Below are 144,179 nucleotides of genomic sequence, written 5' to 3'. Positions count from 1 at the left end.
GACTGAGAAATGTCATCATGCCTGACAGACTCTCCTGAGTCCAGTTCATCGGAACACCATTATAAATGGAGAGTGGTAGGAATTATAACTGCTGTCTCTCCTCTTGTGGTCTTTCCCCTTAAAACAGCTGCCTACATGTGGACTTCAGCAATGGCTTGGTGGTTCACATCAATACTGCCCTTACAGAGGACCTGAGTTCGGTTGCTAGCACCCACATTAGTGGGCTCATAATCGATTGGAATCCCAGCTCCGGGGGATCTGACGCCCTCTTCCGGACTCCCCCAGCTCCAGCATCTACAAATGCACGAATATACATGCAAACATAAACGCATGCTTTAAAAATAAAAAATAAAACTCATTTTTAAAAGCCTGCCTACATTCTGCCAACGTGCCATATAAAGAGGAGCACACGGGTGTGCACCAACTCATGGGGATACAGAGTGTAATTTTTTTTCTTATTAATTTTGTTGTCAGTTCATTACAGTGACTTTTCAGAAGGGAAAAAGGAAGTTGTCCCTTCACCATTACAGCAGAATAAGTCGATCTCATATCAGGTGATCATTAGAACACATACAAAAATAATGATTATAAATGTTTATGTAAAAAGGTGAAGTGCAAATGTGAATTTAACAAGAAGTTGTAGAATTTCAACACTGCACACAAACTCCTTTGTTACAAATAAATATTTATGCTTCTTAAAAAAAAAACACATACAAAAATTAAGGTAAATTGCCATTTAAAGACTGGAGAAAGCCCAAGAGGATTTTGGTTCTCAACCTACAACATTCTGTTTCTCCAGAATCATGATGCTCTGTGCAACCAAGGATAATAATCTGGCTTCTTAACACAAATGTAGCTTCCCCCAGAGAACTTTAGATCATAGCAGAACCCCAAGATACTTACTTTATATTTTAGATTTAATTTCATTATTTTTAATTATGTGTATGTATGTGAGTATGTGCACTGAATTCACAGTGAATTCAGATCCCCTGAAGCTGGAGTTACAGACAGTTGTGAGCCATCTGATGTGGGTATTAGGAGTCAAATTAGTTTCCTCTAGAAGAGCAGCATGTGCTCGTAACTGCTGAACTATCTCTCCAACCCCAAAGTACCTATCTTCAGTGACAAATATAACTTCCAAATGGAGAAGGCATTAATACTGGGCATTGAAAAAAAATACATTTGTAGGAGTATAAAATCAGAAATTAACCACAGAGTGAATGTGGAATTAGAACAAGAGACCTAGATCGTTTTAAAAGATACACCCATCTATAAAAAAAGACACGTATCTATCTATCAAAGGCACAGGCATCTATCTGAATTGTACAGGCCCCCGAAAAGGGACGTGTCCTTTATGCTGCTCAGATATGATAGCATAGCACCCATGTTAGTCCCGAGGAAGACAAAAATGTCTGCATCCTACCCCAGAGCCTGGTGGGTTCTATGTCTGAACAGTGTTTTTTCCACTAAGGCAATTAGCAGTTACTTGTCAAACACTTCAACCCGCTCTAACATTAGCTACCTGGCTTTTTACTCGGGTTCTGGTGATCTGGACTCAGGTCCTCTGTGTGCCAGGCACTTTGCCCAGGGAGCCGTCTCCCTCACCTTCATTTCTTTATTTTTTTACATTTATATATTTTATGTGCATGAGTGTTTTGTCTTCGTGTGTGTGTGTGTGTGTGTGTGTGTGTGTGTGTGTGTGTGTGTGTGTGTGTGTACCACATGCATGCCTGGTGCTTGCAGAGATCAGGAGACATCAGATCCCCCGGAACTAGAGTTACACATGGCTTTGAGCCATCCCGTGGGTGTTGGGGATCAAACCTGGGTTCTCTGCAAGGGAAACAAGTGCTCTTGACCACGAAGCCACCTCTTCAGCCCCCTCTTTTCGTTATAATAATTCCACTATACAGAAAGGAGAGGAATGTACAATGAGAAACCGGGTACAATCACCCAGCTTCTGCAGTTATCAACATATTGCTCATCTTTGCCTTATTTACTTACTATTTACAAATCTGATTTTTAAAATTTAGTGTGTGTGTGTGTGTGTGTGTGTGTGTGTGTCTGTCTGTCTGTCTATGTGTGCATATACATTCACACCATACATACACTGGTATGGAGGTCAGAGGACGACTTCATAGAGTCAGTTCTCTCCTTCCACCTTTGCTGTGGGATGTTCTGTGTGGCAAATGTGTTGCTGATTAGTCAATAAATAAAACACTGATTGGCCATTGGCTAGGCAGGAAGTGTAGGCGGGACAAGGAGGAGAATAAAGCTGGGAAGTGGAAGGCTGAGTGAGAGAGACACTGCCAGCCGCCATGATGACAAACAGCATGTGAAGATGCCGGTAAGCCACGAGCCATGTGGCAAGGTATAGATTAATGGAAATGGATTAATTTAAGCTGTAAGAACAGTCAGCAAGAAGCCTGCCACAGCCATACAGTTTGTAACCAATATAAGTCTCTGTGTTTACTTGGTTGGGTCTGAGCGGCTGTGGGACTGGCAGGTGATAGAGATTTGTCCTGACTGTGGGCCAGGCAGGAAAACTCAAGCTACACACCTTTCCATGGGCTCAGGCTTACACAGCAGCCGCCTTCACCCTCCAGCCATCTTGCCAGCCCTGCACATAGTGTTTTAAATATTTAAATTACTTACCAATAGTTAAATGTCAGGAAATTTTAAAGGAATTTCATATTTAAGAAAACATACATAATTGGCCAAAGGGATGAGATTGAGCAACTGTTGAACACTCGGCCAGAGATGGGACATCGGTATCATCCCCTCCAAGGTTCAGGGAGCATCATAACCGGGGGGCAGAAGAATGTAAGAGGAAGAGTGTTGTGAAACACTGTCCCCTGGGAATAACACAGAGCCATGGCACTCACATGGCTGTGATCACCCACAGAAGGCCTGTACAAGATGGCAGCCCATTGACATTCCGTCCCAGAGTGAAGGGATTCTACAGACCCGGTCCATACCTGCTGTAGTCAGTTAAGGGTTGAATGTGGAGGGAGGGACATTTTCTCCAGTGGTGTAGCAACTGAAAGGTGCCCATACTGCTGTAGATAACCTATCACCCATGCTCAGGCAAACAACCCTAAGGAAGCCAACTGGGTGATTAAAAAAAAAAAAAAAAGCAGAAAACTTACACGTGAAAGTTAAAATAGCCCCCACCTCAAAGCATCAACCTATGTATACCTCTCCTTTCATATTCTGTTAACCAACATGAAATCCACAGATTTAGTTATGCTTCTGACTTTTTTTTTTTTTTAAGACCTGAATCTCTTAGAAGCATCATGGAATTCTTTTCTACCAACTAATGTGCTCTGGATGGAAAATGGGAATGAGTTGCCTTTTCAGCGACAAATGGCTTCTTAAAGTTGAGGGCTAATAGTCTAGAGACAGACACATCTGGATTCAAACCCTGCTCAGTTATTGACAGCTCCTGTGACCTTGGGCGTATTACTGAACTAGTTTGAAGCTTGGGACCTCCTCGGTAAGCCCGGGGTTGGAAATGATTCCTGCCTCATAGATTCATGAGTGGAATTTTAATTATAGATGACTTACAGGGCAGATTTCCTGCATACCTAGTGACTCAAAGCAACTTATTTACAACTCCGTGTCCTGGGCTGGTCTAGGGTGGGTGGTTCCACTCAACTTGGGGTTCCTAGGCAGCGGCAGTCATGAGCAGAGTCGGCTGCTGTGGCTGGATGGTTCTGGCTTACTCACCGCTGGACTGGCCAGACGGAGCACGTGGGCACTGGCTGGTGCAGCCTCTCTTTCCAACTGGTTTTTCCAGTGGCCTAGCCAGACTGCTTACAAGGCAGGTTAGGGTTCCCTTGAGTGGAAGCTGCCGGGTGGTTGAGGCCTGAGCTCTGGAATTTACACATTACTATGGTATAATTTATTGGTCGAAGGGTCATTGCTTTCTCCGACTTCCTGTTTGTCAAAATGACTGACTGCATCGGCCGGCCACAGTGCTCCCCTTTGCGATGCAGCCTTTGCGATGCAGCCTTGCAATATCGGCCATGGTGGCACAGCCAAGGGGCGGGCGGTTCTGCCTCGCACTGCGACATGATCTCTGGGCTTTCAGACTTCAAATTTTTGAGTTTACACACACACACACACACACACACACACACACACACACACACACACACAGCCGGGCGGCAGTGGCGCACGCCTTTAATCCCAGCACTGGGGAGGCAGAGGCAGGCGGATCTCCATGAGTTCGAGGCCAGCCTGGTCTACATTACGAGATCCCGGACAGGCAGTAAAACTACACAGAGAAACCCTGTCTTGAAAAAAACAAAAGAACAAAACAAAACAAACAAGTCAGAGCTGTGCACTGGTTTTCACTGACTCGGGTCAGAACATCTCCTGGAACCCACACTCCAGTCCTTCTGCTTCTTGTATCCTTGTCAAGTTCAAGCACACCACTTTTCTAATCATTGAAAATCTGGTGTCAAATGACACGACATTCATTTAAATTTTCGTCTGCTTACTAGTGAGGCAAAGTACCCTTAATTATTCCTGTCAATCATTTTGGACTTCAATTGTTTTATATTTCCAATTCTTGCCTTTTAATCCCAGCACTCTGTAGGCAGAAGCAGGCAGATCTCTGAGTTCAAGGCCAGCCTGGTCTACAGAGGGAGTTCCAGGACAGCCAGGGCTACACAGAGAAACCCTGTCTCAAAAACCAACCAAACAAACAAAAAAAAACCAAACAAATAAAATGAATAAAAATGAAATTTTTCAATTTTTATCTTTTTACTAGCTTTTTCTAATTGATTTTTAATTCTATTCTTGTTGATTTTCAAGAGCTCTTTGTATATTCTACATCTATAGTCTTATGAGTTTTAGTCATTACTAATATTCTCCAAGTCAGTTATCAGTTTCTTACGTTTTAATCTTTTTTTTATTTTATTTTTTTTTTGAGACAGGGTTCTCTCTGAAACAATTCTAGCTGTCCTGGAACTAACTCTGTAAACCAGGCTGGCCTTGAATTCACAGAGATCCACCTGCCTCTGCCTCCCAAGTGCTGGAATTAAAAGTGTGCATCACCACTGCCCAGCTTAAGTTTTAATCTTACTGAATGGAAAATATTCATCATTTTTCATCTCATGTTTTGTATTTTTTAGTCTTTTTTAGGAAGTTTGGCCCCTGATTCAGAAAAATTGCACTCTATACTGTCCTAGACAGTATAGTCCACATTGAGACTCTTCTGTAGATGATAAAAATGCCAGGCTACTGCTTGTTTTTTCTCAATAAAACTATAAGGAGTAGCACTGTAGCTGTGTGGTCACAACACGTGTGTGTGTGTGTGGGGGGGTGTTCACGCGGGTCCGTGGAATGAAGACACAGAGGCATCTTAAGAATGAATCTAGCCTTTCATGGCTGCAGGGGGGGTCTAGCCTCACAGGACTAAAGCACCATCCCTTCGCCTAGGGCAGTTTTATTTCTCTCCAATACAGTTTAGCCAGTTAATGTCCATATGCTCAAAACAGCCTGAAAGGGGCTCCCAACAACACAATGCCAAGTGCAAATTCCTCGATTTCTCAGGTACCACGGTTTTCCTGAATCAAGTTTTGCATAGGCCTTTGTAGCCTTGGGAGACTCTGGAGACAGGATTCACACAGAGGGCAACAATGGAAACAAAAGGTGTCTGCTAAACAAAAGATGGATTAAGGCTAGGTGCTGCTCTCTGGAGCCAGGCCAGGTGCAGGAATGCCTCCACACAGCACACCTCAAATCGAAGCACTTGGGAGGCCGAGGCAGGCGGATCTGTAAATTCAAGGTCAGCCTTATCTACAGCGTGAGTTCCAGGACAGTCAGGGCTACATAGTAAGACCCTGTCTAAAACCAAAAACCTGTCTGCCAAATTTCTCATGCTAAGAAACAACGTATCCTCCCCCACATGGCTCTGTGGCGCCACCTTTAATGAAATGCCAAGTTTGTTAATATTATGACCCGCCCATTGAAATCCCGCCCCTTGATGCACCCTGACAGAAAAGCCTCATTTTAAGGAAAAACCCCTCCCCTTCCTCTCTCTCTTCTACCCTTCCCTTCTTCCCAGCTGTGAGGTGCGCACACCTCTGCCTTTTCTCTTCATTTCCTCTCTCTCCTTTGTGTCTTTCTGTGTCTTTATCTCTATATTATAATAAACTCTTTCCACTTGGATGCAGCCCCCGGATTGTGAGTAAATGTCCACTGCCACCGCCACGCCTGCATTGTGCGTCTCGCCCGCTGCTGGCTGCTGCGTCTGCCCAGCATGCCAGCATGTTTCCCTGCACACTCGGGATACTGTGGCCAGCCAGGGTCCCCCACGTGCATACATCATAACCAAGCTCCCGTGCGCTTCTGAATTCTCCTTTCTGTTGCCCTGGCCTAGGTGCCTTCCACCATAAACTCTTTATCATCATTTATTGATTTTTTTTTTTCAAGGTAGACTTTCTCTGTGTAGCTAGTTGTCCTGGTAGTTTCTCTGTAGACCAGGTTGGCCCCAAACTCTGAGATCCACCTGCTTCTGCCTACCGAGGACTGGGGCTCATGGTGTGCACCACCATGCCCAGCCTCTTTTTTTGTTTGTTTGTTTGTTTTTGTATTTTGAGACAGGGTTTCTCTGTGTAGTTTTGGTGCCTGTCCTGGATCTAGCTCTGTAGACCAGGCTGGCCTGGAATCGAGTGCTGGGCTTAAAGGCATGTGCCACCCAGCCTCTTTATTATTATTGTTATTGTGCCTTTGGATCAATGTGATTAGTTTTACATTTGTATTGCCTTTGGTTGATTCTTCTTGCATATTTTTCTGTAAAATTTCTTACAATTTATTTTCCATCTTTGCAATGAGAACAGTTTACCTTATGCACTGGGCACATAATTATTAGCAAGACTTCCTCAAGAACGGTAGTGGCAGAGATAACTATTTCTAGATATGAAGCAGGCTTCCTCTTAGAAGTCTGTGTGGGGGCTGGAGAGATGGCTCAGAGCTTAAGAGCACCAGCAGGCAGCTCTTCCAGAGGTCCTGAGTTCAATTCCCAGCAACCACGTGGTGGCTCACAACCATCTGTAATGAGATCTGGTGCCCTCTTCTGGCATGCAGGAATATATGCAGACAGAACAATGTATACAAAATAAATAAATAATCTTAACGATGTATACAAAGTAAATAAATAAATCTTTAAAAAAAAAAAAAGAATTCTGTGTGGAAGCCAAAACCACACTTCCCTCAAGTCCCACAAAGCCCCCCTGAACCTCTGAGGTGAGAGCTGTACCCCAGTTTGAGGCCATAGTGGCCCCTGTGTGGTTGGATCACCCATTAGCTGTGGACTTCCAGCACCAGGCCTGATAACCCAGCTGTAAGTGCTGCGGCCAGTGTGGCTGTGGGCTTGTACTGGACACACCCCGGGCCATGCCATGACTGGAAGTTTCTACGGAGGTAGCAATGCTGAACCTAGAAAGCCTGCGATCATTTACCAGGAGCCAGGCCAGTGCAACAGTAACAGCAAGGTGGCCCTTGCTTTTATGAGATAAAACAGTGTTTGAGTGTGCCCGAACCCAAGGTGACACTAAGCTTTATCGGGGTTTTGGTAAGGTGCTCAGACATGCAGACTTGAAGAGGGATTCACCTAAACAAGAAATCCAAATTGAAGGAATGGACAATTGTGGCTGGCAGGATGGCTCAGTGGGTAAAGCCCCGATGGCCCGAGTTTGATCCCTAGGGCCCATGTGAGTGGAAGGAGATGTGCTGGTTTGAATGAGGAGGGCCTCCACAGGCTCATATGTTTGAATGCTTGGTCCCCAGTTGGTAGAACTGTTGGGGAAGGATTAGGAGGTGTGGCCTTGTTGGAAGAGGTGTGCCACTGGGGGTGGGTTTTGAGGTTTCCAAAGCCAACAGCATTCTCGGTTAGCTCTACCTACCTGTGGACCAGGATTTGAGATCTCAGCTGTTGCAGCCACCATGCACTTTCTCTGCCATCATGTACTCTCACCCTCTGAAACTGTAAACCAAGTAAATACTTTCTTTTATAAGTTGCCTTGGCCATGGTGTTTTATCACAGCAATGGAAAAGTGACTAAGACAGAGAGAACCAACTCCAGGAAGCTGTCCTTTGACTTCCACACACACATGTGGCCCATGCATGCCCTCACTTACACGTACATCATGAACACACACAATAGAAATACATTTTAAAAAATGACTTTTTAAAATGTATTTATCATACATTGGGGTTTTGTCTGCATATATTGTCTATGTGAGGGTGTCAGAGTCCCTGGGACTGGAGTTACAGACAGTTGTGAACCCCCATGTGGATGCTAGGAATTGAACACTGGGTCCTTTGGAAGAGCAGCCAGGGCTCTTAACCACTGAGCCATCTCTCCAGCCCCTTAAAAAATGATTTTTAAAGCACTTTCTTTAAAGGTTTTTGTTTAGATTCTATTTCTAGTTATGTGCACGTGTGTGGGGGTGAAGTATGTGCATGTGTGAGTTCTCTGCCAGTGAAATCCAGAAGCAGACATCAGATCCCATGTTGCTGGACTTACAGGCTGTTGTGAGTCACCTGACGTGGGTGCTAGGAACCAAACTCAGTCCTCTGCATGAGCATTGTGCACTCTTAACCACTGACTCCTCATTTAGAAGTGCTTTTTACCCATTGAGCTAACTCACCGGCCCCAAACTCCCTTTTTAGTATTATTACTTTTTTTTTTTTTTTTGGTTTTTCGAGACAGGGTTTCTCTGTGTAGCTTTGCGCCTCTCCTGGAACTCACTCGGTAGCCCAGGCTGGCCTCGAACTCACAGAGATCCGCCTGGCTCTGCCTCCCGAGTGCTGGGATTAAAGGCGTGCGCCACCACCGCCCGGCTATTACTTTTTTAATTGTGGTTCTGGGAATCAAATCTAAGGCCTTGTGTATGCTGGATCATTGTTCTACCACTGAGTCAAGTCCTTCAAATACAAACTCTTACTCCTTATATAAAACATAGTAGTTCTTATTGGAGCCCATTTCCAACCCAAAGTCTGGACCCGTGTTTGCATATTCAAATCCATCCAAATGTTCAACAAGACAAAAAAAGGCTTTTATTTCTCAGTCTCTGTACACGCTCCTTCAAAAGACATTGTGATTGTTAGCTTCAGGCTAATGGGCTGGGGGTAGTGCTCAATAGTAAAGCATTTGTGAAGGCCTAGGTTGGATTTCCAACACACACACACACACACACACCCCTCTTCAATGTACAGGACAGGTAAAGCAAGTAAGATTTATAGGGAGTTACCATGAAGAACACAAACTGGAGGGTAGGGCATTCCGGGGCAGGGGTTTACATTTGTAGATCAAGTGTCTAGAGTAATGTGGTTGTTTCAGGGTGGGGCTTCAAACTTAGACGAATCCAGTTCGTAAGGAATGAGCCATATCCCATACTAGGCTGGAGAGTATGTTGATGTTTCTGTCTCTATGACACAGTATAAAGAGAGAGAGAGAGAGCGATTATTTCGAACTACTGTTTCAGAGGCTTTGGTCCATGGTGCTTGGCCCCATCTCTCTGGGCCTGTGGTGACATGCCATTGTCTCCTCTCTCAAGAATTAATCCAGGTCCGGGCGGTGGTGGCGCACGCCTTTAATCCCAGCACTCAGGAGGCAGAGCCAGGCGGATCTCTGTGAGTTTGAGGCCAGCCTGGTCTACAGAGCGAGATCCAGGACAGGCACAGGGAAACCCTGTCTCGAAAAACCAAAAAAGGAATTAATCAAGTTTGGTGAGTCAGTTACCTCTCCCATAGGACCACCTCTCAGGAAGTCAGGTCCACCTTAAGTTAAGCTACAGAGATGGGAGCAATAGTTATAGCCTTTGAATGACATAATGTACTTTTCTTTCCCAGAATTCCCACCCCCTAGTGCAATCTCTCCAAAACCACCATGAGCTTCTGCTCTGTCTGTCTGTCTGTCTGTCTTTCTAGGTCCTGGCTTGGAAAATAGCACCTCTCCCTGTTTCTTCTCTTCTGTCCTCTTCTTCCAGATGCTGGCCAGAGCTTAAGCGTACTTTCCCTAACACTGTGGGCATCCTTTTTCCTTCTCTAAGGCTTTCCTCCCCACCATGAGGCTGCTTGTGCTCCAGGCAGCCGACCTCCATTTTTGCTTAACTCAGACGACACGCCAATTTCTCTTTCTTATTTCCATCTCCCTCCTTTGAGCAGCTGCTAAGATTTACAGCTTATTGCCCTGAGGGGTTTCTTTTAATTTAAATTTAATTTCATTTTATGTGTATGGGTATTTGGCCTGCCTGTACATCTGTGCAGCACTTGCATGCCTAGTACCCATGGAAGCCAAAGGAAGGCATTGGATCCCCTGAAAATGGAGTTACAGGCATTAGTTTCTTTATTTTTCCTTTTTCATTTTTTTTAAACTTTTTATTTTATTTGTATGAGTGTTTTGCCTGCACATATGTCTGTGTACCAGTTGCTTGCCTGGTGCCCGCACAGGCCAGAACAGAGCATCAGATCCCCAGGTAGTAGAGTTATGGACAGTGTGAGCCTCCATTTGGGAGCCGAGGTTTGAACCCTGGTCCTCCGAAAGAGCAGCTTCTTAACTGTTGAATCACCTTTCCTGTGAGTTGTCCTCTGATTTCACACAGACACAGACACACACACACACACACACACACACACACACACACGTCCCCTCACCTTGGTACTCACCGGTGGTTTAAGAAATTAAGCTTCGCCGGGCGGTGGTGGCGCACGCCTTTAATCCCAGCACTCGGGAGGCAGAGCCAGGCGGATCACTGTGAGTTCGAGGCCAGCCTGGTCTCCAAAGCGAGTTCCAGGAAAGGCGCAAAGCTACACAGAGAAACCCTGTCTCGAAAAAGCAAAAAAAAAAAAAAAAAAAAAAAAAAAAAAAAAAGAAATTAAGCTTCCCCTTAATCTCACATGAGCCTGCCTGGGTTGCTCACTGGCTCGCTGCCTAGCTTCCTCTGCTAACTTCCTTTCCTCCTCTAGCCAAGTGACTTCTTCAGTCCCCAAACTGGCCTCTATTGGACTGTCCCCGATGGGCAAGGAGTCCTCCCATAATCATGCGTGACACATCTGTGGCTTTTCTCAACAGTGCAGGCAGCTCTTGGTTGCCCTCTTCTGGGGTTAGGTCCCAAGCCAGCCAATCTCGTTGACCAGCCACCCCTGAGTTCCAAGGTCCCAGGTGAGGAGGCTGCTGTCCTATGGCTTGTCCTTTACTTCTGTGGGATCCAGGTGGGCCTATTTTCACGCATGTCTCTATTGTTTTGTATCTCTTTGGGGTTTTGTTTGTCTGTGTTTGGAGACAGGGTCTTGGTTTGTAACCAAGACCCAGACTCAAACTCCGGATCCTCCTGTCTCAGACTCCAAGGGGCTGGGATTACAGGATCACCATCATGCCAGGTTGATATTTTTTAATCTCATAAATGTCATAGCTATTTTTACCTACAAGGAAGGTTTGAGATGGGAAGCAATGCTAAGTCCTTTCAGATAATAAAACTTGAAGTGGATTCAATAAAAACAGATAACAGCCAGGTGTATGCATCAGTGACCCCGGGTATCTAAGGCTAAGGATTTGAGGCCAGGCTTGGCTACAAAGTCAATTCAAGAACAGCCTGGTAAGAGACCTTATCTTAAAAACAGAAACAAAACACAGAACACCAGCGGCAGCAAAGGGACAGATAACACTTGGCACAGTCGGTGAAATTGCCGTTTCTAAAAATGTGAAGAAATTCAATGAGCTGGGTACAGTTGGGAGGCGGAGGCAGGAAGACCAGGATTTCAAGGCCTTCCTGGGCTCCTTGAGACCTTGTCCCAATCTTCCTCACCACTACCCTCAAAAACCAAAAATAAATGTGAATGCCACACGTGGCGGAGATGGGCATAAAGTGTATTATTATTATTAGTTGTTGCTGTTATTTCTTGAGACAGGGTCTCTCTACATAGCCCTAGATGTCCTGGACCTTGCTATGTAAATCAGGCTGGCCTCAAACTCATGGAGCTCGACCTTCTAATGCTGAGATTTAGGGCATGCGCCTACATACCTGGCCTTGGCAGCTTTAATAAAAGAATAAAAGACTCGAAGGAAGCTCAAGGACAATCTTCTTAGAGCTTTAATAGAGTAGGCAAGCTTTGCATCCTAGCAGCCGCTCCCTTAAGCTGGCACGGAGGTCAGCCGCCAGACAGACAAGTAGTCCCACGGGGGAGAGCATTAGAGAAGTAGTTGTTTGTTTGTTTGTTTGTTTTGGTTTTTCGAGACAGGGCTTCTCTGTGTAGTTTTGGTGCCTTTCCTGGATCTCACTCTGTAGCCCAGGCTGGCCTCAAACTCACAGAGATCCGCCTGGCTCTGCCTCCCGAGTGCTGGGATTAAAGGCATGGGCCACTGCCACGTGGCATTGAAGTAGTTTAAAAAAAAAAAAAAAAACGCCCAGAGAAAGCATACTGAGGTGTGGCCAGCATCTGAAAGAAAAAGATGAGAGAGGAGGGAACGGAAAAGTTACCCCTTCCTGAGTCAGGACCTAGAAAGGTGGACAGAACCAGCAGAACCTCCTGGCATTTGAGTAGGAGTTGCACTATTGGGCAGGAATCATGAGATGGAAAAGCACATTATCTCATTACAAGGCTAATTATTGCTCCTGTGTCTTTAGCACTGCTGAAGATGAACAGGCATTCTACTGGGTGGTCCCTCAGTCAGGGCATTGATTGACCTATCCACCTAGACTATCTGGTCCCCAGCTTTAAGCCAGGGCTCAGTGAAACCACCAAACTGGACCTCTCCATGGGTGAAAAGAAAGGTTTATTTTATTGGCGGTCAAACTGCCAAGACAATGGGAGGGAAGCAGAGAAAAGATCAAAATGGCGGACCATCAAATGGATTTTCTATGACAGTCAACAGGATGGAGGTCTTTGAGCTGATTCAGGTTTTTGGGATTGACCTGGAGCTACATTCTCTTGCCCAAGGTAGTTGAACTTTGAGTTTGGATTAAGGAAGGCTCCCTGTAAACAGAAACCCACCTTAGACCTCTATTTATTGAATAACAATCCTTCTGTTTACCCAGCCAAAGTCCTTCTGTTTAGGACTTTGTCACCAGCTCTGCCATTTGGGGGGGCCTCTTTGGACCTAGCACCAGTCTGCCAGAGATTGCATATTCTCTCTCCTTTTTTTTTTTTTTTTTCCGAGACAGGGTTTCTCTGTGTAGTTTCGGCGCCTGTCCTGGAACTCACTCTGTAGACCAGGCTGGCCTCGAACTCACAGAGATCTGCCCTGCCTCTGCCTCCCAAGCGCTGGGATTAAAGGCGTGCGCCACCATCGCCCTGCTGCGATTGTATATTCTTGACCAGAAGAGTTCTTCCTTAGGAGGCCTTGATGGCTACTATAACACTATCTCAAAAAAGAAAGAAAGACTACAATAAAAACAGGTTGCATATAGGTTACAAACCTTAACCATTAATAAATACCTCAAACAATTTGTCTAGGGCTTGGAGAGATGGCTCAGCAGTTAAGAGCACTTGCTGGTCTTGTAGAAGATTGGAGTTCAATTCCTAGCACCCATATCAGGCGGCTCTGACACTCTCTTCTAACCTCCATAGATACCCACATGCATCTGCACACACACACACACACACACACACACACACACACACACAGAGTTAAAAATAAAAAATTATTAAAACCACAAGTTACGTATTTTCCAAAAAAGAAATTAGAATCTTTACATAGGAAGAAATCACCACATGCTCACAAGGTAGGTGTTTGTCTTAGAAGCCTACAAGTAGTGGAATGTGTTTCTTTGTATTAATTCCCACCATAACATCTTCACCCCAAAGCAATGATTCTTTTATTACTGATTAACAAGGTTTTAAGCAAGCCCAATCTATTTCAGCCAGTTCCTTTGTACGGGCAGGCAGCTCTTGGTGGTTTCAGCATAGCAGTTCCTACAAAACTTTACTCAAGTGGTCCACTAACCCTCTATGTTTCTTTACACACAATAGGGTCATTTAATTTCCTTTCACAACTTTGTTTTTTTTCAGGGTGCATACTGAAATCTGTGATTAATTCTGTAAGCTACATGACCAAGGAACTCAGAGCTAACCTTGGGTGTAGGGACATAATTGCTTTCTTTGATCATCGGCCTGTTTTTCCACAGGCAGAATCCATGGGTCTATAATGCATGAGACTTCCTTGTTATTTTCCATCCTCCGCAAATCTCACATCTAACAGAGGAAAGGTGACTTCCCGCCTATTTTTGCTTTTTTGTGTCTCTTATTGGAGCAAACTGCAGAATACCCTAAAGGATTCCCGAATCATCTGTACTTGGCCAACTGTATCTTTTTGTGGGACGCAAAGTTCAATTAAATCATAGATCTAACTAATCATCATTGCTTTTATAAAAATCATCTTCATTCTGTTCTGCAAGTACCTTGCCCAGTGAGGAGTGGGGTTTTCCCATGAAGCAGTCTCACTATACTAGATGCACTGGGATCCTTTCAGGTAGTAATCACACCATGCCAGAGACGTCAGGACCACAACTGCAGCCAGCCAGCTGGAGGAAGCTCAGCCGGAGCAAGGGGTATTATGGAGATAATCCCCCTGGGGGTGGGGCTTTGCCTCTCCCGGGTTTAGCTTTACTGTTTGGTGAACTGAACTCCATAAGCTCCATTGCTGACTGCAGCTCCTCTGACATGGCCACCGACCCTGACTTGAAATGGGAAGGATTGCCCAAGGCAGAAGGGAATGAGGAGATGAGGGAAAAAAAATCAACAAAAACAAATGTCGTGCTGGGCGGTGGTGGCGCACGCCTTTAATCCCAGCACTCGGGAGGCAGAGGCAGGTGGATCTCTGTGAGTTCAAGGCCAGCCTGGGCTACAGAGTGAGTTCCAGGAAAGGAGCAAAGCGATAGAGAAAACCTGTCTTGAAAAACCAAAAACAAAAACAAAAAAACAAAAACAAAAACAAACAAACAAACAAAAAACCCGACGTGTGGAAAACAGCCACAAAAAAAAACTATTATTTTGCAGTAATTAAAAAGTAAAGGGCGCCGGGCGGTGGTGGCGCACGCCTTTAATCCCAGCACTCGGGAGGCAGAGGCAGGCGGATCTCTGTGAGTTCGAGGCCAGCCTGGTCTACAGCGCGAGATCCAGGAAAGGCGCAAAGCTACACAGAGAAACCCTGTCTCGAAAAACCAAAAAAAAAAAAAAAAAAAAAAAAAAAAAAGCAAAGGGCACCGGGTGTGGTGGTGCACACCTTCGATCCCAGCACTCAGGAGGCAGCGGCAGGTGGATCTCTGAGTTCGAGGCTAGCCTGGTCTATGAATTGAGTTCCAGGACAACCAGGGCTACACAGAGAAACCCTGTCTGGAAAAACAAAACAGCAAAAATATAAAGGGCTAGACAGGCATGGGGGCTGCAGAGATGGCCGTCAGTAAACCGCTGCACATGCACACATTGTGAGTGTGTGTGTGGAAACATTAAGCAAATAAATAAATAAATAAATAAATACCATAAAAACCAAGCCTAGAGATGTAGCTCTAGTGCTTGCTGAGCATGCACAAAGTCCTGGTTTTGATCCCCCAGCACTGCATAAAGCCAAATGTGGTGGTGGTCATTCTGTAGCCCAGGCTGGCCTCGAACCCACAGAGATCTGCCTGGCTCTGTTTCCCAAGTGCTGGGACTAAAGGTGTGCGCCACCACCGCCCGGCTATTTGTTTTGTTTTTTGAGACAAGGTTTCTCTGTGTAGACCTGGCTGTCCTGGAACTCACTCTCTAGACCAGGCTGGCCTTGAACTCAGAGACCAGCCTGCCTCTGCCTCCTGTGTGCTGGGATTAAAGGTGTGCGCCACCACCTATTTCAGGCCTTTAAGCCTTGATAAAAACCTCTTTAAGGGCCGGGCGGTGGTGGCGCACGCCTTTAGTCCCAGCACTCGGGAGGCAGAGCCAGGCTGATCTCTGTGAGTTTGAGGCCAGCCTGGGCTACCAAGTGAGTTCCAGGCAAGGCGCAAAGCTACACAGAGAAACCCTGTCTCGGGGAAAAAAAAATCTCTTTAAGGGAAAGATATTTTTACCTATTTTTCTGCCCACCCATACTCCCAATTTCAAGGTCATATTGCCTCCTAACGTTTCACTGGGGAGGAGGGTTTAGGTTTCTCTTCTTAAGCCTCCCATTTCAACTTCTCCTTCTCTCCATCTTTAACCCACCAAGTTCTTTTGCCATCAAAGTGATTACCATTTTCACCAATTCATTTTCCATGTACAGAGGTTCAGCTGAATTTGTCCATGCAGCAGAGAAGGATGTGAGGTACAGGGAGCTTTCCAGGGGTCTTGCTCAGATTCCCTGTACTCTGCTAAAGTGAAAGAGCTTGTGCCCGGGAAGACAGGGGAAAATTGGGGAGGAGAAATTGTTTCCTTTTCAATTTACTTTCCACAAAAGCCATGCTGCTTTGAGGGGAAACATCTTTACAAAGAGAATGAGTGAGTTGGCTTCTTCTTTTCAGGTAGCCGTGCAGCTGACACAAAAAGAGAGAAATACCAGAAGTGTTACACACACCTTCCGTTGTCTCAGGTGACCAGATCCTTTACCAAAAACTCAAGGTCTTCCTGGATTCACTTTGGATGTCACAGGAAAAGGAAAACATTGCATGGTTTCAGTCACCTTCACACAGAGGCTCTGTGCTCACAGGTGGTTACGAGGGTAACCACCGAAACTCAACACAAACAGCAAAGCCCTGAGCAGATTTTATTTGCCTGGAGCACTGTCAAGTCCAGAGGTCACTGCTTCAGGAGGGACTCCATCCAGTTGCTCAAAAGATGTTAAGGTTCTGATTGGGTCTGAGAATTGCACAATGGCAGAAAGAAAATTCCAGGTTTTTTTTTTAACTGGAATTTCCCGATTTTTTTTTTTCTATTTTAGTGACCTCAGTAGCAAAAGAATGGCTCCTCAATGGTCTATACGGCAAAGCAATAAAGTTTTGATTGGTGTAGCCCAAGTCATGTGCCGCCAAATCAACAGTGGTGCTGTGGAGATGTCCTGTTTTGGTTAGGTGTTCTAATGCCCCCTTTCTACACCTGGATCAGGGTGGGCATGGGGAAAATGGTCAGTCAGATGTGGTAAGTCCCACTTACAACTCTCAAAATGAGTTCCTCCAGAAACTAGCATGCTACGGTCTCGAGAGATTGCCTCAGTGGTTAAGAGAACCTTCTTTCCGCCCTTCCAGAGAACCTGGGTTCTGTTATTAGCACCCAGTCAGACAGCTCACAACTGCTCGCAACTCCAACATAGCCATCCATATGTACACACACACACACACACACACACACACACACACACACACACACAGAGAGAGAGAGAGAGAGAGAGAGAGAGAGAGAGAGAGAGAGAGAGAAGAAAAATAAAAAACAATTCTTTAAAAAAAGCATTCTAAAGCCAGGCAGGTGATACACTCATAATCACAGAACTCAAGAGGCAGAGGCTCTCCTCAGATTACCTCTAGTGACTGAGGGTACAGCTTAGTGGTAGAGAGCTTGCTTAGCACATGTGAAACCCTGAGGTTGATACCATTGGGGGGCAGGAAAAGAGGAGGAAAGGAGAGAAGAGGAGAGGAGGAAGGTAGAGAGAGAGAGAGGAGAAGAAGGAGAGAGAGAGAGAGAGAGAGAGAGAGAGAGAGAGAGAGAGAGAGTAGAGAAGAGGAGGAAGGAAGGAACAGAGAGAGTTCATATTTTTATTTCTAATCACAATCTCTTATATATTTCCTTTAGTTGGAATCTTGATAGGGTTGTAGAGGCACCAGACTGTCTCTCTGCTCTGTGATACAGATATCAGACTTTGCTTTAATAATGTTATGACTTGGAAAAAGGAAACTGGAGAGAGACGGGAATAAAAACAAGGAAAAAAACAACACAAATAATTAGATATAAAATAGCTGTACAAATGAAGAGTGATTCTGAGGCAATCTCAGTTACCACTGGGGTGAACACTGACTTCTACAGTAACTCCGAGTCCTGGTGGAGGCAGCCCTAATTACTCCCCGAAACAAGAAACCAGGTATTGGAAATCCACAGTTGATGTGAGCATTTCAATCTCATCATGCCTCCCACTCCTTTCTCAAGCCTTTAATCAACATCGTTGATAAGTAATAACATTATTCTGTTTGAATTCAATTCTTCTTCTCTCGCCTGTCAATTCTGAAATGAAATTGCTAATAAATCTTGAAGTGTCTGGAAGTCTGGCAAACAAAGCAAGCAAAAGCCAAGACGTTTAAGTCTTCATCAAATGGCTCATTGTTGAAAGAAAAAAAAAAATCGATAGAGTATTTCTACAAGAGGAAGGTCAGGTGACTATGAAAAGCTTTGACCAAAGTGGGATCTAATTTGTAGGTTGTCTAACATATAATTAGGTAGTAGTGTTGTACCTAAGGCATGTATAAGGATGTACATCACAGTATCAGTTTTCGGCTTTTTACATTCTACTTTGTGTGTTTGGGAGATGGGGTAGGAGTGTCTGAGGAGGTATACACCCGGTGTGTGGATCAGAGGACACCCTGTGAGGCTTGGCTCTCGCCTTCCACAGTTTGAGTCCTGCGACTGAACTCAGGTCTTCAGGCTTGGTGGCAGGCATGTTTACCCACTGAGCCATTTCTCTGGCCCCTAATTAGCTTTAGTAGGAGAACACGGAAGACAGTCTTAAAATTATTGATACCATAAATTGTTTAAGTAAAATCAGAACACAACGGGACTACCGAACAAGTGGCTATTGTATCTAATGCAGATTTGCCACTGCCAACCAGAAAAGGCAATTGTTGGTCAAGCGGCGGAGGACGGAAGAATCACGAGCTATGGTTACCTGTCTAGAGCTTTATTGGGAGAGAAAGGGAGAGGAAGAGAGGGAGAGGGAGAGAGAGAGAGGGAGAGGGAGAGAGAGAGAGAGAGAGAGAGAGAGAGAGAGAGAGAGAGAGAGAGAGAGAGGAGGGGGAGAATACAGAAGGAGAGGCAATACAGAAAGGAGAGAGGGCACAGAGGGCACGCCCGCTTTTTAGGCGGGGATGCTGTCACAGGCTGGTGATGTAATTAAGGACATGATCTTTACAGCAATCATAATTGCTAAGTTAAAATTTAAAAAAAAAAAAAAAGGCCGTGGGATGTGGGCAGATGGCCTAAAATAAGTGTAAAGACCCAAGTTTGAATCCCCATAACCCGAATGAAAGCAGAATGGGAAGTGGGAGTATAAGCAGGGGCAATCCCAGATGGAACTCAGGGACAGGGGCAACTCAGGTGCTCAGACCAGCCAGCCTGGAGTACATAGAGAAAAAGTTAACAAGGAGACCCTGTCTCAAGCAAAGTGAAAAGTGCCCATCTGTTCTCCTTCCCTGTCCTGATCACCATCCATGGAGAAGCTTTCTCGGGGACTGTTTCTCTTTAGGCCTTTGTTCTTTCTTTTGAAATAGGGTCTAGGTAGTCCTGGCTGTCCTGGAATTCGAGGTGGGCTTCAAATCCACAGGGACACACCCCCACCCCCACCCCCACCTCTGCCTCCTGAGTGCTGGGATTAAAGGCGCGTGCCGCCATGCCTGGCTCCTCTTTTTTTTCTTGCTTCATCCACCTCTCACTGAGACATCTCTTCTGAAATGGTCGTTTCTGGGACGTGAATCACTTAGGATGACTCACCAGCATAACTTGCACGGGCCGGGGACTGGCATCAAAACAGAGGAGGACTCTAGCAGGTTCCAAAGTCCATAGGTGACTTGAAACCAGTCCTTTGCTAAACTATGAGAGCTGGACAGTAGTACAAAGCTTTAGGACAGCTCCTAAACTGATGGAGATTTCCTGGCACTCGGGGCTTACTGTGGGACTTCAGTTGAATCTTGTTTCTTGTCCCTTTGAATGTGTGACAGGTAATTCAAACTCACTGCATGTTCAAAACTGCACTCTTGATTCCTAACTCAGGGAAGCCCCCCGCCCGCCCGTTTTTCTTTCTGAGAGGGATGGGTTCTTTCACTATGTAGCCCTGGCTGGCCCTGAACTCACAGAGTTCTGCCTGACTCTGCCTTCCATGTGCTGGGATTACAGATGTGAGCCAATCTGCCGGGACTTTTTGTTTTAAATTTTATTTACTATTATCGTGTTTGCGTGTGCATAGTGTGCGCATGTGTGTGTGTTTGTGTGTGTGTGTGTGTGTAGGTGACACGCATAGGTGAGGACAGAGGACAACTTTGAGGAGTTGGTGATCTCCTTTCACCTTTAAGTGTGTTCCAGGCGCAAGCTCAGTGGCCAGGCTTGCACGGCAAGCGTCTTGGCCCGATGAGCCATCTCTACAGTCCTTGTTTTTCTTTTATTTGCTTGTTGGTTTTCATACGGGGTCTCACTATGTAGTCCTGACAGCCTGGAACTCACTGGATAGACCAGGCTAGCCTTCATCTCAGAGATCTATCTGCCTCTGACTCCAAAATGCTGGGATTAATGGCTGGACCACCACACCCAGTACCACTGCCCCATTTTTTTTAAAATACAGATTCACACTCTCCAGTCTTGCCCTGAATTTGATTTGTGGCTGAGAATGACCTTGAGCTCCTGATCCCTTATGCATACACCTCCCAAGTGTGCCACCACACCCAGCCCTTACATGCTACTTTTAATTATGCCCATATTGTTCCATTTTCCCTTGCTTTCTATGCATTCACTAATTCAATTACTCGTGAAACCCAGAGTCCAGTCAATGAGGCAATCAAGCAAGTACACTGATACATAACTTTTATTTTTAAGCTATGATCAATGTTCTAAGAGGAAAGAGGAATCGGGAGGCTTCAGAACCATCACCCATGGAACTGACATTAGAACTAAGACTTGAAAGTTTATAAGCTGAGTGGTAGAAAATGGGAGAGCACTATGTTCCAAGGAGAAGAAACAGTTTGGGACCAGTGAGATGGCTGGGTGGGTGATGGTGCTTCGGACGCCTGGGCACCTGAGTTCCGCCCCCAGAACGTACACAAAGGAGGGAGACATAACTGCACAGAGTTGTCCACTGACCTTCACACCTGTGCCACGGTTCAGGCACACCTGAATAACACACACACACACACACACACACACACACACACACACACACACACACATCATGCCAAGCACACACACTACAGTAAGTAATTGATTAATTAAAGAAAAAAAAGAAAAGAAACAGTATATATTGTGGTTGATATATTGTGCATCCTAATAAACTTTTTGAAGTCAGAGAACAGAACAGCCACTAGATAGACGTAGAGGCCAGAAATTCTGGCACACAGGCCTTTAATCCCAGCACTTGAGATCTCATGTCTTGCTTGGGAAAGACACACACCTTTAATCTCAAGAAGTGATGGCAGGAAGCAGAAAGGTACTTAAGGCACGAGGACTAGGAACTAGAGGACTTTTTAAGCTTTTAGCTTTTAGCAGCAGTTCAGCTGAGATCCATTTGGATGAGGACTCAGAGGCTTCCAGTTTGAAGAAACAAGATCAGCTGAGGAGTTGTTGAGGTGAGGTTGGATGTGGCCTGTTCTGTTTCTCTGATCTTCCAGCGTTCACCCCAATACCTGACTCTGGGTTTGTTTATATTAATAAGACCTTTTAAGATTCATGTTACAATGTATGGTAATATTCTTCAAGGAGAATTATGGCTTTTTTTTTTTTTTTTATAGAATTATGGCTTTTACGAGAAAGGGAAATATGGTCCCAGCTTGGGTTGTTTTTCACCTTGTTTACTGGAACTCTCTTACATTCTTTCTCCTCCTTATCTCTTTCCAGAGGATCACAAGCAAGCCCTTCCTACAGCAGGAATCCAAAGCCCAAGGCTAAGCAGCTAATCTCTCCAGCAGTGTCAGGATACGATCTCTGTCCTCCAGTCTTAGTTCCGGGAGGCCAGCAGCCTGGGTGCCAGCAATCACCACTTTTCATCCCTGCGAAGGCCTTTGCTCTAGCTTGTTTTTATCTTTGCATCCTCAGTTGTGCAACAGCCCCTAATGGGAAGGCCCTTCCTCCTGGAATTCTTTCCCAACTGCCAGCCTCTACTTTAAAGGCTTCCTCTTGAAAAGTCCGATAGCCTTTACCATGGTACTTTTGAAAACGCACTATTAATTGAATGGCCACCACATGTGGGTACGAGAGGACAGAGTAGCAAACAAAATAGATATTATGTCAGTTCCCTTCTTGGTCTCTAGTCATTTGGAGGGTGGGACGTGGGTCTTAATCATTTCTGTATTCTCAACAGCCAGCCCGGCAACAGCATCTAAATCCGAACTGAACTGAGCTGAAACTCAAGCTCAGGATTTTCTCTGTCGAAACCCATTCTCTTTGTACAGCTGTGTGCATCCAAACTTATCAGAGTCCATTAAAGTAAAAACGCAAACGGGTTGGTTGGGTGAAGGGGCACACACTTGTAGGGTGGCTGCAGCAGGATTCAGGGTTCCAGGCCAGCCTGGGTCACAGAGAGAGGCCTGGTCCAAAACAACAAAGGTAACCTGATAGCTTGGCCTGGTGGCCAACAACAGTATTCCAGAGGCAGAGGGAGGACAGGAGCTCAGGGTATATTCAGCTGCGCAGGGGGTTGTAGACCAGCCTGAGATACAAGACATAAGGTCTCTCAACAAACAGACAAGGCCGGGCGTTGGTGGTGCACGCCTTTAATCCCAGCACTCGGGAGGCAGAGGCAGGCGGATCTCTGTGAGGTCGAGGCCAGCCTGGACTACAGAGGGAGTTCCAGGAAAGGCACCAAAACTACACAGAGAAACCCTGTCTTGAAAAACCAAAAAAAAAAAAAAAAAAAAAAAAAAACCCAAAAAAAAAAAACCCAGACAAGTTAGGTGTGTGGCTCATGGCTGTAATCTCGGCACCACGGAGGCAGAGAAAGGTGATTTGCCAAGAGTTGGAGGCCAGCCTTGGCTACATAAGAGGTTCTAGTCCTGTCTGGGTTACAGAGTGAGAGTCTATCTCAAAAAAATCAAATCAAAACCAAACAGGAAGGCTGGGGGGGGGGGAACTATTAAGAAAAAGAACAGCTTGGAAACAATTTCATTCATAACTACTACAAAGCAAAACAAAACTGTATAAAAAAAATGAGGACATGACCACTCCAAGGTATGGTTAAGGAGAAATGTTTTTATTGTAGATAGCAGGGAGAGTATTTATGGTTATATTTGGGCATGAGGCACATGCCATGATGTTTGCATGGAACTCAGAAGACAATTTATGGGGGTAAGTTTTCTGTTTCTACCATGTAGGTACAGCGATTGAGCCCAGGTTGTCAGGCCAATGGGAAGAGCCTCTGCCTGCTGGGCCATCTTGTCTCCCCTTCAAAGCATTTTCTACCAAAATGGCATTCTACACACACACACACACACACACACACACACTGTGTATACAGCATACAGGTATATACACACATATACACACATACATACACACATATAATACATACATTCACACACACACACACACACACACAAAGACAGCCAAAAAAAAAAAAAAGCTATACAACTGAAATAGTATGTCTTGGATGTTGGCACTGGGAAAATAGGAGAATAGATGCTTGTTAGTCCAATCTGAGTTTAATGTCTGGGACCCACAATGTGAAAGAGAGAACTGACTCCATAGGTTTTCCTCTGACCTCCATATGCCATATGTGTGCTCCCCTAATAAATAAATGTAATAAAAAATTAATATCTGAAATAGCATGGCATCGGCATAAAAATACATGCAGACACTGAGGAAACAGAACAGAAAACCCCCAAATAAATCCATTTATTTACAGCCAGTTAAGATAACAGCAAACCGGTTGGGAAGAAAGACCTCTCTAATAAAGGTGTTGGGGTGGGCGGTGTGTGTGGCAGATGACGACACAGCTGGCCAAAAGCTTGCTGCACCAGCGTGGGGACCTGAGTCCCCAACACCCACACACCAAAACTCCAGGGGCTGGGAGGTGGAGATGGGAGGGGCCCCCCAGAGTAAACTCCAGCTTCAGTGGGAGAGAGTCTAACTCAAAAACCAATGTGGAGGATGATTGAAGAAGACACGGGATAGCAATCTCTGGCCTCCTCATCCGTGTGCACCTGTACATACACATGCATACGTATGCTCATGCATGTGCACCCAAGTGTGTAGACACACACACAAATGAATATAAATGATAAATCATGCTGAGGAGACTGGATACCCATATGTAGAAGAAGCCAGATCTCTCTCATCATATTAAAAAATCAACTCAAAATGGATGAAAGGTGTAAACATAAGACTAGTAACCATGAAGATATGAAGAGAAAACAAAGGGAATGCTTCTGGCCGTTGGTCCTGACAAAGGTTTTTTTGGAGATGATTCCAAAGCACAAGTAATAAAAGCAAACACTGACAAAGGGGATTTTATCAGCTAAAAGCACCTGAGCACTGAGGTGCATCAGCTCGTTGTCATGGTGACAAAACACCTCCCAGAAAGCTGAGAGGAGGAGAGAGTTGTTGGATACCTGGTTTCAGGGGTGTCTGTTCATCGCTGCAGGGAGAACAGGGCCCAGCAGAGCAGCTCAAAAAGAGGGCTGGAGAGATGGCTCAGTCGTTATGAGCACTGACTGCTCTTCCAGAGGACCCAGGTTCGATTCCCAGCACCCACCTGACAGCTCACAACTGCCTGTGACTCCAGTTTCAACAGATCGGATGCCTTCTTCTGGGTTCTGCAGGCACTTGCATGCACATAAAATAAAATTAATTAATTAAAAAAAAAAACAGAAAGAGGGGGATATGGGAAAGGGCCAGGCACACTTCCGTGACTTACTTCCTCCAACCTGGTCCTCCCTTCTGGTCCTGCCTCCTACCTGGTACCACCTCCCTAGAATGGGATCACATCATGAATCCATCAGGGTAGTCAGCCCCTTGCTAATAATCATCTCTGGACATGCCTTTATAGACACCCCAGAATTGTGTTTCACTAATCTCCAGGTGTTTCTTTATTTAGTAAATGATGTTGACAATTAAGGTAAGTCATCATGGAATTAAACAATAAACAGGGCAAAAACACAACACTACAGAGTGTGAGAAAAGTGATTCATGTGGAAAAGAATATCTGGAATATAGAGTTCGAGGCCAACCTGGTCTACAGGACGAGTTCCAGGCTACTCAGTGAAACCTTGTCTTAAAAAACCAACACACACACACACACACACACACACATGCACACACGCACACACACACAGAGGCTGGGTATAGTGCATACAACCTGTATTCCCTGCACTTAGGAGGCAGAGGCAATAGAATCACTGTGAGTTCCAGGCCAGCCTGGGCTATACAGTGAGAAACTTACCTTGAAAATAATGAATGAATGAATGAATGAATGAATGAATGAATGAATGAACAAAGGATAGAAAGAAGGAAGGAAGGAAGAAAGGAAGACCACAAGGAGACACCACCTCTCTCTGGTTAAATAGCTATTACTAAACATAAGACAACTAGGGGCCCAAGAGATGGTCCAGTGGTTAAGAGCATTTACTGTGTTGTGTGGTGGTGGCGCACGCCTTTGATCCCAGCACTCAGGAGGCAGAGGCAGGCGGATCTCTGTGAGTTCGAGGCCAGCCTGGGCTACAGAGCAAGATCCAGGAAAGGCACAAAGCTACACAGAGAAACCCTGTCTCGAAAAACCAAAAAAAAAAAAAAAAAAAGAAAAAAAAAAGAAAGAAAGAAAGAGCACTTACTGCTTTTGCAGAGGATGGGAGTTCTTGAGTTCTGTTCCTACAACCCACATTGGATAACTCACAATTTCCTGTAATTCTAGTTCCTGGCCTCCCTTGGCACTTGCATGTACCTCATAAACACACACACACACACACACAAAACAAACAAATCTTTTGTCGTCCCACCCCTCAAATTTTTTTGTTTTGTTTTGTTTTTGACAGGGTCTCATTATGTAGCCCGGGCTGTCCTGGAACTCACTATGTAGACCAGGTTGGCCTTGAACTCACACAGCTCCTCCTGTCTCTGCCTCCCAAACTCTGGGATTAAAGGCATGTACCATGATACTCAACTTAATAAATTTATGAAGAAAAAGAAAGATAGGGCTGGAGAAATGGCTCATCAGTTAAGAGCACTGGCCCCTCTTCCAGAGGACTCAGTTCAATTCCCAGTACCACTCGGTGATTCACAACCATCTGTATAATTCCAGTTCCAGGAGAACTGACATGCTGGGGCACCAGGCACACTGTGGTGCACAGACATGCAAACAGACAAAACACATACGGAGTGAAAATGCATTGTATTAAATTGGACATTTGAGTAACAGCCTGCACAGATGAAGGGAAGGAAAACAGGAGGCAGGAAGGCCCCAGGCCCTTTGATTAGATCTTGGAGTCGTTGGGAAACCAGGCTATTCTGCAGGAACAAGAAGCTAAACAGGAAGTCACCTCCAAGGGGTAAAGATCCATCCGCAGGGCATCTAGTGCTATTTCCCAGAGTCTCTGTCAAAGAGGCATAAAGTGGGGGTGGGGCGGTGGTGGGGGATAGGGGGTGGGGGGTGGTGTTTTTACATGAAGATGAGACTTCAGGATTCTGGACAATTCCCTGGAACCAGGGGAAACCAGGAAGTGAGCCCTTATTTTGTCCTTATGGAGACACTCTGTACACACCCAAGGCAGTGACTTCCCAGGTCTCCTCTGTGATGGTCCCGTGAACCAGACCCAGGACGGGTGGGGGGTGGGGTTGGGGGTGGGGGTGGGAGCCTCCTTCTCTATGGGGAGTGGCAATGGACTCTGCCCCTATGATCATGGGGGAGGATCCTCTCTCCACAGGCAGTTCCACACCTGCTTCGTGCCATTGACCCAGGAGACTCCAGCCTCTATATAGCAGTGTTCAGCCATCATCAGGCACCTCAATAAAGACAATGTAAACTCTGTTGTCTTCCATGACGAGCCACAGACTCCTTCAATGTTGTAACCGGTGGCTCCTTTCCCACGTCATCTGAGAGTAAAATGTGAAATTACATGAATGGCCCTGGAGAGAGGTGGGGGAGGAGAACAGGATTAGAGTTGTAGCTCAGCCGTAGAGCACTACTAGTTCAAACACATGAGGTCCTGGCTTCAATCCTTGGCACTAGCAACAGAAGGAAGTAAATAAATAATACATTCTGGTGAGAACTGTGATACTTAATTTTTTTTTTTTTTTGTAGATTTACCGAATTTTTTGTGTATGGAAGTGTTTTGCCTGCATGCTTGTGTATGTACTACATGTGTAGTTGGAGGTCAGAAGGTGATGTTAGGTCATCTGAAACTGGAGTTATGGATGGTTGGATGGTTGTGAGCCACCGTGTAGGTACTGGAAACCAAACCCACTTCCTCTGTAAGAGTGGTTAGTACTCTCTCAAATGGTAAACCAACTCCGAAGCCCCTCATATTCTTTTGAGAGTAATGGAAATTAGTATCACTTTTCTGGAAAACAGTGTGAAAGTTTAAGAAGCTGAACGAGACAAGCAGAGTCACAAACCTGTAGCCCCAGTACCTGGGAGGTACTAACAGGAGGATCAGGAGCACAAGGTCCTCCTTCACTACTTCATCAGTTCAAGGCTAGGCTGGACTACTGGAAACCTTGTCTGAAAACCAAACCAAAACACAAGAAAAATCGAGAAACAGAACAGTCATGTATCTAGTAATTCTACGCCAGGATATGCATCCAGTGAAAATGAAATCAGTAGGGTGAAGAAACCCTAGCATGTATGTGTTTACTCTGAAGTGTGATTCACAATGGCCAAGAAATTGGAGCGGCCTAAGGGTCAATCACCCGACAAATGGATGAAGAAAACACATCACAGAGACAATGAAATACAATTCAGCCAAGAGGAAGGAGACCCTGTCATCTGCTGCAACATGGTAGGACACCATCAGACGAAGTGAAATAAGCCGGGCACCAAAAGACATACGACCTCTCTCCTTTACGGGAGCTCTTGGAATCGATCTCATGGAAGTTGAAGGGCCCTTATCAGCGTTGATCAATGGGTCCTAAGCTTCGGTTACAGGGGAGTGAGAAGCTCTGGTGTGGTAGTTCACAGTGCAGTGGGTACACAGAACTATGTAGTGTGCACTACAAAAGGCAGGAAAGGGAGTCTAATGGTTCCATCATAAAGAAATGATGGCGGCTGGGGAGACGGCTCATACTGGAAAGGAGCTTGCTGCACAAGTCTGGTAGCCTAGGCTTGCTCTCTAGGACACACAGAAAGGTGGTGACCCTCTGACCTTCACACACGTACTTCGGCTTGCTCTCTCTGTTTCGTAAAATTATCAAGTTTAAAAGAAAGAGCGAGCCGGGCGGTGGTGGCTCACGCCTTTAATCCCAGCACTCAGGAGGCAGAGGCAGGCGGATCTCTGTGAGTTCGAGGCCAGCCCGGTCTCCAAAGCGAGTTCCAGGAAAGGCGCAAAACTACACAGAGAAACCCTGTCTCGAAAAACCAAAAAAAAAAAAAAAAAAAAAAAGAAAGAAAGAAGGGAATATAAAGGTTCTAGGAGATGTTGGCTTTGAGTAGCACAGCGTATACGTGTATGAATGTACAATTGCCACAGGCCACTTTAAAAATACATACATTTTATATTTATATATGATGTCCATATTAATAAACCACACACACACACACACACACACACACACACACACACACACACACACACGGTGGGAGAAATGGCTCAGGGGTTAAGAGCACTGGCTGCTCTGCCAGAGGATCCAAACTGGGTAGCAGCACCCAAGTGAGGCAGCTCACAGCTGCCTAGAGTTCCAACTTCAGGGGATCTGATGCTCTCTCTTGGTATCTATGGGCACCCGTACAAAGTGATAGACATACAAACACATACACATAGATTAAAATAAAAATAAACACTACAAATATAAGGATAACAAAGACAAACTGCAGAGTATTTATTGTATATAACGTATCCCAATCTTGCTAAAATACACGCGTGCATGTGGATAATGCATACCTGCTTGAGAAAAAAAATTTAGAAAGATCACAACAAACTTACAAATATTTAATTCTGAAGTATATATACTAAGACATCACTCTCCTACACATGTATTTTTTGTTTGTTTGTTTGTTTGTTTTGAGCCAGAGTCTCATGTAGCCCCTGGGCTGTCTTGGAGCTTTTCATTGTTCTGCATCCTAAATGCTGGGATTATGGACATCCCTACAATACCCAACACATTCTTCTGAACCTTTAACAAAAGCCAGTCAGTGGGCCACAAGATGGTTCAGTGTGTAAAGGTGCTTGCCACCACCAAGCCACCGGACCTCAGTCCAGTCTCCAGGACTCACACGGGGGAGAAGAGCACACATGTTGTGACACACACAGAAACACACACACATTGTAATTCTGTAAAAAAATTTTTTCCTTCGAGACAGGGTTTCTCTGTGCAGTCCTGGCTGTCCTGTAACTCACTCTGTAGACAAGGCTGGCCTTGAACTCACAGAGATCCACCTGCCTCTGCCTCCCGAGTGCAGGGATTAAAGACCTGTGCCACCACCGCCCAGCTTCACATTGTAATTAAAAAAAAAAAAGCCAGTTAGTGTGACCTATGCTCACTAATGTGGAATTGACCCACAACGACACTAATTCTGAAGCATAAAGGCTAGAATACTGGGCACCAAATGAGAGGTTTTTAGTTTTACCTTGATAGTTTCCTTTGATCAACTTTAATTATGTCTTTTGGCTTGTCAGTTTTCCTACACACTCTTTAGGCAATTAGTCTTGATGTTATAGAGAGTATTAACTCTTGTGAAGGGAATGGTTGTGAGGGTTTCCACATAATTGCTCTGAAAGTCATTCATTCAATAAAGTTTCCAAAGCATTTTTAAAGGTGATTTTTAGATCTTGTCAAGTTGACAATTAATCTTCTATTTATTCATTTTTAGACAGGGTTTCATTCAAGGCCAGCCTTGAATCCTCCTGCCTCCGCTTTCCAAGTGCTAGGATTTTAGGCATGTGCCCACTTTTGTGTGGCGCCGGAGATGAAACCCACCTTACCAGCTGAGTCACATCCCCAGCCCTAACTATCACTGTTAACTATTGTAACAGGTGAATTATCCTCCACTGAGAGGAGTATTGGCAGGTGATGGCAACTGGGGATGGGAGGTTCACTTTTCTCTGGGGGAGTGACCGTTGAGAGTTTGCCCATACCACAGGGGATAACCTCACACCCGTGCCCATATGGGCCCACTAATTTGGCTCGGTGGATTGGTGGATTATTAACAAAGAGAAAAGAAAAAAAAAGAGGGCATGAAGCTGGGGAGATGTGTTGGGGGGCCTGGTGGGCATTGGAAGGAGGGATTTGGAAGTAGATATGCTAAAGATACATTGTATATATACATGAAATTTTCAAGTAATGAATTTTTTTTAATTATCTTAAAAAGGAAAGCATACCAATTATTTAACCAAATTTCCTATGATTGGAGCTTTTGGAAATGAAAATCCAAAGACCTAGGGAAATTGTATTTTTTTTCCTTTATGTGTTTTGCCTGCATGTGTCTGTGCACCATGTGTGTGCAGTGCAAAAGAAATCATCGGATCCCCTGTAACCGGAGCTACAGAGTTGTGAGCTGCCATGTGGGTGCTGGGAAGTGAGCCTGGGTCCTCTGGAAGTTCAGTCAGTGCTCTTAAACCACTGAGCCATCTCTTTAGTCTCCTCACAGTGATAGTTAAAACAAAACAAAACCCCCAAACCTCAACGCCTTATTCCTGATATGGTTTCCAAAAAAAACTTATCTTGGAGATCTCCATGAGTAAACTGGGGATGAGGGAGGGGCATTAAAGGAGGGGAGATGGGGGATGAGAACAGGAGGCTACAGGATGTCGACGAGCTGGGGGAGGGACAGAGTGGGAGAGCAATGAAAGAGATATCTTGATAGAGGGAGACATGGGATAAGGAAGAAACCTGGTGCTAGGGAAATTCCCAGGAATGCACAAGGATGACCCCAGACTAGACTAGCAATAGTGGAGAGGGTGCCTGAACTGGCGTACCCTGGTAATCAGATCGGTGAATACCCTAGCTCATCATAGAGCCTTCATCCAGTAACTGATGGAAGCAGATGCAGAGATCCACAGTCAAACACCAGGCCGAGCTCTGGGAGCCCATTCGAAGACAGGGAAGAGATAGTACATGAGAAAGGGGGGTCAAGACCATGATGGGGAAATCTACAGAGACAACTGAACCAAGCTCATAGGAACTCACAAACTTTAAACCAAGAGCTGTGGAACCTGCATTGGACTGAACTAGACCCTCTGTATACAGAAGACAGTTGTGTAGCTGGGTCTGTTTGGGGGGCCCCTGGCAGTGTGATCAAGATCTAACTCTGGTGCATGAGCTGGCTTTCTGGATCCCATTACCTATGGTCAGACACCTTGTTCACCACTGATGCAGTCAGAAGGGGCTTGGTCCTGCCTCAACTGAATGTACCAGGCTTTGCTGTCCCCGCCATGGGAGGACTTAACGTTTTAGAGGAAGGGAAGAAGGGTGGGTCTGGAGGAAGGCAGGGGAGGGAGCAGGAGGAGGGATGAGAGGGGGATCTGTGGTTGGTATGTAAAATGAATTAAAAAAAATTTAAATAAAAAAGCCAAATCAAAAAAGTGTCTTATCTTGGGTTTAGAATACAAATTAGAACTAAAGTATTTGCCTAGCATGCATCAACCCCCAGAACTGCTAAATAAACAATAAATAATATTTATTAACCAGCCACTCATTATAGAGTATTGCTTACTCCAGGCCAGCCTTGTGCTAGGTGCTGGGGATACTGTAGCAGACAAAGCATGAGTTCTTCCCTTGTGAGGTCCTTTGAGGAGAGGGACTCATTAATCAGCAGCACATGTCTATAAAACTTGCCAGGAAGGAAGAGGGATGTGATTACACTAAGGAGAAACTGGGTTTCTGATTTTTGTCCAAGTAAGGCATGTGAGCCTCAATTTGAATTATCTGTGGAGAGGTAGAACCCCAACAGTGAAAAGATGGGGAGACTTCTGTTGTGGGATACATACATATATATATATATATTTTGGTTTTTCGAGACAGGGTTTCTCTGTGTAGCTTTGCGCCTTTCCTGGAACTCACTTGGGAGCCCAGGCTGGCCTTCGAACTCACAGAGATCCACCTGCCTCTGCCTCCTGAGTGCTGGGATTAAAGGCATGCCACTACTGCCCGGTGTAGAATATTATTTTAAGGTGTGTTATTTTGTTTATGTTGCATTTGTTTAACTCTGTGAAGCTGTGTTACGGTGCCTATCTAACGTACCTGGTCGGCTAATGAAGAACTGAACGGCCAATAGTGAGGCAGAAGAAAGGATAGGAGGGGCTGGCAGGCAGAGAGGATAAATAGAAGGAGAAATCTTGCCGGGAGAGAAAGTAGCCAGAGAAGGAGGAGGACTCCGAGGGTCAGCCACCCAGCTACACAGCAAGCCATGGAGTAAGATTTACAGAAGTAAGAGAATGGGAAAAGCCCAGAGGCAGGGGGTAGATGGGATAATTTAAGTTAAGGAAAGCTGGCTAGAAACTAAGCCAAGTTAAGGCTGAGCATTCAGAAGTAATAATAAACCCCTGTGTGTGTTTACTCGGGAGCTGGGTGACGGGTTGCCCAAAAGACTTCTTTGTATTGTACCTTGGCAGCGATCTCAGAAACTGGTCTCTAAAGACAGACAGGACCTGTGTGGGTACCCTGCTTCTGTCACCTGACTGGGAATTGTACTAAGGGTGCTCCAAGCCTCAATAAGTAATACAGCTCAATTTATTAGCCAGGCCTGGGCAGGTGGGGAGGTCATGCTTACAATCCTGGCACTCGTGGGATGGAGGCAGGAAGAGTATGAGTTTGAGCCTTGTAAGATCATGTCTCAACAAAGAACTTCATTTCACTGAATTCTACTACGGGTTGAGCCCTGGCAGGGCAAGCGGGTGAATAGAACAATGTCCCCGATATCTGGACAGGATGAAGCGTGCCTATAATCTCAGCACTTGGGAGGCAGAGGCAGGAATGTGGAAGTTCAAGGATAGCCACAGCTACATAGCAAGATCTTGCATCTCCACAAACAAAAAAAGGGGGTGGGGGGCAAGAGATGAAAAAAAAAAAAAGTAAAAGAACAAAAGAACAGTGTCTCGTAGACTCGTCCTCTATCAGGAGAGGTTACAAAAGAGGACAGATAAAACATGCCTACTTTCAGAGGACAGTCAAGCTTTATCTTACAGAGTGTTGCTTCAGCTGGGTCTTTGAAGATAATAAGAATTTGAGGAGGAGAGCAGGCAAAGAACGGAAACAAGTCTTCGAGTAGACCTTTCAAGGATAAAAGAAGTCCTGAGTACAGACAGTAGGTAGTTAACACAAAGACTAAAGTGTTAGTTTCTGCTGTTACCAATGCTGCAGGAAGAGGGACATTTTTATTGGGGCTTGTAATTCCCTCCCTGACAGAGAGAGCAGGCAAAGCATAGCGCTGGCTCATCACAGTGGCGAATCAGGGGAGACAGGGAAGTGCTAGGGCGAATGCACCACAGTCCCCACTTCCTACCTCTCACCGCCTCCCAAGAATGGCGTTCATTCTATTAAGGAAGCCATCAGTGGTTAATCCATTCATTAGGTCAGAGCCCTCTTGATCTCCCTAATTGCCCTTACAGACACCCTCAGAGGTGTGCTTCATTAATCTTGTAGGCGGTCTTCAGTTCAATCAAGTTGGCAATTAAAGTTAATCTTCACAGTGGGAAGCCATGCATTCAACAAACATTCCTGGGGCGTTCCTAGCATGGCTGAAACTGTACTGGTTGCTGTGGATAACACTGAGAGGTAATACTGTTTTTAAGGGTCTTTAAGGGTCGTTGAGTCCATGGGATTTGGAGAGATGGCTTGGAAGTTAAGATTCCTTACTGCTCTTGCAGGGGCACCAGTTTCAACCCCCCCCCCCCCCACCTTTAAAACTATGTCTACAGGACTTTGCAATAAGAACACAGATTTCAAGGATTTTTAAAAGGTTTCCCATATAAATATTTATTTCAAATATGTACTTTATTCTTTTGAGTTGTTGCACACTTTGGGACAGTTTAATTTTTTTACTCATTTTGTGATGTGCGTGTGTGTGCGTGTGTGTGTGTGTGTGTGTGTGTGTGTGTGTGTGTGTGTGTGTGTGTGTATGAGTGAGAGAATTTGTGTGTGTAGGTTAGAAGATACCTTGTAGGAGTTGGGTTCTCTTCTTCTACCATATGGGTTTCAGGGATTGAATCAGCTTGGCTGCAAAAGCCTTTATCTGCTGAGCCATTTCACGAGCATGGCAATTAAGTTTTAAGCATTAGTCATCATAAAATAGTATATTCAAATATATACTATTTCATATATTCAAATAAATGCACAACAATGTATAAAGCAAAAAGTCCGGCTTTGATGACTATTCAAACTATTCTTTACTGTTTTTTGTGAGGCTGGAGATCATACTGACACACTGACCATAAAGGTCCATTAAGAGAATATTAGTTTCTTATGGTCAAGAAGAAAGATTTTGGGCTGGGCAGTGGTGACACACGCCTTTAATCCCAGCACTCGGGAGACAGAGGCAGGTGGATCTCTGCTGTGGAATATCCTTCTGTATTGCTGTGTATGTGTGTTGCTCTGATTGGTTGATAAATAAAATGCTGATCGGCCAATGGTGAAGCAGAATAAGGTGGGACATTCTAACTGGAGAGAGAGTAGACTCTGCTAGCCGCTGCCAGGAGAAGCAAGATATAAAGTACCGGTCAGTCACAAGCCACGTGGCAAAGTATAGATTTATAGAAATGGGTTAATTTAAGATGTAAGACCTAGTGAGAAACCTGAGCCATTGGCCATGCAATTCTTTTTTTTTTGAGACAGGGTTTCTCTGTGTAGCTTTGCGCCTTTCCTGGAACTCACTCGGTAGCTCAGGCTGGCCTTGAACTCACAGAGATCTGCCTGGCTCTGTCTCCCGAGTCCTGGGATTAAAGTCGTGTGTCACCACCGCCCGGCTGGCCATGCAATTCTTAATTGATAAAAGCCTCTGTGTTTACTTGAGTGTGAGCAGCTATAGGACTGGGTCCAGACACAGGAAAACTTCCAGCTACATTTGGCGCCCAGACTGCCACCAGGAGAAGCAGATCTCTGTGAGTTTGAGGCCACCCTGGTCTACAAAATGAGTTCCAGGGCGGTAGTGGTGCAAAAAAAAAAAAAAAAAAAAAAAAAAAAAAAAAAAAAAAAAAAAGGTCTGGTAAAGAATCTCTGGCCTGGGTGGAGAGCTTACATTTTAGACTACTCAAAATATAAATTAATCCAGCTGGGCTGGTCAATGACTGGGCCACGGTCCCACGCCCCTTGGGAAAGAGAGGCAACATCTAGGATGGGCTCAATTTAACCATGCCAAAGCCATAGGTGGAATAATTATCCCTTTAATAGACAGTGCCCTTTCACTTCCTGGAATCCCTACCCCCTAGAACTCTTCCTACAAGCCATGATTTTTCTGCTTCTTTCAGCCTTCTTGTTCTTTCTCTAGAGTTTCTTTTCCCCCATGTGTTTGACCTCCATACTGGCTTAATTTAAAAAGCATGCTCTTTTTCCTTATCAGTTCCATTCTCCTCTGGGCAACTGCGGAGATTTACAGCTTACCTGCCTGGAGGTCTTTCTTTTAAATCCTAATAAAACTGTCCTCTTTGAGTAAACTATGACTGTGCTTGACTTTCAAATTTCTGCCTTTTAAATCTGTAATTGGAGGAAAAAACAAACCCATTTTTGTGGTCCTAGAGAGAATCAGCACCCAGGTCTTGCAACGTGATAAGCAGGTACTGATGCACTGTTTTTATTTATTTATTTTTTTTATTTTATTTTATTTTTTTTTTGGTTTTTCGAGACAGGGTTTCTCTGTGTAGCTTTGCGCCTTTCCTGGAACTCGCTTTGGAGACCAGGCTGGCCTCGAACTCACAGAGATCCACCTGGCTCTGCCTCCCGAGTGCTGGGATTAAAGGCGTGCGCCACCACCGCCCGGCTTGTTTTTATTTTTTTAAACCTGTTCTCGCCAGGCGGTGGTGGCACATGCCTTTAATCCCAACACTTGGGAGGCAGAGGCAGGCGGAACTCTGAGTTCAAGGCCAGCCTGGGCTACAGAGTGAGTTCCAGGAAAGGCACAAAGCTACACAGAGAAACCCTGTCTCGAAAAACCAAAAAAGAAAAAAGAAAAAAAAAACACACCAAAAAACAGTTCTCAGCAGGTGAACATTTCAGTTTCTCAATTTTCACTCTTACCTGTAAGTTGAGAAAAAAAAAATCCTAGCTTATTCAGCATTGTATACTTGGGCTCATACAACCTTGGGCTATATTAGTTGATGTATGTGGCTAATATCTATAAAGTTACTGAAAGAACTAATTAAAAATTCCTGTAACAAAAGAAAAACATTTCTTGTAGAGCTTGGTTACAGAAGGGCAAGTTCTCTTCCCTCAGACGGTACAATGTTATGTTTGTTTATAGACTAGTCCATTATGTGGTGTGCCTTGGGTAGACTTCATTAAACCAGTAAAAGAAAACAATGGGATAACTGGTAACAGGGTTTTTTTTTTCTTTCTGTGATTAGACAAGTAGCACGTGCTCTTGGCAGGTATGACGGAAAGATCCTCTACTAGTCTGAGATCTAGAGAGGTACTTTGTTGTCCCTTAAACATTTACCACTCTCCCATCGGGTTTTTTTTTTTTTTGACATTTTGAAACGGTCCTGATGGCCTTGAACTCCTGATCATTCTGCTTCCTCCACACACTGCTGGGATTTCTGGTGTGCAACATCAGACCTGGCATTTTTTTTGGCGGGGAGGGGGCTGTTTCCAAGACGGGGTTTCTTTGCGTAACAGCCCTAGTTAGTTGTTCTGGAACTCACGCTGTAGACCAGGCTGGCCCCTGCCTCCGAGTGCTGGGATTAAAGGTGTGCGCCACCAAGCCTGGCCAAATCCGGCACTTTAAAAGTTAGCTCTTTGGTTCTGCCAGTGCTGCTGGGGCAAGCTGACCAAGACCCAGCGCCGACTGCAATACACAGCAGCCCCAGGAGCTGTGTGCAGGGACGTCCTTTCAGGGAATGCTGGAACCTGGGCTTCACTCAGCAAAGAATTTCAGGACAAGAGAATATGAAGCAGAGGTAGAGCATACTTAGGTGTTTTGTTTGTTTGTTTTTAAGCATAGATTTACTCACATGGGCTCAGTGGAAACACACACACACACACACACACACACACACACACACACACACAGGAGCAAAGGTGTGGCCTTTTCAAAGGGAGCCACATCTCCTTGCCTTTACAGGATCTCTATGTAAGATTTTGGTGTGTTCTGAGGTTAAGCTTGAAGACTTGCTAAGGAATTTAAATGAGATCACAGAGCAGTTCTTGAGGTGCACTGGGCAGTGAGAGCTGAAAAGTTAAAGCTGTCACTAGGATTGTAAGGGACGTTAGAGTGCTGTCACTAAAAACAAGTATGCTTGGTTGCAAATTTCCAGAAAGTATCTGGGAAAGGAACAAGACCATACTTGAGGTTTGCGCGTACTGAGTCCTTATGTGTTCATAGTTCACTGCTATTTAAACGTTCTGCTTTGAAATCTGAGGCAGGGTCTCACCTGGAGTCCCGGCAGGCCTGGATTTTCACTATGTTGTCAGGCTAGTTTGGAACTCATAGCAATCTGCTCACGAAGTTCTGGGAGCAAAGGTGTGACCCATTACTCCAGGATCTTTTTCTCTTTGGGTTTTTAGAGACAGGGTCTCTCTGTGTAGCCCTGCCTATCCTGGAACTCACTCTGTAGACCAGGCCTACCTCTGCCTCCTGAGTGCTGGGAATTAAAGGTGTGGGCCACCCCTGCCCTGCTGACTCCAGGATATTTTAACTTTCTTGGAATAGTTTTCTATATAAAGTAATCTTCAAGGCAAGAGCTGTTCATTGCACTGAATTCTCGACTCTGAGCCAGTGAGAGGAGCTCTTTTTTTCTTATGTCCCCATAATTGCCACCTCTTCCTATTCTGTCCAGTTTGACATCAATCCTCAGAACCAGGAACATAATAACAGGTGTTGTGGCTTCGAAGGGATAAGGAGAATTCCAGGCTAGCCTGGGTCACGTAGCTGAGATCCTAGCTCAAAAACCAAAAGCAATCCAGTTCTCTTTCAATATATACATCACTTTTACGGACGCAAGCCTGGCATGCTGGAAAGAGTTTGGATTAGCAGAGCTGGATGTGGTGACCCCAGCGTTTGGGAAGCTGACGCAGGAGGATCAGGCTTCGAGGTTATCCTTGGGTACATAACTCCTTTGAGTGAGACAGAGCAACGAGAATCCTCCCCCTCCACCCCCAAGCCCCATTGCAACCTCTGCCTGCCGTCTATACAAACCCACCTAAAACAAACTGAAGCTTAAACCTGGTAGTCAGGTTGAGCAGCCAAGGTCCAGAGAGTAACTTGGAATACTTTTTCTTAACATGAAACCAGTTTCCTTATGTGGAAAAACGGGGGAAAACACCTTAGACATTGGTACAGGATTAAAATAGATAGCATATACTAAGTTTTAAATCCTTTCCCTTTTACGCAGGGGACATTTATTCATTGACCCAGGTGGCAATCTCCACGATGTGTAAAGGCTGAGTTGCAAATCAGGGTGAGTTTACATTGCAGCGGACTTTCGGTGAAGTTTTAGGAGCATTGCCCTAAACTACAAACCCCATAATGCATATAAAGACTTAGTTTCTGTGATACGACGCTCCCGGGGCTCGGGCGAATGTAGAAACAAATATTTATTTTCTCTCGTTAAGACGTTTCCCTCTCGTTTCTTCTAAGCACACGTTTCTTCTCTTGGAATGCCAACTTCACCTCTTTGAAAGCGAACCTTCAGTTACCCCGTTTAGGGAAGCTGAATACCTTAACATTTATGATTATTTTTTTTTAAAACAGCAATGGTTTGCGCTATGCGGATTCCCAGGACAACTCTGTTGGGATGATCTACCTCCTGAAGGGTGGTTGGAAACACGAGTTATCGGTGCGACGCTATCTAACAGCCCTCGGGCGCTCCTGGGGAAGCCGGGGCTCGGGCCAAGCCCCGGGTCCCTTAACCCGGTTTCCGCGTGTCCACGTCCGGCACGCTCCGCGTGGCACGCGACCGCGGCGTCCAATCACTCGGGCACTAGCGGGGCCGGCTCCGCCCACGCGGCGCTGAGTGCGAGCGCGGCCTGCGAGCCGCAGCCGGGCGAGCGAGTGGCGCCCGCCGCGGCCGTTCTGGGCTCCGCCGCCCGGCAGACGCAGGAGCGCCGCCCGCCCGCCCGCTCGCCCGCCCGCTCGCTCGCCCGGCCCGCCCTCGCTCGTGCCCTCCCCACCCCAGCGTCCCGAGCTCGGGGAAGGGCCGGCGAGCCGGCGAGGGGCGCTCCTCGGGGAACGGCCGGGAATTCCCCCTTCCACCGAACGTTCGGGATGGTTCACCGTCCTCACGTCAGCAGCAGGGGGTAATCCCCGGCTCCAGCTGCTCCTGACGTCACCGCGCCGAGCCGCCGCGGCCCCTCCCCCTGGCGCCCCCTCCCGCCTCCCCCCCGCCCCCCCCCCCCCCGCAACGCGCGTGGCCCCGCCTCCGGGCCTTCCTCAAAGCCCCGCCCCCAGGGACTGACCACGCCCCTCCTCTCCCCTCCCCCCCAGGCGCCCGACGTAGGGGGCGGAGCTTCTTTGACCCGGGGCCGTGAGCGGTTGCTTGGGCCAGAAGGTTCTGTAGTGGAGGCCCTTCCTCCTGCTGCCCCGCCCAGTGAGTCCTGTTTGCACGGCTTCTTCCACACCCTTTTCTTCCTCCTCTTCCCCCCCCCCCCGCCTTCGGCCCCGCCTTCCCTCCGCGTACTTCTCAACCTCTCCGCTTCCTTCCCCGCCTCGCCACCTTCCCACGATCTCGCGAGACTTGGCCCAGAACATTGCGGATCGGGCCGGCGCCATTTTGGGACCGAGACTGGCGGTGGGGGAGGGAAAAGCGGCAAAAGGGGATTATTCAAAGTACCGAAAACCTCCTCCCGGGATCGAGCGCAGCGGCACCCCCAGGCCAGGGGCACCTCTGGTGGGGCAGAAGGTAACACCGTCCCCTGGGCCCCGTCCCGGAGTCCCGGGGACCAGGGGAGCGGGGCGGGGGGGGGGTGCCCGTGTCGGCGTTGGGGCTGGAGGGGTCGGGGAGCGGCGGCGTTGGTGGCGCGAGGCGTGAGGCTGCGGGCGGGCGGGCGGGGGCGGACGGACGGACGGCGTGGGGCTCGGGGCGCCCGCCCTCGGCGTTGACTCAGCCCGGCGGAGCGGAGGCGGCGGCGGCGGCGGGAGCGGCAGCGCGGAGAGGTGGGCGGCGGGGCCTCGGCGGCCGTGGTGGGGGGGGGTGCTCGGCGGAGGCCCGGAGCGGCTGGGGCGCCCGCGGCGGCGGCGGCGGCGGCGTCGGGCTGCCTCAGGCCCCGGCACGCGCCTTCCCGGGCCGCCAGCGAGCCGGCCCTCCGGGGGTCGGGGCGGGCGGGGGGGAAGCCGCGGCCGAGCTGTGTGGCCTTCCGCTTCGCCCTTCCCCGCCGCCGCCGCCGACCGGCTCCGTGGCAGTTGCCGTGGTAGTTGCTCGCCTCAGCGAGGCGAGCGCTCCTTGCGCTCCCAAGTCGTGTGGGCTCCGAGCCGGACGGGACCTGTTATTATTATTCTTTTTCCGGAGAGAGAGAGCACCGTCCCTTAACGCGGTGGGCGAGTGGGGTCCCCGTATCTCCCCACCCCTTGAGTGTGGACCGAAACCTGTTTGCTTAATTCAAGGAAATGGGGGATTCACACCTTTATCCCCGCTGCTGCTGCTGCTGCTGTCTGAGGCCGGGAAGTCGCCCCTCAGGCGGATCTTAGAGACCTCCTTGCCACGCTCCTCTCTCCCCTTCCCCGCCAGCCTTGGTGGGGGGACAAGCCAGCTGCTCCGTTCTCCCAGACATTGCATTTTGGAAGGAGCGTCCTTCTCTTTTTTGCCTCCCATTCTCGGAGTTAGGTTTACTAACGCTCCGTGGCAGCACCACCTGTCCATTTGTTTTCCTTTGGCACATGGGGTGGAATTAGGGGAGACCAATTGTAAGATGGTGTGCCAACTCCATAGTTTTAGTATTTGTTCGGAAACTTGTAAAGTTCTGCACACAACAACCTCCAGTGTAGTTCCCAGTTCAGATCGGAACTTTGCTCAGTGATTCCATCATCCACTGTTTTCTGCCCCTAGACTTGGAAGTCCTTTTCATTCAGTAGACTTTTACCGAGGGTTAGGCTCTTTCCCCAGCTCTTTTTAGGACAGTACAGACCGACCAGAGGTTGATTGGGGGTTGATTTTCATTTGAAAAATCAAAACTGTGATTTAAGTTTTTTTTTTTTTATAACTTTTACAGGTGATTGAATTATGCAGATATGAAGATCATCTTCTAGGTTTTTTTAAAAAGGCCTCGGATATTTCAAGTGGCCATTTTGGAATTACAGTTCTGTTTTTGTTTTGCCCCAGAAGTTTATTAAAATTGACAAGAATCATCTCTGAAGTGAATTGAAAGTAGTAAGCCAATTCAACGAGCTGCTAAAAGACCCAGTCATTTCTTCAGTATTTTGGTTCAAACGGATTATATAAGTGGTTAAAGTATTTCGTCTGATGTTATTTTCGTCTCTTCCCCCTCTCCTGTTGGTGTTCTTCAGCCAAAACTGTAAGATATGTTTGATTTGTGTACTGAGTAGTTTCAAATTACTGTTTAAATATTGCTGAAGTTTCGTGGCAGTTCTTTTTACCTTTATTGAAAGTTTTAGTAATTTTTGACTTCAGCTCTTTTCATATTACGATGGGACAGCTTTTCTAAATGAAGACATTGAAAGAATACAGAGTTTTTTCCCTTTCCCCTTTTCTTTACTTGGGAGAGTAAGATGTTGCGGTGTCACACCAGCATGGTAGGATCGAGATAGCTATTTGTCTCTGTATATGCTGATGTGTAGAAGTAAGCTTCAGATGTGAAGTTTTCTTTTTGTTTCTGCTTTTTGCACATAAATTGGATATTTCATCTGGAGTGGATAAGTACAACAGTGACAAATACATGGAATAATAAAGAAGACCTTGCTCTTGAATCCAAGGAACTTGGCTAATTCTGGATATAGCCGTATGAAAACTTCAAAACAAATATGGGTAGCTGACTTCAAATAACTCTATGTCAAATAGTCATAGGTTAAGTATCTTCAAAGAACTTGGATATTTCAGAGGATACAAAATAAAAAAACAAACTGAAAACATAAAGCTTATAGAGAAAAAACCAGCACCTTCCTGTGCAGTCCTCTTGGAATTTGTAAGTACTCTATGGTGAGCAAATTAGATATTCATTTGTAATCTGTAATATGAGTCAAATTGATCCAGTGTTATTCTTGGAAACCTTTCAGTTTCTTGAAAAAATTTTGCTTTTGATTCAGTTTCTGGATAGTCTGAAAATAGTCATTAGCCATGTAGTAAATTGAAATGGAGAAAATTTTAAGGCTTACAAGTGTTTCAAACTTAGTACAGTCTTAAGTTTAAAGTTTTTGTGTTTTTTAAGGTTAAAAACATCTGTTCAGTATTCACTTTAGACTATGAATAACAGAATAGTAGAAACCTAGAAAAAAATCCTACACATTTCACATATCTGGTTGGTTTTACATTTTAAATGTCTTGTGTCTTGATTGCTGGCTTACTTTCTCAATGAGTTTAGACAGCGCTACTACACATAGTTTAGTGATCTAGCTTAGAGTAAGGTAGTTTGGTTTAAAGTCCGATATCTTATGAAATAGTACAAATACTCCTAATATTTTAACTCATTACAGACATTAAGTTTTTGAAACAATTTATTGAAGCACTTTTGTGTTTCACACTCTTAAGTTTCCTAAACTTTACTGGGAAAGAAGCAGAGGAACTGAGCAAGTGTACTTCAAAACCTTTAAACTATCATACTGATTACACACTCCCCTCCCCCAGAAATGTGCTGGCTTAAGTTTAGAGATAGTTTTTTTTAAGTTGTGGATATTAGTTGGCCTACTTGAAATTCTTTTAACAAATGTAAGAATTTTTAGTGATAACTGAATTATTTTTATTTTATTTTTTTATTTTTGGTTTTCCGAGACAGGGTTTCTCTGTGTAGCTTGGAGCGTGTCCTGGAACTCACTGTGTAGACCAGGCTGGCCTCGAACTCAACAGAGATCCACCTGCCTCTGCCTCACAAGTGCTGGGATTAAAGGAGTTGGGGCATTCCTGAGTGTTTTTAAAAAAAAATTCGGGGGTTGGGGATTTAGCTCAGTGATAGAGCGCTTGCCTAGCAAGCACAAGGCCCTGGGTTCAGTCCTCAGCTCTGGGGAAAAAAAAATTCGCTTGGGTGTATTTTCACACAATTAGTAGATAGATTAAAATGACTATATTTGATTTATCTCATCTAATACCTGTTCTAGAAGATTGTAATTTTTCAATACTCTTCCAAATATTTGCTAACTAGTAAATTGTTTATTTCTAAGCAGTTTTCTCCCCTTGTTAATCTGTTGAGTTCTGTTAGGTCCTTTAAAGCAAAAGAAGCAGTAGTCTAGCCTTCCGGTGGAGGCAGAGGTACGTGGCTAGCCTGATCTACAGAAATAGTTCTAGAACAGTCAAGGCTATACAAAGAAACCTTGTTCCAAAAAACCAAAAGAAAAGAAAAAAAAAACAACCAATAGTCTAAATGATTGTTGGTATTTAGATATTCATGCTTATCATTTTTCTGCTCTGAAGTTGGGATTACAGTTCAATTCCCTATGTTCTAACAGACTATGTTCTAACAGACTGGATTATATGTGTTTTCTGTGTTAGAGGATCTTCAGTAGTTCTTAAATATTAAAAAAAAAAAACACATTGGTTCTCCTGACTTAAATCTCAGTGCTGAAATTCACCTGTGTGCTACCACACCAGGCCTTTTCTGTTTTTAATAAATTGATGAGAACATTCATCTATCACTTGGGATCCAAGAGCTTGTATTCCATGCATTCCTATTAATTGACTTTTGAGATTTCTTATATAAAAGTATGTATTTTTAATGTGAATAAGAAATTGAACTTGGTCTGTCCTGGTGTTGTGAACCCTTTTTAATCCCAGCATTCAGGAGTCAGAGGTGGGTCTGGTGTACATCATGGGTTTCAGACCAGTCAAAAAAGTACTGGGCACTGGGGGGGACAAAACAAACAAAAACCACTCCACAGAAATCACCTGACCTTAATTCACAGCAAATAACCACATTTGTTTCCTTGTGATTTTGAAATTTCCAGTATTTTCAAGCAATGATATCAGGGTAAATTACTTAAGAAACCAGCTTTGGACACTTGACTCCTTGGTAGTCTATTGTAAACTTTGTCTACAGCAATTGGTCAACAACTGATGTGCTTTGGCTGGGCTTGGTGCACCCCTTTAATCTCAGCAGAGACAGGCAATCTCTTTTGAGTTCAAGGCCACCCTTGTCCACAGAGCTGAGTTCCAGGACAGCAAGGACTACACAGAGAAACCTAGTCTTGAAAAACAAAAACAAAAATGAAAACAAAAATCCTAAAACAAAACCAACAAAAAACCCAGATGTATATACTTCAAAAACATTTCTGTAAAGTGTGTGTCAGTGCCTGTCATGGCCAGAAGAGGGTGTCAGATCCCCCTGGAATTGGAGTCATATTACAGGCAGTTGTGAGCTGCTCTAAAATGGGTGCTGCAAACCAGATTGAGGTCCTCTGGAAGAGCAACCAGTGCTCTCAATCTCTGAGCCGTCTCTTCAGCCCCTGAATTTCGGTTCTAAGACAGCTTCTCATGTAGTCCAGGGTGGCTTCAAAGCCAAAAATGACCTTAGACTTCTGATCACTTGCCTCTGCCTCTTCCAGGGTAGAAATTGTGGACATGCCCCTCTACTCCCACTTGTTTGAACCTATGGCTTTGTGCAAACTAAAGCAAACATTCTACCAACTGAGCTACAGCTCCACTCTATCTGATTATTTTGACAGTTTTTTAATGTTTTACTTTCTGGTAATTGAACTGTATAGTATCACTAGTTAGTAATGGTAGGACTGATTCTCCCCCACCCTATTTTCCAGTTTCTCTTACGCATGTTCTAAATGAGGTGTTTTAATGATTACAGTTAGATTATGGTGTCATGTGTTTTGCTGCATACTTTTATGTGATAATCCTGTTTGGTTTTTTTTTTTTTTTTTGAGATAGGGTTTCTCTGTGTAGTTTTGGTTCCTGTCCTGGATCTCGATCTGTAGACCAGGCTGGCCTCGAATTCACAGAGATCCGCCTGGCTCTGCTTCCCGAGTGCTGGCTTACTCATGTTCTAAATGAGGTAAATGAGGTGTTTTAATAATTACAGTTAGATTATGGTGTCATATGTTTTGCTGTATACTTTTAGAAAGTAGTGTAATTGTAGAGGAGTAAGTAAGGAAATTAATATTTAGGAAAGTTGAGGCTGGAACAGAGTTGCTCACTTAGAAATAGAATCCAAGTGATCTCCCCTCCCCCCCACAATAAGCATATGGCTCATGGTTTTCACTGATCTTTCAGTTACCATAGTAAATGAATTAAAAGGAAAGATTTTATTTTATTTTCTATATGTATGAGTTTTGCATGTATATTTGTATGTACACCGTGTTTGTGCCTGATGAGAAAGAGGGTATTGGATCCCCTGGAACTAGAGTTATAGACACTTGTGAACTGCCACGTGGGTGCTGGGAACTGAGTGCACAGGTCTTCTAGAAGAGCATCCAGTACTCTTAATCAAATAATCTCTAGCCCCCACCCATTAACTTTTTTTTTTTTTTTAATCTGTATGTGTTTGTAAGTGCATACTAGAGGCCAGAGGTACCAGACCTCATGGAGCTGGAGTTAGAGGCAGTTGTGAGGTGCCTGATGTGCATGCTGGTAACCTGTCCTTTGCAGCAGCAAGGGGTCTTAATCACCAGCTGTCTCTAGCCCTTAGCTGTCCTATTTGTAAACAGTAGTTTTGATACGCTTTCTCTAATGACTAATAGAATGTTTTCATACTAACTGAGCCATTTGTGTATCTTCAGAGAACTGTTTAATATGGATTGGGGATGGGCCTCTTTCATGCTAGACAACTTTTAGACTTCAGTAGTAGTAGTAGTAGTCTCAGCCAAGCCTGTACTCTATCAGTATGCTTTAAACTCACTCAGGCTAGACAAACTACCCCCAGCACAGACTATACTCTGAATCGCTCTGCTTTACTCACACTATCTTCTTGTGGATACCACTTTTCATTCATTCAGTTTGAACATCCCCACCCCCACCCCCCCTTTTTAAGTTAACCCTGATTGTACTAACAGAGGTTGGTGAAGAGGAGGTGCCATTTAGTTTTGCTATTTGTTAGTAACTGTTTGGATGATAACTTGCTTGGTTACAAGTTAAAATGTGGTTTTAACCGAAGAGTCTTACAAATGTGGATCTAAATATTTGCTGTGCTTTACTTTCTCTAGCTTTGGCCTGAAATTTCTACACAGGTTTTTGTTTGTAAAGCTGCTGGTGAGCCTGATGCACAGCAAAAGGAAAAAACCAAAATATTCATTAAAGAGAAAGACTGAAGGATGGGACAGTTTAGTTTGAAAGTGAAATAAATGAGAGATTTGAATCCAGGTCAGATGATCTTGTGTTCTGACCATATATCTTGATTTTTTTTTTTTTTTCATATTTTTGTTTGTGACACAGCATCTCACTGTCTCAATGTTTAACTTTGGCTGGTCTGGAATTTGCTGTGCAGTCAGACTGGTCTTAAACTTGTGGTGATCCTCTTGTTTCCGCCTCTTCAGTTAAAGGAATGATGGGTCTGTACCATCATACTTGGCCTTGTCTGTGTCACTTAAAATGAAAACCTTAAAGACTGTGTGTACATGTGTTGTTCACACATGTATGTGTTCATGTGGAAGTCAGAGGATGGCTTTCAGAAATTAGATTCTCTCCTATAAGTCGAAATATTTAAATACTTAACGAAGGTAGCACTGTTATTCTTCCCTCCCCTCCCGTTCTTGCTTTGTAGCCTGGTCTGTCTTGAAATTTCTGATCTTCCTGCCTCAGCCTCCTTAGTGCTGAGATTACTGGTATATTTCACCACACCTGGTTATTTGCCCAGTAAAACTTTGTTGTTGTAGACAGTCATATATTGTAGATAGTAACCTTGATTATAATGAGCGAATCATTTGAGACAGGATCTTAGCACATATCTCAGGCTGACTTGAAACTGTAACTCAGGCTGGCCTTGACCTCTGATTTCTTGCCTCAGATGGGTGAATGCTGAGATTACAGGGTGTTGTACCACCATTTTCAGCAATGAATGAATCATAAGAACTAATAAGTACTGCCTATTGGTGTCCATAGCATGTCCTGGGCTATTGCAAACCTTGGAAAGTTTAGTCCTCTAGACAGCTGTGTGGGAGGCCTGCTTACTCTCATTTTACAGTGGAGGAAATGCAGGCACAGGGATTTCAGATACTCTGCCAAGGTTATACAACTAGTATTTCTTCTGAACCCATGTATTTCTGTATCAAGGCTTACAGTTAGGTTTTTAGGTGCTAACGAGAAAAGCAAATTACTACTCTCTTTTAGAAGATACTTATTTTTATTTTGGGCAGCAACTAAATTTTATTTTCCTAGGTGAATATGATAACAGTTTGCAGGTTGATAATCTTCATTCAGGAACATAGGAATCAAACCCAAGTCCTCTGTAAGGGCAGTAAGTGCTCTTAACCTCCGAGTCATCTCTCCTGTCCAACCATAACTAATTCTTAGGGTCCTTGTGAACATTTACTAAAATGAGGTATCTCAAATCGGTCATACAAAGAAATTCAGTCTAAGATTAAATAATTTACCTAAAGGGTTAGGTGACAAAACTAGAATTTGAATTGGTTTTTGTTTTCTTCTTTTTCTCCTTTCTCTTTGAAAGTGGTGCTGGGGACTGATTTCAGCCAAGTGTGATTTCTAGTCTAGTAGAAACAGTGTCCTAGTAGTGGCTCTTATCCCTTAGTTTTCCTGTCTACTAGAACATGAATGGTGGAAACCTGTTTGGAGACCCCCCTCCCTTCTCTGCTCTGCTCTTCTCTGTCTCTTCCTCTCCTCATTTCTCTCTTCCCCTCTCCTTTTCCCCCCATCCCTTCTCCTCCTCCTCCTCCTTCTCCTTCCCCCACCCTCTTTCCTTCCCTTCTTTCTTCTTTCCCTCTGAGACAGGGTTCTACTTTATAGCCCAGGTTAGCCCAGAACTTGTATTCGTCAGCTTCCTAAGTTCTAGGGTATAAAAGCAAGTGTTACACTGGGTATACTTGATGTATTTTTGGAGTTGGAGATAGAGCCTAGGGCAACACAAAAAGGAAGAGCACTTAGGGAAGCGTAAACCACTGACCTATACTTTAGCTCTTTTAAAAATCATCTGTTAGACTTTTGTTGTGATTAAAAACCTCATAGAAACCATGTAAAATAAGGGAAGATTTATTTTAGCCTTCAGAGTAATAGAGGCTTCCCTTCAAATCTCTTTGGAAGGCCAGGCGATGGTGGCACACACCTTTAATCCCAGCACTCGAGAGGCAGAGCCAGGTGGATCTCTGAGTTGGAGGCCAGCCTGGGCTACAGAGTGAGCTCCAGGACAGGCACCAAAACTACACAGAGAAACCCTGTCTTGAAAAACAAAACAAAAAAACCCAAACAAACCCTCTTTAGAACTGTACACTAGACACACACAGTGCTTTATTAATCTCTTAGGCTCTTTTCAATCCACCTTAGTTGATAAAATTAACTATCTTTTTTGAAGCAAAATACCCTCTTTCATATTAGATCAAAATAATATATGCTTGTAATAAAGGTAAATGAAGGGAATTTATAATAAAGTAACACATTTAAGTATGTAATGTCATAAGTATGATTAATCTAGAATATAAAACACTTCATTTCTTTGTGTGTGCACACATACATGTGTTGACATATACTTCTGGCTGGCTGGAACTTATTATGTAGAACAGGCTAGTCTGGGACGATCCTCTTGCTTCTTGGTTCTATCTTCCCAGTGCTGAGATCGAAGGGTTGTGCCTCTAGTTAGCTCATCTTGTCTTTTAAACAAACAAACAAACAAACTAATGTCCTTGGTTAGTATGGTCTTTTTTTTCTCTTTTGAAAATATTTTAAAAGCTTTTTTTAATTGTTTTATGTGGATGAGTGTTTTGCCTTCATGTCCATATATGTGTGAACATGGGCATGCTGATGTTGGTGGAGGCCAGAAGAAGGGTATCAGATCCCCTGGAACTGACTGGAGTTAGATACAGATAGTTGTGATCTGCCATGAAGTCCTGGGATTTGAACATGGGTCCTCTGGAAGAACAGTTGGTGCTTTTAACTGCTGAGCCATCTCTAGTCCTCCATTCCCCCCCCCCCCTCTTTTTTGTTTGATAGTATCTCAGTGTAGCTCAGGTTGACTTGGAACTTGACATCTTCATATTTCAGCTGTGTAGTACTGGTAGTTATAGATATTGTGATCTGGGCCACCATACCAACATCTTATTTTTTAAAAGTAGTTTCTTACATATTGAACACAGGGCCTTGTGCATGCTAAGCAAGTATTCTACCACTGAAGTACATCCTGCCAGAGTAAATTTATACATTTTTTTTATATTGAAAATATTTTACTTATATAATATATTCTGATCATGATTTCCCTTCCCTCATTTCCCAGATCTTTTCCATCTTCCCACCTTCCAACTATGCCTTCTTTCTTTCTTTAGAAAAGAGTGAAATTAAAACAAAACAAAAAACAGAAAAAGCATGAGAAATACATGCACATGAAAGGACATGCCCCTGAAGCACAAAACCTGGAAAAATACAAAATTGGAAGCTGTTTTATATATAAGCAAAAGACTAGCAAGGTAAAAAATGCCCAAACAAAGCAATGTGATATGCAAATCTCCAAAAATACCATTGAGTTCCTTTTGTGTTGGCCATCTACTGCTGGGCATGGGGCCTGCCCAGTGAGACTGTTGGAGGAAACTAATTTCCTTTGTAAGTGGTTGTCAATTGGAGATGTAATTTATACATTTAAGGAAGAACATATGAGACTGAATAATCCATTGATTAGTTTGCTTTTTTCCCCCCCTGTTTTTTCTGCCAGTGTAGTTGTGAATTGTCTGCACTGTCCTGTGTGGTAGTTTTTTTTTTTTTTTAAATAAAAGAAATGATTAAAAAAGTTATCACTTTCCCTGTACCACTAATTGAAGATAAAAATTAACATCAGGCTTGGGTTAATGGTTCTTGTAGAGGATAAAAAATAAAAAATTTATATTTATTTATTTATTTTTGTTTTTCAAGACAGGATTTCTCTGTGTAGCCTTGGCTGTCCTGGAAGTTGCTCTGTAGACCAGGCTGGCCTTGAACTCACAGAGATCCGCCTGCCTCTCTCTCTGAGTTCTGGGATTAAAAGTGTGTGCCACCACTGCCTGGATAAAACATAAAATTAATTTAAGGGCAAAATATTACCACAAAACTTAATCTTACCCTTTTTTTTTTTTTTAAAGATATTTATGCGGTAGGTGGTGGCGCACGCCTTTAATCCCAGCACTTGGGAGGCAGAGCCAGGCGGATCTCTGTGAGTTCAAGGCCAGCTTGGTCTACTGAGCGAGAAAGGCGCAAAGCTACACAGAGAAACCCTGTCTCGGAAAAACAAAACAAAAACAAAAAACTATTTTATTAATGAGTGCTCTATCTGCATGTGTGACTTTATACCAGAAGAGGGCATCAGATCCCACTATAGATGGTTGTGAGCCACCATGTAGTTACTGGGAATTGAACTCAAGACCGCTGGAAGAGCCTCCAGTGCTCATAACTGCTGAGCTATCTCTCAAGTCTCTCAGTTTTACATTTTTACACTAGAAAAATATTTTAAAAATTGGGACTGGAGAGATGGCTCACTGGTTAAGGGTGCTTCCTGTACAATGGAGAGGACTTGCGTTCTTGTTCCAGCACACACACAAGAATCTGGACATCCAACAAGCTCACACACCAGCACAACACATGTACTGTGTGTACACTTGAATGGTTTCATACTCACAAACAAAACTTTAAATACAAATAAAAGGAATGTCTTGACTCCATTACAAAATTGATCTTTTATGCCAGGCATGGTACTTCCTTGTAATCTCAACACTTGAGGCTAACGCGGGAGGATGAGGAGTTTAGGGATATTCTTCTCACTAAGGCTAAGTAGTGAGTTTGAGGACAGTGTAGATGACATGAGACCTTGTTTATTTGCTTACGTTTCTTCATGGACCCACTTGGAAGTTAGTTTTATTGACATACTCTCAAGTGTATACAAAGTTTGATCAGACCAAGAATGTATGGGATGTTTTTATCAACCAAGAATGGTGGTTCTTAACCTGTGGGCCGAAACCCCTTTGACAAACCTATTTCCAAAAATATATTATGGTCCATAACAGCAAAATTAGTTATGAAGTAGCAACGAAAATAATTTTGTGATTGGGGTTCACTACAACATGAGGAACGTGTGTTAAGGGTTGAATCACTGCCCAAGAAAGTTAACTTGTTTTGCTATAAGTTAATTGTAAAGCACTAGTCTTTCACATGTATATTTGTATTATATACTTTTGCTTTCTAGAATGCCATGTCTGAATCTAGAAAAGTCTATCATTATTTCATCCCATCAATAAAGAATTGTTTTTGAGAGAGGTGTCATGTCACCAAAGCTGGCCTCTTAAATCGCATGTAGTCATTTGAGCATCCTGATTCTACCTCCATCTCAAAGATGCTGAGATTACAGACATGCCTCACCATGTTTAGCTGTGCTTATTTATTTTTACAAAAATTAAGTCTTTGATGGATATTTGAAACTGTAGGATATAGAACGTCTTCAACATTTTTCATGTGTTATTGATAATAATGCTAAGAACGTCTATTCTAAGTACATGGTGCAAAATGGCAGAAATATGTTTAAGGTCATTTCAGACATTGTTGGAAAAGTGTGTTATAATCTTAAGCCAAAGTTCATTTAACAGATAATTTCGTCAGCAGCTAGGCATGGTGGTGCAATATTGTAATCCTGGCACTTGGGAGGAGGCAGGAGGAGAATTCAGCTGTGTAATGAATAGTAGTCAACGCAAACTTTTTTTCCTATTTTTTTAATATTTACCTACTTACCCACTCACCCACCAGTTCATTTATCTATGTATTACGTGGGTGGATGTGAGTACCACAGCATACATGTGGAGATCAGAGGACAATTTACCTGAATTACTCTCTGTACCTTCTGTCTCTACCATGTGTCTCGGGAAATGAAGTCTGGTTTGACATCTTTACCTTACTGAGCTGTCGCCCTGACCCTCAAATAACAGTTCTTAAAAAAAATGAAACATTCTGACAATACAATCTGAAGATAGGTTGATATGGTACATGCTGAGGAATGGTGAGAGGAAGCTACTAAGTCTTGTATTCTGTGATTAAATCATTAATTTTAAAAGCATCAACTTTGTATAGTAAAAGCACTACATTTGATAATAGTATAGTTTTTGAATCAGAGGTGTTTGAGGCATCATTCATTGTTCATTTGTGCAGCATGTGTGATGTAACAGCACAGGCAGAGTGAAGTGAATATGTTGCTCTTAGAACCAGAGCTGTTGTGAATGTGCTTGATGCAGTATGGGTCAATACTGTCAGAATATCAGATTTATTAAATTTTTGGTTACCAAGCATTGAGAATCCTCTTAATTTCTTTTACTGATGCCAGATGTTTTCACCACTCCCGCATTCAGTTAGATGATATCATTTGGGGTTGAGGTCCACTAAGAATTTGGGATGCTGGGTGTGGTGGCTCAGGCTTGAAATCTCAGCCCTTTGGAGGCAGAGTTGAAGGTCAGTCTGCTCTACTGGCAAGTTTAGGCCAAGCAGGACTACATAATGAAACTCTATCTCAACAATAACCCCTCTAAAAAAAACAAAAACAAAAACTAAGACAACCCAGAACGGCAAATTGAGGACTATGGGATCAGCTTAGAGGGAGAGAGTGAATTGGAGAATATAAGTAAATATAAAATGAAGGGACTGAAATGAGCAGTAAGGGTAATGTGTTTGGTGTTTTACATATTTATATATACACGGAAACATCTGAAATTAAGACAATGCATAATACTTTTGGATCATACTTAGGTATGATTACTTGAGTAATCTATGGTATGGCATCATAGCTTTAAGTGATATATTTATATATACAAGTTTTTTTTTTTTTTGCACAGCATCTGGTTGACCTGTAAACATGATGTGTGATCAGAATGACCTTGAACTTGTGGCATTCGTTTGAGTTTTGGGATTATAGGTATGGATCATCATGCCTGGCCCTAGCTAGGTAATCTTAAATGTCCAGTCCATATCTTCATATCATGTAACCATCTTTCTTGAACTCTCCATATGTTAAACTGTACCCTTATTTATATTACTGGGCAACCTCAAGTCATTGGTTCCCCCCATCCCTGGTAGTACTGGAGATTGAACCTGGGGCTTGGGTGTCTCAAACATGCCTTAGCCTTTTGGGGGAATGATTGAATTTAGAATCTTATGCATGCAAGGCAAGTGGTCAGCCCTACCTATTACTCTCCCTCTTTTTTCCTGTTCATTTTTATCTCAGTAAATCTTCCTTATCAGACTGAAACACCTGGGAATCATCTTTGGTGTCCATTCCCCATGGACTCTATTAGCAAATAAATCTGTTCCACCTCATATCTCTTATGTCCTTTTCTATCCCATTGCTTCTACACTTGTCCAAGACACATCTTACTTTCATTTGAATGACTCATTAGCCGCCTTTCTTTACCATTTGTACTGTATAGCTTATTCACAGAACGTAATGATCCTTTCAAAGTACTAATAATTGGGACTGTAGAGATGGCTTAAGGATGAGAAGTGTGGACTTCTTTTGTAGAGGACTTGTTTGGTTGCAGCTACCCTGGGTCCCTCTATCTTCTGGGCACCTGCGCTGAACATGGTGATGGCACACATAATTAAAAATAAAGAAAAGGTAAATTTTCTGCTTAAAAGCCCACGGTGTCTTTTCTTTGGATCTAAACATACTATTGTACTTACAAGTCTTTATATTGTTTCTCTGTTTTCTCTGCAACTTTGTGGTCTTAGTTCCCATTGGCCTCTGGCCACCTCCCCCACCCCCCTCGAAAACACCAGTTTCTTTGTTGTCTAAAGGTATGTTGTTGAGTTTTTTCATTAGCCCATGCAGCCACTTCCCTCTGCTCCCTTTCTTTCCCCATTTCCTTTCCTTGCAGGGAGAGGACTGATTGGAACTTTGGGCTCCGGGGGTCTTTCTGCTTTAGTCTTTGAATAAGTTGAGACTGTTTCTGTGCAGTACTGCACCTGGCTAGTTCAGGTTTACCTCAGCGGTCACCTGCTATGATAGACTTTCTCTGACTACTCTTTGTCCGACTGTTTATAGTGAACAACTCTTTGTATATTCTGTCAGTTCTTTTAATCCGTAATATCCTACCGAGTTCATCAGAGCTGAAATCACCTCACTTAATTTCTTATGCCTATCTTGATGTAAACTTGGAGGGCAAGGACCTTTACTCATTTATTTATCAAAAGTCAGAATTATTCATATTATAGATAATTTATTCTTTTTTGAGGTTTTAATTTGGTATATGTAGTTAGTATTTTTGTTATAAATTGATGCTTAACTGCTTGGAGACTAGAAAAATTTGTTTTTAAAGGGTTATTTATAGTCAAATTGTGTTGTCAGATCATTTAGAAGCTGTTTTATTTGCTTAGATTTACATCATTTGTTTCATGAACTTCTAAATCTGTTTACTAGATAAAGATTTAGCTACTGTGACGCTTTTAAGATTTTTTTTCTATAATTTTGAATTGAACCACAGGGATCAAACACAGGTATTTTGCCATTTGTCTCTAATTTAAAATGCCAGAATCCACTTATTTCCAAGTCTTTGAAATAGAATGGTAAACACAATTTCTAGCTCAGAAATTTTGAGACTCAGGGAGGCTGACATTTACTTTTTATGTGTGCATGATATGTGCATATAGAGGTCAGAGGACAAGTGTGTTATCTTCTTCCACATTTTTGTGGCTTCTGGAAAATGAACTTGGGTCTCCATGCAAGTGTTTTTTTTTTTTTTTTTTTACCTGTTTTGCCATCTCTCGGGCTCGCTATAACTGTTTACACCGAATAATATCTTTTATGTATTGTATTACTTGAGAGGAGGGAATGGAAGAAGGTAATGCCGATTTGTTACAGCAGGGTCATGGTTCTTCCCCTGCCCCCAAGACATGGTTTCTCTAGCCATAGCTGCTCTGGAACTCACTCTGTAGACCAGGCTGGCCTCGGAATCTGAGATCCTCCTTGCTCTGCCTCCCGAGTGCTGGGATTAAAGGCCTGTGCTACCATGCCTGGCAATGACTGAAGTTTTAATCATTTGCTATTTTGAAGTTTCTTTTTTTTTTTTAAATTACACTCATGATATTCATTAATTACACTCATGATATTAATTACATTTGTGGTATTCATTGATTACATTCTCAGTATTCATTAAATAACTATGATATTCATTAATTACATTAATTGTATTGATTTATTACATTCATGATATTATGTCCTGATACTACTGTCCGTTTGTGGGGTTTTTATTTTGAAGTTTCTTAAAGTGATCTTTGGTTCTGCGTAAGAGTGTTAAGATCCCTTCCAGGGTTTACTTACTAAATAGAGCTCTGGAAAAATGCTAAGACGATGCTCTGACAATATTAGGAGGTGAGTGCTGAAATGACTTTGGAACCTGAATTAGGTTGAAAACTACTTGAATAATAAAGTGCTTCAAATACTTCCTTGTGTAAACTAGATGTCACCCCCTCCCCCCATAGGGGGTTATAAAAGTGACTGTAAATGTTTTGATCTTAGTCATATTAAGGTAGAACCTTCCAAATACTTGATTTACTAAGAAGACAATAGTCTCTTTGAAGCCTAAGGGGCCTGAGTTGAGGGGGAACAAATTTTGACTGTCTTATTAATTTTTCCCAGTATAGATTTAGACCTGTATTATGGTTTGATATAATGCTCTAAGTGAAGATTCTGTGTAGCTAGAGTTTTCCTGCCTGGCCCACAGTCAGGACAAATCTCTCTCACAGCCGCTCAGACCCGACCAAGTAAACACAGAGACTTATATTGGTTTCAAACTGTATGGCCGTGGCAGGCTTCTTGCTAACTGTTCTTACAGCTTAAATTAATCCATTTCTATTAATCTATACTTTGCCACGTGGCTCGTGGTTTACTGGCATCTTCACATGCTGTTTGTCATCATGGCGGCTGGCAGTGTCTCTCTGACTCAGCCTTCCACTTCCCAGCTTTATTCTCCTCCTTGTCCTGCCTATACTTCCTGACTAGCCAATGGCCAATCAGTGTTTTATTTATTGACCAGTCAGAGCAACACAATTGCCATACAGAACATCCCACAGCACTTCCCCCATTTTTTTTTTCAAAAAAGAAGGTTTTAACCTTGACTAAGTAAAATTACATATAATTTGGGAATTTGGGCGTAGCTTCTCTTACTACTTCCTGCTGGAGGGGGGCGCTGTATCTTATGGAAACACAAAGAAAATTTTAGGATTATGGAATAGTCCATGAGGGTGTATCATCTGAGCCAGTTGCCTTCAAACCATTCTGGATGTTGGATCATCTGGGCCTTGGTGTCATCCGGAGACCTTTCAGGGGGTCTTGGCTGGTCAAACCTGATGTATCTTAATCTGAAACAAATCCATAGCCTCTGGCTTTCTGTGGGAACAAAAGCAGAGTCTCCTTTCCAAAGCAACATATCCTTATATCCAAATTTTGAAGTCAAGGTACCTTTAAAATATACATATTGGTTTAACTCAACATCTTTTACGAGCAAATGTTTTTCTGCAGTTAAAACTCCTAAAGACAACACAATTCAGATTCTCTGTGTAATATTCATCTTTATGTGACTTTTTTAATATTAATTTTATTGTCTCTTAAAGACTTTTTAAAACTATGTATTTGTTTCTATAACTGTATATATCACCTTTTTTGTCTCTTTCAAGCCTATGTATATTTTATACACATTGTAAACTATTACATCTGAATCTGTCTTATTGTGAATCTATTGCTTTAAACTGCAGCAGCTGTGGCTGCTGGCTCCGCCCACCTCAGCTTCCCAACATGGCGGTGGTTCGTTTTCCACCAGCTCTGGGAGCTATCGTGGGTCTATGCTTTTATCCAAGCAGTGTGTAGCCCAGAAACCTTTTTTTTTTTTTTTTTTGTACTAGCAAAGGTTAAATCCACCACGCAGCTTAATGTGCCACTTGCAGAGGCCTCATTCCTGCCATACAGGTCGAGCGCGCGCACGCTAGGAACCCACAAGTAGCTCAAACTGGCAGCTGCCGCTCATTTGAGAGAGACAATTAGGAAGCTGTTTTTAGCTCTGTTTTAGAATCTTTTCTCAGGTTTTAGGTGGAAACTCTTGCCACCACGTTGGACGCCAATTTTGTGATTCTAGAAAGTTAATATAAAATCGTTAGGCCTATTATTTTGTTGTAAATAGCTAGGAAAATTACTTTTAAAACACTTATTAGGGTGAGATGGTTCATTGCATAATGGTTCAAGCTTGGCAGCTTGAGTTTGATCCCTAGAGCCTTATAAAGTGTGAAGGAGAGAACCGAAGTCCTCTAATTTCCACACACATGCTCTGCCAAACCTGTCCTCTCCCTTCCCATCATATGTGCCTTTAAGGCAGGGAGAAGTAGTGATAAATTCCATTATCTTTCTGTATTAGACTTTGAAGGTGGTTTTGTTTTCTGCTTAATTAAAAGTATTTAAAGTATTGTAGTTTTGTGTCTTTGACTATGAAAGTTTAAAAATGTTTAACAGTGGCTACTCTTACTTAAAGATAGTTTATTAGCAGTTACTTGATAATTATTGATTCTAGTGTATAAACCCTGTTCTAAAAAGTGAAATTCTACATCATATGGTAATTTCAAGTTTTTGGTCATACCCTTGCCATAAAGACATTTAATTTTGTTCATGTTGTTACATTGAACTAAGCCACCTGTAGGATTTACATAGCCTAGTAGTGTTATGTGTAAGAAACACAAATTAAGGATTAACTAAGCACCTCCTAAGAGGCTTCACAGTTGCTTCATTATTACTTAGTGGATAAACACTAAGTTTTTTTTTTTTTTTTTTTTTGGTTTTTTTGAGACAGGGTTTCTCTGTGTACTTTTGGTGCCTGTCCTGGATCTCGTTCTGTAGACCAGGCTGGCCTCAAACTCAGAGAGATCCACCTGGCTCTGCCTCCCAAGTGCTGGAATTAAAGGTGTGTGCCACTACTGCCCAGCAACACTTAGATTTTTTTAAAACAACATCAAAACTATGGCTATATTGTAGTGTAATTCAGAAATTTTATACATCTATGGACTAAAAGAGTACTCACGGAGGAGTTACTTAAAGAGTAGGCAACAGATTGTTTGCATATTTTAGTAAATTTGGGAAAGTTTGAGAGAGATTGGTGTTCTTTCTCTCTTTTTTTTTTTTAGGGGTCGGGAGATGGGGAGAGTGAGAGAGAGTGTGTGTGTGTGTGTTGGAGACAGGCTTCGGCAATGTAGCCCAAGCTAATTTAGCTTGTGGTGATCCTCCTCCTGCCCCAGCCTCCCGGGTCAGTGCTGACATTATTCTTGTACATCACTCTCTTGGCCTTAAGCAGTGTATAAAGACCTGGGGTGGGTCCTATTTTCCAGGTTCTGTCATTTATTGATTTATTGATTGGTTCAGGGATAGACTACCTTTTTTTTTTTGGTTTTTTTTTTTTTTTTTTTTTTTTTGGTTTTTGTCGAGACAGGGTTTCCCTGTGTAGCTTTGCGCCTTTCCTGGAACTTGCTTGGTAGCCCAGGCTGGCCTCGAACTCACAGAGATCCTCCTGGCTCTGCCTCCCGAGTGTTTTTTTGGTTTTTGAAGACAGGGTTTCTCTGTGTAGCCCTGACTGCCCTGGAATTTGATTTGTAGACTAGGATGGTCTTGAACCCAGATCCACCTGCCTCTGCCTCCTGAGTGCTGGGACTAAAGGTGTGTCTACCACTACCCAGTTACTTTTTGTAATTCTAATTCTGCCCCTTTTATCCTTCCCTTTATCTGAACTTTTACAATGTTGACAGTTTTTTTTTTTTTTGATACAGATTCTTACATAGCTAAGATTGGCCTATAATTCTCTATAGCAGTGAATGACCTTGAATTTGTAGTCTTTAGCTTCCATTTCCTACAGACAGGTGACACCATTCCTGACTGCTTTTTGGTGTTCTCAGGCAGTCTTGCTCTGTATCCCTGGGTGGCCATGAACTTGTAGCAGTACTACTCTTTTTTGGGGCGGGGCGCGGTTTCCAGACAGGGTTTCTCTGTGTAGTTTTGGTGCCTATCCTGGATCTGTGCTCTGTAGACCAGGCTGGCCTCGAACTCACAGAGATCTGCCTGACTCTGCCTCCCGAGAGCTGGGATTAAAGGCTTGCGCCACCGCTGCCTGGTTTGTGGTAGTACTCTTATCCCTAGCATCCTGAGTGCTGAAATTATAGAACATGTGGCCACTGTACCCTGGTGGCACTTTTCTAATAGTAAATACTTCTGGGAAAAATTATACTTAAGTTTCTTGAAAGGATCTGTGGCTACAACCTAGTTTTACAATTATTTATTAGCTTGTTGTTAAAATCAGGGCTGACTGCTCTCTTGTGCCTTGTATCTTCCACTGCTTAACCCAAATTGTTTATGTTGGCCATTCAGTAAATGAGTTGATTTGAATTCCGTTTTGTTCCAATTAGTCCACACTGTTTGCAGTACAATTCTAGTTTAAAATTTACCTTTACTGACCCTTAAAACACAAAAAGTCCCTGTATACTAATTTGTTGAAGATTTAGCCTGCTTCAGTGTTGTGAGGAAACCCAGTAAGTATAAATGGTGTACTTAAATTTTTTTATTTTTTGAGATTATAATATGATTATGTCATTTCTGTCTTATCTTTCCTCCCTCTAACCCCCCTCCCCCATACACATCCCTGTCCCTTCAAGTTCACGTGTTTTGCAAATTGCTAGTTGAAATCAAGATTTCATGTGGTATGTATGCATAGTACTACTAAGGTTAAATGTTAGCTCAGCTGGAGCTGTATTCCTAGCTGAAGCTATGTTTTCAACCCTGTAAAGTTTTTTTAGGTGTGTGTTTCTATTGTGTGCATATTTTGTATATTGCCCATTAGGAGTCTTAAAAACTGAGTATTAAAAACATCCCGTTTCCAGAAAATGATGTTTTTTAGAGGGGAGAACATTTATGAAACCCCTAACAAATAACAGTTTTTTATGATTTTTTTTTTCTTCTAAATAAAGCACAGAAAGATTCTGGTAAGAGGAGAATAGGTCTGTCTGTCTGTCTGTCCTTTTTTTTTTTCAAGATGGAGTTTCTCTATGTAGCCCTGGCTGTCCTGGAACTCACTTTGTAGACCAGGCTGGTCTTGAACTCAGATCCGCCTGCCACTGCCTCATGAGTGTTGGGATTAAAGCCCTGAACCACCACTGCCCTGCTTGCTCTCTTTTAACCTCTTAATTACAACCATCAATAGCTTTACCTTTCTTTTGTTTTTTTGAGACAGGATTTCTCTGTAGCTTTGGAGTGTGTCCAAGAACTCACTCTGTAGACCAGGCTGGCCTCGAACTCACAGATCCGCCTGCCTCTGCCTCCCAAGTGCTGGGACTAAAGGTGTGCGCCACCACCACCTGGCCCATCAATGGCTTTAACACTTTTAATAGTATCCAGGGAACTTGTGTGTGTCCTCCGCCCCCCCCCCCCCCCCCCCCCCCCCCCCCCCCCCCCCCCCCCCCCCGCCACCAAATGAGTCTAATGCTTATCCCTATCTTTATCAATTCCACTTCCCTTCCAACCCCAATCTTAGCAACTAAAATCCCAGTATACAACATGTTATCCTTGGTTGACTCTAACAGCTATTGAGGTCAAAGGGGCCACTGTTGTTAACTGGCAAGTATGACATTTGCATAGTGGTAATATCTAGTAGCTGTGATTGTTCTCACAGTTACTATTGCACTCTGGGATAATGTAGAGACCTACAAGGCAACCTGGGACCGGGGAATTATTTTCTAAACTATGTACTTCAACTTTATTGCACCCAAGTACCATTTGAAGAGTGCAAATGTGTTGACTGAAAGAATATAGCTCACAAAATCCCAAGCAGTGAAACAACCCCAGATGCATAAATCTCAAGACAGTAACATAAGAAACACAAAAACCAAGGCAATATATCTTTCTTACCAAATTACTAATCATACAGTAATGGCATCTAGCAAGAGTGAGTTAGATAAAATTCCAGGCAGATAATTAAAAAGCATGATTTTTTTTTTAAGTATGTTTAAAGAGGTGAAAGAAGAAAGTAAGATCCTGATTGGGAACACAGGAAAACAACAGAATAAAAAAGGTGAGCAGTGCAAGATAGGAAAGGAGGATTTGTTTTTAAAGAGATAGAAATATTGGAGGAAAAAACAGTCTGAAATGCTGTACATGAAAACCATTGTAAGCCAATAAAAAAGTCTGTGGAATAGAATAGAAAGGAGTCAGGAAGATAAACTATCTGAGCTTGAAGACAAGGTGGCTGACCTGGAGCAATCAGACACAAAGATGAAGCAATGAGGAGGTACCAGTGGGAAGCCAACATACACATTTCATCTTCAAAAAGATTGAGTGCTGTGGAGGCTAACTGTCCCAGGAGCAGTCTGGCTTTGGAGACTAGGGTCCAGGTGCCTTGCTCAGTAAATACATTTGAGAGTGAGAGAGAAAGAGGTCTCTACATGGATGTGAATATACCTATACACCTGTGCCTGAGCACACATGTATATATGTCAAAAAATTAACATGTTTAACAGCTTGACCAGTTTATTAAAAAAAAATCTTTCTTGGCTTTTATTAACCTGATTCTTCTTTTGAATTTTTAAACTGGGTTTTACTCATTGATTTTGTTTGTGCACATGTGTACCATGGTGACTATGAGGAGGTCAGAGCACAATTGCAGGTCTCTGTTCTATGCCTTAATCAGTGTGGGCTTGGGGATTGGACTCATTTGATCACATTAGGCAGAAAGCACCTTTACCCATTGACCAGCCTTGCAACATATTCTTGAAGGTTTTTTTTTTTGAGCTAGTTATTTTGTCTTTCTCTTAAAACAGAAAATACCCCCCTCCCAACATTGATTGATTTGATTGCCTTTTTGTGGGTGTGGTGGGGATGCGACTTGCATGCCATATTGATATTCAGACCAGAGTTTGAGAGTTGACTCTTTCCTTGTACCGTGTGGGTTCTAGAATTTGAACTTAGTTGTCAGCGTTGGCAGCAAGTGCTGTGGACCATTGAGCCATCTCACCTGTCTGAGTTTGCTTTTCTTGTGTTTACATAGAAGCTAGGCATCTTTGGGGTAGAATAAGGAATGAAGCTTGGTTTTGTTTATTGCTTTCTGCCCTGTGGCACACATTGTCAAATTGTTCATTACTAGTAAGGTTCACTTTGATCTGTTAAGGTGCTATTTGTGAGGCTGTTTTACTGCAGAGCTGTAATTAATAAATTTTGGGATGGGGGAGTACTTAAAAATTGCATAGATAAGATATTATACAAAATGTGTATATATAATATATATGTGTGTGTGTGTGTGTGTCTAGATTTATAGTTGATTGAATGTTTATAGTACAGTGTTCCTCTCTTATTTTCATTGGGGTAAAAGTCATATACTTAACATTTAAGGTATACAGTTTTATTAATATTTAGTTGCCTATCATGATATACTTACAATTATACAATGTGTTTATCTCCTAAAAGAAAGTTTTGGGGACTGGAGAGATGACTCAGCCGTTAAGAGCACTGGCTGCTCTTCCAGAGGATCTGGGTTCAATTCCCAGCACCTAGATGGCAGCTCACAACTGTCTGTAACTCCAGTTCCAGGGGGTCTGACACCTTCACAAAGACACACAAGCAGGAGAAAACACAAACATAAAATAAGAAACATAAAACATTAAAAAAAATTAAACAAGCCGAGTGGTGGTGGTTCATACCTTTAATCCCAGCACTCGGGAGGCAGAGCCAGGCGGATCTCTGTGAGTTCAAGGCCAGCCTGGGCTGCCAAGTGAGTTCCAGGAAAGGTGCAAAGCTACACAGAGAAACCCTGTCTCGAAAAACCAAAAAAAAAAAAAAAAAAAAAAAAAAAAGTTAAAAAAATGTTGTATGCCACATTTTACTTACTCTTTTGTCTGTTTATAGACAATTGGGATGATTCCACCTTTTGATGATTTTGATAAGTGCTGATGCAAACATTGGTATACACAATTTTAATTCTTTGAGCATAGTGAATAAAGATATTGTGGACAATAGGGTAGTTATGTGTTAACTTTTTGAAGGATTGTCAAATTGTAGTTTATAGTAGTCGTACAATTATCTTCATAACAGTGACATACGAGGGTTCCAATACCGCTTGTTATTTTTTGCTATTAGAGATTATATAGATATCCTAGCGGGTGTGAGCTAGTATCTTATGGTAGTTTTGGCTTACATTTCTCTAATAACCATTTTTCTAGTGATGTTGAGGGTATTTTTATATGTGTATTGAGTATTTATAGATCTTAGAGGAAATATCTAGAAATACCTAGTTGCATTTGCTTATCTTTAGAGTAGTTTTTTTTTTCATTGTTATTTTTTCCCTTCCTCCCTCCTAACTTTCCTTTCTTCCTTTTTTGAGGCAAGGTCTCCGTATGTAGTAGACTCTGCTGTCCTGGAATTCCCTATGTAGAGGTTAGCCTCAGACTCCTCGGTCCACATGCACCTCTGCCTCTGCCTCTCAAGTGCTGGTATTAAAGGCATAGTCCACTGTGCCAGCTTTTGCTGAATTTTAAGAGTTCCTTATGTATTCTGGACACTTGACATTATCAGACATGATATGCACTCCGTTTTTGCTTAGCAGCATACTCAGGCCTTGATTATTCATGTCAGGTGAGGGTTCTTAATGAGTTCATACCCTTGAATAATGTTCTTTATATAGTTGTTTTTTGTTTATATCCTTTTTTTCTTCCTGGTTTTGTTGATTTTAAGAATATTGCTAAAGGCAGGGCCAAGAAGCTTTATCTCCTCGTTTTAAGAGTTTTAAAATTTTAGCATAAAAATTATTTATTTTGTTCGTGTGTGTGTGTGTGTGTGTGTGTGTGTGTGTGTGTGTGTGTGTGTGTGTGTGTGTTTAGAGGGTATCTTGGAGTGGACCCTGTCCTTCCACCATATGAGTCTTATAGAACTGAGGTCAACAGGCCTGCTGTGCCATCCCTCCCTCCCTTACTCCTTCTTTCCTTTTTTTGTAAATCTTGGCTTTTGAGTAGTTTATACAGTGTCTGTACATTGCATTTATTTTGCTTATTAAAAACTATCTTTTGGTCTGATGTGATCGTGAATGTTTATAATCTCAACATTAGGAAAGCTGAGGCAAGAGAATCAGAAATGAGAGGCCTGCCTGTGCTACAAAGTAAGACTGTATCTCAAAAAACAAATAAAACACAAAATAAACAGTATAATAAAATCCATTTATTTGCTGCAATTGTAGCATTTGCTTGTTAGTGAACTGGGCCCATTTTTTTTCTATGTATTTTGCTAGTTATTAAAATGATGACTTTTATACAGGGGAGTTTATTCACATAGTGGTCAAACATGGGAGACTTTCTCATTTAGCTCTCTGAGGACAGCTTTTAAGGGTGTTTATGGGATCAAGGTACTCTGGGTGATTTGAGATGTAGATAAAGGTGGTTGGAAATAAAGTAGTGGTTCTCTTTAGGACCAAGTACAGAAAATGGAGATTTTTCTTTCTTATGTCAAAAATCAACAGTCATCAGGCAACTTTGTAGCCAAAGTGAAAGGTTGGTGGCATTAATTGATTTAAGCTACCTTCAAGTTGCTAAGAAACTGATGAGGTAGCTGTTACCATCCTGACTGGTATGTCAGAGATAGTATATATAGCAAAGCTCATGAGACTGTATTGCTTAGCTAGGTGACCTTAATATTGGGTGTAAAAAGCAAGTGACAAAAGAGGGATTAATCAGGCTTTTCTTTTAGTTTCATGACCCTTAAAATATCTTGTCATGTGGAGTTCTTGTGTTACTTCTTACATACATCCCTTTTTAAAGTTTTTGTTTGTTTTTTTTTTTTTGAGATAGGATTTCTCTCTTTGTCCCTAGCTGTCCTGGAATTCTCTCTGTAGACCAGGCTGGATTTGAACTCAAAGATCCACCTGTCTCTGCCCCCCAGTGCTGGGATCAAAGGTGTGTACCATCACTGCCCAGCTATTCTTATAATATTGTTTTGAGTTTTCTGAATATTGTCAGTTGAATTATATTTAAGATTCTTTTTGGGGAGGTGGGTAAGAGTATATCACAGAACTGGAGAGATGTCTTAGTGATTAAGAGTACTTGCTGCACTTCCAGAGATCCCCAGGTTCTATTCCCAGCACCCAAATGATGGCCCACAACCATCTGCACAATTCCAGTCCCAAGGTATCCAGTGCCCTCATGGCCTTCCTAAGCACCAGCTACATATGTGATGCACAGATGTACGTGCAGCCCCTTGTGTGTGTGTGTGTGTGTGTGTGTGTGTGTGTGTGTGTGTGTGTGTGTGTGTGTGTTACACTTTATAAAAAATTTGCCCTGGTTTTAAGTGTGTAGTTTGAATTTTTCCATAGTTTTGTAATTACTGTTACCTCAATTGCTCAAAAAATTCTTGCTTCTTTTTTTTTTTTTTTTTTTTTTTTTTTTGGTTTTTCCAGACAGGGTTTCTCTGTGTAGCGCCTTTCCTGGAACTCACTTGGTAGCCCAGGCTGGCCTCGAACTCACAGAGATCCTCCTGCCTTTGCCTCCCGAGTGCTGGGATTAAAGGCGTGCGCCACCACCGCCCGGCTAAAATTCTTGCTTCTTATAGCCATCTATTCCACACTGCAACTGATCTTCTTAATAACTAGAATTTCATTATGTGAAAAGAAGAATTTACAGATTTAAAGATCTTACCGGACCTTATTTGCCTTTTTCTATAAAACAACATGTTCTGATGAGCTGAATGTAAATAGGTTCTATAGATATAAGAGCTGAAGAAGGAAACAGAAGAAAAAGTTTGATACTTTCAAAGTTAATCTTTTAAAGAGGGGACAGGGAAACAGTAATAGACAATCACTTGGCTACTGTCAGGTTCCTTCAGGTTTTTTTTGGAGGGCAAGGATGGAAGTGGAGGAACAACATTAATATGGTGTTTGAAACTGATCTGTTTTAGAAAAGATGGCTATTCTCTTCCTTGATTTTTTGGTTTTGTTTTTTTTTTTAATTTTGGACAATAAGTAACTTTGAGATTAGTGATGTAGAACTTTAGTGTGGGAAACTTTGTTTTTATTTTAGTTTGAGATCTACTTCAGGAACTTAGTTCAAAACAATGGTCTCCTATAATTGCGATTTAGCAATTGCAAATGGAATCTTACAGTTTTGTCAGTGTAATTTACTTTTTTTTTCCGTTTTGAGACAGGGTCTCTATGGAGTCACAGCTGTTCTGGAACTTGCTATGTAGATCAGGCTGGCTTTGAGTGCTGAGCTGAAAGGCATGAACCACCATGCCCAGCCAATTGTAATTTAAAGGAGATACAGCATAAAGTTATAATTTTGGTTAGAAACTACAGATCTAATTTCTTCCATTTTTTAAATTTATTTTTTTATTATTTTTTTTTATATGACAGGGACTTGCCATGAGGTGTTGAAGCCTTGTTTCACTGAGTTGGAGAGACTGGACCTAAATGGCGCAGCATGACTTTGCTCCAGCCTGGCTTAATTTTCCTACTCCGCCATCATCAACAAAGGTACTTTTCCACCCTGAATCTCTGTGCCATTCTGTCTGCCTTGATTTTATTCATGTTGTACACAAATTTAACCAAAGTGTGAAGACTTGGGCTGGGGTTGAGTGTGGCTCCTTGGTAGAGTACCACCCTAACCTTCACAAGTCCCTGGGTTGAAGGCACAGTGTAAGGAGAAAAGTGAAGACAGTTTCCGTGTTGTCTTTGTTCAAGGTGGTTTTTGCATTGTTGAGAGGCCATACATTTTAAGTCAGATCAGTCATATGTTTGAACTTCTCATCTTACCTTTTTAAAATAATTTTTGTTACTTTACTGCTAAGTAGTAATGATACCTTAGCATACATGAGATACTTGGTTTGTAGAGTACTTGGCCAAATATTTAATTTGATCATAATTTCATGAATATTGTATATTTTAGATTTATTCCTACTTCCTGTTCCACAAATTTCAATTATTGACCTCTTGTTTTTGACAGGGAAAGTGAAAGGATTATATTCCATAGTAAAGGACATGAACACTGGTTATTCTGTAAAGCTGTCTTTGATATCACAACTCTGTGCTAGGCCCCATTAATTGCTGGTTGGTTGCTGTGTTGTTTTCAACAATGCCCTGGGGCACAAATTGCTCCTTGTTCTGACTCAATTTAAGTAGATAAAAAGGTGGTTTTTGAGGTCAGTCTTTGAGGCTTTTCTGACCTCCAAAAAGAAGTCTCTTAGTTGTTTCCCTGGTTCTCTCTGTGCTAGCTGCCTTATTGGTTTAGCTTATCGCTATTTGTTGAGAGTAGCCACCACGCTCTGTGTCTCCTTCCCACATCTCCCACTAAAAATCTCCATTGGCTGGGCGTGGTGGTGCATGCCTTTCTTTAATCCCAGCAATTGGGAGGCAGAGGCAGGTGGATCTCTGTGAGTTTGAGGCCAGCCTGGTCTACAGAACGAGTTCCAGGACAGCTAGGACTGTCACACAGAGAAACCCTGTCTCGAAGGAAAACAAAAAAGCAAAAAACCTCCATTATTTCTGATGGATGGTCCTTTAATTTTAAACTTTCTCATGCTGTGTTTTGAAAAGTTCCTTTGAGCACTGCTTCTTACCATTGTAAAAATCTATTTATTAGGTAGCAAAATTTGGGCCTCAATATTCTTGGCCTGAAAAACCTGAAATAGATCATTCAGTTGTGAATGGGGATTGGGCAGAGAAAAAGAACCCTGTTTTCATGATTATCACTTGGAATATAACCTCTTCAGTTGCAATTGGACAGAATCCTTGTTTGCATTTACAGAGGGTTGGCTAACAGAACTCAGGGAAATACTTGCTTTGCTAGCCTTAAAGGATATAGATGAATAGTGTGTATTATTGGGAAGGCCTTTCAGAACTTTCCCAGGCTGTCTTATGGGCTATCTTAATTACATTAGCATAAACTCTGGAGTTATTAAAGGAGCTTATTATGAGTAAGAAACGATACTCCCACCACTTAGGGATTTCCACAGTTTTTTAGGAGGTCTGTGACCAGGTACAGGGACAGAGACCAGATATACTTCATGTAGTAAATATACTCATAGTGGAGATCAAATTTAATAATTTGTTTTCTGCTGTCCTTTATATTTAAAGTTATTCTAAGGATACCATATTTTACCTAGTTTAACAACTAACTTATTCTAAGATTACCTCTTTTAAGTCTCAATAAGAAAGAATAAAAGAAATAATTTCAAATTAATCTTAAAGTATTCTAGCTTATAGAGATGATAACTAGAAACAGTCCATCTGGCTTAATAGCTATGTTCTACTTTGTTTCTTCTGTAGTATAGAGGAATCCAAGGAGTCTTAATCATCTGAGCCTTTACCATCGTTACCATCGTGAGGTAGCCATCTAGTACTTTTAGGTGTACAGGTAGTTTTTATAAAAGTTTATTAAAAATATCTCTCATGAGAATGATTTTAGTTTGGAAATTTGTTCCCTTAAAATGGGTTGAGCCTACTTCCCTAGGCGATAGAATTTAGTTTGAAGGTGAATCTTAGTGGTCATTGAAGCTTACTGTCTTGTGCAGGTTTTTTGGGAAGGTTAACTTGCTCATGTATTTTTATATAGTTAATTCATGTGAAACCAGACTTTATTCTATGTTCTTGGCATACAATTCCTTTTGAATTAGAGAAAATGATTAAAAATTCCATTTTGTAGATTGTAAGACCATAACAAAAAGACTTGAAATTGTTAGGAAAGGAGACTCTCACTAGAGCTGCGAAGATTTATTTATTTTTAAAATTTTCATTTCTTTCTTTCTTTTTCTTTTTCTCTTTTTTTTCTTTTGAGACAGGGTTTCTTTGTGTAGTTTTGGCTACAGAAATCCATCTGCCTGCCTGTCTCTTGAGTGCTGGGATTAAAGTTGTGCGCCACCACCGACTGGCAAAGTTTTCATTTCTTTTATGTGTGTGCGCACGTGCACACACACATTTATGTTCCTTGGTGTTTTGCATGCATGTGTATCTGTATGAAGGTGTCAGAAACCCTGGACTGGAGTTACCAGGTGTGAACTGCCATGGGGTACTGGAAATTGAACCTAGGTTCTCTAGAAGAGCAGCCAGTGCTCTTAACTGCTGATCCATCTTCCATCTCTCTAGCCACCAAATTTTCTTTCTTTTTTTTCCTCCTGGCAAATTTTCATTTCTTAAGCCAGGTCTCATGTATTTTTTTATACTCGTGTTTACTTTCCAAGTGCTGGCATTACAGGTGTGTTCTATCACATTCAACCCAGATGAATTTTTGTTACTGTTTTCCTTCTTGTTTCCCCATGCATAGGTAACTACAATCTGTGCCAGCTTGTCTCAGACCTCTAGTTCCTGTAACCTATCTAGTTTGTAGGCAGCCTCTCCCATGCCCAAAGGCCAACTTTGGAGTCTATATGCATTTCTGTTTCCTTTCACCATTTTGTGTAAAGGAACATAAGGCTTATTCTATTTGTAAAAGAGTCTTACGACTACCAAAAGAGTATTTGGAAAATGAAACTGCTCTAACAAAATTTTGTAAGTTTATTATTGTTTAAGCATTAATAACCCAGGGTAAGGGCTGAGGACTGTTAAAGTACAGTAAACTCTTAGTGCTTTTCTAGATTCAGTATGTGTATAGACCATCAGGATGATAGATTCTGATTCTCTTTGAGTCGAGTGTAGGTTACTCTCCATCCCAAACTAGGCCATGCCAGGCAAACAGTAAACACTGCCACTGAGCTGGTACTTTTTACTATTTATTTATTTATTTTTTTAAAGATAGGGTCTTATGTAGTCCAGATTGACCTTCGAATCTCTGTGTGGTGGAATATGACCTTTGAACTTTTGAACCTGATTCTTCCAACTCTTAAGTTCTGGGATTACAGGTGTGTGACACTGCACCTTGCTTTTTATTTGGGATAGACCCTCACCAAGTTGCCCAGGCTAGCTTCAAACATTCCCTGTAGTTTAACCAGCCCTTGAATTTTATGTGATCCTCCTGTTTCAGCTCTCTAGTAGCTGATCTTACAGGCTCTTGACACTCAAGTTAGCTCCAGATTTTCTAACCAAACATGTTATTTCTCAAGTGGTCATCAATTTGAGTGATCATCAGTCTGAATTCTTAAGATTTGAGATTTTTTTTTTTTGTTTTTGGTCTTCCCCTAAAGCAGTGGTTCTCAGCCTTCCTAAAGAAGGACCCTTTAATATAGTTCCTCATGTTGTGGTGACTCCCAGCCATAAAATTATTTTCATTGCTACTTCATAACTAATTGTGTTCCTGTTATGAATTGTAATATAAATATTTTTTGGAGGTAGAGGTTTGACAAAGGGGTTGAGATCCACAGGTTGAGAACCAGTGCCCTAAAGCGACAGCTACAAGCTTGTGCTTTTTGTGATGTGAGATATATATATATATATATATATATATATATATATATATATATATATATGGTAATTTATTATTATTAATGTTAATATTATTTTTGGAGACAGGATCTCTGTAGCTCTGGCTGTTTTGGGACTCACTGTGCAAATCAGGCTGACCTTGGCCTTGAACTCAGAGATCTGCCTGCCTCTACCTGTGCCCACCACTCCTGGCTATAGTGATTTCTTTATTTTCTTTTTCTTTTTTTAAAATTATAACCTCTCAGCTTATTTTTTCATCTTAAAAATCATGTCTTAGATTTCTGTTTGTAACTGCTTGTTCTCTGCTGGGACTTTTGTGTCATGTATGTCTCTGCTTTTAATGTTAAGTAAATGGACCAAACATTAATTACTATTGTGTTCTTTTTTTTGTTTTTTTTTGAGACAGGATTTCTCTGTAACAGTCCTGGCTGTCCTGGAACTCTCTTTGTAGACCAGGCTGTCCTTGAACTCACTGAGATCCGCCTGCCTCTGCCTCCCAAGTGCTGGGATAAAAGATGTGCGCCACCACTGCCCGCCTTACCATTCTTTAGTTCAGTATAATGATAGTTCTCAGTTTTAGTTCAGAATGATGTACAGATAGATGAATTAAGTAAGGATGATAATGTTATAACTGTACTTACATGCCTTTCTGAGACATGTAGTATTTTAGCCCCATCATGTGGTCAAAATACAAACTACATGCATCTGGTTATGTCTGTGCCTTAGGACAGTTTACACAGTATTTTTGCATATACATAGATCTAATTAAATAAGTTTCATTTGCGTTTGTGCACTAGTGCATAACTTTTGTGGTTCTTTAAACCAATTGCTTTAATTTTTTTTCTGAATTAATCCATTAAAATTTTTTTTAACAATTTTATATGTGTGAGTATTTAGCCTTTATGTAAGTTTGTGCACCATGTGCATGCAGAGTCAAGAAGAGGGTGTCTAATCCCCTGTAACTAGAGTTATAGATGATTGTGAGCTACTATGTGGGTCTTCTAAAAGAGCAGCAGGTACTCTTAACCACCAAATGATCCCCCCCCCCCCCCCCCCCCCCCCCGCCTTGTTTTCAATGTTGTGCATGTGGAGGGCAGAGGCCAACTTTTGAATTTGTTTTCTCTTACCATGTGGGGTCCAAGGACCTACTGAGATTTTCAATATTGGCAACAAGCACCTTCACTCATCTCTCGCTGATTTGGATGTGGCCTGCAGTAAGAGTAACATTTTGGGTAAGGTGTAGTAGCACATGCTTTTATTTTAGCACTTAGGAAGTAGAGGCAAGTGTGAATCTCTGAGTTTGAGGTCAGTGTGGACTACATACCACAAGTTGTGCTCCTGGCCAGCTCGAGTATATAGTGAGACTGTCTCAAACAGTAACAACAAAAACCAAAGCATTTTGGCCTGGTCAGATAAGATGACTCTAGGTAAAAGGCTTGCCATGGGACTTAGGAGGACCTGAGTTTCATCCCTGAACTCACATTTAAAAAAAAAAAATGTTAGTCTGTGCCTTTAATCCCAGCTGTGGGGCTGATGAGACAAGTCCCAGTTTGGATCCCTGGGACCCACTGAGTTAGCCCAGCCTAAATTGGTGAGTTCCAGGTTATTGAGAGATCCTGTCTCATTCTATTCCTTTAATGTAGAAGAGGTAAGTAATCCCTGTGAACAGGCTACTGTAGCTTTCGTAGTACTAAGTTTTAGAAAAAAGAAGATCCCAAGAGTGCAGTGTTAAATAAAGGGTGGATAAGCTAGAGTTGTAATTTGGTTATTGACCTTTGGTGTTATTTTGTGCATTATAGGCCCATTACTTAGATCTAGAAGAACCTTTGGGAGGGGAAGGGGAGCTGGAGGGAGAAGGATTAAGAGACTGACTTACATTCCCATATGCAAATACCTTACTTCATGGACACGTGTCACTCCAGTTTTGAGGACTTTTTTTTTTTTCTCCTTTTTTGGGGGGGGGGCGGTGAGGGTTGTTAATGATGGTAGGGTATGCATCCAATAGGTTTTTGTTCTATTCTTTGAGAAACTCTATTCTTTATTCTTGAGAAAGTTGCAGCATAAGCACAAATCAGAAGGGGCTTGGATATAAAATGATTAAGACCTTGTGCTTTTGGTGCGCCCAGCAAGGAATGTACAGACTCTTTGGTCCCATTCTAGATTGTCCCTCACAATAGCTGTGACTCATAAGCACATAGCTAAATGTAACTGGTGATGTTGAATATATTGTTTTTTTAAAGTGGTTGTCTTTAATAGATAAACGAGTACCTTTTCATCTTAGCATGCCAGATGTGTTTTGTTTGTTAAGGTGCTGTTTACAATCACAAATGATAAACTTTGTCTCCTTTTTCTGAGATAATCTTTCCCTTATCCCACCTTACTCCCATTCAGGAACTATTTGAGGGACAAGGCACTGAATGTAAGGGGCAGCATGGTGGAGCTCAAGTTTAATCTCAGCACTCCAGAGGCAGAGAGAGGCAGGCGAATCTCTGAGTTTGAAGCCTGCCTGGTTGAGTTCCAGGGCAGCCAAGGCTGCATAACAGAGAGACTGTCTCAAAAAACAAGCAAACTAAAATGTTGAATGTAGCTGAGTCTGGTGGTGTATACCTGTAATCAGAAGGATAAAGCAAGAGGATTTCCAGGAGATTCAGGCCAACTTGGGCTATAGCATGACCTTGTCTTTAAAAGAGCCAAACCTCAGATAAAACAAATGTTGAGTGAAAAACTGAAGATTTTTTTTAAATTCTCACTCTGGACCTACATGGTAAATTATATCACCCCTCAAGGCTCAGGGAACATCTTGCAGGAAAGGACTGAAAGTATGTAAGAACTGGAGGAAGAAGGGGAGTGTAGCCAAATGCTGCCTTCCAGGCATGGCATGGCATGGCTGCTGCACTCTTCAACTCATAATATTTGTGAAACACATGATTTTGCCTGCCTTCAATGCTGTTAGGACACCTTGGAAGTGGAGTAACAGGAAGGGGTGTTAGCCACCAGGTGGATGCTGGGAATTGAACCATGGTCCTCTATAAAAGCAGCTAGTGCTCTTAGTAGCTGAGCCTCCTACTACAACTTTAGCCCCATCCCCCGTTTTTGTTATTTTGAGATGGTCTCTCTGCATAGCCGTGGCTGTCCTGGACTCAACAATCAGGCTGGCCTTGAATTTACAGATGATATGCCTCTGCCTCCCTAGCACTGGATTAGAGGTGTGCACCACCATGCCCAGCTCTATTTATTGGATTTTGATATTAAGCTTATACTTTATAAGCTGTCAAACTTATACTTTGACTTTAGTTTTTTTTTTTCCTCTCTGTTTGAGATGAGATCTTGCTATATAATTCATTCAGGTTTTGAATTCACCATATAGCCTAAGCTGGTCTACCTAGTGCAGAAATTGCAGGTGTTTGTCACCACATCTGGCTTTGGCTTCAGAGTTACTTAGGCACTGTTTTTCTTTTCACATCTCTTAGCTCTTTGATAGTTAATTGTAAAGATTGTAGATTCTTCACTGTCAATACAGTAGTCACTCTTCCATGAGCCAGTTTACTTAAATATGAACTAATGAAGTTTAACGTGAACTAATGTTATTTCAACTGCCTAATAGCTACATGTACCCAATAGCAGCATTGGAAAGTTATAGATTTTTGTTTGTGTTGAGTCAAGGTCTCTTTAGCCTTTGCTGTCCTGGAACCGAGATCACTCTGTTTCACTATAGTGTTGGGATTTAAGGCATATAAAACCACTCCTGGATATTACAGATATTAATAGATGATGTCAGAAAGTTTTTTATTGGAAAGTTGTGGTAGAGGTTTTCATTGATGACTGACTGTTAAATGTTCTGGTGGTTCTTATTTTTACTTATTTTTTGCCTTATTTTAGTCATGTATTAAGGAAATTGAATAGTTTTGCATTCATTTAAAAATATCTACATAAGGATTGGGAATGTAGCTCAGTTGATAGAGTACTTTTTTAGCATGTGTACATTCTGGCTCAGTTCCCCGTACCATAAAGACAGGGCATTGTGGCATACCCCTATATGGACTTTTTAGGTGGAGACAGAAGGATCAGAAAGAAGTTCAAAGTTACCTCTTTACTTATTGCTCCAAAACGTCCAACTGAAGGACAAGTTAAAGACAAGTTATTGGGGCGAAGGTAAAAAGATTTATTTGGAAAACCTGCATACCAAGAAATTGGTTGGATATGACCAATAACTATGTTAAATCACTGTAAGTGTCAAGCTCCTTTTATCCTTCGATAAGGTGGCAAGCAGAAAGATTGACTGGGGACCTTGAAGCTTTACTCAGGTGGTCTAGGATATGGGGTGTTACGAAACCTGGCAACCAGAACATACGTAAGCACAGAGTAATGATGCCCCTGTGAGCCTTGCAAATGGTTTGGTTACTTTCCTTTTGTCCTCATTAATCTGAGGAGAAGAAAAGAGATGAGGGAGTTTCATTGTGACAGTCTGTACAGTCAGTTCAGGACAAACATGTCTGCGTACATAGTTAAGCAGAGATGCATGCAATTCAGATGTAAAGGTAGGGAAGGATACTGTGAAGGCAAGTGCAAAGCCGTTTGCCCTGTTGAGTTACCCATAGCATATCTTCAAGGTCAACTAGGAGTTCTGCTTTCAGCAAAAGAAGCTTTCAGATCATTGGAAAGTCTATGCAGCCATTACAACTCACATGTCAGAGATGTTTTGTCACAAAAGGTAATGAGATGGCATGGTCTCAAAAATTAATGACTTCAAGCCATTTAAAATCAAGGCTTATTGATGATTTTTTCTTCCTTAGAGAATAATTTTTTTCAATCAGTTCTTTGTCATTTCTTCAGACCTAAGGCAAGCATTAGGCTGCCTTCTCTGTTTTTTTTTCCTTTACTTAGATATTTCACAGAAATGGAATAACATCAAGTGAATTTTGAACAGTGGCTTAAATTTCACTTAAAAATTGTTTTTAGATTGATGTACATTGTATCATTTGCCAGTATTTATTTTAAATTATATAGCTTTACCACATTTTATCCTTTGATGGGCATTTAAATTGTTTGCAGCCTTGTCTTTGATACTTAATTTAGTCTGTCTTCAAACTTCCAATTCTCCTGCCTCAGTTTCTCAGTTGCTAGCAGTAAAGGTGTGCATTACCACAACTGGCTTGTTTATAGTTTATTCGTTCCTATTTTGAATAATGCTATCTAAAACTTAGTGTATGAATCTGTGAAGATATTTGAAAAGTCATATAGCTCTCTATGTAATGTGTATTGCTGCTGTGTTCTGTCTGCCATCTATCTAAGAAGGTATCTCCTGTACCCCAGGCTGGCTTTAAACTTGGTGTGTAGCTGATGATGACCTTGCAAATTCTGAGATTAGAGGCGTGCACTGCCACTCGTGTGTGTGTGTGTGTGTGTGTGGGGGGGGGGGGGGGGGGGGGGGGGGGAGGAGTTGGCTTTGTTGTTTTTGAACTGTCCTGTAACTCACTCTGTAGACCAGACTGGCCTCAAACTCACAGAGATCCACCTACCTCTGTCTCCTAAGTGCTGGAACTAAAGGTATGCACCACCATACTTGGCCTTTTAAGTTTAAAAAAAAAAAAAAAAAAAAAAACCCTGCCCAACTGGCTGGGCAGTGGTGGCACTTGCTTTTAGTTCCGACACTTGGGAGATTAGGCAGAGAGAAACTGGTGATTCTCTTGAGTTCTAGGACAGCCAGGACTACACAAAGAAACCCTGTCTGGGACCTCCCCTGTCCCCCCAAAAACCAAAATAAATAAAACAAAACAAAACAAAACAAAACCCAAAACCAAAACACTGCCAAACTAGTGTCCAAAGTGACTGTACAACTTTACATTCCTACTAGTAAAATATAAATAACGATAGCAGTAGGAAGTTTTTTTTTTAAGAAACTGAAAAATAATTTTTAAAACCTTACAATGTATATGTATACATATGCACAAACATAGAGCTGAATTACATTTTCCATTCCTGCTGTACTTTGCTACCTCTATGTATTTGAATTTCCTTTCAGTGTTTTTTTTTTAAGTTCAAAAGGTGTTTTCCATTGTGTCTTGTAATTTAGATCTATTAGTTATTCTCTATTTTTGTTATTTTTGAATGACTTCACCCTTTTTGGGGGGAGGGGTGGAAGCATGGTGCTAGTGATAAAAACTAAGGTGTTAGTAGGTGCTAGGTAATGCATTTAGCAGAGACAGTCCTTAGTTCTTGCCTTCTTACTTTATCCCCCCATTAGAACTCTAAAAAGATTGTGTGTGTGTGTCCATGTCAGTCCGTCCATCTCTGTGTGTGTGTGCACATGAGTGCAGGTGCTGACAGGCCAGAAGCATTGGATCCCTTGGAGCTGGCACAATAGGCACTGAAGAACTGTTAATCAAATTCATGTCTTTTGGAATAGCAGTTTATGCTCTTAACTACTGAGCTAGCTTTCAGCCCCTTAATTTTTTAAAGTTTGCATACAAAGTGTCATTATTTTTAATGAAATTATTTTTTTCTGATTATAGGCTTAGATCACTTAGAAACAGGAATGTGATGGTAGAGTTATGGTTTGGGTATGTCTAAATTTAAGAGTGCTCAGTGGATGGATAAAAGCACTTGTTATGCAAGCTTCAGTTTAATCCTTGGAACTATCATGAAAGTGGAAGGAGAGAACCTTGCCTTAGGAGATTGTGAATAAAAATGAAAAAACAAAACAAAATCCAAACTGAGAGAGACATCAGTGTGTTATCAGTAGAGAATGCAGATCAGAAGTGAGGATCTGAAATGGTAAAAGAATCTGGACTATTCAGGTTGTTAGATGTGAAGTATGAATGAATGGGTATATAATCACACAGCGAAAGAGGAAGAGGTGAGAGTTGTCCACTCCTTTTTATGTATAGCAGAAAACCCCATGTCTAGAAACAAACACAGGAAGACCCTTTCTTACCTGTTTGATTGAGTAATTGAGATAGGGTCTTCAAATCCCTGGCTGTTTTTGAACTCTTGATCATCCTGCTTTTCCCCCCTCTCAAGTATTGGTATTGTAAATGTGATACTCCACTTTAAAACAATCCCTTTTTTGGGACGACGACGACGACGACGACAGGGTTTCTCTGTGTAGCCCAGGCTGGCCTTGAACTCAGAGATCCGCCTGGCTCTGCCTTCTGAGTGCTGGGATTAAAGGTGTGTGCCACCACCACCCAGCAAGACAAAGCATTTTTAAAAGGAGGAGACTTTTGCTAGTATTGAATATCATAGAAAGGACAATAGATTAAAGATTAATAGAGGGTCATAGTTCAGCATACAAAATCAATTTGGTTTGACAAAGGCATTGTGAGTTGATTAATTATGGAGTCAGGACAAATATCTAATTGGCATTTGTAGTGTGTTAAAAAGTGTAAGAGAGGCAGAGAGAGGCAGGCGAATCTCTTGAGTTTGAGGCCAGCCTGGTCTACACAGAGAACGCCTATTTTTAAGAGGTGGAGAGGGAGAGAAAGAAAAAGAAAATTGGGGGTAGGAGACCAAAAAACGGGGGTAGGGTAACAAGAAACAGCAAGTTGTTTGGACAAGGAAAATCATAGTGAAGTGGCTGAGATTGGAGTTTACTACTATGTTGGGCATGAAGGTTCCAGAGATTGGAGGGCCCTATTGATTACTGTTCCCCGCCCAAGACAGGAATTATTTTCATGACTATAACTTTATTATAATAACCAAAATTCATTAATTGCTTAATTGTGTGTTTAAGATTGAGAAACAAGGTTGAATTATGATGTGTATTAATATCTATAATTTGGTTTTATTTTCTGCCTAAAATACTAGCAATTTCTCTAAGCCCCCTATTTTATGTTCAGATATGTGTGATCACAGAATAATAACTGATGGTAACAATTTGTTTTTAGAGTCTTAGTGAATATTGAAGCCACACAAAAAGTCATGATAATGTTGATCTAGGGATACCAAATAATAGAAAAAAAAATTTCTCTGAAAGAAAGTAGGTAGAGGGTAATATTATTTTAAATTCTTTCAGGTTTTGGAGTTGGGGAAAAACCTGAAAAAAAAGTAAAAAAAATTCTTTCAGGTTTTTAGTTCTATAATATTTACATATGAGTCCATGTACTCTTCAAATTTGGAATAGTATGAATATTTATTTGTATTTTCTTACACACTAATAATTAGAAATTGGCCATGTACCTTTCCAGACTAGTTTGCTATGCTAAAGCATTGTTAAATTGGGTGGAGCCTGTTACCACCTAACTTCATTGTGTTTGCAAGTAACTTTAGTCTGTAAAGAGTGTTGCTGTCAAGTAAACTTTTTTTAAGTTGCTGTAAAAGATGGTTTGTATTGTATACCTATTTCCAGATTAGCACTTTCACCTTAGGATAAAGCATGATCACATTTCAAACCTTGTCTGTAACCAGTAAAATACAGGATTTTTTTGTCACTTAAAACTTTGAGTATTTAACCCAGTTCTTTAATGGAAGTAGGAATTTAGGAGTAAGAACAGTAAAAGAAGAGAGGAGACAGAGAGGGCTTGTCAGAATTTTCCAGTTTCCTTATTACCTGATAGATGTCAAGCAAATTTGGTTGGTCATGCAGTTAATACCTTCACTCTCTAAACTAATGGCTGTTTACTTAGTCTCTTGTTTGCATTAATTGTAAAACTATTTGATTGTGTTACTTGAATATGGCAACTGGCCAAATCGTCATAATTTTGTAGGCATGTCTTATCTGTGTTTATACTCTTACTAGCCTTTACTTTGTATCACTAAATTTTGTCTTTTCAGTTTCACTTGATATACAAAAATACTATTCTGTTCTTGCCATTTTTTTTTTTTTTGCATTTCTCTCTGTTCTCTCCTTTATTGTGGTTTATGGTTTGTGGGAGTCATTCTCTCATGGCAGCAGGCGTTGGAGACAGGCTGATAATATTCCATGGACAGACAGGAAACAGAGAGTGAACAGAGAGGAGAGTTCTCCTGTGAAATCTAAAGTGGGTTGTGCCTCCTTCCCTCTTCCAGCAAGGCTTACCTCCCTAAGGTTCCATAACCTTCCAAACAGTGCCACCAACTGGTGATTTAAGTGTTCAAACACATTCACGCTCAGCATTCCTTTCTGAATCCGGCACAGGCCCATAGCCATCTCATGATGCAAAATGCATTTGTTTCACTTTCCAGAGTTCCCATAGTCTTTCACAGGCCTAACACTATTCAGAAATCCACTGTCTCTTCTGAAATTCAAGGTAATCTCCCCTTAAAATAAACAAGTTTCATACTTCAGTATATAATAGCACAGAGTAAACACTGCCATTTTAAGAGAGAGGAATTGGAGGCATAGGCATACCAAGTGGAAATCAGACCAAAGCTAGTCCCAGACCATAAGGGCAATCCTGGAACTCTTTTCAGCATCTGGGACTTAGGACACATTTGGACTCTAAAGGGACTAGGTATTTCTAGTCTCTTTCTTAGAATACCTTTGCTTACTTTTCCATGTTAGGATATCATTATTTGTATTGTTTCCTATAGCTTATTGTGTCTCCCAGTTCATGGATTTTCTGTCTTCTTTTTAAGGAGGCCCTTCTTCTTAAGGCCAGCCTGGTCAGCTAGGCTTCTAGGTCCATTAAGAGAAAGAAAGAAAGAAAGAAAGAACGGACACTACTATACCTTCCCCCCCTCCCTTTTCTGATGACACATAAAACCCTTTGCTAAATAAAATTTTTTGTAATTGTTGAGAATTTTGATTGTGATTATATTATTCACATATATACATTAAATAACCATTATAAATAGCTTGTACTTTGTAGTCTTAATTTTTGAAATAGTTACTCTGTATTCTTTTCCTCTTTTTTTTCTTTTTGTATTTAACTACTTTATGAAGAGTCTAGGAAACTTAAAAATGTTTTACACTTGACAATTTTTCTTGTTGTAGAAAAAAAGAATGAAAATGTTTACATCAAATAGAGTGTAGTACAGAATTTTATATGTTGTTAAAAATGCTTCACATTTTTACTTGTTTATCTTGGGTTATTTTATTGCTACTATTGCTATTACGATTGGAAAAGTAGGTGTAGTTCTTGAATTCTTTCAGAAAAGTATGCTTTTTTTGGTAAAGTAGAAGGAAAGAGAATAACAATTTGATTAATTTCATATTTCAATAGCTTGGAAATAACTGCATGTATTCTTAACCATTTAAACTCCTAGAAATAAGTTGATGTGCTACTGGTTTAAAGTTAAATTTAGGCTTAATAAATGTATTTATTTTAATTTATTTCAGTCATCATTGAATTTTGAGAAGCATTCTGAAAATTTTTCATGGACAGAAAATCGTTATGATGTGAGTCGTCGACGACACAACTCTTCAGATGGCTTTGATTCTGGTATTGGACGTCCTAACGGAGGTAAAATTTGCTAAGGAATGATGGAATTCATAATTTTTTTCATATTCTTTTTAGGATGTTTTGATTGCTATTCAGTCATTAAGTATAACTATCTTTGAATTTATATTACTTTACTGTTATCAAATAAAGGTAATTTTGGGAGGAAAGAAAAAAATGGATGGCGTACGCATGGCAGAAATGGTACAGAAAACATAAATCATCGAGGGGGATACCATGGTGGAAATTCCCGTTCTCGTAGCAGTCTTTTCCATTCTGGAAAGAGCCAAGGACTCCATGAAAACAGCATCCCTGACAGTGACACTGGGAGGAGAGAAGACAAGAGAGAACGCAGACAGTTTGAGGCTGAGGACTTTGTAAGTGTCTATGATTTTCATACAAATGATGTTTCTGCAAGTGCCATTTCAGGAGCGAGGCAGGCACTCACAGGGTTTGTCGTCGGCGTTGTTCATTTTACATTAGTACAGGTGATTTTCTGTAGGGTCATCCTAACAGGTGCTTGTTCAGTTGTGGATGTTTTGTATTGAGTCAGGGTTTCATGCTTCAGCTCAGGCTGAGTTGAACTCAAGCATGAGTCACTATGCCTAGTTCTGTCTACTTTATTTTAAACTTCATATTTTATAAGGAATCACACATTTTTTTAATTACCTTTTAATTTTGTGTGTGTGTGCTTGTATGTGTGTTAGTTCAGGCCACAGTATGTTTGTGGAGGTCAAGGTTAACTTGGTTTTTTGTTTTTTTGAGACTGGGTATCACTATGTAGCCCTGGACTTCCGTGGAACTTGGCATGTAGACCAGGCTGCCAGTTCCAGAGGATTAAAAGAGGGCAAGACTCATCCTGAGTGTGGGCTTGGGGGCCAAATGGAATAAAAGGAATTACTTCCTTTTTTTTTTTGTTTCCTGCTCCCATGATTTGAATTTTTCTGTTGCACAGTGACTTTCCCTAGTGAACTGAGCTTTCTGAAACCATGCACTAAAATAAATACTTCCTCCTTTCTGTTAATTTTCTAGGGTATTTAGTCATACCCACTATATAATAAAAAAGGTAAATACAATACCTTTGCTGTGAAATTAACGAAAGTATATAGTGTGCTAAACATTGTTCTTAGTACTAATGTTTTGAGATAGAGTCTCGCCATGTAGCTCTTGCTGTCCTAGAACTCACAGTGTAGACCAAACTGGCCTTGAGCTCACAGTGCCTGTCTCTACCTTCCAAGTGCTGAGATAGAACGCATGAGCCACCTCACACAGCCTCCAGAGGATAGTATCAGGGAGCTGGTTCTCTTCTTACAATGTCTGTCCTTTGGGTTTGACAGCAGGCACCTTAACCTCTTGAGCCATCTCCCCTGGCCACTCTAAAGGGAAGTTTTTGGTTACTAACTCTGCTTTAAAATGGTTTCTTTCTTCCTCCCTTCTGACTCCAGAACCTTTTGGCTTATTTATGTTGTTTTCATTCCTTATGAAAATTGAATACTTCCCCTTAGAACTAGAAGCCTCATGAGTTTAGTGGTTTATTTACAAGTGCCTCATAATCTATCATTTGTGTACACACACACACACACACACACACACACACACACACACACACGCACGCACGCACGCACGCAAGCACTCATGCATGCGTGGTCTTGAAAATGTATTTTGCTAATTGATCAATTGAGTTTTACTATGCTGCCCAGGCTTGTCTGGAACTCATGGGCTTATGTGATCCTCTTGGGTAAATGAAAGCAGAGTTTTCATCTTCTCTTGTTCCTTAATCTCAGTATGTCTTCTTTAAACACCATGCTTCTTAAGTTACAGAAAAGTGACCCAGTAAACAGTTTTACTTTGGGTTTTGTTGTTGTGCTGTTTAAGATCTTGTGTAGCCTAGGTTGGTCCCAGACTTACTCTGTGGCTGAGGCTAGTCTTAACTTCTGGTGCTTTTTTCTTCACTTCCCAAGTGCTGGGTTTACATAGGTGTACACTGTTGTGCTTGGCTCTGATTCATTCCTGATAATTTAAAATTCATATATCGTGTAAGTAGAGAACCAGCACTTTTTTTTTATTATTACTGTTTCTTGGTATGTATTTGAGTGGTTGTATTAGTCTGTTGCTGTTGATGGCATGCAGAATATATAGATTAATATGACAGGCAGAATCTGTGTTCTCATAGAGCTGTTCCTAGTGGGAAGACTTAACATCAAATGAGAAAATAACTTGTAAGTTGCAGAGAATTTGAAGAGGAAGTGACTGAGTAGTACAACACTTTGGTGAGGGAAGTCAAGAGAGGCTTCTTTGTAACACTGAGTCTGGCACTTAATTGACCAAAAGGAACGAGTCTTGTCGCACTAAGAAACTGGGAGTGTGTGTAGCTCAGAGCTAGGATGTAGGCTTTGTTAGTATAAGGCTCTTATACTTAAGTATAAAACTTAAGACAAAACCTGGGAGGAAGAAAGGATAAGTTTTAGTGTAAAAGATTTGAGTTTCTAAATTACTCCAGTGGAAGACTAGTGACAAAACAGTGACTCCTGGTTTGGGAGCTTTGATAACCAAAGGTAAGGTGTTCGCTATCTTTGGCCTTATCTCAGGTAGCTCTAGGGAAAGGATTTGACAGATTGGACTTGGGGCAGGGGAGTGGTTACGGGAAATGAAGAGTAAGTGATTTGTTTTAGGTATTATCAAGTAACATTGGACATTTCTGTACCTTACCATTTGAATGGTCTGGTTTTTTCCCCACTAGATAATCACCAGATAATTTAACGTATATCATCAAACTGGGGATAATAGTGCATTAAACAATGTTAGTGGATTAAACACATAGTAAGCACATTGTAAGCTCTTTTAAAAATAATATTTTTTATTTGTAGGATTATAATAAAATTATATCATTTTCCTCTTTTCATCCTCCCATGCAAATCGCATTCTCTTTTTCAAATACATGGCCTTTTTTGTTATGAATGAATGATGGGGGCAGGGAGGGAGGAGGGTTCCTAAATATATAAATACATCCTGTTCAATCCGTATGTTACCTGTACATTTTATCCATTATTAAATGGTCAGCCCTGAACGTATACATAGTAAGCACTTAATAAAAACTAATGGCTGCCTGAAGTGATGGCAGAGATGGGCTGATCTCTGTGAATTTGAGGCCAGACAGGGAGGGATACAGAGTGAGACCCTGTTTCACCCCTCCCCCCAAAAGCCTACCCCACCCTTATTGTCCCTTACCTCCAGACCTAAGATAATGGTAATCAGTTATTGTAACTTTTTAGACCTGGAGTATAGACATAGTTTATAGTTAATGTATATATAAATGCACATATATATAAATTATATATATAAATAAACTGTACAGTTTATAATAGTATATTTAATACTATCATATAATTAAGAAAAGGATATGTAGCCACCAAATAAACTTAATTCTATTTAGTTCTTTTCTGTGAAGAAATTACTTAAACGGGTAAACATATATGTTCTTATGCTTTATAGTAATGTTAGTTCCATGCTAATAATAGTTAATTTCTGTACATAAAGTATTTGTACTTAGATTCATTTTATTCATTGTAAGTATTAAGTGTCTTCCTTAAAGAAAGCAGACTATGTTGCCAGGTAATATGAAAAGTAACCTGGTATACTGTGAAGTTACTCTAAACTGTTAAGTCTTAGGATTCTGGAGTCTAAACATCTACCAAGATTAGCTTTAGAGTGCCATTCATGCTCATATCTCTTTTGAATAATCCTAAGCACCCTTTGAAATAAATTTCATACTTTGCTTTGGGAATGTCTGTGTTGGTTTCTGTTTCTTTTTTGAGACCGGGTTTATCTATGCAAGTTACAGAAAAAGTTGACTAGCATACAGTCCTATTTAGTTCTTTCTGTTGTTTCTTTGAGACGGCTCTCATGTAGCCCAGTCTGTCCTCAGTCACTCATTATGTACTCTGGATGGCATTCTGATTTCTCTTGCCTCATCCTCCCAAGTGCTGAGAATGAGTGTGTTAACAGAAACACTCCATTGATACAGCACATAATAGAATTGGTGAAGAGTGTAATTTTCATCTCTTTGGTCACAACTGTGTACTGCAGAAAGCATTATACTTCTGACTGGGGGTTTCCATTTGCTGCTGTCTTGCTCTGCTTTGAACAACTTGACAAAAGCCATTGTTTCCTATCCTTTCTAAGTAGCAGCTCCTATAGGGACCAGTAGACACCTTGGCTCTGTGGGGTTTTTGTCTTTTGGTGGGTAGTATTGATCATTGAACTCAGGGCCTGGCATGTGTGTTAGACCAGCACTTTACCATTATGCTACATTCCCACCCTGTGTCTGTGTTCTCTACTTTAATCCAGATAGTCTTCAGATAGTTAGATGAAGGTAAAGATTCTCTTTGTCTCCAATTAGCAGTGAGAATAAACAGACATTTTGATGGTTAGCAGAGAAAATTGAAAGCAAAGTTTATGGAAAATTAGTATTAAAATAAAGAGCTGACCGGACCATGTTCCTCAGTTATAAAAGATGTGTAACCATGTGATTGTTTTAAAGGACCTTTGCTATGTGAAACACTTATATGCCTTGTTACATTTTTTAATTTAATTTTCTTTCAGCCATCTTTAAATCCTGAATACGAGAGAGAACCAAATCAGAATAAATCTTTAGCTGCGGGTGTATGGGGTAAGTAATGTTTTACCTATTTTTTTGAGGGACAGAATATATTGTATTTGTTGTAGATTGCCTTTTTAAAAAGTATAAAATAGGGTACTCTTTAATAACTTCATTTGATTTGCTAAGATACTGAAGTAATACCTTTAAAAGAAAGGAATTTGGGTATAAATTTTATTTGAAATACTTAATTTACACATGCTAGTGACATTAAGTATTTGATCTTTTTGAGAATGATTCCAGGTTAATGCAGTTTTGAGAACAGTCTTGATAATCTCAAATAATTCAATATATAGTTTAAATTTTTAGTTTTTTATCATTGAAATTTGTCTAACTGGGAAAATAAGTACTTGTAGTCATTGTAAAATGAAATTACTTTTTATGTATGAAAATGGTTGTGTGTAGACTATTAAACTAATTGTATAGATTTTCCTTTGATTAGTCTATATTTGAAATTTGATTTTTAAGCTTACTGAGTTTCTGATAAATAACTCCCTTTAAAACTGCTGAGTTGAATTTGATAAGATCTTACAGAAGAAACTGCACTCATAGTACAAATTAGAAAGCTTTTAAAAGATTTAAGTGAAGTTTAAAATAATGGAAAATTTATAAGATTTCTGAAAAATAAACTTGATACCAAATTAAAAGTGTTATTCATTTTAAAACTTGTACACATGTTCATTTGTAATTTTTTTAATTGAAAACCAACAGCCTACTAAAACAAAAGGATTGTGGCTTATGGTAGCATGCTAATCCTAATAATAATGGCATTATTTTAAACTTTGCCACTTCCTGTGCTGGTCTTTATTGTATTTATGGAGTGAAACTGGGGAATTATTTTGTTTTCTTTTGATCTCCCTTTTTATTTAATGGCTTTTGAGGGTGGGGGAGGGGGTGGTCAGACATTTTTGTTAGAACCATGTGAATGGCATTGTTTTTTCTGTATTGCAAATTAGTATTTCTACCACTCTCCCCAGGCCTACACGCCCAGACACACACATACCCAACCAAAAAAATCTCCCAAGCTCCTCTCTTAGGTATGTTTCCTTATTATTCAGTTTTTCTGGGAACAACTGATTGCATAAGAATATAGAATCTCCTGAAAAGTGTTAAATAGAATCTCTAAGAAATTAGGGATAATTTGGATTCTAGTGGAATGAAAGTACATTTTAAAAGTCAAGAATGTCAGCATTTGTCATACAAACTATAAGATACTAATGTGGTACGGTCCTTGGTTGACTTAATCTTAGAAATGATTTAAAGACAAAGACAGTTATGAAAACTAGACTAAAATGTATTAGTATAAAGATTTTGGTTCTGCTGTTTTCAGAGTTGATTTAAGGATTTTTAATACTAGTTGAAAAGATATTTAAATGGGAGGTAAACTATTTGTTTAGGTAAACTAAGATATGTGTCTGCATTAAAAACAAAACGAAAGGTTAAATTGTGGAACGGTTAATTGTTAAATTCAAGTACTTCCCATAGAAATACAATGAAACTGTTCATTGTATCCCACTTCACTATTCCTTTCTCATTTTACCCCCTGGGTTCCCAAGTATGCTTTTCCTCATAGCAACATTTAGAATAGCTATCTATGTTCCTGAGGAGGATGAGAGGATTTTAGCAAAGCCTTCAGTAGAACTTTTCTAGTGATACTTCCAGGTAAGCAAAAAATTTACTAACAAAAATTTAGTATGTAAAAAAGGAAAAAAGTTTGTTTCCCAGACTATGACTTTGTCAATCATACATGGGCCTATTTGTAACATAATACTCCAATTAAAAAAAAATGGCTTGAGGGAAATTAATTAAGCCATTTAAAATAAAGTCATTACCTAAGTTTATTTTTACTTAGGATTTAGCTGGCTTTGTTGGTAACATCTTCCAACCTTTATATACCTAGGACTTTAATACTATTTTTGTCTTAACCAGGATCACAGCTATTTGGTACAAAAGATTAATGACTATTAAGAAAATCTGTTTTGTTTTTTTTTATCAGTCCCCCCCCCCTTTTTTTTAAATTTATTCATTTATTATGTATACAGAAGAGGGCGCCAGATCTCATTACAGATGGTTGTGAGCCACCATGTGGTTGCGGGGAATTGAACTCAGGACCTCTGGAAAGTGCAGTCAGTCAGTGCTCTTAACCTCTGAGCCATCTCTCCAGCCCGAAATCTGTGTTTTTAATAACATAATGCTAAAATAGCAATTAAAGATACTTGGCAGTGAGTAACTGAGAATTTTAAAATAATTGTTACTTTTTTTATTTGGAGGTTGAGGAACAAAGAGAAGGAAAGATGAGTGTTTATGTATGTGTAAGAAATCAAGGACACAGTGGCTATCGATAGACTTGGAAATTTTCAGAAGTACTAATAGACTATGCTATATGCATACCACCATGATTATTGTAACAGTCAGTGCTTAAGATATGAAGTCATTCAAGAATAATGTTTTAATTACTGTAATTTTCTGGTCAGCCTTTTATATTTGTGCGTATTTGATGATATGATAACCTTCTGGTTTTTGCTGATAGAGTGCTTTTTAGTATAAGGTACATTATTAAGATATTTTTGTTTACCTTCTAAACCAAAGCATATTAGTGACCAGTCCCCCACTATCATCCTCCTCCCCCAATTTTTTTGTTAGCTAGAGAACTGTAACTTAGCTAGCTTGAACCGTACAGGTTGAGAAATGAAATTACACTAAATGAAGTATAATGTATTGAAAACCAGTAAAGTCTTTGAGAAACTAGATTAAGAGTATGTTGGTGGATTGTTTTGCTTGAGTATTGAAATACATTCCTTTACTATCTGTCTTGTGTAAAAACAGTAAAACAAAATTAGCATCATAAGGGGAAGGCAGCACTTTTTTAAGACTGAGTAGGATAAATTAATGGAGTATGAGTAGACAGTTTGAGAAAATAAATCTTCAGTGAGGAACATGACTTGCTTAGGTGGTTGTGGTGGTATACACTTATAATCCTAATACTCAGGAAGCACAGATAGAAAGAAGGTTTAAAATTTTAAAAGGAGCGACATTTCGTTGCTTTTCATAGGAGTTGTTTATATTTGCAAAGCCCTTCCCTCCCACCTCCCCCATCCACCTTGAGGCAGGGTCTTAATGAGCTTGAATTCTGACCTTCCTGCCTGTTTTTGCCATTACACATGGCTTGTAAAGTATCTTTAAACCTGTTCTGTATAAATAAAGCAGGAGACCTCATAAAGGCACTGTGTCTGTTGATACTAATGTAAAATTAACAGTGGTAACTTACTTGATTAAAACATCTGTAGATCAAAACACATTTGTTAAATAAGAACATTCAAACAGCAAAATACAGTGTCTATGTTTTTTTAGAAATATTTTTTTAGCAGATTGTTTTTCTCTATAAAAATAAACGTTCACGATAGGAAATTGGGTAATTGAAAACTATAATAAAAACAGAAAAGAAGATTGAATCAGTGATTGAGGTGTTCAAGCTCTGTAGCCAGGTTGTCCTCAAATGTTCAATCTTCCTATTTTAGCTACCTGAGTCCTTTTTATTATTTGTAGCAATATTCTAATTTTTCTCTCAAAAGCCAGTTTTCACCCTACCAGTGACCTTGATTTAAGAAATTTAAAAGCTAATTCTTGCATTGGTAGGTAGAAGGGAGGGCACACATGACAAGACAACAATAAAAGTCACTTACAGTAAGATAAATTATTTAGGGAGCTAGGAGAAAATACTATGAAAATTTAAAACAGTTACCTTTAGAGTTCTTGAATGGAGTTCATTAACAGTTGACAAAGATCTAAGATAGTATGTGAATCTAAAAACTTACATACTTACAAAGATGTATAAGAATTGAGAAATAGGCCGGGCGGTGGTGGCGCACGCCTTTAATCCCAGCACTCGGGAGGCAGAGCCAGGCGGATCTCTGTGAGTTCGAGGCCAGCCTGGGCTACCAAGTGAGTTCCAGGAAAAGGCGCAAAGCTATACAGAGAAACCCTGTCTCGAAAAACCAAAAAAAAAAAAAAAAAAAAAAAAAAAAGAATTGAGAAATAATCTAAAGAGACAAATAATAAAACAGTGTAGTGTAAGTTAAGTGTACAAAGTAGTTTCCCCGTCACTTCTTCTTTACTTACAGGTCATTATTGCAATAAGAACACCCCTCTCTTAGTGGAACTATTTGACACAGGGTCTTACTTTATAGCCCAGGTTTGGTCCAAACTTGGCTACCAAGGCCAGAAGAGAATGTTGGGTTTGTTGCTTTGACATTATTTGTTAATTATTATTTAAACATTATTTGTTGGAGATGGGTTATCTCACTGAACCTGGCAGTCAGTAAGAACTAATGGTAGTCCTATCTCTGCTCCCTACAATGCTGGGATTTCAGGTACACGGGCCACACCAGCTTTCATGTAGGTGTTAGGGTCTTGAACTTTTGTCTTTATGATCGCACAGTGATCACTCTGACCCCCTGAGCCATCTGTCCAATCCCTAAGAAAACTTCCTTAAAAAATCGTATTTGTTTATTATTTTGTGGTTGCGTGTTTACAAATGGCAGTGGCATGTGTGTAGGGATCAGAGGACAACTTGTGGAAGTCACTTCTCTTTCAAACATGAGGATCCTTGGGGATTGAACTCAGTTTATCAGGTGTGGTGACAAGTGTCCTTACCTGCTGAGCCATCTCACTGGCCTCAAAGTTTTCTTAACTGTGCAGCTTATGTATAGTTTATTCAGAATAGCTTTATAGGATATCAATGTCTTTACATGTTTCTCTTAAAATTTTTTCTTTTTTCTTCTCTTACATGTTATTGTTAAGTTCTAGGAAAAGCGTACTTTTTTGAGTTGTTACTGTGTTGAAAATAGCTTATGTCTTTTCTGTATATTTTGTATAAGTTAAATATCAAAAATTTGTAATAATTATGAGAGAAGACTGCATCTTAATAAGTGAAAGACCAACTTCTATGAAGTTGTACAATAAATAAGGTTAGAGCTACTTGGAAGTTAGTATTAGAGTTTGACAATCATGTACAAAACCCCATTTTCCTGCATCATGATACTTTAAATGCTTAGAGCATAACACAATATTTGCTTCTCTTCCTTCTAATTCCCTATCATCTTTCATCTGGTACTTTTGTGATCTCTTACTTTTGCTGCTTATTCTTCTGAGAGTGATTTCTTAGGCTTCACCTTTCTTCTTTATAGGGCATTCCATCATTCTTTGCACTGAGGACCTCATTGAAGAAACAGCCAGAATATTTCTTGCTTCAAGGAATCCAATTTTAGGAAAGGTGAAATTTGTAGTCAGAATCAACTTGAGGCTCAAAGAAACAAACAACTTATCAATCTACTTTCTGTCTTTGCCTCCTCCTGTTCTTATTCCACATCCCCTTTTTCAGTTAGGGGTCCAAGTATGTAATGCAGGCTGATGTGGACCTTCTCAAATCCTGGGTTTTCAGGCACACACCACCATACATATCTTGTTTCTACTTTTAAAAATCAGTGATTAATATATTAAATTGTATTTCTTCATATGTCTTCAGCCTGTGTCAAACCCATTTTCTTGGTGTTTAAACACATAGACTAGGTTGTGAATTATATAATTTTGCTTGGAAAAATTCTTTTCTTCTGCCATATCTTGATATTTTCATTTTACGTCATTGCTTCTGAGAGTCCGTAGGGCAGATTAAATCATTCTCAGCTGTTGTATTTCTCTGTGCACATTCTAAACTGAAACTTATCCCTTCATGTCTCCATCTTGCAGTGTGTATAGGAGTGTGTCAGTCCTCTGCTGACAACTCCTACACAGTCGATCTGCCTGCCTTCCCCATTACAGGAACCTTTTTTTTTTTTTTTCTTTGTGTGACAGTCCTAGCTGCCCTGAACTCGCTTTGTAGACCAGGCTGGCCTGGAACTCAGAGATCCGCCTGCGTCTGCCTCCCAAGTGTTGGGATTAAAGGTGTGCACCACCACCGCCCGGCTCATTACAATAACTTAACTAGAAGAATCTATGAGGGAAGGAGGATGGACTTCATTGCTTAGCCATATTGAAGTCATTTGTCCTATTTAATTGTGGTATACTGTTTCAAAGCCTGACATCTGCAATGATACCTTTAAAATTACCTTTTGTATTTTGTAAACATCAGTTATGCCTCAGATTCCTTGCTGTTATTTAAAGGCTAAGATAATTGTCTTATATTTAATTTTAACTCCCCCTCCCCTTTTGGAAATCTGAATCCTAACCACTGAACTATCAGGGATTCTCCTCCCCCTGTTGTGAGATGAGATCATACTATGTTCCTGAAGACGTGTGTGGTTTTTTGTTTTTTGTTTTTTTTTGTTTTTTTTTTTTGTTTTTTCGAGACAGGGTTTCTCTGTTTAGCTTTGGAGACTTTTCTAGAACTCACTCTGTAGCCCAGACTGGCCTCGAACTCACAGAGATCCACTTGCCTCTGCCTTCCGAGTGCTGGGATTAAATGCGTGCGCCGCCGCCACCACCACCTGGCCATGAAGACGTTTTTGGTCCTCCTAGGCACAAGCAATCTCCCATCTCCTTGTTCTAAGTGCTAGACACTATAGGTGCCATCATGACTGTCCTCAAAGAACCTTTTTGTTAGGAGGAATCGAGCAGGGTCTCAGTTTTAGCACAGGCCGGCCTCAAATTCACTATCCTCCTGCCTTGGCTGCCATATCCTTGGGTTTTTATTAATTTTTATTATCTTTTCATTAAAAACCACTAATAGTAGAGTGGTGTCCTTCATTGTTCTCTAGTCGAGATCTTCATCCCTATTTTTGGTTTCCTTGACTTCATTGTATAATCAAATCTGAAGTCAAATTATACATTGATGACATACTTCAGTGTCTTCTGTGCCTGAAGTTTCCTTTTTTTTTTTTTTAAAAAAAAAAAAAAGCTATTAGGCCTTTTAGATACCAATACATAGGATATTTTCCCTAATAATTCAACATGTATTTAATTTTTAGTATGGTAACCCTGTTTTCATTTTGTTCTAAGTTCTCATTCTTTATCTGTCAGCATGGCAGTAGATGATAAATCAGTTTTATCTTTTGGAGAATTTGAAGTACTCATAGGTGTCCCGTCTCCCCCCCCCCCCCCCCCCCCCCCCCCCCCCCCCACACACACACACACACAAGGCAGGGTTTCTCTGTGTAGTTTTGGTGCCTGTCCTGGATCTCGCTCTGTAGACCAGGCTGGTCTGGAACTCACAGAGATCTACCTGGTTCTGCCTCCCAAGTGCTGGAATTAAAGGCGTGCGCCGCCACCGCTGCCGCCACCACCACCACCACCACTGCTCATAGTTTTAAGGTGATCTAGTAGGAAGTTGGTAGTTTGGAGCCAGGGTATCAGCACAAGCATCTACCCATCTTACCAGTTAATAAAGTATGCCATTTATATTCTGGGCTAATTTTAATTTAGAATTTTTCAGAGATTTTGATCTGAGTTAGCTATTGTAAAATTTTTAATTATGAAACTGAAGCTTTCAGAATTTTTTGTAAGGAATGAAGGATATACTTCTTTGTGACAATGATAGGTATGTGTAATACGTTTGATTATACATACAACCTGATTAAATTCCAGGGAAAATGTTTCATATTTCCAGCAAGTACAGTAGTCTCAAAAACGTCTTCATTTAGCAGTTATTCCGAGTACTGACTTCACATGATGCCTTAAGTTACATTAATATGGACCGTAAATATTTGAATGAATTGACATTATGAGATAATTTTTACTTTTAACTAATAGTTGGATCTAATAGACATTTAGAAGTATTGGGATTGTGGGTCCTCACTCATTGATTATAAATTTGTTAGTATAATGAAAGGATTGAAAAAAATAGGAAATTTTGACTTTTTAAGACTGGCTTAAGGGGAAACTAGAACTGTCACATTAAAATGAAAATTTTTAGGTTTTTTTAAATAAGTGAAGAATGTAAAGATACTAATTCTTGTTTTCCAATTACATCTTAGCCTGCGGTCTTCTGTATTAGTAGGCATTGCCCAAACTCTTATGTTTCATAAGGTTATGCTTAAGCTGGAATTTGACTTTACTCACTTAGATTATTTTGCCCCAAACCAGCTGGTATTATTTTTTTAAATGCAGTTAAGGTTTTGATGGGATCATTTATCCTAAAATTTTAAATTGTATATAACACATGCTTGTGCTTTATTTATGCAGAATATCCCCCGAATCCTAAATCTAGAGCTCCAAGAATGCTGGTCATTAAGAAAGGTAATACAAAAGACTTACAGCTATCTGGATTCCCAGTAGCAGGAAACCTTCAGTCACAGCCAGTTAAGAATGGAACTGGTCCGAGTGTTTATAAAGGCTTAGTCCCCAAACCTGCTGTTCCACCTACAAAAGTAAGTCCTGTGTTTAAGCCAAATTTGTTACAGATAGCTGTCCCATGTGTGAAGTGGTACTCCACACTCAGTTATTCTCTGCACTTTGACCAGTTGCTGGTTTCTTGTAGTAGTCTCCATCTGCTGTAAAAAGAAGCTTCATATATATATAAACTATTTTACTTTAGGAGCAGAGAGAATTGAAGTTTTATAATTTCTGCTCTACTGGATGCACTAGGATTTATTTGCTTGGTACATGTATTATACTGTTTACTTGGTACTCGGTTTTAAGTCTTTAAAATGCTCATGAGTTTTATTATAAGACAAAAAAGAAATCTCTTAACTTGTAAAAAATTTTGAAAATAAGAATGGTTTAGATTTAAAAAATTACTGTATTAGTTTAAAAATCACATTATTTTGTGTGTAGTTGTGTGTGTGTGCACATGTACTACCATGCACAGGTGGAGGTTAGAGAACAACTTACCATCTTGCGTTTTTGAGACAAGGTCTCTGTGAAACTCTGGCTGGCTTAGACTCGCTGTGTAGAGCAGCCTGGCCTCAAATTTACAGAGATCCACTTGTTTCTGCCTCCATTGTGCTGGGATTAAAAGCATGTGCCAGCTTTTTATTATTTTAAATCACGTGTGTGAGTATGTGTGTGGCTATGTGCAGGTGCCTGAAGAGGTCAGAGGTTTTTCAGGTGATTGTGAGCCACCTGACTTTGGTGTTGCAAGCTGAACTTGGATTGTCTGCAAGAGCTGCTGAGCCATCTCTTAGCCTCAAATTTAGATGTTTTTATTGCATATTAAACCTCTGTTTTATTTGTAGAAAAAGATGGAGCCATATATTGGGGTTCCCACCTGTAAGCCTAGCACTGAAGGGCCTGATAAGGAGGATAGTGACTTCTAGGCTAGCTCCTGGGCTGAATAGATAGATATTGTCTCTATAAAACAACAACAAAAACCAGTAATAAAACACAAGTCCTGAAGGTCAAAGAACCTCGGAGAGATGGTGAAAGTAGTAGAAGAGAACTTTTGTGAGCCACGTGTGATCATTGTTTGTTTAGTGTGTTCACCTTTTCTCTGTTTTCATGAATTTGTTTTTGGTAACTATAGATTCTTGTGTTTTTCTTTAGCCTACACAATGGAAAAGCCAAACTAAAGAAAACAAAGTTGGGACTTCTTTTCCTCATGAATCTACATATGGTGTTGGCAACTTTAATACTTTCAAGTCAACCGCCAAGAGTATTAGTCCATCAACAAATTCAGTGAAAGAGGTAGGCCACTGAACATTTCTTGAGAAATGTAATCCCCCTCCCCACCCTCAAGACAGGGTTTCACTTGGGTAGCCTTGGCTGTTCTGGAACTCACAGAGATCCCCCTGCCTCTGCCTTCCAAGTGCTGGGATTAAAGGTGTGTGTCACCACCTCCTGGCTGAGGAAGGTACTGTATTTAAAAGTAAAGACCAGGCAGGGGTGGCCCAGGTTAGTCTGGAGCCTCTTTTCATAAATGACCATTCTTCCTTAGTTAGCTTCCTAATGTAGGTTGTGCTGTGAAGCCCACTTGCTAAATCCTGATAGTTTAACAACTTATTAAATGCATAGACTTATTAAAGATGAGATGCTTTAACTTTTTTCAGTGAATTTAGTTCAGACACGTTAAAATAATTGCAGTTTATTTGATGCTTGTGAGAGTTTCACTGTAGAATTAAATCTTGGCTATGAATGAGAATTTGTACAATTTTGTTTTGGGAGTGATGGACATTTTATTAGTAGTAACAGTAAATTAAGAGAAGAGGAAAGAAAAGTATATGTGAGTATGTGGTACCTCAAGTAGTTTTATTTTTTTGAAAATCAGAGTAGGGAGTTCCTTGACTAATCTAGGATCCAAGACATCTCTGTTGTTGGTCTAATAGTTGTTTTAGGTCCCATATTGGAATATCAAAACCATATATAATTTATGTCCTCATTTGTAGAATTTTCACGTTAAAAATAGGACCAATGTTTCTAACTGGTTTATTGTTCTTTAATTAATTCTAATGCACACTTCAATGTCAGCAATTAAGCTTATGATTTATTTCTGTGGACTAAAAAATTGCTATCACACAGTTCTAACATTCAGATTATGTTTATGTTCTACTGCTTAAACATCAAGAGAAGACAAAATGAAAAGTCACTATCCCCCCCCCCCCCCCTCCTCTCACAGAAATCTCTGGGGAAATCCAATGTAATGACATCCTATTGCATAAATGATTATAAAATATTATTGGAGGTGTTTCAGAACCCTAGCACTCTGTAGCATGGCCAGAAAAATGGCTTTTTATGTGCTGTGTAAATATTTAAAGTCAATAAATTCCTGATTTTATGTATTTAAGTTTTATGTTTTGTTTTAAGGTCTGTTTGTTATCTGACCTTTATTACATCTGCAATAAGTTCTTGAGCTAACCCATTTAGATAAGTTTACTGTGATCTATACTTTGAAATCAGTTTCACCTTACAAATAAGTGTATGATAAAAAGCTGTGATAATTGTGAACTTTATTTTTACATTGATTATCTAGTTACATGTTTACAAGTGTTTCTGCATTTCCCATTAGTGTAATCGTTCAAATTCTTCCTCACCTGTTGACAAACTTAATCAGCAGCCTCGTTTAACTAAACTGACACGAATGCGAAGTGATAAGAAGAGTGAGTTTTTGAAAGCATTGAAAAGGGACAGAGTAGAAGAGGAACATGAAGATGAGAGCCATGCTGGCTCAGAGAAGGTAATTGAAATTGCAGTGATTCTTGATTTGACAGGAACGTACTTTTAAACTATGTGGGTAAATATTTAGAACCTTGATAAACTCCAATTAAAACTTGATCTTTGGTTTTCCTCCTGCTAAGCCCATGCCAGCAGGTTCCTGTCTTTGGGGGGATGTTTGAGGGTCTTATATGGCCCAGACTGATCTTTAACTCTGTGTAGTTGAGGCTAACCTTGAACTTCTTATTCTCCTGCCTCCACCTCTGGAAAGCTGGGTACCCACACACCTGGTTTGGGCAGAAGTACTTGTGATGGTGCCTAACACTGATGCTAGAGTCCAGGTCGGCTCTGTACATTGTTTCAGATGTGCTTGACTTCGTCATTGCTGTTCTGTGTAGTCGCTGAATACTTTCGCAGGATTAGAAATGAGCTCTGCTTTCTTAGCTTGATTCAGTTTTGAGGAGCCCTAGCAGGAAATGGAAAAGGCAGATAGTAAGATCAGAGCCTCTAATCCCCTGGTTCCCTACCTGTGTGCATCTTCAACAGGTTACTTCCTTGACTCCCTCCCTATTGATGATCTCCGTGGTGTCTTCCCCTTTCTCGTCTACCTATTGTCTGGCCTCCATCCTTAGGGGTGCTTCTATCCACACAGTTGTAAATAAGCCTTCAGTAAACCTATATTAAAATTGTAGAAAAAATTTCATCTCCCTGTAAAGAAAGATAGCTAGCTTTTTTTCTGAAACTTCTCATTTTGTATTTTTCTATGCAAAAATACATGGATTTTGTTGTGTTTTTTTTTTTTTTTTTTTTTTTTGGGAAGATAGGGTCTTAAGTAAGTAGTCTAGGCTGACATGTAATTTATGATCCTTTGCTTTAGCCTCCGTCACATGCTGAAATTACAGGTGTGCATGACCATGCCTGGACACAAATCTATCCTTTTTTAAAAAATCCTTTTACCTTGGCACTGTGGTACATGCCTATAATTCCAGTTCTCTGTAGACTGGAGCAGGAGGATTGATGCAAGACTGAGTCCAGCAGGGACTACATAGCAAGTACCAGCTGCTAATTATTCCTTTTTCTTTTCCTTCATATTTAACTTTTTGGCCTTAGGTATTTTTGTGAGAATACCTTTGAAATTTAATGATGAATAATTTAGATTTATGTATTTTTCATGAGAATCTAGATAGGTTCTTTTGGTTGTCAGTAACTGTTCTTTAGAACTCACTCTTTTTTTTTTAAACTCCCTAAAATTCAGGATGACGACTCATTTAATTTGCATAACAGCAATAGTACTCACCAAGAAAGAGATATAAACAGAAACTTTGATGAAAATGAAATTCCACAAGAGAACGGCAATGCTTCGGTGATTTCTCAACAGATCATTCGTTCTTCAACCTTTCCACAAACTGATGTTCTTTCCAGTTCACTTGAGGCAGAACACAGGTTAGTAATTATTTCTATTTTTTTAGCCAACATTATCTCTGTTCAAGATTTTACCAAGTTTAAGTGATTGATGGCTTATTTTTGTGATGCTGGGTACTGGATCTAGGTTCTCACTTGTTACTCTACATGTGCCATAGTCTTAACCCTTAATTTATTTCTCTTTCTTTTTTGTTACTGGATCTTACCATATAACTTTGGCCAGTCTGGAATTTAGTATGTAGGCCAGGCTGGCCTTGAACTATGCCTGGCACTGCCTCTTGAGTGCTGCTGGGATTAAATGTGGGCCACCACCTAACCCTCATTTGTTTGCTTTTTAACATGTTTATTAAAAATAAGGTTGACTCGCTTTTAAATGGGCAGATGTTTTGTTATTGCATTTACAGTTGTGTTTCCCTTGTGATTTAATCATTTCACCCTGACTTACATAATCACTGATCTGTTTTCTATATGGAGTTGATTTTGGATTGTATCTCGGCTCTTTCATGCTGGCTTTGATTAAGCCTAATTTCATTCCTGTTTTAGAGTATGCCAGTACTTTGTTCTTTTTTTATTGCTCAGTAGTATATTGTATGGCTGCATGACTTTATATTCATTTTTAAGATTCATTTTATGTGTTTGTTTGCTTACGTTTATGTCTGTACCACCACATGTATACCTGGTATCTACGGAGGCCAGAAGAGGGCATCAGATACCCTGGAATTGGAGTTACAGATGGTTGTGAGCTGCCATGTAGATACTGGGAATCGAGCCCTGGTTTGCTGAAAGAGTAGCTAGTGGTCTCAACTGCTTAACATCTTTATTTTCCCCCACTTCCTAAGTATTAGAAGTAATGCCTTTACAAGCATTCATGTGTAAGGTGTTTTTTGTTTGTTTGTTTTGTTTTTGTGAACATTAAGAAAACGTTTCTTTAGGGATGCTTACCTTATAGGGCTTCTGCCTAAATTAATGAGATAGATTATATGTAGAGAAATGAAAATAATGACTGGTGCACCGTGAGGTATATGAACTATTCATAAGAAGATAATGATGGGAGATTGAAAATGAGAATCTATGTAAATGCTATTAATAGCAGAATTGCACATCCTGTATAACACTGGGTAGAAATTTATGAAAGCTAAGCACATCCATTTATATTAATGTGGAGCAGTCTCTACATGGGTGCAAGTTACATGTTAGTAATACTATATTGGGTATTATCCCAGTATGTAAAGGGAAAATGAAAAGTGCCCATTTGAATTAATGAAAATTTATATTTATATGAACATATGTGCACATATAGAAATGAACAAATGTATACATACATAGGAAGTTTCTTTTTGAAAGATTATATATGTACTTGAATGTTTTTCATTGACTGTATTTCTGTCTCACAGAGGAGCCAAGACAGATGTTGATTATTCAGTGTCTCAAAGTCAGTAAATTGTGTAGTTCACATTTAAATCTAGGAAATTAAATTAAATCTAATCCTAGAGCAAATAAATTATGGTTATTCTTAACCTTTTGTTTGTGGGGGAGTTGGGGATTGAACCTGCCCTGCTAGACAAGCTTTCAACCACTGAGTCCTATACCTTAAGCCCATAAAACATTCTTTTCTCTAAGCTTACAGAGTTACATTTAGATTTCTTTTAGTTTACTTGTAGACTTCAGGTTTAATTTCTTTAAGAAAATGTGATTTCATATGTGAAAAAAGATATCATAGCTTCGGTTTTCACTTAACTTTATTTGCAGTTCATAAGTACATATAACCTTATAGTGGATGCATTTATCAGTAATGAACAATAGTTTCTAGAGATAATTCTTTGTTTTGTATTAAATAATCATGTATTAAATAATCCAGCTGGAGAGTTAAGAATACTTGTTCCCTTCTCCATTTCTTTTAGTGTTGTTGATTGAACACAGGGCATCACAAATGTTTTTCAGTTCTTATAAGTAAAAGAAGGAAAAATGGTCATAGCAAAAGCAGTAAGTTCTATTAGTCTTAGTTTGTGAGCTTTGAATTAGGTGATACTGAATGATTAGGGTAAGTAGAAATGCCATTTCTTTCTAAGGGCAGCCATCTATGTTATAGTCAAGACAGTGTATCAGAAAAGCCAGTGAATAGAAATCAAAGAAATAATTAATGCTGACTCGACTGTATTGGTTTTGAGGTTGTTCAGTGTAGAACATACTAATTCTGGAGGCAGAATAATAAAATTCTTTTTCTTTGCTGTGAAGTAAGCAAATTGTTGTACTTAAGTGACCCTAATTCTTTTTCTGTAAAATATGAGTAGCATGTTAGGTACTATTCAGATCTCTTGAGTACTAATATATTCTTTGAGACTTCGAAAAAATGTATGAAATGATAACACCATGATATGTAATAGATAAAAGTTGAAAGACGTCCAAATAGAAATAACAAATATTTAAGGAGTGCAATTAAAAATACCAATTTTTAAGTGTCCTTAAAAAATGCAGAAACTTCAAAGTTACTGCTTTATGTGCAGCATGTTTGTCCAACAAATCAAAATGGTTAGTTCTCTGTTAGTCTTTTCTTAGCTCTGTTTTCCTAAAAATGGAAGTATTTTCTTTAAAAAAAATATTGAAAAGTTTAAACTGTTATTTTTCATTATATAGTTCTAGGTTGATAACTTTGAAAAATCGTGTTTCTGTTATTGTCAAACATAATGCCTCTTTTCAGAATGAATTGTGTACTAAGGATAAGTGAATGTCATACACCCAAGACATTGGTAGAAAATAAATTGTAAAATGCAAGATAGGGCATGCTTCTGAGTCTTTCTTTTCCAAGTAGAAAACCTAATGGAGAGTTGAGAATATGTTGGATTGTGGTGGTATTGAAAAAGAAAAAATGGCATTATCACTATTAGTATAAGTGTTTGCCATTTTTTATTTTTGACTCTCCTATTCGAAGTTTCCAGCATAGAGAACCTTGATCCTGAAGATTAAGCAGTCAAGCAATTCATTCTTATTTACTACTAAATATGGTTTGCTTGCTCAATTACTCACTTTTAAGAAAATAAACTCAGAAGTCCTTTTGTATCTTGGGTATCATATATATCTTGTATCATAGTCTGTGTAGCAGACTATGAATTGTGTTTTCTTGTACATAGTATTAAGGGAATAATTGCATTACCCAGGTGAAGCTCTAAATTAAAATTACTTTTCTTCTTTTCAGATTATTAAAGGAGATGGGCTGGCAGGAAGACAGTGAAAATGATGAAACATGTGCTCCCTTAACTGAGGATGAAATGAGAGAATTCCAAGTTATTAGTGAACAGGTAAGGAAACCTAAGCCTTTTAGATTCACTCTTAAAACAGCCCTTCTTAAGTGGAACAACCAAATTATAAGTAAACACCATGGTGGTGGGGGCAGCCTAATAGTTTTGTATTTGTTTAGGAATTTACTAGCCAGCATACTATAGGCCAGAATTCCCTTTGAGACAAATCTGCAGTGACTTACTGTGTGTACAGTGTCTAGGGAAACAAAATACTTAGTTTTTTTGTTAATCCAGACCTTTAATTTGGTTATTGATTTGACATGGGTGACAAGTTTTAATTAACTTCGCCTTTGATCCTTCCCAAAAAGAATATTTAATATTCTAAACAATCTTGTTTTAGGTCTGTATACTTTCCTTTCTGAAAGAGTACTGGGAAACATTTGACAGAGCATCAAAAAGTTATTTTTCTAAATCTATTATAGATTAAAAAAATAGTTCTGGCCGGGCGGTGGTGGCGCACACCTTTAATCCCAGCACTCGGGAGGCAGAGCCAGGCGGATCTCTGTGAGTTCGAGGCCAGCCTGGGCTACCAAGTGAGTTCCAGGAAAAGGCGCAAAGCTACACAGAGAAACCCTGTCTCGAAAAACCAAAAAAAAAAAAAAAAGTTCTGGTCAAAGTGAATTTAGTATTTTCCTCATTGTACTTCTAAAATTTGCTTAAAAACATACCACATAAAATTTACTAATTTAATCATCTCTCGCACCCCTACATTCAGCTCAGTGTCTTAAATGCATTCATATTGTTTGACAGCCATTACCACTCTCCATTTCCACAATTTTTTTTTTGTATGCCCAAACACCAGCCCAGTACCACTAAATGATAACTTTCTGTTTCTCTAGTCCTGGAAACTACTATTCTGCTTTCTGTCTGTATGAACATGATAGTTTCCCGTGCCTCATATCAGTGTAACCATACACTATTTGTATTTTTGTGATGGTCTTATTTCTCCTGGTATTATACCTTCAAGGTTTGTATATGTAGCACTTCTGGGATGAGGCTGAGTAGTATTCCATTATTTGCATGTATTGTATATTGTTTATTCATTCATCTGTTAATAGACACTTGGGTTGCTTTTACCTTCTGGCTACTATGAATAATGCTGGTATGAAAATAAGTGTAGAAGTTCTTGATTTCAATTTGTGTGTCTACAGTAGAATTGCTACTGAAAAAAAAGTTGGCCCCAGGTGATGATAACTCAGCAGGTCAATGCATTTAACACCAAACCTGACAACCTGACTTTGATCGTAAAAATTCACATGATGTGGTGCTGGGAGGTTGCTTAGCAGTTAAGAAGAGCATTGGCTGCTCCTCCAGAGGACCTGGTTTCAATTCCCAGCACCCACATGGCAGCTCACAACTGCTTGTAACTCCAGTCCTAGAGGATCCAACACCCTCACACAGACAAACGTGCAGGCAAAACACTACATAAAAACAAATCTTGTACACAGTGAATAAACGTTAAAACAAAGTTTTGAACATAGTTGAGCAGGTGTCTTTTGTGGTATGATGGAGCAGCCTTTGGGTATATGCCCAAGAGTGGAATAGCTGGTATAGCTGTGAATTAAGCAAATTGTTTTAGTTAAATGATCCTAATTCTTCCTCTGTAAAATATGATTAGCATGTTAAATACTATTCAGGGCTTGTGAGTGCTAATACAGTCTTTGAGACTTTGAAAAAATGTTTGAAATCGATAACACCTTGATAAGTAATAGATACAAGTTGAAAGATGTGCAAATAGAATTAACAGAAATATTTAAGGAGTGCAATTAAAAAAAAACCCGTTTATTACAACATAAGTGTCCTTAAAAGAAGCAGAAATTTTAAAGTTACTGCTTTATGTACAGTACACTTGCCCAACAAATCAAAATGGTTAGTTCTCTGTCAGTCTTTTCTTAGCTGTCAAAAAAGTGGAAGTTTTTTCCTTTAAAAAAAAATGGAAAGGAGAGTAAACTGTTATTATCTTTAATTATATGTAGTTCAATTCCTCATCTTCTGAGAAATTGCTGTATTGGTTTCTAAAGTACCTGTACAAGTTTGCACTTATACCAGCAATGGAAGAGTGTTCCTCTTGTTCCCCTTGTTTCCCATTCAGGACAGCATGAACTGTCACTTTTTTTTTTCATCATAGCCATTCTGACAGGTGTAAGGTGGAATCTGAGCCATTTTGATTTGCATTTCCCTGATGTCTAAGAATACTGAACATTTCATTAAGTGTTTCTTGGCCATTTGAGATTCCTCTGTTGAGAATTCTGTTTAGAGAATTGGGTTATTTGGTTTGTTGATGACTAGTTTCTTGAGTTCTTTACATATTTTGAAAATTAGCCCTCTGTCAGATGTGGAGTTGGTGAAGATCTTTTCCCGTTCTGTAGGCTTCTGTTTTGTCCTAGTGATGGTGTCCTTTGCCTTACAGAAAGAAGCTTTTCAGTTTCATGATGTCCCATTTATTAACTGTTCTTAGTGCCTGCGCTATTGGTGTTCTGTTCAGGAAGTTGTTTCCTGTGCCAATGTGTTCAAAACCATTCCTCACTTTCTCTTCTATTGGTTTAGTATGTCTAGATTTATGTTGCGGTCTTTGATTCACTTGGACTTGAGTTTTGTTCGGGGTGATAGATATGGATCTATTTGCATTCTTCTACATGTGGGCGTCCAGTTAGACCAGCACCATTTGTTGAAGATGCTTTCTTTTTCCTTTGGGACTCTATTTCTCATACTGGGTTGCCTTGTCCAGCCTTAATACTGCAACTCAGTATGCATGTTTGGTTGATATCCATGGAAGCGCTGCCCTTTGCTGAATAAAAAAACAAAACAAAAAAAAAAAAAAACCAAAAAACTAAAAAACAAATTTTTAGGGGTTGTGAGATGACTTGGTGGTTAAAGGTGCTTGATAAAGCCTGATGACCTGAGTTGGATTCCCAGGACCCACAGGATAGGAGAGAACTTAGCCTATGTATTGTCCTCTATAACATGTGTTTGCCCACATATTCATCCTTGATGAATATAGGTGGGAACTGGAGATACAGTTCCGTGTTAAGGTCTTCTTGAAGAAGACCCATGTTAAGTTCCCAATACTCACATAGCAGTAACGGGATCCCATTGCCTCTTTTGGCCTCTGGGTACTAGGCATGTACATGGTGCACAAAGATGCTCACACATGCACATACTATGCAAATAAATCTTTTATAAATAAATGTAATTTAAAGAAGGTTTTTGCAAGACCACTGTTTTCCCAGGGGATATATCATTTTACATTTCCTGCCAACAGTGTATATATAAGAAGCGCTCCAATGTCTCTACATCATTGTTGATACTTGTTATTTTCTGTTTGTATCTTATCTCTTACATAGTATAAGTTGTTAACTCAGTGTTTTTGATTTGCATTTCTCCAATCATTTGTGTCTTAGTTACTTTTCTATTGTTGTGATAAGACACCATGACCAAGGGCATGCATAGAAGGGAGAGTTTATTTGGGACTTACAGTTTCATGGGGTTAGAGTCCATGATCAGTATGGTGGGGAGCATGGTGACAGGCAGGCATAGATGGCTGCACCGAAACTGTAACTCAGAGCTTAAATCCTAAAGTAGGAGTCAGGAAGAGGAGGAGGCGAGGGGAGAGGAATGGAGAAAGAACTGGAATGGTGTAGGCTCTATGTGGGTATTATTCTCATTCCACTACAGTTAATGAAGTTTGATCATCTTTTTATAGACTTATTAGCCATTTATATAGCTTCTTTGGGGGTAAATGTCTGTTCAAATCCTTTGTGCTCCCTCCTTTCACTACATGCTGGAGATCATATCCAGGGCTAATAACCCATGTTAATACAAGTGTTATATCACTGAGACATCCCCCCACTCCCTTCCATCCTTGTCCATACACACACACACACACACACACACACACACACACACACACACACACACTCACACACTCACTCCTTTATTCTTCTCTAATACATTACATCCCAACCAGTTTCTCCTCTCTCCACTCCTTCCAGTCCCTCCCCTTTTCCCCAGATCAACTCCTGTTGAGAGAGAGAGAGAGAGAGAGAGAGAGAGAGAGAGAGAGAGAGAGAGAGAGAGAGAGAGAACGAGAGAGAACGAGAACATGAATGAACGTATTCCTTCAGGTCTCCCACTGAACATGGACTAGCAAATAAGACTGGGCACAAACCCTCATCACAGTTGGAGGAAAAGGGTCCCAAGCATAGGCAAAAGAGTCAGTACAACAACTCCAAGATATGTACATGCAGAGACCTATATAGGCTCTGTGCTTGTCTCTCTGTGTTTGTTTCTGTGAGCCCTTATGAGCCTTGCTTAGTTGAGTGTGTGCTGCGTTCTTGTAGTGTCTTCATCCTTTCTGGCTCCTACAACCTTCCCTCGCTTCTTCTGCGGGGTTCCCCTGGCTCTGCCTAATGTTTGGCTGTGGGTCTTTGCATCTGACACCCATTTGACAATTTGGGTAGCACTGATCTATGAGTACAGCAGAGTATCATTAGGAATTATTCTTTCTTTTTCTTTTCTTTTTTTTTTTTTTTGGTGCCAGTTGTGTTTGGTTCTATCCTGGGTCTCTGGGCTGTTGTGCCTCTGGTTCCTGGCTATCTAGGCAATGTCAGGCATGAACTCCCTCTTGTGGCATGGGCCTCAAGTTGGACCAGTTATGGATTAGCCACTCTCAAAAGTTTTGCACCACCATTTCCCCAGCACTTCTTGCAGGCAGGACAGATTGTAGGTTTTAGATCTTAGTGTTTAGATTTTTCTGTCTTTAATAGTGTAGAGTAAAGGTCCAACTTCATGTGGATATTAAATTCCTTTTTGGGTTAATGTGACCCAGCAGACAAGAGAGAGCAACTTAAGGTTAACTTGGAATTTGATCCTCAGGACCCTTTGGAGAGAACCAAACCAGCTCTGAAGCATTGTTAACCTATGCGTGCACTCATACTCTTACTCTAAATGTAATAAAACTTTAAAATAAACAGATAAATAACAAGTACCCAAGCTAAACATATATATACACAGGGGGTTCTTTCTGGGCTCTCCATTTCTTTGGTCGGTGTCAGTTTAAGAGTCTTTTCCTTTAAGACAGAGTCTTTAGCACTGGCTGCCCTTCCTTCTGTAGCCAGGTTTCTCAGATACGCTAGACTAAATGGCAGACCTACCTAGTCATGCAGTGCTGGGGATTGCTAGGCAGTGCTGGCTAGACAGACTCCACAGCTCTGCACTGCTTTGATTACTGTATTTTTGTGGTAAGTTTTGAGAGTCAGGAAGTATGGCCCTCCAACTTTGTTCTAAAAGATTGTTTTGTGGTTCCTTTACATATTCCATGTAAAATTTAATAGGGAATTTTCTTTTGTCTTTATCTTAAAGCCTTTTATATTAATGTATATTAATTGCAGAAACTAATAATGGTTTCATTGTGAGATTTTATAAATGTATGTAGTGAATTTGATCATAGCCCTCACCCACCCCTTACCCTCTCTTGTCTGCCTTTCCCTTTTTTACTGAAATAGTGGGTTTTCTTTTTTCTCAAAGAAATACCATTGTTATTTCAAATGGGATTGCATTGAATCTGTAAGTCATTTGGGGATAATATTAGCATCTCAGCAATATTAAATCTTCTAAACCATGAGCATGAGATGGATGTTTTCCCATTGGTGTGGAAGTATATCAGACTTTAAAACCCTTTGTGAACTTTATCCATTGTATAAATGAAGTTGTCTTCCTTCCTTCCTTCCTTCCTTCCTTCCTTCCTTCCTTCCTTCCTTCCTTCCTTCCTTCCTCCCTCCCTCCCTCCCTCCCTCCCTCCCTTCCTCCCTCCCTCCCTCCCTCTCTCCGTCCCTCCCTCCTCTCCCCTCTCCCCCCTTTCTTTTAGGGGGGAGGGATTTCAAGACAGGGTTTGTCTTTGTAACAGCTCTGTTAAGGGACCTGCTTTGCAGGCCAGGCTGGCCTCGGACTGCTTGCTTCTGCCTCTTGGGACTAAAGGTGTGTGCCACTGCTGCCCAGCAATGGAATTGTTTTCTAAACAATTCTTTTTGAGTCATTTGTTATCAGTATTCATTGTCTTAGAAACAGCTGATCTTTCATGTTGATTTTTATGTATTGTAACCTTGGTGTATATTAAATTCGCAATAGTTTTTGGTGGTGAGGGGTGAGGGCAGCGTTGGTGTTGGAATTTCGTCTTTTGCAAACAGATAATTTTGCTATTTCTTACTTCTTTTCAACTATTTTTTTTTAAATCAAAAATTCTTAATGAACCTGGTTTTTAACACGATTGTGAAATTTATGACCATAGAATAATAGTAGTTTTGAAAGATTAATTTTTTTTGTTAGGCATGTGCATAGTTTTTATACAGAATTTCACTTTAAATAGTTGAGCTTTTTTTACTCAGTAGTATAAACTGATCATAATCCAGAAGAATAGTTCTCTCTCCATCCAGATTTTTTTCATTTGCCTTTGTATTCGGTCTTTATTCCTAATTCTAACTGGCATCCATTTACCAATCCGCTTTCTGTCCTTAGGAATTAGTTTTTGTGGAGTATGTGCTACTAAGCAAGTACTCTACCACGAAGCTATCCCCAGCTTGAATGATTTATTTTGAGTTTAAAGAAAGGTACCATTCAAAATGTACTGAGCACCATTGGTATGAATAGTATTCCAAGGAAAACAGAATGTTATATTACCAAGACTTTAAAGCCATGTGATGACTGAGGCATGTAGCTAAAACCTTATTGATAATAAAATACCTAACTGCCACAAAGGTATTAATTTTGTATGCTGTGAATAGGAAACTAAGGATATACATAAAGACTGTATTTTCTGAACTAATGATGAAGGCATGGATATATTTATATTAAGTGTTATATAAAACATTTGATATTTAGGTACCAAAAAAAGATCATTAAAGATGTTTTTAAAAGGGTTTGCATTGTACCTGGTAACACAGTTGGAGCATAATGATTCTGCTTTTAAACTCTACTTCTCTAACAAACATGTACTGAGTGTTTAGATATGCTTTACTATCCAGAGTTGAACTCCTTTTTCTAGCATACAGTTTAGTGAGAGTATAAACTCCCATGTAAAGCAGATGGTGATAATAGTCTAAATGTTGCAGGTGAGGATCAAAAAGCAAATGAGTAGGGTGGTAGAGAAATGCAAAATTAATAATTTTCCTCATAGAATTTACTCCCCAGTGGTCAGTGACTTAGGAAAATTTAATTAAGGACATGGATTTGAATTGGCCTTTGACAGATAAGATGAAAGAATTACATTGTTGGAACAAATTGTAAACAGGCAAAAGTAAGAGATTTTGCTAGGGCTCGTAGAAGCAGAAAGAGAATTGGGTGGAAAGCTTTAAAGTATGACTTCACAATGTATTGTTAACTTTAGCTCGTAATTTCCACTAGTACCATGTTAAGTGCTAAGTGTTAAGCCATTGTGTAAAGTAGGTTTATTAATACTACTCAGTACATGAGAAAATTAGAGCTTCTATAACACAGTTAATGAATTGAGCAATTAGAATTTGAGCCTGAGTTCAGCTGAATTACTTGCTCTACTTGCCTTTAATCATGGTAAAGGGGTATGTTGAAGAAAGATACACTGGAGTCAGAATATGAAGGGCTTTTAATGTCATGTCAGGAGTTTGTTTGTGTCGTTATTAGGTTCATTAGAGGTTTTGTTAAGATAGGTACACTTATAAAGGATACAGTGTAAGTGTTTTTTTGTTTGTTTGTTTGTTTTTGTTTTTTGTTTTTTCGAGACAGGGTGGTTTCTCTTTGTAGTTTTGGTGCCTGTCCTGGATCTGGCTCTGTAGCCCAGGTTGGCCTCGAACTCAGAGATCCGCCTGGCTCTGCCTCCTGTGAGTGTGGTTCTTAAGAGTGGAATAAGGCTGATAAGTTGGTAATATATTGCAGCAATTAGGATTGCAGCCTACACTGGAGAAATGTTAAGTAAGGTGGTTCTAAAAAAAAAAGATCTGAACTATAATCATTAGGATTTTGAAGTATCTGAATGTAATGATAGTATATTAATTATAAGTAGTGTAGATGGAGAGAGGAGCTGATTTTAAGGAAAAACTAAAATGTAATATATAAAATAATATATACTGGGTGATGCACAGGCTTATAGAAAACTTAAGGAATAAAGACATAGATTTGGAATGAGATGGCTTCTTCCTTGGTAAAGTGTTTGCCGTGTAAGAGCTGATCTCTTCCACCTTTATAGAAAGAAAAAGCCAGACATGAGCAGGGTCTTCCTGTAATCTCAATCCTGGGTAATAGGAAGCAGAGCTCCAAGGTCAGAGATGGGCCCTTTAAAAACAGAGATTGAGGAAGACATCTGGCGTTGATCCCCACCCTCCATGTCCATTGATTGATACTTATATCAGCATGCGCACACACATGCACACGAACCGGTAACACACAGAAAAGATAGAATTGTTGGCTAGCTGAGGTGAATGGATGGCTTGATTGATTACTAGATATGATTAATTGAAGGTCTTGATATAGCCCATTCAGCTATGGGACTTTGTAGTTCAGGTTGGCTTTAAATTCACAGTCCTCATTCCTTTGCTTCCCACGTGTTACAAGCAGAACTCCAGGTTTAACTATAGACTCTTGTTTGTTTAAACAACAAACATAAGCAAATAAATGGAGACCACTTGAAGAAGACACTTGACACGGACCTATACCCTCTACACGCACGCATGCACGTTTATGCCACCATACTTATTTAGCTTCATTTTCATTGAAGTTGTCCACAGATGATCTTAAGCTGTGACAAAATGAGATTATATTGGCTCATAAACTGGGTGAAGTAAGAATAGAACTTTGATGAATAGAGAAGCATTTTTTCCGAGAGAGACCAGACATACTTATAAATGTCAGGTGGCTGGGAACATTAGAGATGGACGTGTGGTTTTTTGAAGTAAAGATGATGACATTGTTTGTTTAAACTGATGGGAGGTGAGCGTCAAAAGTAAATCAAGATAGAAAACATGCTAAGAGAGAAATGGGAAGGGAAACTTAAAGCTTAAGCCACTAGGTATGTACATGTGTGTGTGTGTGCTGTGTTGTGTTTTGTTGTGTGTTGTGTATTTAACCTTAGCTATAGCTCTTTGGATTTGAATAGAAATTCTCATAATTAAAAGAACCCTCATCTGTAAAACCTATAGACAGTTCAAATATTAACTTACTTAGTTTAATTTGATCTCTGCAAACTTAACATTTAGAGATGCACATAAACATTAGCCTCATGGTTTTCATGAGAAATTCAAAAGGTCTGAGTTAATAAGAGTATATATTGTCATTAGTTTTATAGTTTTATGTTATTTTTAATTGGGGTGTCTATTTCCCCCATTTTGAGAGGTGATGTTTTTGACTGAGGTTTATCATTATTATTATTAATCTTTACTTTTTTTTGTTTGTTTTTGTTTTTGTTTTTCAAGACAGGATTTCTCTCTGCAGCCCTGGCTGTCCGGAACTAGCTCTGTAGACCAGTCTGGCCTTGAACTCACAGAAACCTGCTTGCCTCTGCCTCGTGAGCCCTGGGATTAAAGGAGTGCGCCACCACTGCCTGGCTTAATCTTTATTTTTTATTTCTTACTTTGGGTATTGAGGCTTTTTTCTTGTATCTTAATTTTGTGTGGTTAAACATAGGACTCTTACTTTGTATACTTCATTTTACTTATTTTACAAAGCGTGAATAAAACCACTTGCCAGCCTTGTTAATTTAGGTCCTGATAATAAAGAGATCAGTTTAATGGTTATGGATTATATGCCTTAGTCGCACCTGCAAGTATATTTATTGCAATGTTTGTGTAAAACAACAGAAGTTTGGGAAGGTTTGATACCTTAGTGTGACAGTTTTGAATCACTTCTGCTCTTGGTACTTCAAAGATCTTTCTACTCTCTCTTTTTTTTTTTTTTCCCCTTCATAGTGGGTTGGGGGTGGTGGTAAATGTTTGTTCCCAAAGAGTAGATTTTATTTTTCCATTTCTTTTCTTATTGTAACAAGGTCTTGCTCTGTAGCCAGACTGGCTTGGAACTCTTGTGTAGCTTAGGGTTCACCTTGACTTTAAGATCTTCCTGCCTCTCAAGTGCTGGGATTAACAGGTGTAGGCCACTGTGCCCAACTAAGAATAGGTTTAGGTTAATTCTATTAGAAAATACCATGTTAGAATATGGTCTAACCCATGACTATTGAAATAGCTTATTTAGGGGCAAGATGTAATTATATCTGGAATTTTCAATGAAAATTTAATGTAATTATTTCATGATTATGAATAAACTTCATGGTTATGCTTATAGTATTAACTCTTGGGGCAAAATTAACTTGCTTGTTTTTGACATTTTAGTTACAGAAGAATGGGCTGAGGAAAAATGGTATTTTGAAAAATGGCCTGATCTGTGACTTCAAGTTTGGACCCTGGAAAAACAGCACTTTCAAACCCACACTTGAGAATGACGACACAGAGACAAGTAGCAGTGACACGTCAGATGACGATGATGTGTGAAGGATTTCCTAACAGCTTTAGACATTTTAGTGTGATCCATCTCTCATGCCGTTTGGGGTGAATTGTAAAAATGAAGAACTATAATTTATGTAGTGAACTACCCCATTAGAAGATGATTTTTTTGGGGGACTTCAATATGAAGAAAACCAAGAATGTTGTGTTGGGCTGTGTTGACCATTATTTCTTTGTAAATGAATGTTGTAGAAATGAGGACTTTGGTTGATCCAACATTGACTCTCTTCATCACTGCAGCATTTCTCTCTGACTAGCAATGTGACGATGTAACAAATGAGATTTTCTCATTTAATAATAAAAAATTGTGTAATGTTTTGCAAAGCTTCTGTCTTAAAATGTTCAGGTCTTAAGGTCAAAGGCAGCTTACAGTTTTGCTTGCAGAGTCATACCTTTTTCCAACAGTGGAAATCTTCAACTCTACTTTGTGCATCTCCTTGCCCCACTTCCCCCTAAAACAAAACAAAACAGCAAAAAGGAAAACATAGCATGTTGGCTAAAACTGGAGCAAAGTGCACTAAAACATTAACTTCTTGAACTGAAGTCTTGTACTAAGTCACCTTTCAAAACAAATTGCTCTGTAGCCCTTTGTAGCGCAGTGGATGTGAGAGAGGAGACGTGCCAGGTGTTCTTCCAGGCGTTCTTCGAGCTTTAGGAGGTGCTTGTCAAGAGCTTTCTTTATTTGGTGTATTGTCAGATCAGGATTTTCATAGCTGATTGGAAGAGTTGTGGGAAAACCTATTTTGATAAATTATTACACATGCAGAAAACCTGATCACACTGACTGGATCTGTCCACGACATGGAAAATAAACTGGATTTTCAGAATATTGTTGTTCTCTGTAGTGTTCAAGGTACCGGTCTCCAAGTGCAACATGCTGTATTAATGTCTTGATTTTATACTTTTCTTTATTAAAAAAAAAATGAAATTTCTTTGAGGTTAGAAAAAGCTTAAATTTTTACCAATTCACAAAGCTATTGAATGAATCTTGACTATTTTCATTTGCAAGGAAAATTTAGAATCATTTGTTTTGATGGTGTATTGGACTATTTTGGTTCTGTATATTTATAATCAATTTTCAAGCTTTGTTTTTCCCTCAGTTGCTTTTGTTGCTCTGTCCCAACCCCATTCATATCGGTATATTCTATTTTTAAAAATACTTTTTATTTATTTATTTATTCATTCATTCATTCATTCATTCATTCATTCATTCATTCATTTATTTATTTATTTATGTATGTATGTGTATGTCTGCATATGAGGAGGACAGAAGGGTGTCAGATCCTCTGGAGCTGAAGTTACAGGCAGTTGTAAGCTGCCTGATAATTGGTGTGGGTCCAGTTATTGAACTTGGGTCCTATGCAAGAGGAGTATGTGCACTAAACCATCACTCCAGCCCCAGTATATTCTTATTGTAAAGAGAGTAGTCTTAGACCAGAAGTGTTATGCCAGACTGGTCTTTTTGCTTTCTTAGAAGGCTACAATGTTTTATCTATTTCTGTATCAGTCTCCAGCTTTCACCAGAATTTTGTTTTATTTTTTCTTGTTTTGGTTCCCACTGAGACCTGGGGTAATGAATAAATTAAACCAGAAAACCCAACATTTTTACCGCCATAAAATTTTTGAGGCTAAGTATTAACAAAGTATTAAATATAGGTTTAAAAATGGCTTTTTTTTTAATTTGGAAAATTGCCACAATTCAATCTAAATGGGAAAAGTTAACTTGTGTCAGCCACAAAAATACCTAAGGGATCAAATGACAGAGCTGGCAGTATAACATTGAGTGTCTTTGGATTGCACTATTATTTGCATACTAGGATAATGAAAAATTGGGGGTATCTTTATATTTAGGCGGTTCTTTTGCCTTAATTGCAATATAGATAGCATTTAGGTAATGTTTGTTATACTCTAATGGAATTATTATTTTATAAATATGGTGAGTTACAGCAGTATAGTTCTAGCCATTAAGTGATGGCATAACACATTTGGTTATTAAGGAGATGGACACACATACATGTTTAAAGCTAGCACAGTTTTAACTTGCTATCTAAAGAATGGGCTCCTAATAAAAGTTTGGATCCTATTGAAAGGAGAGTCTACAAATGCAGATTGGTTCAGTTGCAGGGCTAGTGTGCAATTATTGAACAGAATTAGCTTGTTGTTGAGGGACACAGTTTGAATACTCAACTCATTTCATTTTCTGTACAGCAAGTATTTAAACAAGTATTTTGTTGAGGTATATCATTGCCAGAACTGCATACAGTCACCACAACCAAGGTAGTGAACCATTAATACACTGCCCCAAATTTCTTGAGACTTATTCTTTATAAGTTCTTTGACTCCTCACTCCCACATTTCTTGTATAAGTTGTAATTAATGAGGGAAATCTTATGGTAATGATTTAAAATAGCTTATCAAAATGTATCTTATTTGAATTTAAGATGATTTAGAATGAATATAATTTCCATAAGTATACTAAATTCATCCAAAAGCTATTTTATTTGAAAATAATGCAGATCTCACTTTAAGCAACTCAGTTGTCAATTTTAGCTTAGTTTCCTAATTTCTGACTAATTTATATCTTTGGTTTTTCGAAACAGGGTTTCTCTGTGTAGCTTTGCACCTTTCCTGGATCTCGCTCTGTAGACCAGGCTGGCCTCGAACTCACAAAGATCCACCTGCCTCTGCCTCCCAAGTTCTGGGATTAAAGGTGTGTGCCACCACCGCCCAGCCTAAATTATATCTTAAAACTACTTTTATGAAGTTTTGAAGAAATTATGGAACATCCAAAGAAATTCTGATGTTGGAAGCCAATTTTAAGTCACAAAAAAATCATTTGGCAAATCTCTAATTTTAAATGAATGCTTATATAATAAACTAACGATAAATAGTCAAAAGAAATAAAGTTTAAAAACCACAACCTCCCAGCAGCCTAAATTTTAACATAAAACTGGTATCATAAGCCAATCTGGTTATGTTTGGGTTGACACTTTGTTTATTTGAGTTTGATAGATTTATGGAAATTCAAAGTATCAGCATTTGGAAACTGACTGCTTGACTTTTGGGAAGTTATGATTTCCTGAATTCATAATGGTAACTGGGACGGTGTTGGGCAGAGGACTTTTCAAGCAGTAGCAAAATCTGTAAAAGATGCAAGTGGTGCAGAGGCTTCCTTTCTCTTTGCTGCTTAGCATGTTTCCAGAGGTAAGGCTGAAGACTGGGATTTAACCATAGCGATCGTTTCCAAGCAGAGCTCTGATCGTTTTAACCTTCTTCAGTATTTGGGAATGTATAGTTCAGTACTTAGCCTAGTTAGACAGTTTTGTTATTAGCTGGATATAACTTAAACACTTAGAATATTTTGTGATATTATCTTTTATTGCAATACATTATACAATTTTATTATGACATTTCTTTCATGAACAAAATATTTTGGTCATATTCTCTCCCGCTCCTTTTATTCCCTCCAACTTCCATCTGGTTTTTCCTATTTATTTATTTATTTATTTATTTATTTATTTATTTATTTATTTATTTGATTTGTTGTGGAAATTTGGTTGAGTTTTGTTCTGGATGTGGTTTTTGGTGACCCAGTGAATTTATTATTGTTTACTGAAGCATTGTTTACTGTAGCCACCCTACCAGTGGCTGCAGCACTGGAGAAATGTTTCTTGTTTCCCCATCAACCCTTAATTTAGGGTATGTGTGTAATTACTCAAGGAAGGCTTGGGGCCCTATGAGCTAGCCCCCTCCCTCTACCATTTCCCTATCTTTGTAGCTCTTCTGTAGGTACCCACCGTGGCTATGTGATCCACTGTGGAGTTGTATTCTGTAGAAACAATTGGACAGGTGGTTGGAGTATGGTAGCATTAGGTCTGTTAGGACATTGGTGTGGTGTTTGCGTACAGCAGGTCCCTGACTGCTACGATATGTGAGAGTACTTGAGTAGTGGTTCTTAAAACTGTCTGCGTGTTGGTGGTGGACTGACTAGCTTAAAAGAACAGTGAAGGGTTGTGTCACCCCCGCTCAGAACTTTATTAGATGGTTGTGGCCTGGGCTCTCAATTTAACTAGGACTCCTAAATTAAGGACATACAAGGTGTCAGAAGTCCATCTGGTTGAAGCTTTGCCCCTTAAGAGTTGTGACTTTAATCCAGATACCTCACTCTAGACATGAATCTCACTTCCACGTGGGTTATTGTGAGAATAAGAAGAATAATTTCACACTCTTGGCTTGACTCCTAAGGCATAGTAAACAGTTCATAAGTTCTAGCTGCTTGCTTGTTTGGAGACAGGGTTTCTCTGTGTAGCCTTGGCTGTCCTGGAACTTGCTCTGTAGACCAGACTGGCCTCGAACTCACACAGATCCACCTGCCTTTTCCCTTCGAGGTGTGCACCACCAAAGCTGTTGTTTTACAGCCTTGTTTTTCTACATTTAAGGTTACATTTTAAACAGGCAGCGTTGTAATGCCATGAATTATCTGAGTTCCCATTTAAGTTAAAATAGCTGTCATTTTTGCTTCTTTAGTTGGCATTATGCTCAGTTGTAAGCTGGCAGTTTAATTTTATCCAGCCTTTAAAAAGATTGACCATTTTGACAAAGTGTGATCATTGGACTTCAGTGGTAAAACTCTGTGTGTGTGTGTGTGTGTGTGTGTGTGTGTGTGTGTGTGTGTGTGTGTAAGTGTAAGTGTAAGTGTAAGTGTAAGAATTGGAAGGCTAGGCTTCCATACTTGGCAGATACTTGAAGCTATTTCAGTTAGTCATACCACTTCAAACTTTGTGGAAATAAGTTTGGTTTGGCTTGCCAACTCCTTTCTTTGAAGGTTTATTGCATTCTGGAATGCTAAAGGTATAAGGGTAATGAGCTGGAGAATACACTTATAATGGATATTTTGGTATCTTAAGCTTACCAGGTCTAGGTGACATCTAAATTTTGAGAAAATTAGGTTGTAGGTGTCAGCTCTTGAGGCTTACTCTGTAATTAAAAAAACAAACAAAAAAACAACTTAGATTCTAGTGTGCTATTTCTTAGTAGGCAACATGTACTGCTTGTTTTTCTGTGTGTGCATGTGTTTGTGTGTATGAGTGTATGCATGCCCATATGTGGGTGTCTGCAGAAACCAGGAGACTGTTTCAGATCCCCTGGAGCTTGAGCTACAGGTGGTTGTGAGCTGCCTGTGGTGGGTGCTGAGAACCTAGCTCAAGTTCTCCACAGGAATAGCACTCTTAACCTTAGTCATCTCTCCAGGCGACGGGATTTTAAAATTTTTATTTAATTTTTAGCACAGTAACCCATAACTGGCTTTGAACTCATTCTGTAGCTCAGAGTGACTTTGAATTTCTAGCTACCCTCTTGCCTTAGCGTTTAAAGTATTGAAGTTACAGGCTGTATGCCACTATGTCCAGCACCTTAATGCCATTTCTAAAGGAAGGGGAAACATCAATGACTAAGTAGAGGAGTTCCTTTAATGAGCTAACATGATGAGGTAGAAAGGTGTTTATTTGGGTTTATTAGCTTTCCTCAAGTCTGTGATCTCTGTTGCATGTGTTCAACTGTGTCATTGTATCATCAAAGCAGCTGGAATTGTGTGTTAGTTCAGTGGAGTGTCTTAACTGAGGGCAGTGGGCTGCTGCTCCCTGTTGGATTACAGTGTAGGCCTCTAGAAACATCAAGTTCAGGTGTGTTTTTTAGTCTTTACATCATTACTTGTGCTTTTTTTTAAGCCTTCCTTAAGCATTATAAGAAAACCTTTCCTTGTTTATAAAGCATCTGTAATGCTGTATCTACGAAAGATAAAATAATTCTATCCTAAATTAGTGAAATTTAGCATAACATAAACGAAGATTTACTGAGAAAATGGGAAAGCTGGTGGAATGTGGGGGGCAGTTTTAAAGCACAGACCTTCTAAATCTCCATAAGGGAGATTTTTATTTTGTTTTAAGACAGAGTCTTACCGTGTAGCTCTGGCTAGCCTGAACTCTATGTAGACTATGCTGGCCTTGAGCTTATAGAAATCTGCCTGCCTCTGCATCTAGAGTGCAGGGATTTAAGGGCATATACCACCACATCCTGCTTTGAGATAATTTCTTGGCTTCTCAGCAGTAGATGTTTTATAGGGAATAAAATAGTATTCATGGCTGGGCATACAAAAACATAGATTACACGTTCCACCCTGGAAGTTGTATGAATTTTTATATTCAAGGAAAGTAATAGATAAATATTCTCAGTCACAGTGTCAGTTAGGTAATGCAAAGTTGCTGTGGGATGGTCTGTATGTCAAATGAGTTGCTCTGATTGGTCAATAAATAAAACACTGATTGGCTAGTGGCCAGGCAGGAAGTACAGGTGGGACTAACAGAGGAGAACTGAGAGAACAGGAAGGTGGAGGGAGACACTGCCAGCCGCCGCCATGACAAGCAGCATGTGAAGATGCCAGTAAGCCACAAGCCACGTGGCAAGGTAAAGATTTATAGAAATGGATTAGTTTAAGATATAAGAACTAGATAGCTAGAAGCCTGCCACAGCCATACAGTTTGTAAGCAATATAAGTCTCTGTGTTTACTTGGTTGGGTCTGAGCAGCTGTGGGACTGGCAGGTGAAAGAGATTTGTCCTGACTGTGGGCCAGGCAGGAAAACTCTAGCTACACAAAGTAGTGGGAAAATAGTTGACAATCTTACAGCATCCTGGGGCTTAATAAGTGAATAATGTCTTATTAAGGGGATGCAAGAATGGAAGGAACTTGTAAGCAAAAGAAGTGTCTGCAAAGGCATATAACAGAGCTTTTGGGTTGAGGAGAATTCATGGTGTTCGGAAAAGGTATAAGGGAATGAGACTGGTGGAACTAGACAGGTATGGGGGACTCTAATCCCAGCATTTGGGAGATAGAGACCAGCCTTGGTTACATGAGAACCTATAGAAAACGGGAAGAATAAGGTTGGTGAGCCACATACTGCAAGGAGTCATCAGATGTTAAAACTGGAATGCCAGACTCAATGGACCTTCAATTTATCTTTGAGTACCTTCATTTCAAAGTCTGTACTCTTGCTTAAAACTGTGTCATAAATAAGGAAGGAAAACTTGAAATCGCTTCCTTTGCACTTCACGTAAAATCTAGAGGAGCATGTTAACCATGGAGGAAAGTACTAAACTAGGAGTTGACGTAACTGTTGTATAAAGCCCTGGGTTCAATCCATAGTACATTCCTATAGTCCTAGCTCTTGAGGTGAAGCAGGAGGTGCAGAAAGTCAGTCCATGGTCATCCTTGGCTATAGTGAGTTTAAGGCTAGCTTGGGATTTAAAACAAAATAAAACAAAAAGTTGGCCAAGGCAGCCCATCAGTAATACCCTTACACAGTGACATCATCATCATCACCACCACCACCATAATACAATTATGTGCAAAATAGTGGTGCACACCTTTAATCTCAGCACTTGAGAGTAGAGACAGGTGGGTCTCTCGTGAAGTTGAGGCCAGTCTGGTCTGTACAATGAGTTCCAGGACAGGTAGAGTTACACAGGAGACCTTGTCTTGAAAAACTAGTAAAAAAAATTACTTTTTGTCCATAAGATAACAGTGCTCACTGAAAGGGTGTGAACTCTTCACGAACGAACTCCACTTTCTCTCTCTCTCTCTCTCTCTCTCTCTCTCTCTCTCTCTCTCTCTCTCTCTCTCTCTCTCTCTCTCTCTCTCTCTCTCTCTCTGTCCATCAGTTGGTCTCTGTATCATGCTGCTTAGACTGTCCTCAAACTTGTTATGTAGTCAAGGATAACCTTGAACTCTCTTGGCTTCCACCTGCCAGGTGTCAGGATTACAGATGTGTGCCATGTCCAGCAGAATTTGGAAAAAACAAAAAAGTTATGTTGACAGCATGGATCTCTGGTGCCCTCAAGTGGCATAATGTTGCAAAACGTCCCAGAAAGACTGCTGTATGCATTATTAAATTTTGAGCACACTTTAGACTTAGGTTGTTATTTCTATGTATTAATAAGACTTTCTACACTATACGATAAACTATATGAATTTTATCCCCACCTTTTTCACTTTGATACAAGTGAAAATGGCCCTATTCATTATGAGATAGTTACACAATAAATTTCTTGACAAGTGTACCATATTTGTTCATTTCTTTTTCCTCAGGAAAACTTATCGACTTGTACTATTACAGTTAGTGTCCTGGCTAAGAGGAGTGAGTTCTGTACTTGGCAGGGTTCTTGAGCTACCTTGGGCCTGTCATCCTAACCATTTGCTATTTTACTCCTCTATGACTCTGCTTTTCTTTTGAGAGTAGATATTTTTCTTACTTAGAATGGTCAGGGCATTTTTGCGTTTTCTGTTGAGTTTACTTTTTGTTACACTTCTTACAAATACATAAACATTTTCATGTCAATTTGTGGGTTCATGAACTTCAAATTAAAAGAGTGAAGGGAACTATTTACATGGAACTCACAGGAATAGGATAATGTGGGTCCTTGTCCTTGTTACTGTTTGAAATTTGACAAACTTGAGAACATGCTACAGGCATATTGACTTTCAGATCATTCAGTCACCCTGATGATCAGTATAGTCAGCCTTCTCTAGCTTCATGTTTTACATGCATAGATTCAACCAACCATGAATTGAAAATATCTGAGAAAAAATGTGACTATCAGAATACACACAATCTTCTTTCTTACCATTATTTAAATAATACAGTATGACAATTTATATGACATTGACGCTGTATTGGTATAAGAGGTATGTAGAGTGTTTGTTAAATATTTGGGAGGATGTTTGTAGGTTATACAATTATATAAGGGACCTGAGGATCTGGATTTTGGTATCTTCCCTCATGAATAGCAGTGGATGACTACATTCAGAGAACTGCTTGTCATAGAGATGGCAGTTCAGGGCAATGTGGCCCTGAAGTTCACCAAAGCAACTGAAAGGAAAGGTTGGAAGAATTACAGTTCTGTGATTGAAAATCTGGTGTAGAGGTTTCCATCAAGTGCATTTGTGATATGGCCACTCTTCTGTTGTACTTTTTTTACTTGAGAAAGGGTTTTATGCAGCCCATATTGGCTTCAGGTTTACTATGTAGCTGAGCCAGCCAGCCAGGCAGCTGATCCTGCACTCCTCAACTCCTGAAATTGCAGGCATGTGCCACCACACCCAGTCTTTAGTTTTCATTAAGTGGAAAGATTTTTAAGCCCAGGAGTTGAAGATCAGCCCGTGCAACATTGTCAGATACTATCTCAAAGACATTAAAATAAAACAAGCCCAGTAGAACATTTACATTAAAAATACTTGTTTGTCAGACATGGTTTCCAGTACCTTTAATCTCAACACTCCAGAGGGGAAGGTGGATCTTTGTGAGTTCAAGACCAGCCAGGGCTACAAAGTGACTCTGTGAGAAGGGAAAAATGCATATTTAAAGAACATTATTATGGTATATGTGTACGGTGTGTGCAGTGTGTGTGTGTGTGTGTGTGTGTGTGTGTGTGTGTGTGTGTGTGTGGGGGAGGTTACACAGTCTACAGTGCATGTGTGAAGGCCTGAGGACAACTTGGGTACTCAGTTCTCTCCCTCTCCCTTTTGTCTGGTGAGCAGACAAGGTTTTCAAGCTTTTGCTTTAACTGCTAAGCCATCTCACCTACCATGTTAAACAGTTTCTCTGCCCCGTCTTTCTACCTCCCTTTCTCTCCCTTTTCCCAGGGTCTCTCTGGATAGCTTTTGCTGTCCTAGAGCTGCCTGGAACTTGCTCTACAGATTAAGTTGGCATTGTACTTGAGGTCCATCTGCCTTTGCCTCCTCTGTGCTGGGAAGGCAAAGTGTGCTGCCACACCTGGCTTATCTCTTTTGAAAAAGAGTACCTTTTATGTAGTCTTTGACCATTTTACACAGGTATACAATGTATCTAGATCATGCCCACCCCTGTCTCCTCTCTCACCCTTCCCTGGATTCCCTCAACACATCTTCCCACCTTCATTATTTCTCCACCCCATCTACACCTAGTCTCCTTTTCCTCCTCCACTGAGTCTAATTAGTGCGGCCGGCTGAGATGTTGACCTTGCTAGCTTGATCCTGCACAGGTAACCATAGCCGCTGTGAATTCGTGAGTATGATCAGTATGTTATGTCCAGAAGATAACATTTCACAGTGGCTTAATGAATTTCTCCCTTTTTATTTATGGGTATGAATGTTCTGCCGGCATGTCTGTATGTGTACCACATTCATGTCTGGTGGACACAGAAGCCAGAAGAGTGTTAGATGGCCTTGTACTGGAGTTACAGGTGAGTTAACCAAACCCGGATCTTCTGGAAGAGCATTAAGTGTTCTTAAACACTGAGCCATTTCTTTAGCCCTCTTGTTTTTATTTATTTTTAATTAATACATTTTTTGTTGGGGGGGGGGACTGGGCCTGATGGCACAGGCCTGTAATACCAGCAATTAGGGAGGCAGGGCTATATGTCAGGACAGTGTCTCACTCCACCTCCCAAAAAGAGTCAGTCCATTTTCCTCAAATTGTAATTTGTCTTTTTTGTTTGTTTGTTTGTTTGTTTTTTAAGATAGAGTTTCTCTGTTTAATCCTGGATGTCCTGGAACTCACTCTGTAGACCAGACTGGCCTCAAACTCACAGAGATCCACCTGCCTCTGCCTCCCAAGTGCTGGGATTAAAGGCATGTGCCACCACTGCCTGGCAAGTCTCCATTTTATAAAGGTTCTGCAACTTTCCCAAATGATACTAGTAGTCTGAAGCTGAGTGTTCGAATACACGAATACTTTAGGGGACATTTTGTATTAAAACCGGAATAGTATCTGCTATGCTAAGACCCCAGATAAAGTTCTTTTGTAATTTATAGCTGACATTGATTATTGGTTGACACTTCATGAGCCTCCTTTCTCAAGAATTCTTAATCGTATTTGAAAATGCTCATTTGCCTTGCAAGGTAACATATTCTCAGGTTAAGGAGGTTGGGATGGGGACCGCTGTGGGGGCTACTATTCTGCCCACCACACTCTGCCAATTCAGGGAGCCGTTTTAGGTGAAGGACTAAATAGAGAGCAGATCTGCGAATTTCAGTTTAATTTCTTGTTATTTGTTTAGGCAGCTGCATTTAGGTAAATAATCTGTTTTGATCTTAGTTTCCTTATCTGTAAAACAAGAACATAATAATGCTTAGATTCCCTTCCAAAGTCTCTATATGGGAATAGCATACCAAGCTGCTGAGGGTGTGGGGAAATGTGAACCTTCATACAGTGTGGTGGTATTTTACTTGTACTGAAATGTGATTTTAATTGTATGTTAATAAATAAAGTTGCCTGGGGGTCAGAGCTATTAGAACCATAGCAAGTGCGTGGTGGCGGTGGCACATGCCTTTAATCTCAATACCATAGCAGACTTGGAGGGCTGTACATACAGGCAGTGACGAGGTAGTTACGTGTTTGGGTTTACAACCAATGAGAAGGCAGAACAGCTAGACTATATAAAGACATACACACAGGAAGTAGGTCCCTTTCGGAGAGCTCTCTTGACTGAAGAGGATCGCTGAAGCAGGAAGGGTGAAGCTCTTAGCTCTGACCTCCTGGCTTTCTTCTCTGAATCGGCTCTGTGTTTCTTATTTAATAAGATGGTTGGTTACATCTACAATACAGTCTTTGGGAAATAATGTAACCTTTATATTCAATAGAACTGAACATTTGAATGCCCTCTGGTCTAGCATTCCCTGGGTAGGGGTGGGGTGGGATGGGGTGGGGAATGCCAGTATCAATAGTTCTAGGGTTTTTTAGGTGCTATTTCATATAAATATATGCTTCTGAGTATGTGTTTATATTTTAAACCACCATGTTATAAATAAGGGACAAATGTATATCATATACATGTATCATATACATATATGAGTAGTAAAAATATCACTGGAAACAACATGAATGTTCATAAAGGAATTTTGTACAAATTATTGAAGGGACTCTAGCCAGCCTGAGCATGGCAAACATGGCTCTGGTAGGCCTTACCCTTCTCCCCATTTTCTCTGCCTTCCTAAAAAACCATCAGATTACTTTCCTAAAGCTAGCCACCAAAGCCTGTTCCCTTATTTGGCCACTTCTTCCTGAGGCTGACTACCAAGGTCCAGCTATCAAAGTACTAAAGTCCAACAATCAAAAGCCCCCTTTGACTGCCCTAATTAACATGCCCAATTAAAATGAAACACCTCATCCTAACATGGGGTTTCCCCTTTTACCTTTGTAAACTGCTCTTTTCCTATGGGCCATGTCTGTCTTCTCTATCCAGAAGTGGTCCTTTGTAGTTAGAGTTTTCCTGCTTGGCCCACAGTCAGGACAAATCTCTCTCACCTGCCAGTCCCACAGCCCCTCAGACCCAACCAAGTAAACACAGAGACATATTGGTTGCAAACTGTATGGCCATGGCAGGCTTCTTGCTAACTGTTCTTACAGCTTAAATTTATCCATTTCCATTAATCTATACCTTGCCACATGGCTTGTGGCTTACTGGCATCTTCACATGCTGTTTGTCATCATGGCAGCTGGCAGTGTCTCTCTGACTCAGCCTTCCACTTCCCAGCTTTATTCTCCTCCTTGTCCTGCCTACACTTCCTGCCTAGCCAATGGCCAATCAGTGTTTTATTTATTGACTAATTAGCAACACATTTGCCATACAGAACATCCCACAGCAGTCCTTTGTCCCCGGTTCTGGGACAAATATCCCTTCTCCTCTCCCTTGTTCCCTTCCCCTCTTCCCTCATCATCTATCTCCTGTCTTTGTCTCTTATTCCTTGCACTTTGTCCCTCTGGGGCAAATAAATCTCTTTTGTGCTGAGCACTTGATCTAGGGGGGTCCTGAGCCAATACTGATCCTTTCAATTATTACAGCCATAATATGAACTATTGTAAAAATATAAGAGAGATTGAATATCTCTGCATATTGCCTGGAGGATACCTTTGAAATATTAAGTGAAAAAGGAAAACTGCCAAATATTACATATGGCATGGCTCTAGTTTAAAAGGAAATTTAAAAAGAAAATAAAGAGGTATATGTGCATGCATGTGCATCTGAGCATGGGGAAGTTGTAAAATACTTTTTAAGAAGTAATTGTTTCTGCAGAAGGGAGCTGGATGGGAAAGGAGAGGAAATTGTGTATTAAGCTTTAATTACTCAAGTAATCAACAAATCCATTATGTTTGTAAATATTAAAATTTAGAGGCTGTGGTGGTTTGAATGAGAATGGCCACCATAGGCTCATAGATTTGAATTCTTAGTCACTAGAGAGTGACACTATTTGAAGAGATTATGATGTATGGCCTTGCTGAAGGAAGTGTGTCACTGGGGGTGGGCTTTGAGGTTTCAAAAACTCAAGCCAGTCCCAGTGTCTCTGTCTTTCTGCTGTCCGCAGATCCAGGTGTAGAACTCTCAGTTGCTTCTCTAGCACCATGCCTGCCTGCATGTCACCATGCTCCCTGCCGTGATGATAATGGACTAAACGTCTGAAACCGTAAGACAGCCCCAATTAGATGCTTTTTTTCGTAAGAGTTGCCATGGTCATGATGTTTCTTCACAACAACAGAACACTGACTAAGACAGAGGCAACGCTGATTCCTTTGAGTGAAATTCCTAGTCTTATTCCTATTGTCTATTGTTCTCATGAAACATGTAGCCTTCCTAATGTTTTTCTGTTCATTTATATGGATATGTATGTTCATAGAGAGAATTTATGCATTTAACAATGTATGAAACCACATTGTAAGGATCTTTCTATGATAGACTTTTGTAGACGGAAGTTTCTGTCCTGCCTGGTCCTGCAGCCATTCACTCCCAAATAAACACACAGAGGCTGATATTAATTATAAAATGGCCTATTGCTCAGGCTTATAACTAACTAGCTCTTATGCTTAAGTTAATCCATAGTTCTTGTCTGTATTTAGCCACGTCGCTTGGTACCTTTTCTCAGTCCAACATTTTCACCTCACTTCCTCTGCGTCAGGCTGGCGACTCCATCTCTGCCTTTCCTCTTCCCTGCCTTCTCCTAGTCTGGTCACCCTGCCTACACTTCCTGCCTGGCTACTGGCCAATCAGCGTGTTATTAAACCAATAGGAGTGACAAATCTTTACAGTGTATAAGAGCATTATCTCACAGCATATTTTCTACTCCAAAGCTTGTTGATTTTTAAAATGGTGTTTGTTTAGTTATTGATGTGTCTGTGTATGGGTGTGTGTCTGTCTGTCCCTGTGTGATGTTTGCAACATGATGAACTTGTGGAGGTCAGAGGACAACTGGCAGAAATTTGTTCCCTCTTTCCACCAAGAAGGTCCCGAGGATTGAACTCAGGCCATCAAGCTTTACCCTCTGAACGATCCTACCAGCCTGTCCTTTTTAGAAGAGGAGTCACAGTCGTAAAATGTATTAATTCTGGGACATAGAAAATAAAAATTTAAAAGTGATTTTAAAAATAGATTCTATAGATATGCCTTTATTTAATTTTGTGAAATTGCCTTTAAAAGAGGCTATACCAACTTATATTTCGTAATCCAAAGGATGTCTTTAAATGTTTAATTTAAGTGTGTGTAATGTGCATGTTCCTTACATGTACCGATGAGGGGTAGAGGTCAATTCTTCCTCGAACACTTCCCACACTTTTTTTTTTTTTAAAGGCAGGGTGTCTTAGTTACTGTTCTGTTGCTGTGAAGAGACACCATGACCAAGGCAACTTACTAAATAAAGTATTTAATTGGAGGCTTGCTTACAGTTTTAGAAGGTGGGTCCATGACCATTGTGGTGGCTTGAAAGAAAATGGCCCCCAACGGGAGTGGCACTCTTAGGAGGTGTGGCCTTGTTGGAGGAAGTGTGTTACTGTGGAGGTGGGCTTTGAAGTTTCATATATGCTCAAGCTACCAGCTAGTGTCCCAGACCACTCCCTATTGCCTGAAAGATGTAGGATGCTCAGCTACTTCTCCAGCACCATGTCTGCCTGCACACCACCATATTCCCTGCCATGATGATAATGGACTGAACTTCTGAACTATAAGTGAGCTACACTAATTAAATGTTTTCCTTTATAAGAGTTGCTGTGGTCATGGTGTCTCTTCACAGAAATAGAAACCCTAAGACAGAAGTTGGTATCAGGGACTGGGGTATTGTTGTGATAGGCTTGACCATGTTTTTGTTTGAAGGAATATGGGCCTTTGGACTATGGATTAGAAAAGCAGTTGAACATTTTAAGTTCTGCTTAATGGGCCATACTAGTAGGATCATTGAAGACAGTGGTGCTGAGTGTGATTTGATGGACTGTGGGGGGCTGGCTCAAGAAGTTTCAGAGGAGAAGGATATTAGTCTGTGGCCTGGAGATTATTCTTGTAATATTTTGGTGAAGAATGTGGCTGCCTTTTGTCCTTGTCCTAAGAGTCTGCCTGAGACTAAGGTGAAGAGTTTTGGATTACTTCCATTGGCAGAGGAAATCTCAACACAGCCTAGTATAGACTCTGTCACGTGGTTATTAGTGGCAACTCTAATGAAGATGTATAATGAAAAAGAGCAAGCTGAGCAGGGTAAATTATAAAATGTTAAATTTAAGGAGAAAAGGAGCCCCAGAAAGTAGAATGGAACTAAATCCTGTGTTTTTAACCTGTAAACAGATTAAGAAATGGAATAAAGAGAGTGCTGACCTCAGGGAAAGATACAACCCAGCTAAGTTTTCAACTTGTGAAAAGGAACTGAAGAAAAGCTTAGAGCTGAGTGTGGTAGGGCACACCTTTAATCCCATCCCTGGGAAGGCAGAGCTGGCGGATCTCTGAGTTTGAGGCCAGCTTGGTCTACAGATCCAGTTTCTGGACAGCCAAGCTTAGACAGGGAAGGAAAACATTGAAAACAGAAGCTGGTAAGGATGTAATTGAATGAGGGGGCCATGCTCCAGTCCCAGCAAGCAGCAGAACTTGTCAGCTTTGGACATGTGGTTCTGGCTTTAGAGTAAAAAATAGAAGAAAGGGTTTATGGAATTTACCTGCATTCCTGAAAGCCTCTGAGGCCAGGCATGTGTCACGGGTGTCCCTGAATGGATGCCCAGGGAGTTTGTGAAGTTATAAAGTTGAAGCCTGGATTACCTTGGAGACCCCAAGATGTAGAGATGCCAGAGTTGTGGGATACCTGCAGAGGAGAGCGGCTAATGGAGTGGAACCAGCCCAACAGAAAGAAGTGTGTTGCAGTCAACAAAGCTGAAAGGAGTTGGAGATCTGAAGAGCATTTTGACATCAGACATGAAGATGCAAAATGCAGAGTTTGGAATCTGCCCAGCTGGTTTTTGGTCTTGCTTTGGTCCAGTATTTCCTTGCCATGTTCCTTTCCTTATGTTTTCCAATGATAATATATATCCTGTGTGATTATATGTTGGAAGTATGTGATCTGTTTTTCATTTTTAGTTTCTAGGGGATTACAGTTAAAAGATTGCATGAATCCCAGAAGAGACTTTGAACTTTACATTGTTGAGACTTTGGTAGACAATGGGAATTTTTGAAGCGGGGCTAAATTCATTTTTTTTTGCGTTATGACATAGCTACAAGCCTTTGAGGGCCAGGGAGTGGAATGTGGTGGTTTGAAAGAAAAAGGCCCCCCAAACTAGAAGCTGTGGCCTTGTTGGAGTGAGTGTGGTCTTGTTGGAGGGAGTATATAGTGGGTGGTTGTGTCACTGTGGAGGTGGGCTTTGAAGTCTCATATATGCTCAAGATATAGCCCAGTGTCCCAGGCCACTTCCTGTTGCTTGAAAGATATAGCATTATCCCTAACATGAATTGATAAATGGTCTTATTAATTGAAAACCTGGAGCCAGATATTGGGGTGAAAGCTGGAAGAGAAGAGAAATGGAACAAGCCACAGCCAACCTCACCTTACCAACTCCTTGACCTCCAGAGCAAGACTTCCTGTTTACTCACGCTATATGTACCTTTCTGTGCCCTGCCATCTTACTTCCTGCCTAGTGCTGGGATTAAAGGCATGTATGCTTCCCAAATACTTGGTAGCAAAGGCATGAGATCTCAAGTGCTGGGATTAAAGGCATGTGCCACCATGCCTGGCTCTGTTTCCAATGTGGCCTTGAACTCACAGAGATCCAGACGGATCTCCGCCTTCTGAGTGATAGGATTAAGGGTGTGTGCCACCACTTTCTTGCCTGTATGTCTAATCTAGTGGCTGGCTCTGTCCTTTGATCCCCAGATAAGTTTATTAGGGTACATAGTATATTGGGGTACACAATATATCACCACAATTCTTAGCTGCTTCTCCAGTACCATGTCTGCCTGTATGCAGCCATGTCTCCTCCATGATACGGAACTAAACCTCTGAAACTGTAAGCTGTCCCAGTGAAATGTTTTCCTTTATAAGAGTTGCTGTGGTCATGGTGTCTCTTCAGGCAGGTATGGTACTGCCGTAGTAGCATCTTATCTGCAAACTGGAGAGAGAGAGAGAGAGAGAGAGAGAGAGAGAGAGAGAGAGAGAGAGAGAGAGAGAGAGAGAGAGAGAATGGGCCTGGTAGGTTTTTGAAACCTCAAAGCCCACTCCCAGTGACATAACTCCTCCAATAAGCCTCCTAATTCTTCCCAAAACAGTTCCACCAATTAGGGGTCAAGCATTCGAACAGATGAGCCTATGTAGGTGTGTGTAGAGATGCTTCTCTTTTAAACCACCATTCAGGGTCTCTTACTGAACCTGGAACTCAGTGATTGGCTAGACTAGCTGGCCAGCAAACCCTGGGATCCTCCAATCTCCATCCCCCTAGTACTGGGCTTAGAAATTTGTGCTGTCAAGCCTGGCTTTGTATGTGGTTGGCAAGATTTGAGCTGCTTGCACTGCCAGAATTTTGCCCACTGAGTTATTCTCACTGTAGCCAGGTTGTCTTCAAACTCATGATTGTCTTGCCTCAGCCTCACAGGTCCTAGGATCCATGCATGTGTTATGTCTGGATGGAAAAAATTTAAAAAAACCCACAAAAAGAATAAAATATTGTCTAGCTTTAAAGGCCAGTGTATAGTATATGTAATCCCAAACCTTGAGAATCCATAGGGTACCTAGTATATGTAATCCCAAACCTTGAGAATCCATAGGGTACCTTAGAGCTAGCTACCTGTGCCCCCCAGATACATGAGAGACATAGGTAGATAGGTTTTCACCAGCCCTGGTTCTCTGCCAGGATGTCCTTTGGTGAGCAGGAGTTGGAAAAGGTATCTTTAGACCGTCTTTTTTTGGGGGAGGGGAGTGTTTCAAGACAAGGTTTGTCTGCATAGCCCTGGTTGTCCTGGAACTTGCTCTGTAGACCACACTGTCCTGGAACTTAGAGATCTACTTGCCTCTGCCTCCTGAGTGCTGGGATTAAAGGTATGCACCACCACTGCGGCCCTCCTTATCTGTAAATACTCAGGAATCCCTAAAGGGTTCTGTCTGTACAGCCCCTTGAACTTACCTGAAAAGCAAGCAAGTATCATAAAGAAGTTTCTATTTCTATTCTGTCTACAGATGCAGCATTTAGAGAAACACATCTTGGAGCTTTGTGAAATTACTGGCTGAGAAAAATGGAGGCCTTTTGGATTCACAAAAATGGAAAGAAAAAATTTCTTTTCTGACATGGTAGTAAATATCAAGTGTATCTGAAGAGTTAATGGGATCTGCCTATCTATCTGTCTATCTGTCTATCTATATGTCTGTCTATCTATCTATCTATCTATCTATCTATCTATCTATCTATCTATCTATCTATCTATCTTCTATCTATCTATCTGTCGTCTATCTGTCTGTCTATGTGTCTATCTATCTATCTATCTATCTATCTATCTATCTATCTATCTATCTCTATATATTTTCTCTCAGAAATTTCAACTAATGAATTTTCTAGCTTCAAATTAGCTTCTTAGACTTGAGTATTTTTGAAAACAAACGAAAAACCCCAACCAACCAAAAACAAACAAAACAGAACAATTCCAAAACAAAAACATATATCAGAGACCAGCAGAGGGAGCCAAAGAGCTCCTGGTGCAGCATAATGTTTAAACTTTGTGTCCAAGAAGTATTACAGCTCTCATTTTTCTGAAGGAAGCGAGGTTAATTTATTCATATAATTGCACAGGCATCGTTTTTCAGGAATCCCAAGAGTTAAGAAGGAAAAGCCTTTTGCATACAAAGCTACAAAATGATTCAGAAGACACCATGCCTCCTCCACAGTCTCTCCAATTCCACGCTCCAGAGACAGCCATTTTGGGAAAATGACTTGGGAAAAACACCACGTAGGAACCAGCCATTTTGACCACTGACTTGGGAAGAATATTGTTATTTTTTAAGTAATAAACAACAAAGTGCACATTTAAAAAGGTACTGAAGGGCCTTAGTGAAAGACAGTTTTCTCTCTCACTGTCTTTAGCTTCTAACTAATGTCCACTTCTGTAAAGCAGTTTTTTTAAAAAATCCTGCTACAGAGATTTCATGTAACAATTTTTTAACAAATATAATAATGCTTAAAAAAAAAAAAAGGCCGGGCTGTGGTGGCACACGCCTTTAATCCCAGCCCTCGGGAGGCAGAGGCAGGCGGATCTCTGTGAGTTCGAGGCCAGCCTGGGCTACCAAGTGAGTTCCAGGAAAGGCGCAAAGCTACACAGAGAAACCCTGTCTTGAAAAACCAAAAAAAAAAAAAAAAAAAAAAAAAAAAAAGGGTACCTCTATATGGCTGAAAATCCCAAAACCTTTCCAATAGGAATTCAGGAGTCCCCACTTTGTCCCTTGGAGGTTGTGTATTAGTTATTTGTGTGTGTTTATCAACAGGAGGCATCGGCTACAGTGATGTAAGTACAGGGTCAGGCAGAGGTTCATGGTTACATTTTGGTAGATGAGGCCTTACTTACTCTCCATCCTCACTTTCTTCTCTAACTTAACTATACCCAAGTTTTCGGCTATTCACCAGTCAGGCTTTGTTACTGCTTGGCTGGGAGAGCAAAGAAGGGTGAGCATCATGACCTTGGGCATGTGAGCATGTGAGCATGTGACATGCACTTCCCTTTCTCAGTGCTCCAGCCCTCAGCATCCTCCTCCTACTGGAGGGTCCTCTTCCAAATCCAAGTATCATCCTGTGTGGAGTTCAGACTCAATCCCGAGCTGCAGTAGGCCACCTTGTCCTTCTCTGCTATCAAAACTGAAAAAAAAAAAAATCCTATTTTAGTCTGTTCTTCACCAAGAATCCCTGCTTCAGCAGCAGGTCAGAGTTTCTAAGCTTGAGCGTATAGATGAATCACCGTGGAATTGTGATGCTCTTCCGGAGGACCTGAGCTCCATTCCTGGCCCCTGCATAGCGGCTCACAACTGTCTATAACTGTAGTCCCACAGGATCCAGTGCCCTCTTCCGGTGTGCAGATGTGCATGCAGACAAAACACTTGCATACTTAAATAAATCTTAATTTTTTATTTTTATTTTATTTTATTTTTGTAGTCCCAACTGGTCTGGAACTTACTATATAGACCAGGCTGGCCTCAAACTCATAGTGATCTTCCTGCCTCAGGCTCCTGAGTGCTAGGATTAAAGGTGTGCATCCCCAGGCCCTACACATTATTTTTATTTTTATCCTATTTAATGCATGTGAGTGTTTTGCCTGCATGTGTATATATGCACCACCTGTGTGTCTAGTGCCTGCGGAGGCCAGAAGAAGGCATCAGATTCTCTGGAACTGGAGCTAGAGACAGTTGTTAGCCACCATGTGGATGCTAAGAATCAAACCCAGGTCCTCTGGAAGAGCAAGTACTCTTAACCACTGAGCCATCTCTCCAGCCCCATGTGGGGAGCTGTCTCTTCTTTTTCCTGCCCCACCTCTTTCTTATAATATATCTTGGTACTACATTTTCAGAAGCTCCAGGGCCATCTACATAAACCACTAGTCTTCAGATGCCCACTCTGGTTTGGAAGCCACATGGCACTGAGGACTTCTCTCAGGCAGGTGTTACACTCTTCTTAGAGACTATATTAGAGTAACCCAAATAGTGACTTGTAGTCCGGCTTTATCATGTAGCCCTTCAAGTTTCCTTCCTATTTGTGGGAATCACCTTGCAACTTAGCTTAGTGGGTGGTACCTGAAGGAGAAAGGAAGAACGTTTATAAAATTTCCTTTTAAAGTGCATAATACAGGGTTATTAATTATAGGCATCATTGCACATGAGATCTCAAGAATGCATACATCGCACATAACTGAAATTCTCTACCCAAAAAGGACATTTATGTGTTAAGAAGTTGTCACGTATTATAGAATATTATTTTAAAGTGTGTTACATTTGTTTATGTTGTATATGTTGAACTCTGTGAAGCTGTGTTACTGTGCCTGTCTAAAACACTTGATGGTCTAATAAAGAACTGAACAGCCAATAGCAAGGCAGGAAGGAAAAGAATAGGCAGGCATGGCAGGCAGAGGGAATATATAGAAATCTGGGAGGAGGAGGAGGAGGAGGAGGAGGAGGAGGAGGAGAAGAAGAGGAAGAGGAGGAAGAGGAGGAAGAGGAGGAGGAAGAGGAAGAGGAAGAGGAAGAGGAAGAAGAAGAAGAAGAAGAAGAAGAAGAAGAAGAAGAAGAAGAAGAAGAAGAAGAAGAAGAAGCCAGAGAAGGAGGAGGACTCCAGGGGCCAGCCACCCAGCTACACAGCAAGGCATGGAGTAAGAGTAAGATTTACAGAAGTGCCAGGCAGTGGTGGCTCACGCCTTTAATCCCAGCACTCGGGAGGCAGAGACAGGCAGATCTCTGTGAGTTCGAGGCCATTCTGGTCTACAAAACAAGTTCCAGGAAAGGCTCCAAAGCTACACAAAGAAACCCTGTCTCAAAAAAACCAAAAAAAGATTTACAGAAGTAAGAGAATGGGAAAAGCCCAGAGGCAAAAGGTTGACAGGATAATTTAAGTTAAGGAAAGCTGGCCAGAAACAAGCCAAACTAAGGCTGAGCATTTATAATTAAGAATAAGCCTCCATGTGTGATTTATTTGGGAGTTGGGTGGCGGGGCCTGCAAAAGAGCAAAAACAAACAACAGTCATGTGTTAGCTTTTTAAAAGTATTATTTTTAAATCGGTACAGACATTTTTACATATTTATCAGTACCACATGATGTCTTGGTAAATGTATATTTTATGTGATGTTCACATGATGGTAAACATGTCTGTCTTCTCAAACATTTGCCCCTTTTTTTGGTGAAAAATTCAAAACTCTTTATCTTTGCTTTGCTTTGAACTGTACAGTACATTATCACTGACTCTGTTCATGCAGATGTGTATGTTACATTTTCATAAAAATATCCACGTGTACCAGGCATGATGGTACATGCCTGTTCCAGCATCTGGGAGGCCCGGGTAGGAAGATTGTGAGTTCAAGGTCAGGCTGAGCTACACAGTAAGAGCCTGTCTCAATCAACAATGACAAAGCTTGTCTTTAACTGAACATAGTTTGTGATGTAATCTGATGATTACAATGACAGTCAAGGAATCATTGACTTCTGGGAGACTGGAAGGGACAGAAAAGCCAAACTTTTCAGATTTGTTAAACTCCTTTTAAAAAATAAAAACTGAACACCAGAGGGCAGCAAAACACCGTTGGCAAAAAAATCATTCCAACTCTGTGGCTGTTTTCCTGAAAAAATGGTGTTTGTTAACTAGTTCCTAAGAAGTGCTGCCCTGATATTGGAAATGCTTCTCTCTACACGATCTCACTCAAATCTTTGTGCTTGCTTTGTGTTTTCCTCCACATGACCTCCCTGGCACAGTGATTTTCTCATGAAGTACACTCACTTGCTGTAGTCAGTGTTTCTGAACACTGATCCCTGCAGGGAACTCTCCCAGTTTCTCTCCAAAGACTGCTAGCTTTGGTCTTCTGAGGACACACCATGTCTTCTAGGGAAAGACAGCCTCTTCACCTTTTGTGTCTCTCTATCAAAGCAGATTCCACCAATACCCTTCCTTCCCTCAGGTGATAGATCCTGGGGGTCAAGTGAGCATGCTCAGAGGGATGACCCTGTAGTGTCTTGAAAGATGCTCTCTGCAGTCAAAAAGCTAGGCTGTGTTTGGCCTTATTTTTTTTTAAATGCTTTATTCTAACCCTCTTTCTTCTGCATAAGATGGGACCTGATAACCCGGGATATCTTCTCAATTAACACTTCCAATCCCCATCCACATTGTGGGAGAAAAGATGTGCCATGGTTGGCTGTGTGCAAGATGGGCAGATGTAGTCATTGCTGGCAGAGAGTGGAGCTTTCTATTTGAGACTCACATGGCTTTGATGCTGGGGGATGTGCTCTGGTACGAACTTCTAATGGAGGTGCCAGCAGAGCCTGGAGTACCAGGTTATGGTGGCAGTCTCTCCGGAGTTGTACAACCGTGAGTGTGTCCCATAACCTCTTCTGCCTCATTTATAAAACGAAGTCACTCTAGATATTTTCTCTTAAGCAAAATTGTGCCCCTGAATCTGATTTGAAGTCGATCTCAAATTTCACCTTCTCCTACAAAATCACACATTTGGTGGTGTAGGTCTGTGGTATATATTTGGGTATTGTGGCAGAGGAGAAGTGTAATTCTGGTTTGCTCCATAGGACATGGATATCTATGCTAGATCATTACTAGTATTCCCTCTCACTGTCCATCCATCGATCCATTATTCACCAACAATGGATCAAAAGATGCTGAAAGTCTTTGAGTTTCTGGAACAGTAATAAATTTCCAAGACGATTATTTAAATTAGGCTGGACATACACACACACACACACACACACACACACACACACACACACACACACACACACGTTACTATATCACAGCTAGTTTAGTAATGTAGTAACGGGGGAACTTGGTTAGGTTTTACTGACATAATTACATATTTTCTGAACATCAGTGACTTGACTGCATATGACAAAAATGGACCCCACCTGTGGGATATGAGAGTTGAGAAATGGGTGAAATTTACTCAAGTAGCTGAGTGATAGGTGTCCTGAAAAGAATGGATGTCCCAGCGCCAGCAACTGTCACCTACTGGCAGGCTGATCTCTGGAAGGAGAGTTGGCAAGGCGTTTCATTTCCTGTCTCCAGTAATTGCTGCTCTTCAAAGGGAATTATAAAAACTCACTGCTTGTTCCCTGGGCTGAAGATTAGGATTCAATGAGGTATTATGTACATAAAGCACTGTGTGCGTTATGAGGTGTAATGCCCCTTAACACATCAGTACCGTACTCCACATCAGGCGGGAGGCTCTCTGAGGCAGCAACCGGCAGGGTTAATGAGAATTTGTGACCAGTGAAGGAGCTCTCCGGATTTTCCCTCTCACTTTCCAAGGACTGCAGCAGGCCCACACTTTAGTTCTCCACCTCACCCAAAGCTGTTGCTCTGAGGAAATGCCTCATGGCGTGTTCATTTTAGTCACTAAACACTGGACCCTGTGGTCCAAAGGACCTCACCAAAGCCTGCCCCTTTACAGTTGTTTACAAATGTAGGTTTCATGGTAAGTTGGACTTCAGAGGTAAAGAACACCCACTGTGGCTTACTTGGGGCTGATCTTTAAAGAAACACAGGAGAGCAAGAAGGGGAAGGAGGGAGGGAAGGAGACAGAGAGACAGATGCAGAAAGGATGACTTCACCCTGTCCTTGTCTCCACATCCCTCCCTCCCTGCCAGGAGACTTCATAGCTCTGTCTTGGGCCTCAGATTAAACTTTAAAAAATTCTTTGTTTGTCCAGGTTCTTTCTCCATACTCTTCTTCCTTGCGATAGCAAAAACAGAGGTGGGTGTCTTATGAGGGACAACACAAACAGCTTATTTACTGAGGAGGCATTTTTGGATCATACTGACGTAGGAAATGAGTCTTACTCCACACACACACACACACACACACACACACACACACACACACACACACACACACACACACACGGTGGTGGCTCCTGAGGAGTCTGGCATCCTGACTCAAAGGACGCAGGAGGCCCAGACAAGCTCTTCAGCGTCACTTGTAGTGCTGGCATTTAAAGGAAGGTAAAACTCTACAGCAGAAACAGGCTAAGAATGACTGTTTAACACTAGTCTATCCATCTGGCCTTGTGCTTCCATTGGACTCTTCCTAGAATACCACAACGGCGAGGTGAGAGGTTTCTGTTCGAGTCGCGAATCCTGCTCCTCCACTGGCTTCTGGTTTACGAGTTGTTTCTGAGGACACCTCCATCTGAGCACGACATAAGGCTGTGCAGTGACCCATCTCAGGGTCCTTTTCTGCCCTTGAGGCGGAACTACTCCTTGTCTCCCTGTGCACCTAAGGCATCCACAGAGCCCTGTAAGGAAGCAACAGTTAACCCCAGCATAGAGACCTTACTTTTGGGTGGGAACCCATGGCTGTCTTACTTGAATGTTGCTGGGTTCTGTCTGTTGTTGGCTTAGGCAGCTGCAAAGGACTAGGAACTCAGCATTCGGAGTTGGGTGTCCGCTGCAAAGGCTGAGGAGCGCTTGTTTCACCCTGCCCCTGCCCCCGTCAGGGCTCCGACCTTCCTAAGTTTCTGGTTGACTACTCCATTCCTTAGAGTCCTGACCGAGCAACTGAAAGCTATGCTCCTGGAACTGGGGACTGCCCCTCTGCCAGCTCTGAGCACTTCTGTGTCTCATCTATCAGAGCACTCTACAGTTTCTTTCGCTTCTGTCCAAATTTTAGCACAGGGCTCGAACCTAAGCCTTATTGTGAGGACAGTGGGTGAAAGGTACTGCTGTTCCCTGCTCTGTTCCCCCTCTGAGATGCCTTAACCATGTTGTGTTCTTGATGGTACCTAGTCCTACAAAACCCGGTCACTTAGAGTTTCTTAGAGTTACTATATCAAAGTAGATGATGCTTAATTGCCTTTTCTTTCTTTCTTTTTTTCCCTCAAGACAAGGTTTCTCTGTGTAACAGCCCTGGCCATCCTGGAATTCACTCCGTAGACCAGGCTGGCCTCCAACTCACAGAGATCCACCTGCCTCTGACTTCTGAGTGCTGGGATCAGTGTCCAGCTAAGTTTTTCTGTTTGAACAATGTAGTAACTAACCACTGGTGTTGAATTTGTGTTTTGACATAGGTGGAAAGGAAGGATTTAAATGTTGAATCACTTCAGTTGTACCGACCGGAAAGTCCTTGTTGGAAGTGGGCGAACGTTCCCTTTTAACTTCCTTCAGGAATGATGCGCGTCACCAGGTCTGTTGTGGTGTGTAGAGTCACTTGCAAGACTGTCATGAAAATGATCATCTTGCCTGAGTGAGAAGGAAAGTCACCTGAGTCTGTCTGGGTCTGGGTCACTGTCTTTCCTGCGTGTCCAGTCAAATACGTTTGATGTTTTCACTGTGTCCTTGACAGGTTTATGAACTCCTTCCCTATTGCATCCTTTTCATCTCTTTTGCTTCATTCTGTTTCTTCTGGCAGATCTCCCAGTCCACTCTGTCTCTCTTCACTCTGCCTGTAATCTAGTAGCTTGTGTTGATTTTGATTATTGTAGTCTCTGGTTTCTGAATTTCACGGTTTCCTTTCCAAAAGCTGTATCGTTACAGCCTGCCTTTTCTAACCCCTTGGTGAATTGTTTAGTTTTGTTTTGATCTCTTTGAACATAGTCATCATAATAATTTCAAAGTCTTGTCTGGAAATGTCATCATCTGGACTACGCAAGTACGTATTTTATCTTTTTTTCTTTTTGCTTGTTCACATTCCCCTGTCTCCTTGACGCCTGCTTCTATCATATTATTTTGTATATTTTTCTAACAGGCTCTCATCGAACCCAGGCTAGTGTAGAATGTATTGTGTAGTCTAGGTTGGCCTTGAACTCATTGTTCTCCTGCTTCTGCTTCCCAAGGGCTGGACTATAAACAGGTGCCACCACACTTAGTGAGGTCTGATTTCGCCACTTGTCCATGTGCCGGACACTGGATTTGAAAAACTTGCAAACATAATTTGAGACTTAATCCGATATCTTTCTTTGGAGAGGATTTTGTTTGGCCTTCACTAGGTGCCTGGAGGTGTTTGGACATAGAATCCAGTATCATGTTAATGGAGTTGAGAAACTGAGACCTGCAGGCAAGCTGCATGTGAGAACAGGTTGAGAAGAAGTTTCCAGTATGCAGCCCCCGGGAAGCCAACCCTGAGCGCTGGTGCCTCCTTGGAGGCTCTGAACTTGAGACTACCTTTTTTTCCTGTTATTCTCATAAAACGTCAAAAACACTGCTCTGTCTTTTATCTGCCTCGTAGGGGCAACAACAGTCCCAGATGTGGGTCCCGTGTCTCCGAATATCCAATTTTCACTGCCAAGTAATTCCTCACTCTCTCGTTAGCTATTTGATCCTTTTATGAAAATATTTTTGTATGTTTCATCTGACTTTAAAAGTTGTCTTCAGAATTCTCTAGTCTGCTGTAAATGGAAATAGAGTTGGGAGATCTGTGGAGGTTGGCTTGTGTTTGTTTCCACAGGAAAAATTTCTGGTTGCTTTTTCTGCTCCTAAGCCCATCAAAAGTCAGCTCGGAGTTCACCAGAAGCCCCTTAACTGCACAGAGCTTTACTGTAGCACAGGAAGCCTGTTACTGAGGACCTGTGATCCTGGGGTCCTGTATCACACGGGCAAAATCAAACTCAGATGAGAACAGTGCATCTTAGCAGTTCACTGACAGTCTCACCATGGTGCGTAGTCACCCTGTGAGATGTGAGCAAAGAATCTGCTGGTTAAGAGAAAGCAGTGAAACTTCTCTCTTCAGACCTGAGCTGGGGCTCACACACAACAAACACACACCCTCACACTGTGCTTTCTCTAGACCTGAGCTGGGGCTCACACACAACAAACACACACCCTCACACTGGGCTTTCTCTAGACCTGAGCTGGGGCTCACACACAACAAACACACACTCTCACACTGTGCTTTCTCCAGACCTGAGCTGAGGCTCACACACAACAAACACACACTCTCACACTGTGCTTTCTCCAGACCTGAGCTGAGGCTCACACACAACAAACACACACTCTCACACTGTGCTTTCTCCAGACCTGAGCTGAGGCTCACACACAACAAACACACACTCTCATACCGTGTCCTCTCCAGACCTGAGCTGAGGCTCACACACAACAGACACATACTCTCATACCGTGTCCTCTCCAGACCTGAGCTGGGGCTCACATGCAAGTACACACCCTCACACTGTGTTTTCTCCAGACCTGAGCTGGGGCTTACACAACAACACGCACGCTCACTCACACTGCCTCGTGCTATAGACCACGGGTGGTTATTTTTGAATGCTTGCAAGCATTTCTTCCACTGGCTACCACTTTCAAGTTTCAGCATGCCATTGGGTCAGAGCAGAGTGTGTTACAGTGTGGACTGTTGATCCCACCTGGGCTGAATACATCTGGGCAGGAGCCTGGAATTTGCATTTCAGACAAGTTCCCAGGTGCTGGCTTGAGGGACCCCACTTAGACAATCTCCAGCCTACTCTAGTCTCTTGGGTGGGAAACTGTAACACACCCACCTTGGTTTTTTACATTAGCCAGATGCTCAGTACAGTGAGTCACACTTATGTAATATTCATGGTTTTAATAATATAAATTTTGTTGTTCTCTCTCTCTCTCTCTCTTGTGTTAGGGATTGAAACTAAGGCTCTGCCACTGAGCTACATTCCTAGCCCTTTGTTGCTTTTGATATATTATTTACTCACTTTTGATAATTTCATCTATGTATCTAGTGTGTTTTGAGCCTACTCACCCCCGCTTCCCCCTGCCACTGCTCTCTCTTATCCCTTCTGCTCCTGCTGCATTCTTGTTTTGGATATTGGAAGTTCCCATAGTGCACTGGGCGCCTCATGGTGGCCCTGCTACTCACAGTCAGAATCACAGAACCCTTGGTCTCTAGTTTCTTCTTGTCCAGGATATAAAAGAGGGGAGGGTTCACGTCCCATAACTGCTGTTGAGACATTCCTTCTTGAGGATGATTCTTTTTTTTGTTTTTCAAGACAAGGTTTCTCTGTATAGCTTTGGTGCCTGTCCTGGAACTTGCTCTGTAGCCCAGGCTGGCCTGGAACTCACAGAGAGCCGCCTGCTTGAGGATGATTTACTTTGAGAAATGAGCACACTCTCTTTGAGCAACAAGCAGCGGCAGTGGCCAGCCCTTAACTGAAGACTCCTAGAACTTAGAGTGGTATAGTTAGTCTAATGTGATCGCAGAGGTGACGCATGGGGTCTGGGTTACAGTTACTGTTGCTGTGATGAAAACATCATGGCCAAAGGCAACTTGAGGGGAAAAGAGTTTATTTCACTCACAGTTCTATATTGTAGTTCTTTATCAAAACCACTAAGGGCAAGAACTCAAGCAGGGCATGGTCCTTGAGGCAGGAGCTGATGCAGAGCCCATGGAGGGGTGCTGCTTACTGGCTTGCTCCCCACGGCTTGCTCAGCCTGCTTTCTTATAGAACCCAGGACCTCCAGCCCAGGGGTAGTTCCACCCACAATGGGCTGGCCCTCCTCCATTGATCACTAATTAAGACAATTAAGGTTTGTCCACAGCCTGATTTCTCAGTGGAGGCTCCCTCCTCTCCAGTGGCTCTAGCTTGTGCTAAGTTGACAAAACTAGCCAGCACACATGGAACTATACAAAACGATCAGGAAAATAAGTGTAAAAAAATGACAAAGCAAAAAAAATAAGAGGAGAAAGAGCCTTCAGCGTCTGAAGCGAGCGGCCGGCCACATAGGACCGACCCCAGGCTCTGGTTGAGTGTGTCTGAATAAATACCCACAGGAGATCTGCTGTTCACTGTCTGCCGCTGGCAGAAGGACTTCCACATGGGTAGGATGGGGAATAGGCAAAGCCTTTATCGGGCACTTGCTGGTGGGTCCTCTGTGTGGGACCTGTATTCACAACCCTGTATTCTCCTGATTTACAGAGGGTCCTTCGTGTCTGGTGAGATGCTGGATTAGAAATGAGGGTGTCAGATGTCTGCTGCATGCCTAACATCTCTCTGTGTAGCCATGACTGTCCTGAAACTTGCTCTGTAGACCAGGCTGGCCTCAAACTTAGAGATCGGCTTACCTCTGCCTCCTGAGTGCTGGGATCAAAGGTGTTCACTACCATGCCCAGTTTGCTTGGCTGAATCTTGAAGTCTTAATTTTTGTTGCTGTTAAAAAAAAAATCAGGATTCTGTGAAAAGAAGCAAATTTTTCTCAAATGACTCTATTGGTGGGATGTAAGGTGCCCTGACCCCCAGGTGTGTCCGGAAGTTTCCGGATCATCGTATTTGAAACACTCTTTGCTTATGCAGCTATCATCATTTGCAGAGTGCTGTTGTTAGTTTTTGTCAACCTGATGTGAATCTAGACATACCTGGCAAGCAGGAATCTCAGTGAGGAATTGCTTCCATCCTGTCGGTTGGTGGGCATATCTATGGGGGAGTTTCTCAACTGTTGATTGATGTGGTAGAGCCAAACCCACTGTGGGCAGGGCCATCCCTGGGTAGGTGGTCATGGGCTGTATTAGAAAGCAGGCTGAGCAAGCCATGGGCGACAATTCCATAAACAACACTCCTACGTGGTCTCCGCTTTGGCTTCTGCCTCCAGGTTTCTGCACAGCTCTGGTTTTCCCTGATGATGGACTCTAACCCGGAAGCTGAAATAAGCCCGTTTTCCTCCAGGTTGCTTGCAGTCAGTGTTTTATCACAGCAACAGAGAAAGCAAATTAAGACGCAGGGGCAACGAAAAGTCACCTGGACGTTCAGAGTTCTTTGTATCAGGAGAACAGAAAGGTCAGTTGATTCTATCACAACTCTTCGAGACTGGTTCTGAGGCAAGTTCATAAGGAATTGAACTCTGGGCGGCAGGGCAGCTAATCTCCTAGGATACCTCTAAGTATTTAGACAAAGGTAAATTGATGTGCACTGGAGCTCCACACTGTCTGCATGGATGGAGTTGGCCTCCCCTCACCCTGCCTCTGCCTGGAGTTTCCTCTTCATCGCTGGCTTTCCTTCCTAATTGCCGTGTCTGTGTTTACTTCCTCACCTGCGGGGAGCATAGCCTCATGGTAGCAGAGCTGCACAGTTATGGCTTCTATTTTGCTACCATCGTGGGTACAGTTTGCTGCAAATAAGGACATTTACAATCTTTGGGAGATGTTGAAATAGTCCCCAAATAGCAGACACACAAACTCTTTGCCTGATTAGCTGAAAACTGATTAAAACATATGGTTTAAGGGCTGAGTTGCCAATTTTATGTTTCCATAAAATTGCTGTATGGTCTTGTAGAATGAGGCAAATTGTGGGATCTGATGTTTGTGGAGCAGTAGATTTCAGAGGCATAGATCACAGTGGAGTTTCAGATTAATACAAGCTTTTTGCATTAGGAGGGCTCAACATCTTTTGCTCCTGTAAGCGCTGAGCTACACTTGCTTTCCGTATTAGATTATATCCCAGTCTACTGTCTTTGACCTTATAGTGGGCAAGGTCGCTGAGCAAGCCACGTGAGGAGGAAAGTTTCCTTTCATGGTTTGTACCACAAACTCACTGCTGGGCTGCTGAGGGTTAAATTGTGTCCCTGGGAAGATATGTTGAATTTCTAGTTCCCAGTACCTCAGAATAGAAATGCAGTGATGGTGGATATAATTTTTTTGGGATGAAATTATACTGGTGTGAGTGGGGGGCCCCTAATGCAATGTGACTGATGCCCTTATATAAACATGGTATGAAGTCACAGCTGCACATGGAGAGTGCCCTGTGAAAATAGCCTATTGGAATGATACATCTACGTGCCAAGGAGTGCCAGGGATTGCTGACAACCCAGGAACCATGGCCCTGGCAACACCTTCTTGTAGCTTTCAGAGCTGAGACAACACGTTCCTGTTGTTAAAGGTTTGCTATGGTACCCAAGCAGCTAAGTCTGTCTGGGCCAGTGATGTCCTCTAGCTGTTTCACTCACAGAAATGGCGGAAGTTAACCCGGATGGCCTAACATGGTATGATGGAAAGAGGGCTGGTTGGAGAGGCTGACCAGCCATTCTCCACACTTGCTGGTTCTTTTGCCTGGAATGTGCCAA

General features: G+C 41.1%; 1 protein-coding gene across 5 annotated transcripts; it reads left to right on the top strand.

The window, feature by feature from the left end:
- Positions 1–39,799: 39,799 nt before the first annotated feature.
- Gpbp1 (GC-rich promoter binding protein 1) lies at positions 39,800–112,969 on the top strand. Of its 5 annotated transcripts, none has more exons than XM_052743278.1 (12): positions 39,819–40,046; positions 41,353–42,282; positions 81,072–81,195; positions 81,325–81,548; positions 85,774–85,840; positions 86,806–86,865; positions 94,004–94,188; positions 95,303–95,443; positions 96,762–96,929; positions 98,163–98,350; positions 101,523–101,625; positions 111,972–112,969. In XM_052743278.1, exons 2-12 carry the CDS (start codon positions 42,148–42,150, stop codon positions 112,128–112,130), a joined length of 1,554 nt encoding a protein of 517 aa, XP_052599238.1. In that variant the 5' UTR covers positions 39,819–40,046; positions 41,353–42,147; the 3' UTR covers positions 112,131–112,969. The 5 variants fall into 5 exon arrangements, with proteins under 5 accessions (XP_052599239.1, XP_052599238.1, XP_052599240.1 ...); XM_052743280.1 differs by lacking the exon at positions 39,819–40,046 and adding an exon at positions 66,815–66,934 and having other exon boundaries at positions 42,170–42,282; XM_052743281.1 differs by lacking the exon at positions 39,819–40,046 and adding an exon at positions 66,815–66,934 and having other exon boundaries at positions 42,184–42,296.
- Positions 112,970–144,179: the final 31,210 nt, after the last annotated feature.

Source organism: Peromyscus californicus, unplaced genomic scaffold, assembly GCF_007827085.1.
Source record: "Peromyscus californicus insignis strain IS unplaced genomic scaffold, ASM782708v3 Scaffold_18__1_contigs__length_77618521, whole genome shotgun sequence".
Taxonomy (NCBI): Eukaryota; Metazoa; Chordata; class Mammalia; order Rodentia; family Cricetidae; genus Peromyscus; species Peromyscus californicus.
The sequence above is the reverse complement of the archived record's forward strand: the minus strand, read 5'-3'. Positions and strand labels throughout refer to the sequence as shown.

Bases quoted from the DNA above. Each gene is read 5' to 3' on its own strand.
- Gpbp1 (XM_052743278.1), top strand. From the start codon at position 42,148: ATGTCAAATAGTCATAGGTTAAGTATCTTCAAAGAACTTGGATATTTC. The intron at 42,283-81,071 runs GTAAGTACTCTA...AATTTATTTCAG, and splicing joins GTGCAGTCCTCTTGGAATTT to TCATCATTGAATTTTGAGAA. The intron at 81,549-85,773 runs GTAAGTGTCTAT...ATTTTCTTTCAG, and splicing joins AGTTTGAGGCTGAGGACTTT to CCATCTTTAAATCCTGAATA.